The sequence below is a fragment of the Pinus tabuliformis genome, chromosome X (genome assembly GCF_031772625.1).
Source record: "Pinus tabuliformis cultivar Carrire ecotype Pingquan chromosome X, CPIR1, whole genome shotgun sequence".
Lineage (NCBI taxonomy): Eukaryota > Viridiplantae > Streptophyta > Pinopsida > Pinales > Pinaceae > Pinus > Pinus tabuliformis.
The window spans coordinates 594,227,934-594,372,112 of record NC_142308.1 but is presented as its reverse complement, the minus strand read 5'-3'; positions in this window follow the sequence as shown (position 1 = coordinate 594,372,112).

Genomic DNA, 144,179 nt, shown 5'->3' with positions numbered 1-144,179 from the left:
TTCTCAAGGAAGCTCTTATGAAATATAGGAGGCTTTGGGCTTTCCTTTGAATATGTTGAAACAGGGAAACTGATCAAATCTTTGGGACAACTGTTTAAAGCCTAAAACTAGACTGGAGATTGACTGAAGCAGTGTTTATTTACTCCTGTAAATGCACAACAAAAATAGTTTCAAAGGCTACCTGGCTAACTTCAGGCTCCATCTGTAGCTTTAGAAAATAGACAGCAGTTACAAACAGTCATTCAGATCCCTAGCGGAGTTGCCAATGATGTTATCACTCAGGTTGTTCCCTGCCTCCAGAAGGGAATACGGCCGAGGTAACCACTAACCAGTCTTTTAGCTGCAGATTCTAGCCAATCTACAACTAGAGAGGGCTCTCTCTTTATGATTTAGATTTGTTTTGTTATATGTTAGGCTAGTTATGAAGCACAAGTTTTGTTTGGTGTTTGGAAGATGACATTCAGTAGAGCAGGGCTGTAATGTGAGAGAAGTTCAGACCATTGGGTTGATGGAGTCTAATGGAAATAAACCTCTGGGTATGGTTTCTTTGGCAATAGGAAAACTACAGAGCAAGATAATTAAACACAGAACAATTTTCAAGCTGGAATAAGATGAAATGAAGTCAGGGAATGAAAGGCAATCAAGAATCTTTCATTATGCTAACAGAGGGAAATTGTATAAACATTATCAGGGAGCAGTTAAGAATTCCTTGATGATATTTAGAGTGAAAGAACTAGGGAGACAAGAGCAGTCAAGAATTCTTGCCTATGCTAGTCTTGTAGAAAACATAAAAAATTACAGGAATTGAACACAGAGTACAACAAAGTAAATTTTGGGTTATCCTTTTTTCCTGTAACTTAGAGCATGATATTTAGATGGTAAATAAAACATAGATACAGTAACACAAGAGTAAAGAAGACTTATTGATCCATTTATTAACACGAGAATTATGCAATATATCCTTCTGCCATTGATTCCATAACCAGCAAATTCACCAGCAAAGCATTCTAGCAATCTTTATTTGAGAAGAGTTCTCAAAACATACAGCACAGGTCCAGAATGATATTCACCAGTCAACAATAATACATATCTTGAGGAGGTATTTATAAAAGAGTTTACAAAATATCCCGTAGGAAAAAATATCAAGTAATAAATTCATCCATCTACTTTGGCAAAGGCAATAACTGATATGGAAAAACCGCGCAGAAATGAATGCAGAAGTAACTATGTTGTACTGGCTGCCTTAGGTGTTCCGCTATTGTTGACTTTTCAGCTCAACTAGTCAGCTGATAGCTGCTTCTTTGATTTGCGTCCCTGATGTGCTGTCACTTGCCACCTGTGCCTGAGTTTGCCTCAACGCTTTTTAGTGCGAATTCCCTCCTTTGTCAATTTGATTTTTTGATAGGTGACTCTTGTATTTGAATTTGATTTTATGCAGTAGATCAAAAAGAGCATTAAAATTACCTTGGCAAAACCTCAAGCATGCCCTCCCACCATTGATCTGTTGGCAGCTGATGTCTCTTTAGTTTAATTAATGTTTCATCAGCTTCAGTATATGTGTAGTAATTTGGCTGGACTTCAAAAAGATTATTTATTTCATGTTCAATATAGAACAAATTTTCTAATTTGTCATATTAACTTTCTCCAGAGGGAGGTGCTGTCTCTTCTGTGCTGCTTGATGATGCCATGATTTGATTGGTAACATAAGTATTTACCTTGTGAGCATATTGTTCATGTGTTAACAGTCTTCCATTGCTGGTCAATAAACTAGGTAACCCCTTGCTCTGCAACACTGCAAACTTTTGTTTGAAGGCATTTATTTCTGTTTGCATCTCTTGGCACTTTCTTTCCAAAGTCTGCACAAAATTCCTCATGGTCAGCGCCTTTTTCACTATCAAAATTGTGTCTGTTCTGTTTGTGATATCTAGTGCTGCTAGCTGATCTCTAGTATGAGTATTCAAAAAGTGAATCAATCTATTGGCTTGCTCAGGCTTGTTTGTCAATAATGCTCTGGCTTTTTGAGTCTCAAATTGAGCTATCGCTATTAATTCAATCTGGTCATGAATAGTCTGGATTTATGTCCATTGATCAGTGATGGACTGGCCAATTTTAGACCATAAAATAGTTTTGATCTCTGCCAGAGTTTTGTGAAGAGTAAGGTCCTTCTCCAAAGCTTTTACCTTACTTTCCAGGGCCTTTACTTCTCTTGTTTTCTCAGCCACAGTCATTTTGTATTTATCATAATTTACCTCAATCTTGGCTAGTTTTTCTTTGCCTTCCTTCAGCTCTGCCATTCGGAGTTCCAAAGCCTTTATTTCTTTCATCATATCCTCCATGCTCAGGTTGGCATCTTGTCCTGCTGCTGCTGTAGTTGTTGCTGAAGCTGAGGTACCCGCTGTTGATGCTGGATCGGTAGGAGGGATTGCTACTGTAGTTGCAGGAAGAGCAGTTGTAAGAATTGGATCTATTTGAGCTGGCTGAGAGGCCAACTCTCCCTATTTTCCTTGAAGTGCTGCCTCCAAGGCTTTCTCTGTTTCTAGCAGTCTTTCATTCATCCCCATTAGCAAACTTACCAGATCCCCCTCTTCTTTTTGCTGTGCAACTTCTGTGGTTTGAGGATGTATTGTAACTGGCAGCTTGAGCTGCCTCTTGAGGGCTGCTATGTCTTCCTCTTTCTTTTTTATCAAGGCCTGTATGCCCTTGGGATCATGTCCCAATTCCATGATAATCTCCTCCAAATATTTAATTATGTTGTCCTTGGCTAATGAGGAGGCTTTCTCCAATTCCAATTGGGCAGAAGTATTATGAAGTGAATTTTGCAATTTGTGGGCCAATATTGCTTTATCTGCCAAGGTGGAGTACACCATTTCTTCGGTTTGCTTATGTAGTTCAATCTGGTCCATTGGGTGGATGTCTTTAGAAAGGACTTCCAGATTGGTTCTGATATAATCAGTAGTTGAATGGGGCTGCTGTACTGTAGGCCTGAAGTGACTAAGGGTCATTTTCCCTTCTTGGATATCATAGGCTGCCATTAGTCTTTGTTGATTGGTGGGAGCCATTCTTAGCAATTGGTTATAGAGCTGGAACCTTACTAGCTCATTTCTGGCCTTGATTTCAGTGAATGCCTTCTTGATGTCAGAGCCTTGCTTTCTCTATTGCCTAGTGGATGTAATCTCCACATCATGTTGCCTCTCTTGCTCCTGCTGAAAGGAGCTAGCTGATGTGTCCAGAATTGGAGGAATTCGTTGTTCGGTTGTTTCCTCACCCCTTAGGTTGCCTATTGTCTCCTCTGTCAATTCTTCCTCAGAGTAAGGGTTTAACCTTTTCCTATTCTCCCCTTGCTGTTTTGTGGATGCCCCTGTGGGTGTTTCTTCCTGCCTGTCCCTTTTCTTGGCTCTTTCCTCATTGAGAGGAGTTTGTAACACAGGGATTTCAGGTGCCTTTGTTTGTGTTGAAGGGGCTTGCCCTTGACTTTGCTCTTTTGTTGTATCTGGCCGGTCTGCCATTGTATCCTGCTTCTCTGAATGTTGCACTTCCTTGCCTTTGGATGTCCCTGCAGATGGAGTAGTCTCTTGGGCAGGTTGTTGTGAAGTTGTGCTAGATGATGTGCCCGCTCCAAGGTGTTGAAGCAATGTGAAAGGCACCTCTCCAAAAGAGTCTAGGTCAAGTGTTTTTTCAAGTTCTTTGGTTTCTTTTTCTAATTTCTCTTCTTTAGTAAGTTCCTCAACTAGTGTGCCTTCTACCCATTCTTGTTGATTAGCATATTGTTCAATTTCAGGGATTTTGTGGTGCACATATCCTGTAATCTTGTTTTTTACTCTCCTAAAACTTATGAAATGTTCAGGGTCATATGGTGACCAATGAGAACTTTGTTTCAGCTTAAGTTTCTCTCTCAGAATATTGTCAGCTTCCTTCCATGCTTCTTCCCTTTTATTGAGGATAAAAGGGCCCAATTAATGCCTTATCTTGGGCTGTGCTTTTTTCCTAGCACCATAGAAATGAGTCAAATCTGAACTATTGAATTTCCGGTAGTATTCCAAGGCAAAGAGTCTCATAGGGACATATTTTGGCAGTCTGTAGGGGGCTAATTCATAGCCATAAATCCTGATCACTGTGTGGTTTTGGTAAAAATACCAGTCGCCAATACTGTATTCCTTTGAGAGATATAGGATTTTCTGCATTTCAGCAGAGAGCCTGGCAAGAGGATTTGTTGACAACAAACAAGTGGCTAGATATATGAAAAGGTCAATAAACTCACAATATGTATATGGGGAGCTATGAACTTGATGGAATATTAAGGAGAAAAATATTACAGACCTTCGCTCCCCCTTAGCATCCAATTTTTTGAGGTAAACTGGGAAACTATCAGGTTGATAGTACAGCAGCAAATGATATATATATGAAGTGTACCTGAACACTCTCTCTCTGTCTAAATTCATCAATTGCTCATGAATTTTGTTAGCTATGAAGGTAGCATAATCATACTTGACAGCAGGGGTCTGTCCTGGAGCAAACATGGACATCAAAGCTAAGATAGTCTCAACCACAATTTCACTTGTTCTGAATCCTAGGATGTAGGAAATCATTTCTATGACCATTTTTCCAGGCTCATCAAAGTAGGCATGGTGATAGGGAAGTGTGTATCTAGAGTAGCAATCTGGTGGCATGAACATCTTGGCAATTCAGTCAATTTCAGTCAATGTCCATCACTACCCTTTGAGAAGGCTCATAATTAGCACAACATTGATGGATGAGGTCAGGGAAGACATTCACTGAAGGCAGGTAGTATATAGGCATATTAGACTCCCAGATTCTAAATATGTTAGCTTTATTCCTGTAGCTATTGCTTATTTCACAAAAATCTTGAAGGTGAGGTTTGTCACCCTCCATGTTATCAATTTGGAAATCTCTATCAGCAAGAGGTAGGCACTCCAACTCCTTATGTGGTGCATTCAAGGGTGCAATATTTAGGGCCACTGGAGCCTCCATTTTCAGTTTGTTAAGTGATATTTTAACTTGAAGTTAGAGATTTTGGAGCAACAGACAATAGAACACTGATTTTTGTTTTCCTCAGGAAATCATAGACTGAGCTATGTTTCTAGAAATTGTTGCTTTGGGTGAAATTCACAGTAAAAATAGAGTTTGCAGAATTTGATTGGGAAGCTGGAAAAAAGCAAGGGAAAGGGCGCTCCTTTTACAGGTGTCTTTGGGCAGAATTCGCTCAATATTTGGGCTCTTTCGGTGATTTACAAGCGGAAATAGGTTTGAGTTTCAGTATTAATGGTTAATTTGAAAAGGAGTAGAATTCACAAGACTTCTTTGAAAAATGGGCAAATAGAGTGATTTGTAATATAAAGATGCACAGGCCACAACATAATTCAACTGGAATTCTAACTGTTCGGGCGATTTTAGTAGAGAAAGTCGAAAGAACAGGGCTTATCAGTGAGTTTTTTGGTAAATACCTGTTCTATGGGCGCCAGGTGCTAAATGCGGGTTGAGGAGCAAGGTGAGGGGCCGAGTTTGCGGACTGAACTCCTCAAGGTGGCGGACTGGAGCTATGGTGGCGAATTGGTCGTGCTTTGCATGCGCAGTCATCATAAATCAACAAGAAGAAATAAAAAAAACTATCGCTTTCGCGACCTTTTAAAGAAATTTTGGGTTTTTTCGGGCTTTTTGGCGCTTTTTGGGATGACATCATCATGACGTAACTTTGTCCTGTAGCGGGGTACGGGAGGTGACATGGCGGATGACATGGTCGCTGACATGGACGGATGGAATGGCGTACACTGCAGACGAAATAGTAACGCGGGCACTGATGTGGGTGCAGACATGGTGGATGACGTGAGTAGTGAGAACAGGAGGTGGTTTGTGGTTTCCATCGGACCACCTTTTGTATGGGGGTGGTTTGCGTTAGAACGGACCCGATGCAATAGAAAGGTGACACACATCCCGGGGTACGGTGGGAAAAACGCTTTCCATTGGGAGCTAACCAATGGACGTGGGAGCAGCTCCGATATCGACGAGATCCATTGGATCTGGAGGGCACGATCCAACAGTTTACGGGAGGCATAGATGGTGGAGGTTTAAAAGAAAGGGACCCGCGTCAATATTTTAACATTTTTCCAAATACATGCGGGTCAAAACTTTGGCTAAGAGGGTTTGTATGGTTTATGTGGGCGGGTTAGGTGTGGCTATTTATTTAACCGGGTGTTAAATAAATTCCAAAGACGCGGAGGGTTATTATAATGTTTCTGGTAAACGTTATAATTCCTAAAACTTTGCTATATGACTATAGTTGCCAGGGGTAGGGATATTATATATTGTTTTTGGGTTTTTTATGTATTTTTATGTATAATAGGGGAGTGGAAATATAAGTGGGAGTTATATAATAGAGTTAACATGTTAATATGAATACGAGGGGAAGTTTTAGGGGCATGAAATTGAATCACCTAGACTTGTGGGTGTGGGGAGAAATAAAACTTTACACAAGAAATGTGGCTTTGAGCTTTTAAGTAAACCTGAAGTTTCACTTAAGTTTTTATGGAAATGGAGTGAAGTTAAGAGTTTGAGCAGATCCCAATCTCTTTGAGGGATGTGTTACACAGTAATTTGTCATTGTCTTCCTGTCAGTCGCCCTACTGTGTCAAGAATTCACAATAATCAAGTTCATGCCTTCTGAACTGGCCCAAAACCCACTTTTCCAAAGTTTTCCTCATCAGCACGTCTGCTTCTAAAATATCCGCGCTGACTGGCGGCTCGTAGTGTATTCAGTGCGCTGCCAGCGCGGAAGCACATCACTTTTCCGCGCTGGTCGCATTTTATGAGCCAGCGCACCTCTCCTTTGTATTGGGTCGCGCTGACATGACTTTCCTAGTTATTGAGGCGCGACGTCAGCGCGTCAGTCGCCTTATAATCCGCGCTGATCCTGTTTGGGCAAATTTGTTCCAACAGCCAGCCTTCCAGATTATTCCAGGCTTGGTTGTTGGCTTTGTGAGTATCGACTCCCTTCTATGGCATGTCTGTTCGACCCTTTGTAACCATTTCCCTCAAGGATAAGCTCATCCTTCCACCCTTTTAGGAGGCTCCTTCTCCTATATAAACTTCCACCATTACCATGAGCAGCTAGTTTTGGAATAGCTTGGATTGTATAGAGCTTATAGTGCTCAGATTGCTGCTACTATAGGTATTTGGTGTGCTAGGTGTGGAAGTGATTGATAGCTTAGGGAAGGTTGTTTTGTGTTGCTTGTGTGAGAGAGAGTTTCTTGTCTTGGGAGAATCATTTCCAAAGGTGAATGCTTGGGACACTTGCTGACTGGCCCCTCCTGAGAAGGTTACCGACGTCAGAACATTTGGTTGTACTCTTCTCTGTTTGATTAATAATAGATGACTGCTATTATTGTTCCATTCTCATTTGTACATGCAATGGTTAAATGTGAATTACATCTTTTCTGACTGATGTATGGTTGCTTTTACTAGATTTCACGCTTGCGTTTGTTTCCTCTTCGTGTGTGCAGGTATCTATTCGCGGGGATCGCGGAGGATTGTGACCAGCCAAAGCGAAGGAGCGAAGGCAGCATCTCTTCGTCAAACAACAGCGCTGGAATCCAAGTAGGTGCTCTTTACCTCTTGTTTAATTGTAATTAGGAACATTCATAGCAGCATTGTTTGATTGTTGCTAGACCCCTGCTGGGCTAGTAGGGATCGCCTCTATCCGTAGAGGGGATTTACCTCTCCAACAATTTGGCGACTCCGCTGGGGATTAGCCTTTTTGTCTCTTGAGTCCACTTTTGTGTTTGAATTTGATTGTTCTCCCCTTTCGAGATTCTGGGATTGTTCCTCTGTTTATAAGCTTTCTGGGTGCATCTGGGAAGTGTTTTAACTGTTAAAAGGTCTTTACCTTTGGTTTGGGAAGTTTTGCTTTGGCTTCACTTGTTTTTACCCTCAGCGCGCTTTAATTCAAAACAGACGCGCTGACATCGCGTCCCTTCTTCTGTTCTGTCCTTGTCATCGCGCCTGTACAGTCCATAGTCGCGCTGACCTCGTTTTTAGAGACAGCGCGCTTCATCCATGTGCTTCGCGCTGACGTCGCACACCTGCTTCTTTGCCCTCCCTGTCATCGCGCCTGTGTGATTAATAGTCGCGCTGACCTCGTTTTCCTGAGACAGCGCGCTTTATCCGTGTATTTCCGCGCTGACGTCGCAAAGTTGCTACGGGACACCTCCTGTCAGCGCCGAGTTGCTGAAGGCCACCCGCGCTGATCCTGTAAAACTTGATTTTGTCCAGATTAGCCTCCTGAACTTCTTGCTTAGCTTTCCCCTCTTCTCTCCACTTGGTTTGTGACTTGTTTTTCATTATCTGAACTCTGAGCTGCTTGCTTGCGAAGTCTTGTTCCACAGGGTTTAGTTTTTCTCATTTTTTCGGTTTTGCAAATACCTTCCTCTTTGCTTTCACTGCTTGGTTTGTATTTCCGCCATCACTTTTACAGTTGCTGGATTGTGTTGAGTCTCTAATTGACTGGTTGTAACTCTCATCCTTCGGGTGTTTGCCTTTCTCCATTGATTTCGCACTCTTGCCCTAGGGCATCTAGTGGCCATGTGTGTGTCAAGCCTTCCGTAGGGATCTTGTTTGCTTATTTGACCGGCCAACTTCAGATTTGTTGTTGCACTTGTTTAGTGATTGTTGAAGTGTTTTGGGTTGTGTTTCCGAGTGGTTTTCGCTTCCTACTTGCTTGCAATCCTTGCTTGTCTTGCCGAGCTTAGATCACATAGCTCGTGCACAACTTAGTTTTCCTTTTGATTTGGAAGCCTTTGTTGGATGTTTTGGGAACTTTGTGTGCTTTCATTAAGTGATTTGCTTGGTGTTCCGGTTCCTCCAAATTCATTTAGATGCTTTGTGCCATTGAAAAAAAAAATCAAACTAGTAGCTTTGCTTTTGAGAATTGAAAAGGAAAAGAACATTTCATTGATTGGAATTTTCAAAAGAAAAAGTTTCCTTTCCTCGCTTTCAGCTGCATTAGGTTGTTGGTTTGCTTGTATTCGTTTTGTTTGATCAAAGTTCCTTTACCTTCTCATAGTTAGGATTCATCGAACAAAATGAAATTCTTTGGCATGTAGTTTGCATCTAGGTAATTGTGAGAGAACATACGATAGGACCTGAAATCGAAACTTAATTTCAAGATCAACTATAAAATGAACCGAATGAATCTAAAAACGCATTGGAACTAAACGCAAATATCTAGAGGTCTAGGTTAGAGACGTGTCCCGGCGTCTTTAAACATAGTCACTGTTGTTTCACATTAGGTTGGGTGATTCCTCCTTCTGTGACTCGATAGTGGTCTAACACGGACTGCGCTCCCACGTACCGTCGCGTATATAGGGAGACCCCACTAGGCTTTTATCCTTTATCCATAGGAAGCCAAGTCTGCCGCCTTGTGAACCGTAACGCACCGAACACAGCATTCGGGAAGATTGACTGCAGTACGGTAAGTCCTTGGCTCTCATACGATTGCTGAGGTGTATAAGCAGTTTTGCGGGTTGCTTGGTAAACCTTATACCTAGAGTCTCCAGAGCAGTCACTTTTGATCCTTTTCGGACTCCCTAAATGAAAAGGTGCCTGTGAGCGTCTTGTCACTTCGTGCTCATTAAACATTCGAAGGAGACTGGAGTCATCTTTTCGTCCTTTTCTTGACTCCTGAAACATGAAAAGGTCAAGTTTGGTTCTTGTGTCTAAAAATTAATTCGGCCACGATAACATCACCTGATTAGATCTTGTGTGCGTTAGTTTTGAGTAGGGTTTTTATCGTTAGTTTGCTTTAGGTTTTCTAAGGGGTCTGGTCATCCTGGCTGACCCGTCAACTCCCGGTCTAAGTGATCAAGGTTCTCCATCTTCTGTTGCTCCAGAGGTACCAGTTGTAAGCGGTACTCTTCCCATTTTTCCGAGTATCCAGCCTATCAACGTACGTGCCCCGGGCGACGAAGATTACACAGAAGATTGGAATCCTATCTGGGAGCCCGATTATACCCCTCGTACCCCTCGTACTCTTCTCGGTATGTCGTCTCCAATGTCTACTTCCCCGATGGATGAGACAGCTTCCAATACCGGTGAGACGCCCGTAGTGACGGACATTGAGACTCCGATCCCGGCTTCCTCTCCACTCCCTCCACGATATCAATCAATGAGGGATAGGATAGCTGCTAGAACTACTTCTACGACTATATGGGATCCTAGCCTTATTGCCTCCACCGGGCCTTTTGTTTCGCAACCCCTTAGTACACCCCTTACTTCAGGGCTTAACACGCCCGTTACCTCAGTTCCCACCAATCCAACCGTTTGTGTGGCACGCTTGACTCCGGTCGTCAGTGCTATACCAGCATCCTCGTCTGTAAACCCTGAAGCTGGGCCCTTTCCTGGTGGCATTCCAGGAGCAGGGCCGTATGATGCCCACGGGCAGCCCATTGTGGACCCAGATTACGATGGTCCACTCTTTTATTATGATGCGAACGGCGAGTACCTAGAGAGCATTTCGGTCCTTCCTCATCGTCCTTTCGAAGAGAACCAGGAACCGTTGAACATGAGGTACGATCCCGCCACTCATGTTTTTTATGGGAACCGGGATCCTCCCGTACAGCCTCAAGGACCACCCAATCAAGGCCAGCCGCCTTATGTCAAAACCCCTCAAGGGCAACCACTTTATGGCCCGCCTTACCCGGGACAATCTGGGGGCCCACAGGGACAACCCTACCAGGGACAACCCTCGGCCGTTGGAGGTCCGTCGTATTCATATCAAGGTCAACCTACTGGATATCCAGGGCAACCTGGTACTCAGCAAGGTTACCCAATTGGACAACCAGGGCAGCCTTACGTTCAGCAAGGCCAACCCGGTTTCCAGCAAGGGTACCCATCTGGACAAACTGGGTCAGTTTATAATCCTCAAAATCAACCAGCAGTCCAGCAGGGATATCCTCTTGGGCAGGGGGGGCAACCTTACTTACAGCAGGGCCAACCTACTGCCCAGTCCGGTCATCTTTCTGGGCAGGGTGGGCAACCCTATGTTTAGCAGGGTCAACCCACTGCTCAATCCATGAATCCTTCTGGGCAAGGGGGGCAACATGCTATACAACAAGGCCAACCCTCTGCTCAGCCTATGCACCAAGGAGGGCAGCCTGCTATGCAGCAAGCCCAGCCCTCTGCTCAGTCTGTTCACCCTGGGGGGAAAACGGGCCAACCTTCTATGCAGCAAGGTCAACCCGCTGTCCGCCCTAATCGTCCAGCTGGACAAGCTGGCCAACCTCGGCGTCAACCAGCTATCCAGCCGGCTCAGTCATCCGTTCCGCAAGGACAACCCTTGGTGGCGCATGGACAACCTGGTGCCCAGCAAGTCTATCCTGCTGGCCAACCAGGTCCATCTCAAATCCAACCAAGTCAACCTTCGGGACAGATGGTTCAACCCCAGCCGGTTCAAGGACATTACCCTGGGCCTCAAACTCAAACGGGTTATCAACCTTCTTACCAAACGCAGCCTGCCTATCAGGCTCCGTATGGGGCCCAGCAACCATATGGCTACCAGCAACCCCAGGGGCAAAATCAGTTTGCTCCTTATCAAAATTATCAGCAACCACAGGTCACTCCTTACCAAAATTATCAATATGGTGCACCTGCGGGGCAAGCTGCTGGTACATGGGGAGCTGGGGGGCAGACACAGGGACAACCGTCCACATATGGCCAGAATCCGTACGGACAGAACCCCTATGGACAAACTCCCTATGTGCCAGGCCTTTTTGGGCCAGGTCCATCGGGACAAAGTTCTTACGCACCAGGCCCTTTTGGGCCAGGTCCATTCGGACAGAGTTCGTGGGGGCAACCATCATCTGGTTGGAACCCTAATGTCGCCTCGAATCCGCAGCCACAAATGTCCTTCAACCCGCAGCTACCATTCTTAGCAACGTTGGAACTGCCTGATGTGTCCAAGTTAACAAATGATCCTATCTTGCATAATCCATATTGGCCACCGGTTCCAACCAAAATACCAGGTGATTGCCCAAAGTTTGATGGCAAAGCTGGTGAAGACCCTCAGGCCCATGTAATGACTTATCACCTTTGGTGTTCATCCAACTCATGGCTTGACGATTCTATCTGGCTTCGCCTCTTTCAGAGGACTCTCACTGGTTCAGCTGCTAAATGGTACATCGAACTCAATCGCGATATGTTTTCAGATTTCAACTCGTTGGCTATGGCCTTTTTGACTCATTTTCAGCTACCCATTCGGTACGAGACTGGGACCCATCTGCTCACGTCTCTCAAACAGGATACGGCTACGCACATCTCTGATCATATACATGAATGGAGAAGGCATCGTCGCTTGATTAAATTTTGGATTCCTGATCAACTCCTGACCGACTGGTTCACGACTTCCTTTGTCCCTAAAATTGCAAAAGACATCGCAATGGGAGCGTGTGTAACTGAAGAGCAAGCAATCGCGCGAGTTCAGTACCTCGACTTAGTGTACTCTCAGTCAGGTACCTTGTATGAGTATTTGCCAGATGCCCCGAGGCCTGGACAACCCAAGGCTCCACCAAAGCCTTCTGTTGATGGAGTCATTGGCTCTGTTAATTCGTCATCTAAGAAATCGGCCGCGAACCCTGGGAAGCAGAAACAGAACGCCTCTAACGAAAATGCTCCTCAGGGCCAATCTATTTCTGGGACTACCTCCGAGGTAAACGCCGTCCAGTCCACCGCGGCGGATAAATCCTCGAAAGGCAAAAAGAAAGGGAAGGCTAAAGATAAATCTGGACAGCCCAAGCAGAACCCTCCTAAACCTCCCTCCGAGGAAGGAGCTAAACGAAAGCCTAAGTATCCTTGTCTCATCTGCGAGGAGGATCACTACACCAAGGATTTCCCTAGGCGGTCCGAGGTTAGTCGGCTTTTGAAAGGTGCTTCGGGGCCTCCTGCTATGCTTAAAGAGCCTTTCCCTTCCCAGCAGACGCATCAGGTGGCAGATCCCTCTCAATCCTCTTCCTCGTTCGGTTCTCAAGAGTTCATGGCTGGAACGATTCCCATCCATGTTTCGACTCGAGCGAAAGATTATCCATCTCCAGCCGGGAAAGAGCCGGAGGTTCCCTCCAGCGCTCCTCCGTCCAATTCTGGTCCCCTTCACATCGAACGGCCCAACACTGAGACGATCCCCCGACCCCCTCCCAAAGGTGTACTCAGGAAGTCATCTTATAACCCCAATGCTCGTGCTGCCCAGCACTATAGCATTGTCGAGGACTTAGCTCAGGCTCCCTCTGCTATGTCCGCGTTAGAAGTCCTCCAGAGCTGCCCCTCCCAGAGGAAGTCCCTGCTATCAGCGATTGGTGGCATAGACCCGGCAGATTCGGATTTAATTTCTTTTGATCTCGAGGGTTTCACACAGAGACTACCTCATCAAGTGGCCTTCCTTATACAGGTTCTCATCAACGGCAAAACGATCCATCATACAGTCATTGATGAAGGTGCCTCAACCTGCATCATGTCAGTTGCTTGCTGGAAGGCTATTGGTTCTCCTGCTCTGAGCCAGTCTCCTACGACCCTGGAGGCTTTCGATGGAAGAGAATCTCATCCGTATGGTATCCTCCCACGATTGCCTATATCTTTAGAAGGGAAAATTGTAGAAGTAGAGGTTGAAGTTGTTGACGCTAATCTCACTTACAACCTCCTCCTTGGACGAAGTTGGACATACGCCATGCAAGCCGTGGCTTCCTCCTTGTTCCGTGTCATTCGCTTCCCCCATCAAGGAAGAATCGTCACGGTGGACCAGCTGTCCTTTTTTGCTTCCTCTTCTGAAGGGAATGTCCCATTCGTGGAGCATACCTCCAAGTCATTAGTGAGTGTGGGTGCCGGACTGTTCAAAGATCCCTCATTGATGGGAGTCTTTCCCCTCCCACCTCCGAATCTTGCCCCTGTTAACATGATTTCAGTGTGTTCTGATCCATGGGTTCTTCCTCCCTTGAATCAGGAAGACTCTTGGGGTGAGATGATGCCGTTGAGCCCTGCCGAGCTCAACTACATCGAGATTGTCGCTGCATCGGCTCCCCCTCCTGAACCTGCTTTTCCAAGTAGCGTTCCCGATTCATATGATCACTTCCCTTGGTTGGGAGATGAGGCCACTTCGGACCCCTTGAAGGAATCATTCCCTTCTGATGAGGCTATCATTGAGACTATGTCTCTCGAAGAGCTCCCTTGGTTAGATCACCACCATCGCTCTTCGTTCCTCCCTCCACATTCGGAAATGGTCGCATGTCTCGAAACGCCTGTTCAGCTATATCAAGTGTCTTCGGAAGGCAATATGGGTAACATCACGCAAACCCAGGCCATCGACATCTCTGTCAAACTAGGGATTGTCGAGAATATTTTCATTGGAGTCACATGCACTCCTGAGGAAGTTCAACTGTATACCGCTTTATTTCGCGAATTTCGTGATGTCTTCGCATGGTCTTACGAGGAAATGCCCGGCATCGACCCTAGTATTGTGGTGCACGAAATCCCTACTTATCCAGGCGCTAAGCCTGTTCGTCAGCGTTTACGTCCAGTGCACCCTCGAAAGGCTGCAGCCATCAAGGCCGAAGTTGAAAAACTTCTTAGAGCTGGTTTCATCTATGCCATTCCCCTCACAGAATGGGTATCCAATATAGTCCCTGTGAATAAAAAGCAAGGCACTATCCGGGTCTGTGTTGACTACCGCGATATCAATCGCGCCTGTCCAAAAGATAACTTTCCTACGCCTTTTATTGATCAGCTTATTGATGACTGCGCAGGAAGCGAGATTTATTCGTTTATGGACGGCTTCTCTGGTTACAACCAGATCAACATAGCCCCCGCAGACCAGCATAAGACAACTTTCATTTGTCCTTGGGGCACCTTCGCTTATAAGAAGCTACCTTTCGGTCTTAAAAATGCTGGTGCCACTTTCCAGCGTGCGATGTCGTATGCTTTTCATGATATCCGACACATCGTACAACCTTACTTGGATGACCTTCCAGCTCATTCAGCTAAACGTCAAGACCATCCATCTCATTTACGCGAAATCTTTCTCCGCTGTCGACACTACCGTATTCGACTCAATCCGCATAAGTGTGTCTTCTGCGCAGAATCTGGCCGACTACTCGGGTTCATCGTCTCCCGGGAAGGCATCTGCCTGGATCCCCTTAAAGTCGTGGCCATTTTGAACCTTCCTCCCCCTGCCTCTTTGCAGCAATTGCAGAGCTTACAGGGAAAAGCTAATTTTCTCAGACGATTCATTTCGAATTATGCCGAGGTGGCTAAGGGTTTCACACGGTTGTTAAAGCGAGACACGCCCTTTCGTTGGGATGCTATCGCCCAGGAATCTTTCGAGCACCTTAAAGACCTTCTTGTCTCAGCTCCGCTCCTAAGACCTCCGAATTACCACCGTGACTACACTCTCTATCTAGCTGCCGCTGACACCACTATCGGCATGGTTCTAGTGCAGGATGATGATGCCGGCACCGAGCACGTTATCTATTATCTTAGCCGCAACCTTCTGGATACGGAAACTCGCTACGCATATGTCGAGAAGTTGGCATTGGCAACTGTCTGTGCCGTCCAACGATTCCGTCACTATATCCTGTTGCGCACAACGACCGTGATCTCTGATTGCAACCCCATGACCTACATTTTGTCACGTCAGCTGCTGGGGGCAAATACTCGAAGTGGATTGTAATCCTCCAAGAGTTCGACTTGGAATTCACTGCAGCCAAGTCTAAGAAATCTCTGGTCTTTGCTGAACTGCTCTGTTCCTTACCATCTCACTCTGCACCATCTCGCTCAGAGGAACATATCCCGGATGAAACACTATTTCTCATCAGCACCCTCGACCCGTGGTACGGGGACATTATCGTATATTTACAGACATCTTCCTTCCGTCCGAATGTATCGAAAGATGCACGACAGCGAATTCGTCATCAAGCTCAACCCTATCGCATCTTGGGCGATACCCTGTACCACCTCGGCGTTGATTCTGTTCTCCGCCGTTGCTTGACTCTCGAGGAGGTTGAGCAGGTATTAAATGACTGCCACTCCGGCGCTTGTGGTGGCCACATGTCGGGATATGCTACCGCCCAAAATATCCTCCGTGCTGGTTATTTCTGGCCTTCCATCTTCAAGGATTGCATCCTTGCTGTACAAGCATGTCATGAATGCCAGGTTTACCACCGGAAGATGCGTGCACCTGTTGCACCACTGCACCCTGTTGTCACCGTAGGTCCATTTGCCAAATGGGGCATCGATTATACGTCCTGTAACCCTCGTTCGGCCGGGGGGCATGGGTACATAATCGTTGCCGTGGATTATTTCACCAAGTGGGCCGAAGCGATGCCTACAATGAACGAAGATGGTTACACAGCGGTGCAGTTTTTATTCAACCATGTCATTACTCGTTTCGGAGTCCCTCAGGCTATTGTCACAGATCACGGAAAGCATTTCCGTAATCACATGATGACAAAACTAACGACCCAACTAGGCTTGCGTCAGGATAGTTCGACACCGTACTATCCACAATCTAATGGTCAAGTCGAGGCCGTGAACAAAGTTTTGATCACTATGCTTCAACGCACCGTCAATACGCACAAGTCTAATTGGCATCTGATGCTGTTTCCAGCCTTGTGGGCCTACCGGACTTCCGTGAAGGATGCCACCGGCTTCACTCCATTTCAATTGGTTTATGGCCTAGAGGCTACCCTTCCTGTCGAATGCAAGATTCCTTCGTTGAAATTAGCTATCGAGTTGCTTCCCAACACCACTCTAGTGGAGGAACGACTTCTGTACCTAGAACGGTTAGACGAGACTCGTCGTTTAGCCTCTCTGGCTATCGAAGCGCAAAAGAAGAGAGTCAAAGCTCACTTTGACCAGAACATTCATCCTCGTTCCTTCGTTGAGGGAGATCTAGTACTGCTCTACGATCAAGCTAAAGATAAGCTGGGGGCAGGAAAACTCGAGTCCATGTGGCTAGGTCCCTATATCGTGAAAAGAGTTTTACAAAAGGGCGCATATGAGTTGATTGATTACGAAGGAAACCCTCTCGACAAGCCCCGCAACAGGCTGTATCTGAAGAAATATTATGCATGAGTTCATGCACTCACTTTGTACATACGTGTGTTTAGTGTGTTTTGTGTGCATGATTTCATATTTTGCTTTGGTGTGAAAGCATGTTTTCCTCTTATCGTGTTTTCTTCTTCTCGTGCAGATGTCTAGTGCACCTTATGTCGGTTTCGCTGATGGCGCCTGCCGTAGTACCTGTAATTTGTCTTCTGCGGCATGGGCGATCTATGATCCTCACGGAGAGTTGCTAGATCTTCAAGGAGTCTGTCTCGGTCGTACCACTAATAATGTTGCTGAATACAGTGCCGTAATTGAGCTACTAGCCGAAGCAGTTGATCTCGGCATCTGAGCAATGATGGTAAACCTGGACTCCCAACTGGTCATTCATCAACTTAACGGGCGATATTCCATCAGAGACCAACGCATCCTAAGGTTGTATCTACGTGTCAGATTGTTAGAAAGGAATTTTGACTATATCACATATCAACATATTCCGAGACGATTAAACACGTTGACTGATGCATTGGCAAATCATGTGTTAGACAGACATTTGCGAAATAGATAACATCATACAAGAAGACATAGAAAGCATAATAGAGTAAAGCATATGTAAATATTTTCTCAAGCATAGTTTGCATGCGTGCTGTGTGTGCTTTTAAGCTTGCATTAAAAACATTAAAATTCATGGGTCATGTGTTGTGCAATTCATACATAAGATCACATTTGTACTGAACATTTGCATAACATAAGCAAAAACATCATCACATGTAACAAGATCCATCCAAAAATCGGTATGTATATATATATATATATATATATATCGTGTGGCGCACTGAGGCGCTCAAAAATAAGTGTATGTGTCAAAAATAAGAGTCACTGTTCTCCATACATTCGAGACATATGTCTCTCAAAACATCAAAAAGAAACCTAGGCGACTACTGTGCTGGGTTGTGCTCTCTGTAGCACACAGCCGCTCGTGCCACCCGCCTCAACAGGCGGTGCACCCTGGGTGCCACCCCCACCGTATGGATCTGGTGTTCTATGGGAACCTCCTCGACTCCCTGATAGTCTGGCACGCCCTCCAGCAACCCCTCAAGGTTGCGAGCTATGGTCTCTGAAGTATCAACTCCTGGAGGGACCAAGGCAAGGACATTGGCTCCTTGCCCCTCTCTCCGTGCCTCTGGGGCTAAGCCAATGGGTCGAACAGGTCCCACATCTGCACACAACGACATCTGTTAAGACATATGCATTTAAAATCAAAAAAATATATATATTAAAAAATTCAGAAAAAATCAAGTGTCATACCTCCATCATCCCAGTGATCTCCCACGAGCAGTGGCATGTCGGGATCGTTGCGGAAATCCATACCTGCGTACGGCCAATCCTCAACGAAAACGATCTGCTGCTCCAGCCACTCTCGAAAGACCACTCCCCAAGTAGCTGGACGGCCACCACCCCCGCGTGGCATGATGCGAGCCCATCGAGTGGCCCTCGTCTCCCGCGGACTTCTAGGAGGATCCACGGCTATAGTCTGTAGCCGCATGACTGGTACCCGCTCCAGAATGAGTGGGAGTAAGAGCGACCCATAGCCAAACTGTTTCGACTCTCCGCGTCGACAGTTGTTGAGTTGCCTCTTCATGCTGTTGGTCACTGCAGTGGCCCAATCAAACACTGTAGGCTGTAGACAATCAAGAGCTAGTAGCAGGTGGGTCTTCGAGGCCTCGTGGTTGGCCAAGCATCCCGCTGCCCGGGTCACCATAAAAAGGATGGTGCGGAGGACTATATCTCTCACCGTGGGAATCGACACCTTCCCACTCCGCGTTTTCTCCGCCTCTGGACATACTCGAGCCATGAGTTGGTCGAGAGTCTTGCCGCTGGGCCGCTGCCCCTCCAGAATGGGCCTTGCACCCCGGCGCGACAATCCAGTCAAGAAATATATGTCCATATGGTCGAACTCAATGTCTTTACCACGGATGGTAAATTTGCCGTCTATTGGGTTCCATGACCGGATCAGGAACTCAAGTAAGTCATGATGAGCTCTCAAGCGTGGAGTCAGGAAGAATTTTAGGAATCCACACGCCCGCATGGCATCTCGGCAATCCGCTCTTGCAAAACCGGCTATGTCCTCAACATCGTGAGCCCTCTCTTGCCACTGGAAGGCCATTGCGTCCTGCATGAGAATTAAAAACAATTAGAACGCTGGCTAATAAAAATTTCACGTTCAAATTATAAAAATTGAAATTTGACTGCGCCAGCGCGGCTGTTTTTAAAACAGCCGCGCTGACCATGGCGGTCCTTTTGTATTTTCTCCAGGTCAGCGCGGAAGAACACGGGTTTTCCGCGCTGACCCGGAATTTGGTACGTGTAATTTTCATCGGTCAGCGTGGACCCGAGCGGGAAACCCGCGCTGACCGAGAGCGCACCAATGGCTCAAAAAATCGCCCGATTGGGCCAATCCCACCGTCAAAATACTTATAAAAAGACTCAAAAAAGGGCGCATGGCAAGAGGAACCTACCTGGAGCAAGCCGTTCGCCGAATGGTGTCCGCACGAGGAAGAATTGGCTCCGTCAACTTCACAGCTTCACAACGTTCTCAAAGGCTCAATTTGGTAACAATGGTGAAAATGACTATTTACCTTTCTATTTATAGTAAAAATGGCTCAATTGACTATAATTTTTTACGAATATGGGTTTTTGGTCATGCTTTTACCATGGATTTAGCCCTTCTGTCAATGTCTTATACATGTTTCCATATGTTTTAACATGTCGAACGGATTTATGCGGGTATTCTTATTGTGCAGGTCCTCGGAAACGGTGAAGATCATAATGATCCTGAAATCACTTGGTCCCAAAAAATGTCGTCTTTGAGCTCTTTTCCGACATAAAACAAGAAAAGATGGCCGAGCCTCCTTTCAGCTCGTTAAAGGGAACGAGAGGCGGTCGTTTTAAGCTCTTTTTCCGACCGTATAACTCAAAAAGATTGCCGGGTGTTTGTTGTTTCGCACTCGTTATCGGCTCTAAAACGACGTGTTTCCAACCACTTTTTTACTTTTTCAGGTCGAAAGCACTATTTACGAAAAGTACTCCACGATCGTAATGGTCGGGCGGTTCTTTCGAGCATTGTTTTATAATTTTTCGGGCTCGAGAGACACAACTGTATGAAAAAGGACCCCCCTTGGAGTCTCCTTTTCTGCTGTCTTTTCAGACTCTCTAAACAAGAAAAGACGCCGAGTTTTTCCTTTGTCAGGCTCGTTAAACACTTGATGACATTGGACATTGTCGAAATGACACTCTTCGAGCATATGCTATCCCCGTCAAGCTCGTCATCCAAAAATAACCGGGGTACCTGCCAGAAATGGTGGGGAAAATGGAACTGCAATCGTTGCGTCGGCAGTATGTCGCTCTTGAACATGGCACTCTTCTGCTTCGTGTCTGGGTGGGCCCATCTCATCTTGTTTTTCACTGGCCTCCGTGGGTTTGGGTTATCCTATTTGACCTCTCATCTGCTCATTGCCATCATCACCATACCCTCTGCTCATTCGATGTCAAATACTGCCAAATCCGTTATGGTGCCGCCGATATGTTCAAGAGAAGTTGACCTCTGCAATAGTACAACCTCATCTGCTGTCTCACACAAATCATTTTTTCCTCTGTCTCGTGTCGATGATGTGGGAATCATTATGGCCCACCTTCGATCAAGGTCACTTCTTATCGACTTCAACTCATTATCCAGGAAGGTGACTTAGAGACTCCCTTCAGGTGCCTTAGAGCCTGCATGCCCTAATGGCAGGTTCTTCGTGTTCGACGTGAGGTTTACATCATTGGCCTCTGATCGAATGATTCCGTGGGTGTTCGACACCAGCTCATTGATTCACATGCCGCGGATTGTACCTATAGTACCTTGAGGGCCATTGTCATTATTGGTGGTACCTCTCGCGTCTGTTAACAGTTTTCATCATTGACTGGTAATCAGACGATGTTCATGCGTGTTCGACTTCAACTCATGTATTCACATGCTTGAACTTGTACTTTGTTCGGGTCGGGACGGAGCGCAAGACCCTGGATCCCTGTCTGTTATGGTCCAGGTTGCGATTTTGTGGATGATCATTACATGACTCATTGATGGATGGCTGCGCCCATACCTGAGTCTTGATGGATGGCTGCGACCATACCTTATCATTTAGTTTGGTCTCTCTAGCTGGGTGGCTGCGTCCATTCCACAGACCTTTCCGCATGTCTTTTGGATGGCTGCGCCCATGCCTAGACTGCATGTACTTGATTATCAGAGATATTCGGTCCTTCCTGGTGGTGTTCCAGTTCGGCAAAGTGTTGTAAAGCATTTCACCCCTCCCACTCTCTCGGTCTTCATGCTTTAGGGGGCATCTGTTACACAGTAATTTGTCACTGTCTTCCTGTCAGTCACCCTACTGTGTCAAGAATTCACAATAATCAAGTTCATGCCTTCTGAACTGGCCCAAAACCCACTTTTCCAAAGTTTTCCTCATCAGCGCGTCTGTTTCTAAAATATCCGCGCTGACTGGCGGCTCGTAGTGTATTCAGTGCGCTGCCAGCGCGGAAGCACATCACTTTTCCGCGCTGGTCGCATTTTATGAGCCAGCGCACCTCTCCTTTGTATTGGGTCGCGCTGACATGACTTTCCCAGTTATTGAGGTGCGACGTCAGCGCGTCAGTCGCCTTATAATCCGCGCTGATCCTGTTTGGGCGAATTTGTTCCAACAGCCAGCCTTCCAGATTATTCCAGGCTTGGTTGTTGGCTTTGTGAGTATCGACTCCCTTCTATGGCATGTCTGTTCGACCCTTTGTAACCATTTCCCTCAAGGATAAGCTCATCCTTCCATCCTTTTAGGAGGCTCCTTCTCCTATATAAACTTCCACCATTACCATGAGCAGCTAGTTTTGGAATAGCTTGGATTGTATAGAGCTTATAGTGCTCAGATTGCTGCTACTATAGGTATTTGGTGTGCTAGGTGTGGAAGTGATTGATAGCTTAGGGAAGGTTGTTTTGTGTTGCTTGTGTGAGAGAGAGTTTCTTGTCTTGGGAGAATCATTTCCAAAGGTGAATGCTTGGGACACTTGCTGACTGGCCCCTCCTGAGAAGGTTACCGACGTCAGAACATTTGGTTGTACTCTTCTCTGTTTGATTAATAATAGATGACTGCTATTATTGTTCCATTCTCATTTGTACATGCAATGGTTAAATGTGAATTACATCTTTTCTGACTGATGTATGGTTGCTTTTACTAGATTTCACGCTTGCGTTTGTTTCCTCTTTGTGTGTGCAGGTATCTATTCACGGGGATCGCTGAGGATTGTGACCAGCCAAAGCGAAGGAGCGAAGGCAACATCTCTTCGTCAAACAACAACGCTGGAATCCAAGTAGGTGCTCTTTACCTCTTGTTTAATTGTAATTAGGAACATGCATAGCAACATTGTTTGATTGTTGCTAGACCCCTGCTGGGCTAGTAGGGATCGCCTCTATCCATAGAGGGGATTTACCTCTCCAACAGGATGTTAGTGAATGATTATTGTGAGGGGAGAGAGGGGGAGTTAGACATGCAACATCTAATCTGTCATCACACCTTTACCATGGCACTTGAGATATCCATGAAATAGATCATATTCAAAAAGATGACACTGGTGATAGACCTGTTTCTGCAACTTCAATCTACTTACCCATTCTACAATTCCTAACATTTTTTCTTCATTTTGATTGGGTGCATTTGAACTAGAAAACCCTGATTTTCCTCTTTTCTTTTGGCTGCCCTCCTATCTAAATCTATCCTTATTTCTTCCAAGGGCTCAAATTAAGCAGTTGGGCCCTTTATTTCTCTATCTATCTAGTGATCTGCGAAGCTTGAACTGTTTGGATAGACCTTTGTTCTCTATTCTACAACAGGAAATTTAAATATGGACTGGCCCAGATTGAGCTATTGGGCCATCCATCAAGTGTGATAAGAAACAGTGTTTGCACATTGTGAACTTGCTTTGCACAAATATGAAAGTAGTGGCATTTTGACTGGCCACTTTCCTAGTCTTTATTTGGGGTTCATTTTCTTTATCTTTTGTTGACCAATTCATTCTTCTTGCCCTTTGATTTTTCTTTTAGGGCATACCCTCTTTACATTTTTAATTTTCTTTATTTGTTTACAAAATACAGAACCTTTGCAGCATGGAAAGGATGATCATATTTGGCACTTCCATAGTCAATCATGAGAAATGACACCTATTGATATAGGAACCTAATAGTGGCTCCACTTGGGGATGGCTTTTCCAGGTGAAAAGTCAAGAACAGCAGGTCAGATGCCCTTATTTTCAACTCTTGCTGTAATCTGGGACTTTCTTCTTCTGTAGACACACAACTGAATCTTTGTAACATGTATACACTTCTCATGAGCTAATGTGAACAGAATAACAACTCTATTTTTCAAGTTGGTGTAAATGTTCAGTGATCTTCATGGCTTCCAAGCTTTCTTTTTTATTTCTTCTAACAAGCTCAAATATGTACAAAAGGTGGCACAACTGTTTGCTTTTTTCCTTCAGAACTTGCTGCATCTTATCCCTTATCTAATTGCTGTAATGAACTGCTAAAATAGACACTATTTATGTACAATATACAGTCTTGTTATGTTGATCAAAGAGGATCAAAATAATGCTTGAGCATTCGCCCATTGACTGGCCCTTCCTCAGCTTCTGTGCCATCCAAACTCTTCAAAAAATAGGTGTTGTTTCCTTGTACAGCCTGAATGACATAAGGTCCTTTCCAAAGGAAATCAAATTTTCCATGCTTTCCTTTGTCTTCCCTTCTAGAATCCCACTTCAGCACTTTGTCTCCTATGAAGAAATCTTCAGCTTTTGTTCTTTTGTCAAAAATCTTCTTGAGTCTATCTTGCAGAACCTGAGTTCTCTGATATACTTCCTCTCTAGTTTGTTGCAAGTGAATAGTTTGATTGATTCTCCTTTGAATGTCATTGGGTTCTGCTTGTAACTCTTGCAACAATTTGATTACAGGGATTCCCAAGGATGAGGGGAACACAACCTCCATGCCATAAACCAATTCATATGGGCTGGTTCCAGTAGATCTTTTGGTGGTCAATCTGTCTGGCCATAGTGCATTTATTGATCAGGCTTTTGTTGGAGGATTCGGCTAGGCCATTACCTTGAGGGTAATAGGCTGTGGAGTGGCGCAAGTTAATGTGGTACTTATGACAAAAATTGATCATTCTTTTGGATTTAAAGGCAGTAGCATTGTCTGTAATAATTTGCTCCGGACAACCAAATCTAGACAAAATATTGGTTTCTAAGAATTGCATGATGATTGAGTCATTGGCTTGCCTACAAGGGATGGCTTCTATCCATTTGGTAAAGTAGTCTGTGGTAGTCAAAATCCACTTGTGTTGGCCAAAAGAAGAAGGGTGAATTTCTCCAATGAAATCTAAACCCCATTGTTGAAATGGTCTTTCAGTGGAAATGGTTTTAGAGGTAAAGGTAACAACTTTCTCTTGCTTTCAGAGATCTGGCATTTATGGCAAGAAACTACAAATTTTTTGACATCAGCAAATAGGGAGGGCCAATAAAAACCAGCTCTTAGAATTTTATCAGTTGTTGACTTCCAATACAAGTGTCCTTCGTAGTCCCTTGCATGAAATTCCTTGAGTATTTTGTTAGTTTCATCCTGTATTAGGCAATTTAGCAAAATACCTTCATGGTTTTTCCAAAACAACACATGATCTATAATACAAAACTTTGAAGCTTTCATTTTCAAGAATCTCTTTTTAGTCCTGGATAACCCTGGAGGAGCTTGCAGGTTTAACAATACAAAACATATGTCAGCATACCAAGGTGATTGTAAAAAGGCTTGATTGATCTGTGGAGTCGCCATCTCCTGTTCGTTATCCAGTTCATTGATGTCAAGGGCTTGAAAATTGGTTTCAGTCATTAATTTAGCTAACCCTTGTCCTTTTATGAGTTTTGTAGGCTTGATTTCAATGTCATGCTCTAAAATGTTGGCTATCCATTTGCCCCTCTTACCTTCAATTCCTTCTTGAGTCAGAATGTCTTTGACCATGACATTTGGGACATAGGCTATCACATGAGAATACAAGATATAAACTCTAAAATCCTTGATTGCCTTAACAAGGGCATAAGCTTGTTTCTCCATAATTTGATATTTGAGTGGAGCATCTCTAAGTGCTTTGCTGAAGAAAGCAATGGGCTTCTCACATCCTTTGTCATCCTTTTGTAGTAGGACAACAGAAATAGTATGCTGAGATTCAAAGGAAAAAATTATGAAATCTCTATCAAACTTGGGGCTTGTGAGAACAGACGTTTTAGTCAAAGCTATCTTGATTTCCTCAAAGGCTTGTTTAGCTTCTACGGTCCATTTGACTTTAGAATCTTTCTTCAGCATATTATTCAACAGTCTTATTAGCTCGGCCAAATTGGGAATGAATCTTCTTAGGAAATTGATCTTTCCTAAAAAAGCTTGTAGTTGTTTGATGTTTCTTGGGTGAGGCACTTGGAGAATAGCTTGTATTCTATTCGGGTCAATTCTTATGCCATCTTTCGAGATTATGTGACCTAGGAGTTTGCCTTCTTCTAGGCCAAACAATGATTTCTTTAGGTTCAATGATATGCCATATTTTCTGCAAATTAGGAACACTTGTCTCAGATGTTCTAAATGTTCTTGGTCTGAGTTTCAAAAAGTAGTGAGATCATCAAGGTATATGACTAAGAAATCATGGATCTCTTTTGCAAAGGCTATGTCCATTGCTCTTTGAAATGTGGCCCCTACATTTTTGAGTCCGAAAGGCATATTTACATATTTAAAGGTTCCCCAAGGTGTTGTAAAGGTAGTTTTATCTTGATCATCTGGGTAGACTAAAATCCGATTAAATCCTAAGAAGCCATCTAACAGTGAGATCCTAGAAGCTCCTACTACCCTTTGTAGGATATGATCCATTTTTGGTAAGGGGTATTGGTCTTTGAGAGAGACTTTATTCAAATTTCTCAGGTCTACACAGAGTCTTATCTCTCCGATTTTCTTCCTAGTGGGCACTAGATTTGAAACCCATTATGAAAATCTAATAGGTGCAATTATTCCAGCCTGGTAAATTCTTTTGACTTTCTTCTCAATGAGAGGAAGGAGGACTGGATTAACCCTTCTCAGCTTTTGTGTAAAAGGCTTTTGATTTCCTTTCAAGGGTATTGTATGTTGGATGACAGAAGTATCATAGGACTTGAGGTCCTCATAGCTCCATGCAAAGACATGTTGGAACTCTTTAAACAACTCAATGTATTTCAGCTTTTGATCAGGAGGCAATGTTTTAGAAGTTTTACCATTTTGGGATTTTCTGTGGTTCCAATATTGCAGTCCTCAATTTCTGCATTAATTGGTTGCATTTTTGACATTGCATTCTAAATTTGTTTTTGGTATTTTCTGGAAATGTTTAAAGATCACAGTTTTTGACAATATTCTCAAGGAAGCTCTTATGAAATATAGGAGGCTTTGGGCTTTCCTTTGAATATGTTGAAACAGGGAAACGGATCAAATCTTTGGGACAACTGTTTAAAGCCTAAAACTAGACTAGATATTGATTGAAGCAGCGTTAATTTACTCCTGTAAATGCACAACAAAAACAGTTTCAAAGGCTACCTGGCTAACTTCAGGCTCCATCTGTAGCTTTAGAAAATAGACAGCAGTTACAAACAGTCATTCAGATCCCCAGTGGAGTCGCCAATGATGTTATCACTCAGGTTGTTCCCTGCCTCCAGAAGGGAATACAGCCGAGGTAACCACTAACTAGTCTTTTAGCTGCAGATTCTAGCCAATCTGCAACCAGAGAGGGCTCTCTCTTTATGATTTAGATTTGTTTTGTTATATGTTAGGCTAGTTATGAAGCACAAGTTTTGTTTGGTGTTTGGAAGATGACATTCAGTAGAGCAGGGCTGTAATGTGAGAGAAGTTCAGACCATTGGGTTGATGGAGTCTAATGGAAATAAACCTCTGGGTATGGTTTCTTTGGCAATAGGAAAACTATAGAGCAAGATAATTAAACACAGAACAATTTCAAGCTAGAATAAGATGAAATGAAGTCAAGGAATGAAAGGCAATCAAGAATCTTTCATTATGCTAATAGAGGGAAATTGTATAAACATTATCAGGGAGCAGTTAAGAATTCCTTGATGATATTTAGAGTGAAAGAACTAGGGAGACAAGAGCAATCAAGAATTCTTGCCTATGCTAGTCCTGTAGAAAACATAAAAAATTATAGGAATTGAACACATAGTACAACAAAGTAAATTTTGGGTTATCCTTTTTTCCTGTAACTTAGAGCATGATATTTAGATGCTAAATAAAACACAGATACAGTAACACAAGAGTAAAGAAGACTTATTGATCCATGTATTAACACGAGAATTCTGCAATATATCCTTCTGCAATTGATTCCATAACCAACAAATTCACCGATAAAGCATTCCAGCAATCTTTATTTCAGAAGAGTTCTCAAAACATATAGCACAAGTCCAAAATGATATTCACCACCCAACAATAATACATATCTTGAGGAGGTATTTATAAAAGAGTTTAAAAAATATCCCGTAGGAAAAAATATCAAGTAATAAATTCATCCATCTACTTTGCAAAGGCAATAACTGATATGGAAAAACCACGCAGAAATGAATGCAGAAGTAACTATGTTGTATTGGTTGCCTTAGGTGTTTCACTATTGTTGGCTTTTCAGCTCAACTAGTCGGCTGATAGCTGCTTCTTTGATTTGTGTCCCTCATGTGCTGTCACTTGCCACCTGTGCCTTAGTTTTCCTCAATGCTTTTTAGCGCGAATTCCCTCCTTTGTCAATTTGATTTTCTGATAGGTGACTCTTGTATTTGAATTTGATTTTATGCAGTAGATCAAAAAGAGCATTAAAATTACCTTGGAAAAACCTCAAGCATGCCCTCCCACCATTGATCTGTTGGTAGCTGGTGTCTCTGTAGTTTAATTAATGTTTCATCAGCTTCAGTATATGTGTAGTAATTTGGCTGGACTTCAAAAAGATGATTTATTTCATGTTCAATATAGAACAAATTTTCTAATTTGTCATATAAACTCTGTCCAGAGGGAGGTACTGTCTCTTCTGTGCTACTTGATGATGTTGTGATTTGATTGGTAACATAGGTATTTACCCTATGAGCATATTGTTCATGTGTTAACAGTCTTCCATTGCTGGTCAATAAACTGGGTAACCCCTTGCTCTGCAACACTGCAAACTTTTGTCTGAAGGCATTTATTTCTGTTTGCATCTCTTGGCACTTTCTTTCCAAAGTCTGCACAAAATTCCTCATGGTCAGCACCTTTTTCACTATCAAAATTGTGTCTGTTCTGTTTTTGATATCTAGTGCCGCTAGCTGATCTCTAGTATGAGTATTCAAAAAGTGAATCAATCTATTGGCCTGCTCAGGCTTGTTTGCCAATAATGCTCTGGATTTTTGAGTCTCAAATTGAGCTATCGCTATCAATTCAATCTGGTCATGAATAGTCTGGATTGATGTCCATTGATCAGTGATGGACTGGCCAATTTTAACCCATAAAATAGTTTTGATCTTTGCCAGAGTTTTGTGAAGAGTAAGGTCCTTCTCCAAAGCTTTTACCTTATTTTCCAGGGCCTTTACTTCTCTTGTTTTCTCAACCACAGTCATTTTGGATTTATCATAATTTACCTCAATCTTGGCTAGTTTTTCTTTGGTTTCCTTCAGCTATACCATTTGGAGTTCCAAAGCCTTCATTTCTTTCATCATATCCTCCATGTTCAGGCTCGCATCTTGTCCTGCTGCTGCTGTAGTTGTTGTTGAAGCTGAGGTACCTGCTGTTGATGCCAGATCAGTTGGATGGATTGTTGCTGTAGTTGCAGGAAGAGCAGTTGTAAGAATTGGAGCTGTTTGAGCTGGCCGAGAGGCCAACTCTCCCTGTTTTCCTTGCAGTGCTGCCTCCAAGGCTTTCTCTGTTTCTAGCAGTCTTTCACTCATCCTCATTAGCAAACTTACCACATCCTCCTCTTCTTTCTGATGTGCAACTTCTGTGATTTGAGGATGTATTGTAACTGGCAGCTTGAGCTGCCTCCTGAGGCTTGCTATGTCTTCCTCTTTCTTTTTTATCAAGGCATGTATACCCTTGGGATCCTTGGGATCATGTCCCAGTTCCATGATAATCTCCTCCAAAGATTTAATTCTGTTGTCCTTAGCTAATGAGGAGGCTTTCTCCATTCCAATTGGGCAGAAGTATTATGAAGTGAATTTTGCAATTTGTGGGCCAATATTGCTTTATCTGCCAAGGTGGAGTACACCATTTCTCCGGTTTGCTTATGTAGTTCAATCTGGTCCATTGGGTGGATGTCTTTAGAAAGGACTTCCAGATTGGTTCTGATATAATCAGCAGCTAACTGGGGTTGTTGTACTGTAGGCCTGAAGTGACTAAGGGTCATTTTCCCTTCTTGGATATCATAGGCTGCCATTAGCCTTTGTTGATTGGTGGGAGCCATTCTTAGCAATTGGTTATAGAGCTGGAACCTTACTGGCTCATTTCTGGCCTTGATTTCAGTGAATGCCTTCTTGATGTCAGAGCCTTGCTTGCTCTGTTGCCTGGTGGATGTAACCTCCACACCATGTTGCCTCTCTTGCTCCTGCTGAAAGGAGCTAGCTGATGTTTCCAGAATTGGAGGAATCCGTTGTTCGGTTGTTTCCTCACCCCTTAGGTTGCCTGCTGTCTCCTCTGTCAATTCTTCCTCAGAGTAAGGGTTTAACCTTTGCCTCTTCTCCCCTTGCTGTTTTGTGGATGCCCCTGTGGGTGTTTCTTCCTGCCTATCCCTTTTCTTGGCTCTTTCCTCATTGAGAGGAGTTTGTAACACAGGGATTTTAGGTGCCTTTGTTTGTGTTGAAGGGGCTTGCCCTTGACTATGCTCTTTTGCTGTATCTGGCCGGTCTGCCATTGTATCCTGCTGCTCTGAATGCTACACTTCCTTCCCTTTAGATGTCCCTGCAGATGGAGTAGTCTCTTGGGCATGTTGTTGTGAAGTTGTGCTAGATGATGTGCCCGCTCCAAGGTGTTGAAGCAATGTGAAAGGCACCTCTCCAAAAGAGTCTAGGTCAAGTGTTTTTTCAAGCTCTTTCATTCCTTTTTCTAATTTCTCTTCTTCAGTAAGATCCTCAACTAGTGTGCCTTCTACCCATTCTTGTTGATTAGCATATTGTTCAATTTCAGGGATTTTGTGGTGCACATATCCTGTAATCTTGTTTTTTACTCTCCTAAAACTTATGAAATGTTCAGGGTCATATGGTGACCAATGAAAACTTTGTTTCAGCTTAAGTTTCTCTCTCAGAATATTGCCAGCTTCCTTCCATGCTTCTTCCCTTTTATTGAAGATAAAAGGGCCCAATTGATGCCTTATCTTGGGCTGTGCTTGTTTCCTAGCACCATAGAAATGAGTCAAATCTAAACTATTGAATTGTCGGTAGTATTCTAGGGCAAAGAGTCTCATAGGGACATATTTTGGCAGTTTGTAGGGGGTTAATTCACAGCCATAAATCCTTATCACTGTGTGGTTTTGGTAAAAATACCAGTCACCAATACTGTATTCCTTTGAGAGATGTAGGATTTTCTGCATTTCAGCAGAGAGCCTGGCAGGAGGAGTTGTTGACAACAAACAAGTGGCTGGATATATGAAAAGGTCAATAAACTCACAATATGTATATGGGGAGCTATGAACTTGATGGAATACTGAGGACCAAAATATTACAGACCTTCGCTCCCCCTTAGCATCCAATTTTTTGAGGGAAACTGGGAAACTATCAAGTTGATAGTACAACAGCAAATGATATATATATGAAGTGTACCTGAACACTCTCTCTCTGTCTAAATTCATGAATTGCTCATGAATTTTGTTAGCTATGAAGGTAGCATAATCATACTTGACAACAGGGGTCTATCCTGGAGCAAACATGGAAATCAAAGCTAAGACAGTCTCATCCACAATTTCACTTGTTATGAATCCCAGGATGTAGGAAATCATGTTTATGACCATTTTTCCAGGCTCATCAAACCAAGCATGGTGATAGGGAAGTGTGTATCTAGAGTAGCAATCTGGTGGCATGAACATCTTGGCAATTCGGTCAACTTCTGCAGAGGACAACTTGGAGGCTTGATCCAGCAAATGTTTCATGGAGAGAGGGACCAAAGGCTGAGTTGGCTTGAAGTGCAGCATCTCATTTATAGACTGAGGGGTGATATGAAAGAGGACATTTCCAGAAGGTTCCATCACTGCCCTTTGAGAAGGCTCATAATTAGCACAACATTGATGGATGAGGTCAGGGAAGACATTCACTGAAGGCAGGTAGTATATAGGCATATTAGACTCCCAGATTCTAAATATGTTAGCTTTATTCCTGTAGCTATTCCTTATTTCACAAAAAGCTTGAAGGTGAGGTTTGTCACCCTCCATGTCATCAATCTGGAAATCTCTATCAGCAAGAGGTAGCCACTCCAACTCCTTATGTGGTGCATTCAAGGGTGCAATATTCAGGGCCACTGGAGCCTCCATTTTCAGTTTGTTAAATGACCTTTTAACTTGAAGTTAGAGCTTTTGGAGCAACAGACAATAGAACACTAGTTTTGGTTTTCCTCATGAAATCACAGACTGAGCTATGTTTCTAGAAATTGCTGCTTTGGGGGAAATTCATAGTAAAAATAGAGTTTGCAGAATTTGATTTGGAAGTTGGAAAAAAGTAGGGGAAAGGGTGCTCCTTTTACAGGTGTCTTTGGGCAGAATTCACTTAGTATTTGGGCTCTTTCGGTGATTTACAAGCGGAAATGGGTTTGAGTTTCAGTTTTAATGGTTAATTTGAAGAGGAGCAGAATTCACAAGACTTCTTTGAAAAATGGGCAAACAGAGTGATTTGCAAATAAAGATGCACAGGCCACAGCATAATTCAACTAGAATTCTAACTGTTCAGGCGATTTTAGTAGAGAAAGTCGACAGAACAGGGCTTATCAGTGAGTTTTTTGGTAAATACTTGTTCTATGGGCACCGGTGCTAAATGTGGGTTGAGGAGCAAGGTGAGGGGCCGAGTTTGCGGACTGAACTCCTCAGGGTGGCGGACTGGAGCTATGGTGGCGAATTGGTCGTGCTTTGCATGCGCAGTCATCGTAAATCAACAAGAAGAAATAAACAAAACTATCGCTTTCGCGACCTTTTAACGAAATTTTGGGTTTTTTCGGGCTTTTTGGCGCTTTTTTGGATGACGTCATCATGACGTAACTTTGTCCTGTAGCGGGGTACGGGAGGTGACATGGTGGATGACGTGGTCGCTGACATGGATGGATGACATGGCGTACACGGCGGACGAAATAGTAACGCGGGCGCTGACGTGGGTGCAGACGTGGTGGATGACGTGAGCAGCGGGAACAGGAGGCGGTTTGTGGTTTCCATCGGACTGCTTTTTGTACAGGGGCGGTTTGCGTCAGAACGGGCCCGATGCAATAGAAAGGTGACACGCGTCCCGGGGTATGGCATGAAAACCGCTTTCCATCGGGAGATAACCAATAGACGTGGAAGTGGCTCCGATATCGATGAGAGCCGTTGGATCTGGAGGGCGCGATCCAACGGTTGACGGGAGGCATAGATGGTGGAGGTTTAAAAGAAAGGGACCCGCGTTAATATTTTAACATTTTTCCAAATACATGTGGGTCAAAACTTTGGCTAAGATGGTTTGTATGGTTTATGTGGGCGGGTTAGGTGTGGCTGTTTTATTTAACCGAGTGTTAAATAAATTCCAAAGACACGGAGGGTTATTATAATGTTTCTAGTAAATGTTATAATTCCCAAAACTTTGCTATATTGCTATAGTTGCCAGGGGTAGGGATATTATATATTTTTTTTGGGTTTTTTATGTGTTTTTATGTATAATAGGGGAGTGGAAATATAAGTGGGAGTTATATAATAGAGTTAACATGTTAATATGAATATGAGGGGAAGTGCTAGGGGCATGCAATTGAATCACCTAGACTTGGGGGTGTGGGGAGAAATAAAACTTTACACAAGAAATGTGGCTTTTAGCTTTTAAGTAAACTTAAAGTTTCACTTAAGTTTTTATGGAAATGGAGTGAAGTTAAGAGTTTGAGCAGATCCCAATCTCTTTGAGGGATGTTAGTGAATGATTATTGTGAGGGGAGAGAGGGGGAGTTAGACATGCAACATCTGATCTGTCATCACACCTTTACCATGGCACTTGAGATATCCATGAAATAGATCATATTCAAAAAGATGACACTGGTGATAGACCTGTTTCTGCAACTTCAATCTACTTACCCATTCAACAATTCCTAACATTTCTTCTTCATTTTGATTGGGTGCATTTGAACTAGAAAACCCTGATTTTCCTCTTTTCTTTTGGCTGCCCTCCTATCTAAATCTATCCTTATTTCTTCCAAGGGCTCAGATTAAGCAGTTGGGCCCTTTATTTCTCTATCTATCTAGTGATCTGCCAAGTTTGAACTGTTTGGACAGACCTTCGTTCTCTATTCTACAACAAGAAATTTAAATATGGACTGGCCCAGATTGAGCTGTTGGGCCATCCATCAAGTGTGATAAGAAACAGTGTTTGCACATTGTGAACTTGCTTTGCACAAATAGGACAGTAGTGGCATTTTGACTAGCCACTTTCCTAGTCTTTCTTTAGGGTTCATTTTCTTTATCTTTTGTTGACCAATTCATTCTTCTTGCCCTTTGATTTTTCTTTTAGGGCATACCCTCTTTACATTTTTAATTTTCTTTATTTGTTTACAAAATATGGAACCTTTGCAACATGGAAAGGATGATCATATTTGGCACTTCCACAATCAATCATGAGAAATGACACCTATTGGTATAGGAACCTAACACCAGTGAAATATTTCTAAGTAAAAAAGGTAGAATTCAGTGCACTGCTCTGCCTTTGGATAGTTTTCACGTTCTATGTTTTTCTTTGTTAAAAAGGATTCATGTATTTATGCCCTTTTCACACTCTCAAACAATCTCTCCACCTCACATTTTTCGACTCTAATTGCTAGACTTTTCGCCTGTCTTGCCTCACGAAACAACCTGCGTCTTTGAGTTAAATTCTCTGCTCATGCTGTTACTTGGCCCCACACATCCCAGAAAACTCAGTAATTCTTCAAACATCTCCATCATATTTATTTACCTAGCCTAAAATCAATGTCCATTTTTGAGTCATCTCAGACCCTATTGTTTTTTTTCCTGAGTGTGACCCGGAGAGAGCCCTCTCCTGTTCTGGTAGGGATAGCTACCAGACTGAGTGTGGTTTGTGGTTACCCTGAATTTTTCCTTCCTTCAGCCTAAGGCAAATTTAGGTGCTAACATAGTGGCGACTCCACTGGGGAATGAAAATGGTTTGCTTGAAGATTGTTTTGCCCCAGTACATATCTCAAGTTCAGAGCTGATTGTTGATGGTGAACAACGATCAGACATAAGAAGGCTGAAATCATTCACCTGGCGACTCCATTCACTGAAGAATCTAGCAATCAATCCTTCATGGTGACTCCACTGCAGAGAGATCAGTAGCTTTGAGATTTTCAAAATGGAGCGGTTTGCAAGAAGATACGCTCCCATGAGCCGAGATCACATCCCAGGTTTTCCAAATAATTCCGAAGGTAGATTGGTCAAGGAATCTGCCTACGTTTAAAGATGATGGTAAGAAGGACACTGCTTTACATCTAGTTCGATTTCACATGCATATTCACAAGTTGAAGGTTGATTTTCCTGAAGATTGCTTGATGAAGATATTCCTGGCCACTATAGAAGGTGAAGCCCAATCTTGGTATAAAAGTTTGCCGCCTACTTGTATTTACTATATAAAGGATTTTCATGCCCTGTTCATTGAAAGATATCAAGAATCTTATCCATCATTAAATCTAGTTCATGACTGTTGCAAACATGCTTCTACCTTTATTGAAAGCCTTGAAAAATACTATGAGGATGATAATTTTATCGATGATGAGATCATGGAAGCCTTGTACGAGAATCCATTTCAGCAACATGAAGAGAAACTAGAGGAGTCCCATCAAGATGCTTAGGAAACGTTGCAGCAAAATCAAGATCTTTGTACGGTGGAAAATGAAGGAATTTTGCACCTTGACAGTCAACATGAATTACATGAAATAGATCAGTAGGTTGAAGAGTTCTATATGGCTTAAAGTGATGAAAGAAAAAGTGTCGGTTCAGATCTGTCCATAGAAGAAGACAACATACAAGGAAGTCCAGTTCTAATTCCAGAATGTGATAATGTCAAGTCACCCATTTCAGATTCAGATTCAGATTGTGATGACCAAGAAAACCTTGTACTAAGTCCCATGAAAGAGAACTATGCTGCTGAAATCATCTGGGATGAAGAAGACAGAGTTTTGGATCCAAATGTTCTCATGTCAGCAGAACTAGACCTTCATGAGGAGGTAGCCCAGTCAGATCATGAACAACAAGATGAGATCTTTGCTCAAGCAAGTGAAAGAGTTCCTCTGGATGAATTTATGGTAGATGATAGAAATGTTAGTGTTAGGTTTCAAGAAAAATCTGACGTTGCTTTTCTCATGATTGATAAATGTGATGAATATAATGAGAATCTGGCTGTCATATCGTATGAAGATGACCTACCATCTATTCAGACTTCAAAAGATCAGACCATTCAGGATTCTCTTTCGGATTCTTCCTCATATGTCTCATGTTTTTTTAAGTGTTCTTTGAAGAGGAGATCTTCTCATCTACTTGTTCAGAATTTTTTGAAGACCAGGAGCATACTCTTATTTATGAAGAAAGACCAGAATCAAGAGAAAAAGGTACCTTGTTTTTTCAGCAGGAGGAAAGACTTCATGTTTTTCAGGATCCAATGGCAGATTTGTTGCAGTCAGCAGTGAAGGTGATTATTGCAGTATTCAGTGATGAAGGGGATCATGGTCAATTATGTTTTTGGAGGCCCAGCTACCAGTATCTGTTGTTGACCAGAAGATCTAATCCGTAGAATCAATCAAGAAGGTGTCTACTTGATTGGTTACATTGGAAGACACATTACACATGATTGTACATATTGCATTAGTACACAGGTGGCTATCATCATGATTTGAAACCCTCGAATCTTGATGGACTGCTGCCATTGAATAAGTTTTGTCAGTTCTTGTTTTAGTTAAGTCAGTCATGAGTCATTTCCTTTTGTTAGAGTCAAGTTTTTTAATTCATGTTAGTTTGCATTGAGTCAGTTTCAGTCAGTAAATTGAGTCATGTCGGTTTGTCGGAATAATGGACTCCATAGCCCAATGGACGAAGGCACTGTCTGCTCACCCAAAGATCTGCAGTTCTTGGCACCTCCAAGGAGCTACCATCCCCATTGGAGCCAATGTTAGAGTCGGTCTTGTCAGTCCTCTGGCAGAGATCAAACATGCTCTTACAAAGTGATTTTAAGGTGTCAAGGTCAAATTTTATCATTTCAGTGAGTCTTCAAGCAAAATTTGGTCACTAGGTACTAGGTCTAGGGTTTGCTTTTACTCCTGTCAAAGTTGTCCAAATGTCAGTCCATGTCACCGTTCAGTTGAGTGTACCATCATTCAGAGGGTTTTCATTATCATGTCAAGTTCCACTGGGTCATTTTACACCTTGTTCATGCTTCAGTTGCGCCTAGGTAAGGTCATTCCCTCTCCTAGGGTCTTGAAGGAAATTTCTCTTGGACGGTCAAATCATCGGAAAAACTTGTATCCTGATATTCATACACCTTCCCCTATCCTTAAAGTACCTTATCAAACACTTCCCATCACTGAGATCCCCCAAATTCCTCATTTTCGCACAAACCCTAGTTTCTTGCTACAACTTGGCAATTTTCTAGGTTGGACTTGTGTTTTGCCTTTTTGGACCCCTTCCCCTCACTCAATCTTTGAAATTCCACTTTCCCCTGCTTCTTAACATCCCTCCCTACTTCCAAGAATTTTCCCAAGAATTTAGAAGCCGCTTATCCCCTTCATTTCGCTTCATTTCGACAAATCTCTTGTTCCACACATCGGGATAGGTTTTACTCCAATGATGTTTCTGAGCAATAAAAGATGAATTTGGGAAACCTGAGAGAGGTTTTTGTCTAGAATACACCAAGGAAGAAAAACCTCCTTCACTTTTTACACAGGTGTCATGGTTTTGGAGAAATGTCAAAACTACAATTTCCTCAGGAGAATTGATGCACCTCTGAAGTGACCTTGGGAAAATCAAGTTTTCTCCTAGCTCGGTTGGCCAAATAACTTTCTTGATGAGTCAAATGATAACTAGACACAAAGGTAATTCCTATGAGCTATCATGAGCTCAATTTGGAGTTGAGAAAGGCATTCAAAAGTTGACTGTAACAGCACTCTGCCGTGAGGCAGCTTCATTTGGCACATTTTGACCAGTCTTGGGAGATTTTATTTTTGATAGGGAAAATGAAATCCAAATTGAAAAAGTATAGTTGGGTTGGAAATTAGACTCAAATACCTTCCCACGAACTATCTTGCACCCAATTTGGACATCAGGAAGGCCTCCAAAGGCTCTTGCAAAAAGGCGCGACACACATGGGAGGCACGGCGCACAGGGCTAAAAGGCCTGAAATTCATTGAAATCTTCCTCCAAATTGCAAATGCTTCATTCCACAAGTAGGTAAAGCCTCTATTTTGGTGTTTCATCCAAGTTTGTGCTAGGGTATTTTGGTTTATGGATGCTAATGAATGAAAAAAAATTCAACCCCTCTCATTTTGAATTCCTCACATGTAAACTGCTGCCTAGGGTTTCAAAACTTGTTCGCCACCAAGGTTACTCTTTTCCATTATATCTCTTGTCCTTAATTCATTTTTTTCCCCATCCCCTAAAGTTACTAAACCCTATCCTAAATTCCCTTTCCCAAAACCTTCAAAGGCGAAACCCTAAACCGTATCCCACACATAAGACCCCTCAAACCCTCCTATATTTCCCAAACAAATCTTTCCCTGATAGTCCCTAATCCCTCACTATTTTTCCCTCCCATTACTGTCCCTCATGTCATTATTTTCTCTTGCTAACAAAGGTCAAGCACATCATCAAAGGCATTACAAGACAGTGTGACATATCAACATCTATTTGTCCAAGACAGTTTGTCCACCAGCAAACATGACATCTGATCCGTCATATGATCATGAAGAAGAGACACAATGATTCACCAACAGAGGTACATGCAACTAGAAGGCCTCATAGAGGTGGCAAAACATCCGTGAAGACCAGTAGGCTGCCCAACAAAACCTAAATGAGAGGACACCCATTCAGCAGGAGATAGAGGCTGATCGAGAGACTTGGCTCAAGATGATCAACATCCACTTAGAGAAGCTGCTGGACAAGGTCAAAAAGGACCATGCATTTCTGAGACACATGGATTTCCACTACATGGCATGAAACAAAGTGTGCAAGGCCCGAATCAGGAATTTGAAGGCGAAATTGAGGAAGGCAATCAAGAAGCAAAAGAGGCAAAGGGAGCTCGATCGACTTTAGATATTGGCCGAAGCCTCTTTGGCCCAACATAACACTTGATAAGGAAGCTCCAGCCCAAATTTCAAGAAATTTGGGGCAATTTTGGTCACATGGCAAATTTTTGGTCACAACACAGGTTTTTTCTCCCAGTGGCGCGGCGCTTAGGATTGGGAGCTCCAAATCACAAATGGCTTGCATTTTTGGATTCAACATGAAAAATCATGCCTGCTAGTGCATGGACAAGAAGTTTGGGCAAGTTTTGAGTCCCCAAGAGGTCAAAAACACTCAAAAAATGACCTCTGTGCCCCTATTTTGACACACAGGAAGCAGTCTTGTTAGAATGATGTTTTGGAGGGGAAAATGAGCACCAAATTCAGAAATTCCACTTGGGTTGGAAAGTAGACAGGCCAGGCTTTCCAACAAACAAATTTGGGCATAATTTGGACTCCAGCAGGTACCTCAAAATCACCTCCAAAGTGGCGCGGCGCGTATAGATTTGGGCGCGACACATATAGAGAAAAAGGCCAAAATCGCACCCGTTTCGCGAAATTTCGATTCGCGACTTTCTCCAAGTGGGCCCGCTCATTTACACTATATTTTTCTTGGCAACTAAGGCAATGTTTAAAAATCATTTTCACTAAAGGTGGGCTCCTATCCAAGTGGCAAAGTAAGGCGAGTGGTCACCCAAGCCATTTTTCATTTTTGTAATGCTGCACCTGTAACTAATGGTTGGCTTTCCACTTCCACTTTGTAATGATTTGAAAAACTCCCCAACTCTTGGTCGTTCTATTTCCTCATGGCATAATCTATTTATTGTATGCAAACCATTTGCAAAGGGTTGGTTTTCATTTCTGGGAACTGTGGGTGAGACACCCAGTCATTCACTGTATATTTTGACAGAGAATTAATGAAAGATTGCAGCTCTGGTTCATGAGATTCCTATGGTGTGAGTTTAGAAAATGTATCTTCTTTATGTTTCATATGTATTTCGTTATGTTTCATATGTTCATTTACATTCATTTCCAGTGAAAGATTTCTAAGTAAAAAAGGTAGAATTCAGTGCACTGCTCTACCTTGGGATAGTTTTCACGTTCTATGTTTTCTTCTGTTGAAAAGGATTCATGTATTTATGCCCTTTTCACACTCTCAAACAATCTCTCCACCTCACATTTTTTCGACTCTAATTGCTAGACTTTTCGCCTGTCTTGCCTCACGAAACAACCTGCGTCTTTGAGTTAAATTCTCTGCTCATGCTGTTCCTTGGCCCCACACATCCCAGAAAACTCAGTAATTCTTCAAACATCTCCATCATATTTATTTACCTAGCCTAAAATCAGTGTCCATTTTTGAGTCATCTCAGACCCTATTGTTTATTTTCCTGAGTGTGACCCGGAGAGAGCCCTCCCTTGTTCTGGTAGGGCTAGCTACCAGACTGAGCGTGGTTTGTGGTTACCCTGAATTTTGCCTTGCTTCAGCCTAAGGCAAATTTAGGTGCTAACACAAGTCTCACACCAAAATGTGACCGTTGTTGGTTAAAGGGCCGAAAAAGCCCCCTTTTACTCTTTTCACTCATTTCGCTGCAAAAACTTCTGTTAACCAATTCTAAAACCTTGAACCTATGCGCAACCATTTTAACCACCTTTTGCAACTAGAATATGTTGCAGACACCAAATTGAAACAGCAAATAGAAAATTGAAGCCTCAAAAACCTCTGTTACTACCACAGAACCCTGTCTGTGCACCAAATTGTCATTTTCCAGGTATTCTTGAAAGAACCATAATGGTCCTGTAATTTAAGCTATGCACAATAATTATTAAAGGGTTAATTAACTAAATTAATTAAAAAACCTCGCTAGGCTGAAGAAAACCTTACTGTGCATCCAAAATCCATTTTCTACAGACTGTAATTACCCTCCCCATTGTTCCAAAGCTTCTGACCTTACTCCTAAAGCCAAAGAAAAAGTAATTTAGTTGAATAAACCAAATTATGGCTTCCCAAATATCTTTGGATATAAGACCCCTGCAAACCCCTCACCTAGATATTGACCAGCTCCCATTGGACGACATAGATTTTCAAATTAAAGACACTGTTTCCCCTAGCCATCTAGTGAAACTCCACTGTTGGAGTAAAGATAAATTCCTAAACCAGAATGATACACCTATGGGAATCAAATTTTCCCAAGTACTTGTTCCCACAAGTATACCTATTCCAAGAAATCATCCATGTCTGCCAAGCTTGCTATGTCCCAAGTCAAAGAGCCATAGTCTCTTAATCCAATAGTTCCAAAGGAAACTCATCAACCTTTTACCTCAAATACTCAAATGATTGAAAAACAACTTAGCATTGAAGTCTCTTCATCTAGAAAACCAGTGGATAAAGAGAAAGATATAAAAGAGAAGTACAAAGAAATCAAGTTGAGGAATGAGGCATTAAAGGCTAAAACATATGCCCAGTACTTCAAATAGACACCTACCAATCAGAATAGATTAATGTCATCCTTTGACATTAAAACTGGTAAAATGAAAATGACCTTTATGCAGCCTACAGTCTAGCAGCCTAGATCATCAGCAAACTATAGGAAGATAGAGTTTGAATTTTTGGCCAGGGATGTTCACCCTATTGATCAAATTGAATTCCATAAGTACGCAGGTTAAATGATTTACTCCATAATGACTAACAAAGCAATGACTGTGCAGAAAATTCAAAGCTCTCTGGACAACATCATAGCACAGTTTAAGTAGAAAAGGCATCCTCACAGGCCAAGGATAATAGAATCAAGTCACTGGAAGACTTGGTAATTGAAATTGGATATAATCCAAATGATATCAAGGCTGCAGAAAAACTAATAAAGAAGAAAAATGAGGATATTACTGCTTTGAAGAAACAACTGAAGTTGCCTCCTTTACAACATCCATAGACCAAAGAGGTCCTAGAGAGCCAAACCCTGCAGGAGGAAATGATGGATCTCATTCTTTAATTAAATTCTCAATTTAAAGAAATGGAGAATGAATTGGACAGTTTAGTACAGCTGAAATAAGCTAACCTTGAGACAACTACTGCCACTACTATCCCTACAGTTACTACAGCAGTTCCATCAACTTTGGCAGCTTCATTGGCCCCAACAGCTCCACTGCCTACAACACTTCCAACTGCAACAACAACTACATCAGCATCAGGTTCAACAACAGCGACAGCTCATCCAAGTGATGAAGTAAGTAAACTGGTCAAAGCCATGAAGGACATTTTTATTCAGACCAATGAAATAAATAAAATTAAAGAACAAATAAGAATTCTAGAGGATGATAAGAAACTGGCTCAAATTATGCATAAAAATGAAGTACATAAGTCAAACAGGTTGACTGAGAGGATAAAGAAATTGGAAAAAGAATTAACATTGAAGGAGCCACTTGCCTAAGCAAAAGAGCAGCTATGGGCCAATATCATTGACTCTGTGAATGATATTTGGCCATCAATACAGGTTATCTTTGAACAAAATGATTTAGTCAAAGAGGTTGGTGAAGCAATTCAAAGAGTTAAAGCTGAACGACTTGGAAATATGCCAGAAGAAGCCTCAAGAATTATCCAATTCCTTAACTCAAAGAACAAATATGAACTACAGGAGCTTGACAAAGTTGATAGGACTGGTGCTATACTAGAGGCGAAGAAAGTAATCACCAAGAGGAACTTGATGATGCAACTTGAGGACAAATGCCAAACCATGGAGCTAGCTATACGCAGGTTCATGGTCAAATTTGATGCTTTGAGGTAGAAAGGTCTGCCAAATCCATTGGTAATAAATGACAGGTTAATTCCACATGAAAACTATAACAAGAAAATCAGAGAAGTGGCAAGGGAACAAGCCAATAATTCCTCTATGAAAGGGATGCATACAGGAAAGGTTCTTTACTAGACTTTTGAGAACCTCTTTCACCTCTAGCATGAGGTAAAACATCTTTTTGTAAACAAGACCACCTTTGCAAAATACACATAAGCTGATGAAGTCTACAAAAGAATGGTAAATATTAAATTACTAGATACAGAGACTTGGGAAAAATTAAATGATCTACTGTGAAGATGCAAGATAAACAGTAGATACAGAGCAGTGAAAGTAAAGCAACAGATCAGCTAGGTCAAAGAGTATCAGATGGAAGAGTATCAGTCAAAAGGAAAAGTAAAAGAACAATAAGTGTAGAGCAACAACAAAGGAGAAAAAATAGCAAAAGATCAAAGCATAAGACAGTAGAGCCAAATAAACAGGGACAGCTTGCAGCAGTTACATATCTGTCTCTATCTTCTTGCATGAAGATATTCTTGTTTCCTTGAATAATTCCTAAATTCGTTTAGGATACTTTGTAACTATTTTTGTATAAATACTTCATAATTTGAAGTATAGAGGGTGGATTGCTAAACATTTCTATATTTGTATTGATCTAAAACCTAAGGGTTCATTGTACCATTTTTTCAAGTCAGCAGACTGGACTGAGTAATAAAGGCATTGCATTGCAAGATTCATGTTTTGGGCCACTTCAGTGAAGTATTTTCTGTTTGTCAAATTGTTATCTTCTTAAGTGTTTCACATACTTGCATGTTATCTAAATTGAATGAAATAACTGGAATATTATTACAAAATTTGTTTAAGTACACTCTATCATGAACAATTATTCATTTTATTGTTTTCTTCTGATATCCATAGTAGGGAATCCTTCATTGCTCCCTAGTTTTGATTGACCTTTTTCATTTGCCTCATTATTCGGTTTGACGAATCCTTAATTTCTCCTTGACCCCGATTAGAAACCATTTCACCATCCAACCTAAAAGATCTGAATTTACTCAGCTATCTTGCCCTATGAACACTATCTTTAAAACTTGATTCAGTGATATTTTCTTGAAATTTTACCCATAGCCCAATGGTAAAAGACATCCCTTTATCCATCTAAGTCAGTGATTCCACCACCAAATCAAAGTCAAAACCCAATCAAGCTTAAATAACTAGCCTAAAATAAATTAACTCAACAAAGTTAAAGGATAAAGAGAGATCCCTCTCTGAGCATTAGGAAGGATAGATCCTGATCTCAGAATTAGGTTTGTGCTTACCTCTAATATTTCTTTGACACAAGACAACAAACCTATGGAAATTTTAGAGTGATAACATAGTGGCGACCATACTAGGGAGCAGTCCTCAGTTTAATAAACCTTAAAGGAAATCTTAAATCTCATCTCTGCACCTTAAGGTCATTTTAGGGTTGTTAAAAGGTTTTGCTTAAAAAATTAAAATTCTGGCTCCCAAAAGAACACATTATACCAGGGCACATCCAGATCCAAACCCTGCTATAATTGTTGATGATCCTGACAGAATTTTAAGAAAACCAAAAAAGGTAGAAACTCAAGGAAGTAGTAGTCAGTTAATTAAAGCAAATTCACTCCCTAAAGAGTTATCAAGTTTAGAGGATATTCAATTTGATTTATCATTTGAGCTTTCTTTGTTTCGCACCAAATCTAAAAATTCAATTCATGATACTGTAATAGACCCCAATTTTATTCAATTTATTGAATAAAAAAAGGTTCCTATACATCTTGATTTAGATCAACATGTTTTGGATACTTTTGACAAACTATAAGCTTTAACCTCAACTTTGATAAGGCATATAGATGAATCTTATCTTCAACAATCAGTTGAATTAGCTTCCCTAACTGCTACTACCCCTGAAATTTCTACGAAGTCTTCAAAAACTGTAAATACAGCTTCATTTACTACCACCTCACCTATAATATCCACTATAGTTCATTCCCCAAAACCATTCATACCTCAACTTCCTTTCCAACCAAACATCTCAACTTCATTTAGTTCATCTACAGCCATCTCAAGTTCTTCTCCAAGCACCACTACTTTACCCCCTAGTCAAACCAAAGCCTTAGCCATGGCAAACATATATGCACCTTTGGTCTTACCAGCTCAACTACATGCCATGCCCCAAGACTACCAAAGTAAAATCTTTCTGTTTGATGCTACTGGTCAGTATACTGCCCAACAACATGTGAATAAAATGACTGATTATTTTGAGCTACATGAGATTGATGATTTTGATGTGCAAATGAGGTTATTTGCCCAAACACTAGCAGAAGATTTCAAAAAATGGTTTAAAGGTTTACCTGCTAATCATATTGTTGGTTTAGCTGCTTTCCATATATTTTTTATCGATAGATGTGAAAGAAAGAAAAACCCTTTACAAATATTGTCTGAATATGAAAACATTAGAAGAGCTCCTAATGGATCTGTTCAGGATTATTGTACTAGGTTCAACAGTATCTATAATGAAATCCCTAGAAATATCAAACCTCCACCAAACTTAGCACTAATCAAATTTCCTGATGGTTTTGACACAAATATGTCTTACCAATTGAGAGAAAGAAACCCTGAAACATTGGAACAGATGCAAAGTAATGTTGTTAGTGTAGAGTCCAATTTATTAGCTAAGAAAGCTAGGATGAGAAATGACAAAAGAGTTACCATTAAAGAGGAACCATCCACTTCAGATGGTAGGATAGATAGTTTGGCTAAAAGTGTAGAAAGGATAATGGATAGATTAGAAATTATGGAAAGAAAGTCTCAGTGGGAAAATCAACAAGGACCCCCAATAAGAAACCCCAACTTCAGGAAAAATCCTAATACTAGAAAAACAAGAGATGCTATACCTGATCAACAGGTTATACCACCTTTCCAGGAAAATTATACTCAAGGCTCACAAAACTATGAAGAAGAGGAGGACACCTAGATAAACCTATTTGGGATTAAAAACGAAGATGTCGTTTTTCTTACTCAGGAAGAACGGGAATTGTACATGCTACAACAATTACAATTAGAATCTAGAGAGTCCTTTGACTACAAACAAGGTTATGAATTTGCTATCTATGAAGTTCACGAATAGTATAGCCTTAGAAGAAAAAAGAATACTGAAGTTCCCACTAAGAAATCAGTCCAAACCCAAACTAAAAAAATAGCAGAAGCTCATGTGACCAAAGTTCTACAAATTCTCCCTAGAGGAACTCAAGAGACTTCCAGCCCAAAAATTGTAGACATAACTTCAGTTAAAACTCAAACTTAAACTATTACTCAAACTATTCCAAATAAGAAAATTCAAAACAAAACCGTTGCTACACAAACTGGGTTTCCAAGTGTTGATAAAGAAGATAAAAGTACACAGACCATAATTGCTAAGGAAGATCTCATACAATCAGGCAAAACTCAATTGCCATTCAGCATTAAGACTGAGATAGCCAAATTGAAAATATTAGTTCCTTTGACAAAGCTAGTGAAAAATGAATCATACACAACACAAATCACTGAAACACTAAACATAGGGGAAGGCGAAGATGTTGTAAACCTCAATGATGATCAACCTGAGTTATTATTTGGTCCAGAAGTAAACAAAAAACATCAACAAGGGGGTATACCTCCATTCTACATTAGCTTAAGTTCATGATAAAATCTTACATAATGCTATGCTCGGTTCAGGGGCATCCCATGACTTAATGCCTAAAGCAATCATGGAAAGATTAAATTTAGATATCACCTGACCCTACAAGGACCTGTTTTCCTTTTATTCTAGCCAAGTCAAATGCCTTGGTCTAGTTAAATATTTGTGTGTGACTCTAGTCCAGTGCCCAACAAAGAGTATTGTTATGGACATAGTAGTTGCAAATATCCCACCCAAGTATGGAATTCTATTATCTCGCTCATGGGGAGAAAAATTGCAGGGATCTCTATAGTTAGACATGTCATATGCTACCATCCCTGTATTGGTCAGCAAATAAAGCTTTACAGAGAAACCTTGATGAAATACATGGTAAGTAGTTCAGAATTACCCTATATACTCCATGCATTCTGATATGGACTCATTTATCTTGTATAATTCAGACAATGGAAAAAATGAAATCACTGATATAGAAGAAAAATACAAAGCACCTGATAGTGAAAACATAACACATGAGTCTCTATGGAATTTAGATTTTGATGGCTCTGTTAATAGATTAGGAGAAGGTGCGGGAGTTTGGATTCATAACATGGAAAATAATCACTCTAAAGGTCATGCCTTTAGATTAAACTTTAAATGCACAAACAACATGGTAGAGTATGGGGCTTTAATCTTAGGACTCCAAATTGTAAGAAAACTTGGAGCCAAGAGATTTTCTATCATGGGAGACTCGGAACTGATCATAAAATAAATTAAAGGAGAGTATTCTGTGAATAATCCTAGACTTAGCCAATATAGAGAAATTGTTCTAGATCTGATTAAGGAACTTCTTGAAATTGATTTTGCTGCTATTCCTAGGAAACAGAACATGCAAGCTCACAGTTTGGCTACTTTTGCTAGCACTTGCAAATTACCTTTTCAGCCCAACCACTAGTACACTGCAGAAGTAAGACACAGACCTGTTATACCTGATAATCTGAAATATTGGCAGATTTTTTCACAAGATTCTCAAATCTATGATTTCATGAATGCTGAGGGAGAATTCCAAAACTGTAACATAGATACTGATTGTACAGTAGATAACATCATAAATAGTGACATAGATATAAATGATTTAGATGTAGATAAACCCACTAAATTCACTAAAGTAGAAATAGATAACTTAGAAAAGGTAGAAATAGAAGAAATAATCAATGATGATTATGAGATTTTAAAACTTAAAATTAACCTTTTGCCTAAGGGATTATCCCATTAGAAGATTTATTTGATTCAAATGATGTAGCCAAAAACCAAAAATGGAGCCTTTAAGATCAAACATAGAAGAATGTAACATAGGAACAGAAGAGAAACCCAAACTTATCAAAATATCCAAAGCATTACCTCCAGATGAAAAAATAAAATACATAAGTTTGTTTAAATAATTTCAAGGTGTCTTTTCCTGGAGTTATGAAGACCTCAAGTCTTATGATACCAGCATTATTCAACATAAGATACCCATCAAAGAATATCAGAAACCCTTTAAACAAAAACTTACAAGAATTAATCCAGTTCTTATGTCATTAATTGAAAAATAAGTAAAAATGATGTATGATGCACAAATCATAGCACCAATTAGATATTCAGATTGGGTCTCTAATTTAGTCACCACAAGAAAGAAAATAGGAGAAATCAGACTTTGTGTTGATTTTAGAAACTTGAACAAAGTATCACTAAAAGATAACTATCCCCTCCCTAAAATGGACCACATTCTCCAGAGGATAGTAGGGTCATCCAAAATTTCATTGCTTGATGGATTCTCTGGATGCAACCAAATCTTAGTTCAACCAGAGGATCAGGCAAAGACTGCATTTACCACTCCCTTGGGTACTTTCATGTATTTAAAGATGCCTTTTGGATTAATGAATGCTGGAGCAACATTCCAAAGAGCAATGGACATAGATTTTGCAAAATAAATCCATGACTTTCTAGTTGTTTACCAACATGACATCGCAGTGTTTTCCAAATCAGATAATGAACATCTAGATCAGCTAATAATAATTTTTTATTAAATGTAGACAATTTGGTATTTCCTTGAATCCCAAAAATACACTCTTTGGGCTAGAAGGAGGTAAACTCTTGGGACACATAATATCAAAATATGGAATTAGAATAGATCTAGCTAGAATAGAGGAAATCCTAAACATCAGTCATCCTAGGAACATTAAATAATTGCAATCATTCTTGGGTAAAATAAATTTTATTAGAAGATTCATTTCTAACTTGGCAGAATTAATCAGAGAATTAAATAACAGGTTAAAGAAAGATTCAACACTTAAGTAGAAAGTAGAGGCTAAACAATGTTTTCAGGAAATCAAAGAAGCCCTTACTAAAACACCAGTCCTCATAAGTCTTGATTTCAAAAAAGATTTTATAATTTTTTCTTTTGCTTCAGAACATACTATTGCAGTAGTCTTGTTGCAAAAGAATGATCAAGGTTATGAGAAGCCTGTTGCATTTTTCAGAAAATCTTTGAGAGATGCTACACTAAAGTACAACATAATGGAAAAAAAAGCACTTGCTTTAGTGAAAGCTATTAAATATTTCAGAGTGTACATCTTATACTCACACATCATTGCATATGTTCCAAATTCAGTAATAAAAGACATATTAACACAGAATGGGCCTGAAGGAAACAGAGGCAGATGGATTGTCACCATTTTGGAATATGACATTGAAATAAAGCCTACAAAACTTATCAAAGGCCAAGGTTTGGCTAAACTCATGGTTGAATCAAACTATCAAGCCCTAAATATAAATTTCATTGGTGCCCTAGATGACTAGGAGGAGATGGCGATTCCACAGATGAGTGAACCTTTCATAGATTCACCTTGGTATGCAAATATCATATTTGTTTTACTAAACCTACAAGCTCCTCCTGGTTTTTCTAGAACTAAAGGTAGGTTTTTGAAAATGAAATCAAAGAAATATTGTATCATAAACAATGCTTTATTTTGGAAAGATAATGATGGAATTTTATTAAATTGTTTATTAAAAGATGAAGCTGACAAAGTTATGCAAGAATTTCATCCAGGAGATTGTGGAGGACACCTATACTGGAAAACAACTGTTGATCAGATTTTAAGGGTGGGTTTTTATTGGCCCACCCTTTTTGCAGATGTCAAGATATATGTGACCTCCTACCACAAGTGCCAAATATTTGAAGGCAAAAAGAAACTCTTACCATTACCTCTCAAACCCATCTCCACAGAAATGTATTTTCAACAATGGGGTTTTGAATTCATTGGGGAAATTCACCCATCCTCCTCAGCCCAGCATAAATGGATTTTGACAGCCACTAACTACTTTACTAAATGGATAGAAGCCATCCCTTCTAGACAAGCCACAGACTCTCTCATCATTTCATTCCTTGAGAACAACATCCTTTATAGGTTTGGATGCCCACAAAAGATCATTACTGATAATGCAACTGCTTTCAAATCCAAGAAAATTTTAGACTTTTGTAACAGATATCACATTACCCTTGGCCATTCCACTACCTGTTACCCTCAAGGTAATGGGATTGCAAAATCCTCAAACAAAATCCTTGTTAATATCTTCAAGAAACTATTAGCAGACAATAAAAAGACCTGGAACAAAAAGTTGGTTAATGCCTTATGGGCAAACGGACTAACTACCAAAAAGTCCATTGGTACATATCCTTATCAACTAGTATATGGAATGGATGTTGTTTTTCCATCCTCTTTAGGAGTACCAGTGATGAAAATTATTCAAGAGTTGCAAGTGGAACCAAATGATATCCAAACCAGAGAAGAAGTCGATGTCAAATCACAAGTGATCCAGGATAAAATCAAAAATATTTTTGAAAAGAAAACCAAAGCTGATGATTTTTACATAGGTGATAAAGTACTCAAATGGGATTCTAGAAGAGAAGAAAAGGGTAAACATGGTAAATTTGATATCCTATGGCAAGGCCCTTATATCATTTATGGTTATAGAAGTAACAATGCATTTTTATTGAGGAAACTAGATGGAACAAATCTACCAAGTGGACCCGTGAATGTCAGAATGCTAAAGCATTACTTGTCCTCAGATTAACATTAGTTCATTTATTTACTTTTCTCATTGTACATAACATTGCAAATTTTAGATTGGATTGGATAATTTTCTTTTGAGGTTGAAGCCCGAAGAGAAGGCCCTGAACTTTGAAAGGTGTACCATCATATGTACGAATAAATAAGATCACAGAGGAGCAGTTAAGAGGCAACCACAGTCAAAGTTTCAAAGGCTATTGTTCTTAAAGTTCTTGACATTTCGCCAGGAAATGCCATCCCCATGTGGAGCCACTGTTAGGATCCTATAATAATAGGATTTATAATTTTGAATTGGCTATGGTTATTCTTGTAATATTGTACATACTTTTGCTTTCTGCAAAATGTTTTCCCATATTAAAAATAAAAAATGTAAAGAGGGTAAGTCCTAAAAGAATAATCAAAGGACTAAAAGAAAGAAAAAGATCAAAAAGATATAAAAAATATGAACCCAAAAAAGAGATAAGAATAGATCATGAAAGTGTGCAAATTCAAATGCCACTCCTTTTTACTTTACTTTGCAAAATAAAATTGTGTGCAGCTTGTCAAAAATGCCACAATCCATCATGGTCAAATAGTTTAAACTTGATTCATTCATGCTTTAAATTTCATGTTGATAGATAGAGAATAAAGATCTAGCCAAACTATTTAATCTTGGCAGATCAGTAGTTAGGTAGAGAATAATAATAAACTCATCAGTTTATTCTAAGCCATTGGAAGTTATAAGGTTAGAATTAGATAGTTTATTTATCAAAGAAAAAGAAATGGAGGGTCAACAAGCTCAAATGCACCCAATGAAGGAAGAGAAAATGCTAGGCTAAATAAAAAGTAGGTAGAAGAAGTTTTGGAAATGCACAAGCTTGTTAAGTCAAAAGCACCTTCATCATGCTTAATCCTATGTTTCATGTGCAGGAGGAATTGTCAAAGAGAAAGGACACTCACTAAATCTTATTTACTAATTTCCCCTCATTTCACTAGACCCCCACATACTTCGTTTATTAATTTCCCCTCATTATCCCTTCATTACTTTTCATCCCCTAATGTTGTCCCCTTCTTGGTTCCAAAGCACCCCTTCCTTCTTCATTTCCCCTTGTAAAAACCCTTTTCCCTTCATTTTGACCTTTTTTCCCTTTGTTTCACACATTACCCTTTAAAAATAATTCCCCCTTCCCAAAACCCCTTTCCCTAGTGTGAAACCCATTCCCATCACAAATAATACCCCCCCCCCTTAATTTCCCTTTTTCCTTAAAAACCCACTAAACCCCTTTATCCTAAGTTATTTCCTAAACTATACTCCCACTTTATGTATTTAAAGTCCCCCACGTTATAATTCCCCAACACCCTTTAACTCACCAAACCTTGGTGTATAGTTAAAACCTATGTCATATAACCCATGGTCCCCACCCTTTATTAACCCATTAATTATATTAAAATCTCGTGATTACTTTTTAATTAATTACATTTCATTGTAATTAAAAACTGACCCCATTCCCCGGCTCCACCCTCGCAACTCCACCGTGCAATAGCCCTCCGATCTCCCACCTCCACATACAATGGCACATATCCATATCACGCAGTTTCATCATGTGACAGTTAAAGGTCCAAAAGCACGTGAGATTCGCAGTTTTGGACGAGCAGTGTTTTTCTACGTGGTGGCACCAGGTTATATCGTGTGCTCGCAAAAAATACCGCCCTCCACCCAAAAGCGGTGTGATATGTCATAAAACCGCCTCCCCGCATAAAAGAAAACTACCCACTATTCATTTACCAAATCTCGTGCCAAAATGTGACCATTGTTGGTTAAAGGGCCAAAAAAGCCCCCTTTTACTTTTTTCACTCATTTTTGCTGCAAAAACCTCTGTTAACAAATTTTGAAAACTTGAACCTCTGTGCAACCATTTTAACCACCTTTCGCAACCAGAAGACATTGCAAACACCAAATTGAAGCAGCAAATAGACAATTGAAGCCTCAGAAACCTCCGTTGCTACCACAAAACCCTATCTGCACATCAAATTGTCATTTTCGAGGTATTCTTGAAAGAACCAGAACGACCTTGTAATTTAAGCTATTCACAGTAATTATTAAAGGGTTAATTAATTAAATTAATTTAAAAACCTTGCTAGACTGAAGAAAACCATACAGTGCATCCAAAATCCCTTTTCTACAGATTGTAATTATCCTCTCCATTGTTCCAGAGCTTCTGACCTTACTCCTAAAGCCATAGAAAAAGTAATTTAGTTGAATAAACCAAATTATGGCTTCCCAAAGCTCTTTGGATGTAAGACCCCTGCAAACCCCTCACCTAGATATTGACCACCTCCCATTGGCCAACAAATATTTTCAAATTAAAGACATTGTTTCCCCTAGCCATCTACTGAAACTCCACTGCTGGAGTAAAGATAAATTCCTGAACCAGAATGATGACATTCACCTATGGGAATCAAATTTTCCCAAGTACTTGTTCCCACAGGTATAACTATTCCCAGAAATCATCCACTTCTGCCAATCTTACTATGTCCCAAGTCAAAGAGTCATAGTCTCTTCATCCAGTAGTTTCAGAGGAAACTCATCAACCTTCTACCTCAAATACTCAAATTATTGAAAAACAACTTAGCATTGAAGTCTCTTCATCCAGAAAACCAATGGATAAAGAGAAAGATATAAAAGAGAAGTACAAAGAAATCAAGTTGAGGAATGAGGCATTAAAGGCCGAAACATATGCCCAGTACTTCAAATAGACACCTGCCAATCAGAATAGATTAATGTTGCCTTTAACATTAAAACTGGTAAAATGCAAATGACCTTTATGCAGCCTATAGTCCAGTAGCCTAGATCATCATCAGACTACAGGAAGACAGAGTTTGAAGTTTTGGCCAGGGATGTTCACCCTATTGATCAAATTGAATTCCATAAGCAGGCAGGTGAAATGATTTACTCCACAATGAATAACAAATCAATGACTGTGTAGAAACTTCAAATCTCTCTGGACAACATAACAACATAGTTTAAGTTAGAAAAGGCATCCTCACAGACCAAGGATAACAGAATCAAGTCACTGCAAGACTTGGTAATTTAAATTGGATATAATCTACATGATATCCAGGTTGCAGAAAAACTAATAAAGAAGAAAAATGAGGATATTGTTGCTTTGAAGAAACAACTGAAGTTTTGTCCTTCAGAACACCACAGACCAAGGAGGTCCTAGAGAGCCAAACCCAGTAGGAGGAAATGATGGATCTCATTCTTCAATTAAGAGCTCAATTAAAAGAAATGGAGAATGAATTGGACAGTTTAATACAGTTGAAACAAGCCAGCCTTGAGACAGCTACTGCCACTGCTATCCCTATAGTTACTGCAACAGGTCCATCAACTTTGGCAGCTTCATTGGCCCCAACAGCTCCGCTAGCTACAACACTTCCAGCTGCAACAGCAACTACATCAACAACAGGTTCAACAACAACAACAGCTCATCCAAGTGATGAAGCAAGTAAACTGGTCAAAGCCATGGAGGACATGTCTATTCAGACCAATAAAATAAATAAACTTAAAGAACAGATAAGAATTCTAGAGGATGAGAAGAAATTGGCTCAAATTATACATAAAAATGAAGTACATAAGTCAAACAGGTTGACTAAGAGGATAAAGAACTTGGAAAAAGAATTAACATTGAAGGAACCACTTGCCTAGGCAAAAGAGAAGCTATGGGCCAATATCATTAACTCTGTCAATGATATTTGGCCATCTATACACGTTATCTTTGAACAAAATGATTTAGTCTAAGAGGTTGGTGAAGCAATTCAAAGAGTTAAGGCCAAACAACTTGGAAATATGCCAAAAGAAGCCTCAAGAATTATCCAATTCCTTAACTCAAAGAATAAATATGAATTGCAGGAGCTTGACATAGCTGACAGGACTGACACTATACTAGAGGTGAATAAAGTAATCACCAAGAGGAACTTGATGATGCAGCTTGAGGACAAATGCCAAACCATGTAACTAGCTATAGGCAGGTTCATGGTCAAGTTTGATGCTTTGAGGTAGAAAGGTCTACCAAATCCATTGGTAATAAATGACAGGTTAATGCCACATGAAGACTATAACAAGAAAATCAGAGAAGTGGCAAGGGAACAAGCCAATAATTCCTCTATGAAAGGGATGCCTACAGGAAAGGTTCTTTACTAGACTTTTGAGAACCTCTTTTACCTCTAGCATGAGGTAAAACAACTTTTTGTAAACAATCCCACTTTGCAAAATATGTTATGAAACCAACTCAAGAAAAGATAGAAAGATAGATCAACGCCTTAGAATTCAGCCTCTTCGAGGGGGAAACCTCCTTTACATTACATAAATGAACAATTATTCAATGATACAAATGACAAAACCTCCTTTCTATATATAGGAGTCTAAGGAGTCACAATATAATCTAGCCGACCTAACGATAATAATATAAAGCCACAAAAATAACAATAGAGGGATTCTATGGGGCACAGAAATAACAATATGGGGGTAATAGGGGCACAACAATATAAATAAGGGGTATAACTACAATAGTAATGGGGTAATCACTAGTATTATAGGGACCCAACATGCCCCTCTCCTTCAAAAAAGTGTTGTCCTCAACGCTTGAGTAGTTCTGGATACTTCTGCATAAAATTCTCATCCTCCCATGTGGAATCTTCAGCGGATAAGTTCTTCCACTTGATAAGATACTCTGAAATTGATCGATTTCGTAGTTGTCGAGTTCTTGTTTCTGTGACTGCTTCTGGTTCCAATATAATTTTTCCTTCCTCGTCAAGTTCTGGCAATATTGTTTGAATTGGGAGCTTGTCGCCTATAACCTTCTTTAAACATGAAAAATGGAAAACTGGGTGCAATCGAGAAGCTGCAGGAAGCTCCAATTTGTATGCCATAGTACCAATCTTTTGCAACACCTTGTATGGACCATAATACTTTGGTGATAATTTATTATCCTTCTTAGCTTGCTTTAGGGACATTTGCTTATATGGTTGTAGCCGTAGGAATACCCAATCACCTACATCAAAACTTCTTTCACTGCGATGTTGATCTGCCTGTTGTTTCATTCTATTTTGTGCCAACACGAGGTTATCCTTTAAGAGTTGGAGGACTTGTTGTTGATGTTCGATGTGATGTTCCACTGCCTAAACCTTAGAATTTTCTCTTAAATATGATGTGATGGATGGTGGTTGATACCCATAAAGTGCCATAAATGGGGTCATTTTTGTTGCTGTATGGAAGGAAGTGTTATACCACCATTCAGCCAGAGGCAACCATTTGACCCATTGTGTCTGTTTATCAGATACAAAGCAACGAAGATATCCTTCCAAACATTTGTTTACTATCTCAGTTTGCCCATCAGATTGAGGATGATAAGATGAGCTATGAGCTAACTGAGTACCAAGACAAGAAAATAATTTTGTCCAAAAATTTCCAGTGAAAATGGGATCTCTGTCACTTACAATAATCTTTGGGTTTCCATGTAGCTTTTGAACTGTTTCCATAAATGCAGTAGAAATTGTACTGGCTTTAAATGGATGTGATAATGCACAAAAGTGTGCATACTTGGTAAGTCTGTCAACTACCACCATGATGACACTCTTTCCCTCAGACTTGGGTAAACCTGTGATAAAATCCATTGAAACCTCCTCCCAACGTTGGCTTGGAATGGATAAAGGTTGTAATAGACCCGGTGTCTTAATTGTTTCAACTTTATTTTGTTGGCAAACCAAACATTCCGCCACAAACTTTTGAATATCTGATTTAAGGCCATCCCAAAAAAATTCCTTCTTAACCCTGTGGTAAGTTTTTAAAAATCCTGAGTGCCCTCCTAAGGGAGAAGTGTGCAATTCCATAAGAATCTTTTTTTTAGCTGGGAATTCTTACAGAGGTATAAGCGATCTTTGTACCATAACGAATCATTTTTCCAGCTAAATGTATCAGAAGTACTGGAATCTTGTTGTAGCTTTCGAATAAGTGCCCACACTTCTTCGTCATTCTTCCATTCCTCCCTTGCTTCGTTTATCCAATCTGGTTGGATAATAGAAATGGCACACAACAATGCTTCCACATCCTCATCCTTTCTTGAGAGTGCATCTGCCACCACATTTTGCTTCCCTTTTTTGTAGATGATTTCAAAGTCATAACCCAACATCTTTGTGACCCACTTTTGTTGCTCTTCAGAGGATAATCTTTGTTCTAAAAAGTATTTAAGGCTATCATGATCCGTTTTTACCTTGAAGTGTCTTCCCATTAGGTAGGGTCGCCATTTCTTAAGTGCATGGAGTATTGCCAACATTTCCTTCTCATAAATAGCTTTGCTTAAAAACTTTCCCTTGATTGGACGACTTTCAAAAGCAATGGGTCTTTCATCTTGCATTAGAACAGCACCAATTCCATTTCCTGAAGCATCACATTCCACAATAAAGGTTTTTGTGAAGTCTGGTGTAGCTAAGACCGGTGCTTGGCACATTGCCTCTTTAAGATGTTCAAAGGCCTTTGTTGCTTCCGGAGTCCATGAAAATGAATCTTTCTTCAATAATGTTGTTAGAGGTGCTGCTATTCTCCCATAATTCTTAACAAACTTGCGATAATACCCTGTCAACCCAAGAAATCCTCGCAGATGCTTTATGGATGTGGGGATTTTCCATTCCTTAATGGCTTTAATTTTGCTAGGGTCTACCTTAACTCCTTCATGAGATACAATATGACCCAAATATTCCACCTCCTGGACTCCAAAGAAACATTTGGATCTTTTTGCATATAATTGTTTCTCCTCCAATAGTTGTAGCACCCTGTCAACATGTTCAACATGATCCTTCCAAGACTTGTTGTAGATTAGTATATCATCAAAAAATACTAACACAAATTTTCTAAGGAATGGTTTGAAAATTGAATTCATCAAACCTTGAAATGTTGAAGGTGCATTGGTAAGGCCAAAAGGCATGACCAAAAATTCATAATGACCCTCATGAGTTCTAAATGCCGTTTTCGGAATGTCTTCAATCTTCATTCTGATTTGATGATATCCCGAACGAAGATCCAACTTGGTGAAGTAAATTGATCCATGCAATTCATCCAGTAATTCATCAATGACAGGAATGGGGAACTTATCTTTAATAGTGAGCTTGTTGAGCTCCCTATAATCCGGACACATGCGCCATGATCCATCCTTCTTGTGCACCAATACTACTGGAGCTGAGAAAGAACTTTGACTCGGTTGAATTATACCAGCCTCTAGCATTTCTGCAACCATACGTTCAATTTCACTTTTTTGGACATAGGGATATCTGTACGGCCTGATGTTTGGAGGAACACTTCCTGGAATCAGATGAATAGCATGATCATGATCACGCATAGGTGGGAGACCTTTGGGAGTCTCAAATACCTTGGAATGATTGTCCAGGACTTTTTGGAGATCTGGAGAAATAGATGATTCCAATGTGGAAACATCTAGCGAACATAATTGTGCAATTACACCTCTTTGCTCCTTTTTTAGAAGCTTTGTCATGCCATTAGAGCTGATTATCTTTCTTGGTTTCCCTGCAATACCCCTTAATTCAACTTCGTTTCCTTCATAGAAAATTTGATGAAAAGTTCTTGAAAATTAAAAGCTATTGTACCCAAGGATTGTAGCCATTGGACTCCTAGTACAACATCAGCACCTCCCATTGGAATGGAAAGCATTGGGCTAGTCAATACATATTCTCCCATGGATAGCTTGATATTATGGCACTTTCCAGAGCAATTTATTGTTCCTCCATTTGCAATCATCACTTGACACTCTGGTGCTGGATATAGGAAGCAATTCAATTCTTTTGCTACCCTACAATGAATAAAATTGTGGGTGCTTCCTGAATCAATCAACACTATTACCTTTTTCTTCTTGATTTGTCCTTCTATCTTGATGGTTTGAGGAGTGGTAATTCCCGCCAATGCATTACAAGATATGGTCGGATTTATTTGTTCTTCATCTAGGCTTTGTTCCTGGAGTATATCCTCTTCTTTTGACCTTTCTTGCTCCTTTTCTTCTTCCTCTTCACAATCTATGTAGAATAATTTCTTCTCAGCACACTTATGACCTTTTGTGTATTTGCTATCACAACTGTAACAAAGCCCTTTTGCTCTTTTTTCTTCCAATTGTTGTGGTGTCAACCTTTTAGGTTGTGGAAGACTAGGGGCAACAACACTTCCGTCTTTATAGTTGTGAGTGGTATGCTTCCTAGTTGCCATAATTTTGCTTTCCATTTTTCTTGCTAACCTGAATGCCTTCTCTAATGAATCAGGTTCCCAAAGGCGAACATCATGTTGGATATTATCCTTTAAAGACCCTATGAACACATCAATCCTATGCTCCTCTGGAATATCTTTTACCCTTATGTTCAATTTTTGGAACTCCTCAATGTGCTCCATTATTGAACCCTTTTGTTTGAGACTTATCAATTGGCTAAAAAAAGTGTTGCTTTTTGTATCCTCATAATGTGCTATCAATTCTTCCATAAAAATTGCCCAAGTGATAAATTTTTTACGAGCACAAAGCCATTGATACCATACAAACTGATTTGGTTCCAAATATACAGTTGCCATACGTACCTTTTGTGCGTTTTGCACATTATTGAGATCGAAGAATTGCTCCATCTGTAATATCCATGTGGTGGGATCCTTGCCATCAAACTTCCTCATATCGATTTTTGGAATATGGTGATTCTTAGATCCAACATTAGCGTCTATGGAATCATGATTAACATTTCTTTTGTTCTCATCATGAGTTTCCTTTACTACCTTTTCACCATTAGTAAGTATTTCTTGTAGAAAATTTGTCAAATCTGTCTTCAAATCTGCCATGCCTGTCTTCAAATTTGTGTTCAAATATATCTTCAAATTGTCCATCTTAGCTTCCATGCCATTCATCTTAGCTTCCACGCCATTTATCTTAGCTTCTGTTAACTTTTGTGAGCGTGACATTTGTTGCACTTGTTCTTGTAAATTTGATATATCATGTAGCATTTCTTCCTCTTCTTCATGAGTCATGCTAGAGCTTTTAGGTTCCTTACTAGGTGTTTGCATTTTCTTTCCTCGGGGAATCAGTTACCGATAATAATTCTCTACTATGCCCTTTGAATTCCTTCAAAATAAATTTTCAAACCAAGCTTAAGCAAAAATTTAAAAAAATCTACACACCTTTTTTCACTTTGTAGGAGCTTGATATTGCCTCTGATGTATCTCTGTACTTTCCAATCATCTAGTTTTGAATTTGTGATCTGTAGTAGTTCTTTGTGTCCTCTTTCCAATGCCACCAGTCTGATCCAAATTGGATTCTCCAAGAAAGAGTTATGCACAATCTCCCAAGATGACCTGATTATAGACCTTTCCAGAAGAGCGAACTTGTATGAAGTGCCACGTGTACAATTTTCGATCTTTGGTTCTGAAAAAGATATAAAAGAAACTACAGTCTGTCCTCTTTCTGTACCTTCTTACGAAATTTCAATCTGATTCCCAGAGAGAAAGTTATGACGATTTTCCCCAGGTCACCTGTTTTAAATGTAATTCAGGAGTCTGCAAAAAGACTAACTTCCTCAGATCATATCTCCGCAAATGTCGCGCGAAAAGCCTTGAAATTCAGACCCAAGGTTCAACGTGATTTCTTCTCAAATGGGTTTTTTTTGCGACTTCTGAAACGTCACAGAAAAAAAATTTATAGCGAAAATTCCACGATGACCTGTTTGGAGCAACGAAACCCTAGAATCCAAAGCTCTGATACCAAATGTTATGAAACCAACTCAAGAAAAGATAGAAAAGATAGATCAACGCCTTAGAATTCAGCCTCTTTGAGGGGGCAACCTCCTTTACATTACATAAATGAACAATTATTCGATGATACAAATGACAAAACCTCCTTTCTATATATAGGAGTCTAAGGAGTCACAATATAATCCAGCCGACCTAACAATAATAATATAAAGCCACAAAAATAACAATAGAGGGATTCTATGGGGCACAGAAATAACAATATGGGTGTAATAGGGGCACAACAATATAAATAAGGGGTATAACTACAATAGTAATGGGGTAATCACTAGTATTATAGGGACCCAAAAAAATACACAAAAGTTGAAGAAGTCTACAGAAGAATGGTAAATATTAAATTACCAGATATAGATACTTGGGAAAAATTAAATGATCGACTGTGAAGATTCAAGGTAAACAGTAGATACAAAGCAGTGAAAGAAAAGCAACAAATTAGCTAGGTCAAAGAGTATCAGATGAAAGAGTATCAATCAAAAGGAAAAGAAAAATAACAACCAGCATAGAGCAACAACAAAGTAGAAAAAACAGCAAAAGATCAAAGCATAAGACAGCAGAGCCAAATAAACAGGGACATCTTGCAGAAGTTACATATATGTATCTATCTTCTTGCATGAAGATATTTCTGTTTCCTTGAATAATTCCTAAATCAGTTTAGGATACTTTGTAACTATTTTTGTATAAATACTTCCTAATTCAAAGTATAAAGGGTGGATTGCTAAACATTTCTATAGTTGTATTGATCTGAAACCTAAGGGTTCATTGTACCATTTTTTCAAGTTAGCAAACTGGACTGAGTAATAAAGGCATTGCATTATAGGATTCTTGTGTTGGGCCACTTTAGTGAAGTATTTTCTGTTTGTCAAATTATTATCTTCTTAAGTGTTTCACATACTTGCATGTTATCTAAATTGAATGAAATAACTAGAATATTATTACAGAATTTGTTTAAGTACACTTTGTCTTGAACAATTATTCATTTTAATGTTTTCTTCTGATATCCAAAGTAGGAAATCCTTCATTTCTCTCTAGTTTCGATTGACCTCTATCATTTCCCTCATTATCCGGTTTGAGGAATCCTTAATTTCTCCTTGACCCCGATTGGAAACCATTTCACCATCTAGCCTAAAAGATCTGAATTTACTCAGCTACCATACCCTGTGAACATTATCTTTAAAACTTGATTCCTTCCTATTTTCTTGACATTTTACCCATAGCCCAATGGTAAAAGACATCCCTCTATCCATCTAAGTCAATGATTCCACCACCAAACCAAAGTCAAAACCCAATCAAGCTTAAATAAGTAACCTAAAATCAATTAACTAAACAAAGTTAAATCATAAAGAGAGAGCCCACTCTGAGCATTAGGAAGGCTAGATCCTAATATCAAAAGTAGGTTTGTGGTTACCTCTAATATTTATTTTGACACAAGATAACAACCGTAGGGAAATTTTAGAGTGATAACAATTGCTTCGATTCAGGGAAGAAGTTGTTTTTAGTTTCATTTATCATGCTTTGGATTTGATTGATGCTTGTTTGTTCGGAATTGTTAAAATTTTCAATAAAGTGCTTTATGTGAAAGATTCATTTTTCATTTTATGAAAAGAAGAACATCATTCTAGTTTACTTAAGCGAAAACATTGCATTAGTAGCATTATTGAGATGTTATAATTGCATGATCATGAGAATTGGAAATGGAATGAAACTTATTATGTTGTTATAGGAAGATTAAGCGCATTTTGGAGATTTATTAGTGAAATTTTTCATTCTTTGGTTGTTGCTTTGATTTTGTGTTCCCTATCTCTCAATTAGTGTTAACTTTCATCGAAGATAAAGATCTCTATTCTCATATAGTTGCATGTAGGAATTTTGTCAAATGACAGTAGTAGGGCCTTGTAATTGAGACCTAATTCAAGATCAACCGTTAAAATTTATTGAGTTAACCTAAGGAAGCATTGAAACTTAACGCTCACATTTAGAGGTCTAGCCTAGAGATGTGTTCTGGCTTCTTTAAACATAGCAGTTGTCATTCACTTCGGCACTAGACAGCGCTAGTACGGACTTGTGCTCCCCGTACCATCAAGTATATAAAGGGATACCCCACTAGGCTGTAATTCTTTATCCATAGCAAGCTGAGTCTATTGCCTTGTAAACATGATACATTGAACACAACATTTAGGGAGATTTCCTACCCGTACTTCTCGATTCGTCGAGAGGTATTCTATAGTTCATGGTTACCAGGTAATCCTTTTGCCTATACCCTAAGTAGTCATTTTTTATCTTTACTGACTCTTTAAATTTGAAAATATCATCGAGCACTTGTCCTTTTGAGCTCACTAATTCCGAAAGCGACTAGAGTCACCTTTCGTCATTTTCTTGACTCTTAAAATATGAAAAGGCAAAGTTTTGTTCCAGTGTCTTAAAATAAATTGCCCACGAAATATTCCTAGTTAAAGTTATCTTCCTTAGTGTTTCTTTAAAATTCGATTCCAATGGAAACATTCCTAGAGTCTACTAGTCAAGGGTTCCCCTTGGATGGGAATCCTGGTCCTTTTCCTTCTTTTGGAAATGTTGGTGCTCCTTATATGGCAACGTTGTCCCTCCCTAGATTAACCATTTGTTTACCTGTCTGGTTATTTTCGACCTCGGTGATCCCGAGTGTCCCAACTCCTACCCTGCCATCTCCTTCTTCTGAATTACATCACGTTGATTCTAAGGTTGATCTCTCCCCTTTTTCCACTGTTTCTTCCTCTTCCTCTTCTACTTCACCTGGTGAAAGTTTGAAATCCAATAACCAAGAGGCTAAGAAGAAGAAGAAGAAGACGACGAAGAAGAAGTAAGATAAGCGAGAGGCCAACCATGCAACTATTGCTCTAAATGCACTTCCTATCGACAGACCTTCTGATCCTTCATGGAAGGTAAACTTCCCTTGCAGGTTATGTAAGGGTGACCATCTCCTTCAAGATTGTCCTAGCATTCCCAGAGTCTTAGAGGTATGCTCTCAAAATCTAGATTGACCATCCCCATCGACCTTTGGATATCATGTCAATGCTACACCCTCGGTTAGCGATGGTAAGATGAAAGGGAAGATTAGATTCCCCTGTAGATTATGTGAAGGAGACCATCTTCTTCACCTTTGTCCTCTTATGGATAAAGCTTCCAAAGTTTTGGAAAACCTTGCATCTCCTCAACCCCAACTTCTTGTTGGTTATCAGAGGCTTTCTTCTGACCCTCTCCCGGTTGGTAAAGAGATTGACTTGGATTCATCTTTTGCATATCCTGCTCTTCCTGAGCGAGTCTCTCTTGTATCTCTTCCCGACCAACCATTGGTCAAAAAGAGTGTCGACTTGGCTCCACCTTCAGTTGTTCACTCTGTTCCAGAAGAGAGTGGTGATTATACTGCTCATGTTCTTCTCATCTCTTTAGATTCTCATGAATCGAAGAGTGACCCTCTTGTCCATGTTGTTCAAGAGAGTCCTTCTCCTATTCCTGGAGGGCATGGGGGAAATCATATGATACCCCCACCAAGTAGTTTTGTCATCTCTTTCGATTGGATTCCATTGACTGCTTTCTACCTTCCATCTTATGTGCCTTTCCAGATTACAATACAAGCCTATAATATGGTAGTACATGGCACTATATTAGATGAAGGTGCATATGTTAGCATCATGTCTTCTACTCCTTGGGAAGCTTTGGGTTCCCCACAGCTTGTGGCTGTCACCGAGAATCTGTTGGCTTTCAATGGAGGAACCAGTCAGCACTTAGGGATCCTTCCGAAGTTCCCTATTACTTTGGGAGGAAAGACTGTCTATATAGACGTGATGGTAGTCCAAGGTCCCTTAGATTTCAATCTTCTCCTTGGACACGACTATGTTTATGTCATGGGAGCTCTTGTTTCTTCACTTTTCCATGTGGTTTGTTTTCCGCACGGTGGGATAATTGTGGCCATTGATCAATTGCCGTTCATTGGTCAACACACGCCTCCTTTGCAACCATCATCCCCTATCAACTCTTGTTTTCAAGAAGTACCTTCCACGCCATAAGTCAATTATCTGGCTACCCGTTCCGTCTCCACATCTGTTGATGATCAGAGAGATGGTATAGTACATTATGTACTGAGGGCATTGGAACCTGACCTGTCTATGGTACCAATTGACATGTATTCCTCCTAGAGTGTGGTTCTTCCATCTAGTGAAGACCTCTTTGGAGTCATGTTCTCGTATGTTCCATGATCAATTGTCATGAGGATAGTTCTTGGTCTTGTGTCAACCTCGTTAAAAAATGAAACAAGGAGTCATGAGGATAGTTCCTGGTCTTGTGTTAACCTCGTTAAAAAATGAAACAAAGGGTGTGAGCATAGTTCTTTGTCTTGTGTCAAGCTCATTAAAAAATGAAACAAGGTTCTTGAGGATAGTTCTTTTACTATGTCAACCTCGTTAAAAAATGAAACATCTCCCTTTTTCAAATCGAGTCTTTGATTAAGATCTCATAAAATCCCAGTCGAGTCTTTCCAAGATCTCGAAAGTGAACCTTCATTCCGTCCACCTATTTGACTGAAATGAAGCTTTGGGGGCATGTACCTTGATTGAGTCATTATGCTGGGGGCATGCAAAGTTATAGTAAGCATAGTTTTTCATTTCAAGCTTGTGTAAACATGAAACCAAATCCAAGCAGAGTTCTCCATGGTTCAAGCTTGTGTAAAAATGAACCCATGCCCAATTTACATCTTGTGATTTCCATTTTTCTCAGCTAAATGAGCCTTGGTTGTTTCATTCCATCACCACCATCTCTTTGGGCGATCATATGTTTTCACTTGGTTGTTTTTCCCTTCCTAAGGGACCACATCGATGAGTACTTTTATTAGCTTGTCTCTTGACCATTACATGTTTTGAGTAGTTCCACCATTGTCGGAACCAGTTGCTACCCTTTATATCACTCGATCCTCCAAGACAAGTCATCTTTAAGCTCTTTTCTGACTCGTAAAAAATGAAAAGATCGCCGAGTATTTTTCCCTTTTTGACTCATTAAAAGAACATAAAAACAAGGGGTCTGCTTTCAAGCTCTTTTTTGACTCTTTAAAAATGAAAAGATAGTTGATCTCTTGCCATTTCAAACTCGTTAATGAATGCGAAACGTCATGCATCCAGTATAATTTTGCCCCTTTTTCGAGTTGGGATGCACTATTTACGAAAAAGGTACTCCTTGACTGAAATGGTCAATCAGTTCTCTCAAGTATCATTTTCAACCTTTTCGGGCTCGAGAGACACAAATGTACGAAAAGGGACCATACGGAGTTTTCTTTTCCGTGTTTTTTCCAAACTCTCTAAACAGGAAAAAGATATCAAGTTACACCTTTGTCGGTCTCGTTAAAATATTAAACGACATCAGATTTGACACCATGATGAACATGAGCGTCTCCTTCCTAGGGCTCATTAAACTTACTAGGTCGAATCTGTCCGAAGGATGAACTTACAGTGCAAGAATATGCTATCCCCTTCAAGCTTGTGATTAAAAAATAATTGGGGTACCTGCCAGAAATGGTGGGGGGAAAATTGGAAATCTAATTAGTTGTGTCAGCAGCTCACTCTTGAAAATGATACTTTCTACTTCGTGTTGGGTTGGGATATCCTCCTTTGTATCATTGACCTTCCTGGGTTGGGCTGTTCGTTTTTTCCTTCCGTTTGATCTCTTCCACGTCATCATGACCACTGATCCTATGGATCCAAAAGCTGCCAAACTTCCAGTTGTGTCGTTAATATGTTCCAGAGTTGTCCTTCTACAGTTACACTTACCCCTGATTCTCTATATCATCCAAAATAATTTTGCATCCCTTTGTCTTGTGTCAATGATGTGGGATACATTATGGCCCTCCTTCGACATGGTCGCTTCTTGTCAACTTCAACTCATTATCCGGTAAGTTGACCGAGAGACTCCCTTCCAGTACCTTAGAGCTTGCATGCCCTAATGAAAAGTTCTTCACACTCGATGACAAGTTCACATTATTGGCTTTCGATTGAGTGATTTCACGGGTGTTTGACTTCAGTTCCTCTATTCACATTCAATGGATTGTGCTAATAGTACCTTGAGGACCATTTTCATTATTGGTGGTTTCTCTCACGCTTGTTAATAGTTTGCATCATTGACTAGTAATCAAGCGACTTTCTAGCATGTTAGACGTCAACACATCTATTCACATGTTAGGATTTGTACTTTGATCGGGTCATGTTGGAGCGCAAGACCCTGGACTCAGATCACAAAAGTCTAGGTTGCGAAGTGATGTGACATGGTTATGTTGATATACATGTCTCTTTCAGATGGATGGCTGCGACCATAACATGAGTTATCATAAGTGATCCTTCTCATTATTGGATGGTTGCGACCATACCTTGGTTTCATTATGATCCTCTTTAATGGATGGTTGCACCCATGCCTGGATCCATTTACATGATCATTCTCTAGATGGTTGCGTCCATACCATGGTTCATTTATCATTTGATAGAGTTTTTAGTTATGTATATGTCTCTGTACTTGCTTGCAGGTTTTCCGACAACAAACTATGGTTCCCCACACTGATTCATAAACCATTTCATCCCTCACTCTAGTTCGGCCTTCACGCTTTAGGGGGCATTTGTTACATAGCATTTTGTCACTGTCCCTGTACTCCCCATTCCTTGATCCTGGAGGACCTCTACAGTGAAACCTATATGCTTTCCCTTCATGAAGAAACTCCCATTGTGTCCCTCTCCATGAGCAGAACAATTCCCTTTTACACAATTTCCTCAAAATCTTCTGTTTTTCCCAGTTTACAAGACCGGCGCTAATGGCCCTTGTCCTCCTCACACCAATATGCAGGGATTAACACTGTCCCTAGCACTGACCGGAGTGACTGAGCTTTGTTTCAGTCACGTCGGTCCTCTTATGTAAAGTTTTTAAATAAAGAACCGAAGATTCCAGCTCTAGAAGCTTCGTCACGAAAGTTTGGTAAATGGTTTGGCCGGATGGGGTCGAGGATGTCAGTTTGGGCTCCTTTCCCTATAAGGATGGAACTACCTCAAGAGATAAGACCTTCTCCCATGAGAAGAGGATCCATCTCCCATCCATTCATGCTATATAAGCCTCCAGTTTTCCCAAGCACAAGCTAGTGTGGTAGTGTTAATGTTGGTGTGGTAGTGCTAATTAAGTTTGGAGTAAACAACAAGAAATTCATAGTTGTAGCTCTCTAGTTGTGTGAGGAAGAAGTGTGAATTTGGTTTAGTGTGAAGCCTAAAGGGAAGAGTGTTAAAACTATCATTGTTGAGGTCATCATGGAATGCTAGCAGAAGTGTGTGGGAACCTGGTTTTTTCAGAGGAGAACGGAAACGTCAAGACAATGGTTGTAATCCCTTCTTGATTCAATATATATGCAACTATCGATTGATTTCCTACATAATGTGTCATCTTACATGTTCATGGCTTAATGTTTCTTGACTTGTTAAGTAGGTTGAATTACAATTTGTCTATTATCACGATTTTTGTTTGCTGTTGTTTACTTGTTTCAATTGTTTGAAGAAGGAAACGAGAGATAGTTGGAGCGAGCAAGCAAGGACATCATCAAATGGGATAAGCTTACTAAGGGGTAGGCCCTCTTAATTCGTTCTAACCTAAGGAAATCTTCTATAGAATGTATCGGTTGTGGCTAGACCCATTATTGGGCTAGAGGAATTGTTTGTGTCCGCACTTATAATTTTACTTCACCACAAATTGGCGACTCCATTGGGGAGCCAATCCTTCTGTTTGTCTTGTTTGAGATTTCATGGTTTTGTGTGAACTTTTCTAGTTCCACTTTTTCCCTTTGGTTCCATTTATTTTCCTTTGCTTACTGGTCTAAGTTTGAAATTCATAGTAGCAAATCTGGTCCCATCTTTAAAAAAATTTATTTTTTTCTTAGCATCCTCGCTCAGTGATAGTCACACAGATCAACACGATATGTTGAGAAATAGTCACTCTGACCTCCCTCTGGCGCTTTTTTTCAGTTAGGCAGTCGCGTCAATGCCTGTAAGTGAAGATTAGGGTTTGCCCCAAATCTTGGCCAGCGTGTTTTTCTCTCATGATTTCGACACTGTAAGCCTTTTAGACCATATTTTCCCTTACTAGAGTGCTTCATTTAGCTTGGTTTGTGTGCTTTCTTGGTTTAGCCCACCCTTTGATGTGTTAATTTTGCCCCTGTGTGAAGTTATTTTTTATTTTTTCTTTGAATCCCTCGATCAACACTAGTTGTCAGTTAGGTCATCACGCCAATCAATCCATCAGTGCTAGTTGTAGTATTGGTCAATCATGTGGGTCGTGCCTATCGGTGCTAGTTGTCAGTTAGGCAGTCGCTCCAGTCTCTGAGTTAAGAAAATATCTGAATTTCTCCCATTCCCATGCCAGTGTGTCTTGACCTTCAGACTCCCTTCTACAGACTCCCATCTTCATTGCTTCATTTGCAATCGAATGAGTGAAAGGGTCTCATTTGTTCTCTTATTTCGAGTGTCTCTTTTCTGTTTCCAAGCATAGATTACATTACTTGGTTTGTCGATTGAAGCATTTATGCATTTGGTTAGTTCGATTCAGGGAAGAATTTGTTTTAAGTTTCATTTATCATGCTTTGGATTTGATTGATGTTTGTTTGTTCGGAATTGTTAAAATTTTCATTAAAGTGCTTAATGTGAAAGATTCATTTTGCATTTTATGAAAAGAAGAACATCATTTTAGTTTACTTAAGCGAAAATATTGCATTAGTAGCATTATTAAGAAGCTAGAATTGCATCATCATAAGCATTGGAAATAGAATGAAACTTCTTATGTTGTTATAGGAAGATTACGTGCATTTTGGAGATTTATTAGTGAATGTTTTCATTCTTTGGTTGTTGCATTGATTTTGTGTTCCCTGTCTCTCAATTAGTCTTAACTTTCATCGAAGATAAAGATCTCTATTCTCATATATATTTGCATGTAGGATTTTTGTCAGATGACAATAGTAGGGCCTTGTAATTGAGACCTAATTCAAGATCAACCATTAAAACTTATTGAATTAACCTAAGGAAGCATTGAAACTTAACGCTCACATTTAGTGGTCTAGGCTAGAGACGTGTTTCAGTGTCTTTAAACCTAGCAGTTATCATTCGCTTCAGCACTAGACAGTGCTAGTACGGACTTGTGCTCCCTGTACCATTGAGTATATAAAGGGAGATCCCACTAGGATATAATCCTTTATCCATAGGAAGTCGAGTCTGCTGCCTTGTAAACGTGATACACCGAACATAGCATTTGGGGATATTTCCTACCCGTACTTCTCGGTTCACCGGGAGGTATTCTGCAGTTCACGTTTACCAGGTAATCCTTTTGCCTAGAATACCCTGAGTAGTCATTTTTAATCTTTACTGACTCTTTAAATTTGAAAGGATCATCGAGCACTTGTCCTTTTGAGCTCATTAATTCTGAAAGTGACTAGATTCACCTTTCATCCTTTTCTTGACTCTTAAAATATGAAAAGGCAAAGTTTTGTTTCAGTGTCTTAAAATTAACTGCCCATGAAATATTCCTGGTTAAAGTTATCTTCCTTAGTGTTTCTTTAAAAGTCTATTCCAATGGAAACATTCCCAGAGTCTACTAGTCAAGCATTCCCCTCAGATGGGAATCCTGTTCCTTTTCCTTCTTTTGGAAATGCTAGTGCTCCTTATATGGCAACGTTTTCCCTCCCTGGATTAACCATTGGTTTACCTGTCTGGTTATTTTCAGCCTCCGTGATCCCGAGTGTCCCAACTCCTCCCCTGCCATCTCCTTCATCTAAATTACAAATTACATCACGTTGATTCTAAGGTTGATCTCTCCCCTTATTCCCATGTTTCTTCCTCTTCCTCTTCTACTTCACCTGGTGAAAGTTTGAAATCCAATAACCAGGAGGCTAAGAAGAAGAAGAAGTAGACGAAGAAGAAGAAGTCAGATAAGTGAGAGGCCAACCATGCAGCTACTTTGCTCTAAATTCACTTCCTATCGATAAACCTTCTGATCCTTCGCGGAAGGTAAAATTTCGTTGTAGGTTATGTAATGGTGACCATCTCCTTTGAGACTGTCCTGGCATTCCCAGGGTCTTAGAGGTATGATCTCAAAATCTGGATTAACCATCCCCATCGACCTATGGAGATCATGTTGATGTTGCAACCTCGGTTAGCGATGGTAAGAAGAAAGGGAAGATTAGATTCCCTTATAGATTATGTGAAGGATACCATCTTCTTCACATTTGTCCTGTTATGGATAAAGCCTCCAAAGTTTTGGAAAACCTTGCAGCTCCACAACCCCAACTTCCTGTTGGTTATCAGAGGCTTTCTTCTGACCCTCTCCTAGTTGGTAAAGAGATTGACTTGGATTCATCTCTTGCCCATCGTTCTCTTCCGAAGCGAGACTCTCTTGTGCCTGTTCCCGACCAACCATTGGTCGAAAAGAGTGTCGACTTGGCTCCGCCTTCAGTTTTTCACTCTGTTTCAGAAGAGAGTGGTGATCATACTACTCATGTTCTTCTTGTCTCCTTAGATTCTCATGAATCGAAGAGTGACCCTCCCGTCTCGGTTCTTTAGGAGAGTCCTTCTCCTATTCCTGGAGGGCATGGGGGCAATCATATGATACCCCCACCAAGTAGTTTTGTCGTCTCTTTCGATTGGAGTCCATTGACTACTTTCTGCCTTCCATCTTATGTGCCTTTCTAGATTACAATACAAGCCTATAATATGGTAGTACATGTGTTGGCTTGTTGGGGCCTGACCCAGGTTCGAAGATGATTTAGCCAAACAAATCCCAGTACTACTGGCCCTTTTGGCAACAGTCCATGGAGCGCGGATTAACTTCTCACCTGAAGTAGTACGGGAGGGTGCTAGAACCAGGTTTCTGCACCTTGGGGATGTCTGATGGGTTCCAAGTGGTCTGCGGTTTGACCCTGTGCGTACGTCACTACGCGCACTTATCAATACCTCGCAACTTGCGATGCTACCCTCGCGCAGCCCTACTCGGGGCCTGAACAGTGTTATTACCCAAATCCTTACTAGTAACCCAATATCAGTTGATTAGCTTAGCTTATCTGTATTCTTTCAGTTATACTTAACAATATTCTCCATTCATACAAGTACATGCAGTAAATAAATAGTATAATTGCAAATGATATCAAACAGGAAATAAAACAGAACATACACACGGAATTCAGATAAAACTTCTTGGTGGGCCCCAATATTGCAGCAATAACACTGCAACTCCTGGGACTCCCTTCTTTACTTTTATCAACCCGGTAGTTCGTAACAAACTTGGAAGCAATGGTGCTATATGCACAAGTACTAGCTCTTGCCGCGGCTATCACTTGACCAGCTGGCACAAGTCCGCTAGGAGCTTAATCCAACTTCTATGAGCTCTTAGAAGAAGCTTTTTAACTGATGGATAAAAGCTAACTCAAAAGAGGCTAATCTACTTGCAGAAAGAAACTGAAAGCGGAAAGGAAATGCAAACCCTAGCAAACCCTAGTTTTATCGACTAACCCTACTGGTGCAAGAAAAATGATGAAAGCTATAGAAAGGAATGCCATTGACTCTTAGAAAGGTAAAATGCATGTGACTAAGCTACTTTTGAAGTGAAATCTGAAAAGAAACATCTTTTTGTATTTTTGAGTAAGTTGGCAGAATTATTGTGCATGTGCTTTAACTATTTTTGACTGTGCAGAGGTGGATTGGCAAGAGGAAATGCTTGCAGGAGGTTTGGAAGGTTAGAAAAGGGCCTAAGGGGTCCCTAGCACCCTTCCAGAGAGTTTCACAGTGATCAGATCTCAAGAAATTGCTTTCGTGAGCTTCTACAGGAAGTCTGCAGGGGTTCTACAGGATGTTTTGAAATTTCTACAGGATGTTCTGTAATTTTCTACAGGATGTTCAGAAATGGGATTTTGGAGGATGGATGGAGGAAGAAATATGAAGGAGTGGGTATGGAGGTGAGATAAGGGTGTGAGGAGATCCAAGACTTGGGGAATGGGGCTGAGGAGTGGCGAGGATGGTTGGATTTGTTCAAGGAGAGGTAGAGCAATGTTGCACAAAAATATGGGAATTTAGGGCAAAGTGAGCAAATGGAAAATGTGAGGCAAGAATCTGAGTTGGAGGATGGAGTGGGCAGGATTGATGGAGTACTGGCAGATGAAGAAGTACTACAGGTGCTCTGCAAGTTATTTCTCCAACTGAACAAACAAAGACTTGGAAAATCAGAGACCTAGTTATGTTAACCTAATCTGATCTAGTTAACAGTAAAGAGAATGAACAGAAGTTTATTTGCAATGAAACCATGTATAATAACTATGCAATGAAGCAATCAAGAATATGAACATGTAACCAACTTTTGCAATTAAAGATCGAACACTAATGATTGCATGGTGAAGCAAAGACAATGTTTTTGGTGGCAGCAAGGTCACCTTGATCCCAGCTCCTGATCCGACTGAGGGAGAGGTGAAATCAGAGGTACTTGATGGCCCTTTTTCTGAATATCTTCCCTGTTATTAACCTATCAACTAAATATGAACATGAAAATCCTTTTTAATCATCAAAATCAATCTAAATAACAAAGCAAGATTTAAATCTAAATAGCAGATTTTATTCTAAGAATGCAGCAAAAACACATAAAGGTAAACAAAGGAGGTACTGGGCACTTGATTTGGGCCCAACCCCAAGAGATACAGCCTCATAAGATAGAATAGATCTGGTGCAAAGCTGGATTCATTTTTATTGAGAAAGAAATAATAGTTACATCAAAAACTATCCACAAGGAAAAGCTTGAAAATGTGCTGAAATGCAGAGCTAACCTACTGCCTAAAAAATGACTAAAATCTAACTGCAAAATAGCTAACTTCTACCTACAAAGTGACTAACTAAAATGAGGTCCTAAGCCTTCTTATTTATACAAATTGAGGACCCCAACAGCCCTCCTAAATTTTAGGAACTCGGCTGCCAAAACTTGTAGTTAACAGCAACTTTACTAGCCCTTGCTTGGTTGCCCTTGTGATAATCGATTTGGTGGCACTTGAACTCCGAGATGATGGTGGATAATTCAAGATAAGGGCCCATAAATGAAGGGGACACCTTCCTACAAATCCTCTCCACGAATTTGGCTGCTAAGTGCTCATTTAAACCTTTGATTTTGTGTCCAAATTGATCAAAAAGACTGCATAAATCACACATTAGACTTGTTGGCATAATGACTAACCCAATTCACTCTATTAGCATAAATATAATCAAAAACATGCAATAAACTAATGAGAATGGTGTATTAAGTCGAATTAGGAGGCTGAATGAGCCCATATAATTATCCATTTTTGGGGCTCATCACTTCTCTTTATTATTCTTCTTCCTTGGTTACAGACTCGACTCTGCCCTGCACACTCAGCTACAGGGGTCCGCGCACTCAGCTATAGACTCTACTAGGCCTCTGTACACTTAGCTGCAGAGCCTCTTCCTACTACTATTACCCAAGATACTAGACTCTTGCTCTATGCTCTCTATCTTTCAGACTCCATCCGTTGGTTCACTCCCTTCATTCCTTAGTTCCTTTACAACTTAGAGCCTCGCTCTATTTATACAATCCCATGGTCCGTGAACCATGGGTAGGCTGACACTGCATTCAAAACTTAGGGCGGAAAACCCTATGAATCTAACATACAATTCGCGCTCTACGCCCACAATTCGCTGAATTTTTACAATAATAACAACTCAAAACTTGGGCTTTAAGCCCTAAAACATGTTGTGGGGGGATTCCATTCCCAACAGGCCCCCAACACAAACATCATGACTTGCCCTCGAGTCACTCTGTCGGCGCAGCGATCTTGGCGCGGAGTCCCTCCAGCTGGTCCCGAACAGTCTTGATGTCTGCAGTGCACAGAGCTGCTGCTTGTTGAACCTGTTGCATTCTCCCTTCTGAGACCTATGTTTCTAGTGTGTTTCACTACATCTACGCATGCATCCCCTGAATCTATGCGATCTTTCCTTCAATATCTGAAGTGATTGTGAAGGCTTCGTTAATCCATGGTTGGACATGCACTTTGAGAACTACTTCCTTATGGTGCACCGTGTCTACTTGCTCCTTTAATGCCTTGTCTTGCTGCATTCTTGCAAGCCGTTGAGTAAGGACTACTATCTGCATAGTCCCTCTGATGTTGTCATACTGTTGCTGGAGTTCACGTGCCTCTGTCTCCAATGGTTGGATGTTGGGGTCCTCCTGCAATGTCATGAGGACCTCAAGCGCTTGTTCCAACATGTTGGTACAGTCACGCACTGCACCTCCAATATCTTCCAACCCTACTATAATAGTGTTGGCGCACTGTTCTCTGATCTCTAGGGGAGTGGAAGGTTATGCTTTCAACCACAGCTCGGCAATTTGAAGGTTCAACTCTAGCTGAACCTTTGTTGTCTCTTCTCTTGTATCGCGGACCCCACTTGCCAAACTATGAATCTGCACTTCTACCGGTAAATCTACTACGATAGCCAGTTTTGGGATGCATCGGCAAGCGTCAGCTACCATTTACACCAACCTTTGGTTCTGCGACACCAACTCATTGTGCTGCAAGCTGAGTTGCTCCATATTGATCTTCTCTTCACTAAGAACTTGGATAGCGCAGTTCTCCCTAGCACACAACTCTGCTATTATTCCATCCTGTAGCTGATAGAGTGTTTCCCAAGGAAGGGCAGCTAGATTAAGGCCAAGGCCTTTCATCATGCTAACTGTCATTCGGTCCATTGCATATGATGATATTAATTCTCCCTCTGGTAACACTATTGTGTTGGCCATCCTCGCGCCCAGCATCTACTCTACTCTTGAAGTGCTTGCTGCGACGTGGGTAGACAGAATACCTTCCTGAGGGGGTTGCACCTTTAACTCCTACAGCTGAACCCTGAGGACCCCCAACACACTCTGGTGCTCCATCATAAACTCTCAGAGCGCTTCACTGGTGACATCGCAGACTGTCTCACCAATGTCATGGAGATCACCTTCAGTTAAGGTGATCGGGTTAATGGCCATCTTCGAGGCCTTGACCTTCTTTCTTGGACCCGATCTTTCTGTGATACGCGGTCGTTTGAGTTGTATCGACATGGTCCTTGGGTCCGCACTCCCTTCTACTATTACTGTGTTCTCTACCTCCTATCCTGAGGATGTTGCTTGGCCCTCCTCTGCTTGTACTATTGCGGCCTCTGTTGTCTGCATTGTTGTTGCTTCTGTGGCCTTCTTCTGCTCCGCGGCTACCTGTGCCACTTCCTGGGCTGCCCTTACCTCGGCTACTGCCTTTTCATTTCCCCTTCTCTCAGCCAGTTGGGTGACGTGCAGCTTGGCATCATCCTTCTTTTTCTGTGTTGCTGCCTTCTCCAGTTGCGCTAAATCTGGGGCGCGCCACTCAGGGGGCCATGTTTCCAATACAATGAAGATTGCGTCATCAGTGGCTACAAATGGTATCTTTTTCCACTGCTTCGCCAGATCCTTCTGTGCCCTGATGTAGATGTTGTGCATATCCACCTTTAAGTCTGCAAAACTTTGAGACAATTGTGCACCGTAGGTGACAGGCGCGGCCTCCTATTGATCCACATTTGGATGCTCGCCTCCATGAGAACCCAAAAAAATTTTATATCGCGAATTCGTTTCTCGTCTTTAGTGGCCTGGAGTGAAGCGTAGCACTTCGCAGTCTCTGGTAAGTCTCATTCAATGTTTGGGAACTAACTATCCTCTGGCAGTTTGCCTGCTACAAGCAAGATGGATAAGAGAAACCGCATGTAGTGGAAGGTCTTACCCGACTCCTGGGCCTCGCCATAGTTTAACAAAAACTCCTTGCAGAGGAACTCGACCCAGTTGAACTGTACCCCCTCTGTGCACTATTCGGCCAACGTGACCACCGGCACTAGTACCTCATCAACGCGGCATTTTCTCATCACTTTACCGGCCAAGAGTTGGGTGGCTACATGCACCCCCTTATCCTTGATGTTGGAGATGGCATAGCCCCTCTTCTTTTTCTCCAGCTTATAATTTGCCTTCATGGCCTCTGCAAGAGCCAAATCACTACCTTTCCCAGCTATCATCGCTGGGTCCTTTCCTTTACAGGGAAGCCGAGAAATTCTGTGGATGAGGTCTACCATGATGGGAATAGGCTCGTCCAGCCATAGATACCCATCATGCACTCGGCAGAGTAGCTACCTGATGATGAAAATGGTGATGGGCGTGCTGTGGAAATGTGGTATCCATAACAAATGCAACAACCCAGCCTTTTCCACACCGCGTAGCCATTTTCGCGGCTCTAACGTTATCACCGCCCCCTCCGTATTCTACTTCATCAGATTTTCCATCTCTAAGTGCGAGAACTTCTTGCTGTCCATGAGGTCCCAGTCTTCAAATTTCATGGTGGGCATGTGGCCTAGGTGTGAGCCCTCAAATACAATGCCATCGAGGAGGAGCGGGGTCTGGAGTGAACTCTTTGTTGCATCCAAATCCTTCGGTACTTTGGATTTCCCTTTCCGCGAAGGGACATACGTGGGTAGTTTCGCTACAGAGCGCAACGGTTGGATGTCCTCCTCCACGTCTTCTTCTTCTTCTGCAGTGGCAATTAGGGCCTGCAAATATTCTTCCTCTTCATATGTTTCAATCATGACTACCTTCCCTTTTTCTTCCATTGATAACTTGTTGTGCTACGAATTCCTCAGGGACATGCATACTGGTCCCATTGCCTGCTTATCCTTCTTCGGCCTCGGCGTCCGCGGTGATTTGGGGATTTCTGTCACAACCCCAACGTCTTCGAGAACATCCTGTACCATGGGGGTCTACGCGGCCTCGCCGGCAATTCCTTCTTCACTTCCCAACCCATCCTTGGTGTTCGTCATCATTGCTATGCTATATGTTGTTTATCACGAACTCAAGGGCTCTATTATCGCTCAGCTCTCAACACTCTATGCTATGCTCAACTGCTCAATGCTAAAATGACCAAGTGTTTTCTACTAGCTAGCCCTTTGAGTTTTATAGTGCCTTTTGAATTCAAATTCGACCATTCCCCCCAATTCCGGGCCATTAATGCTTTCTTAGCAGCAGATTTTCCCAAATCTTGCCCATAACTCGCATCTTAAATTCCCGCCACCCACACCATTTGCCCTCAAATCGGACATCCCATCATGAATAGTGACACCAATGGTCACTTCCTAGCTAATTCATGCGGCAGCGCAGCCCTTCATGCGTGGTCGTGAACCCTGTGACATCCTACTTCTATGCACACCTCTCAGAGTGGGCAGCTCCCAGGCAGAATATTTTCTAGTCCTACGCTCTCTTTCAATTGCCTAGAGTGCTAAGAATGTCCTTCCTATGGCTAGTCAGGTGGGTGCACCACCCGTGTGAGGCTTCATCTCATCCTCCATCATGGTTCGCAAAGAATCCCCATCTGCCATTGTGGTGATTAGCACTGCGCACTCTACTATTTGCAATGCACTTCCTTAGTTACTGTGTTTGGCAATATGCAGCAAAGACATACACAACTCCATAGATGTTTCTTATTTAGACCCCTCTCCTTATCGCAGGTCTCCCCTTGGTCAACTACTTTTGGCCTTCGATGGGTGAATGCTTTACGGCTTGGCTGGCTCGCACTTCTCCCTGTGGAGTTATCCCTTCTATTTTTCACCTTGATCTCCTCACCCTGATGGGAAAGCGATAACGAACCTTTGTCAAGCGAGCCATACTTCCTTACCAACTCCAACCCTACCCCTGGTATTGGTTGGTATTGGAACCAACTCCACCCTAGAACTGAACCCTACCTATTGGTATTGGAACCACTAAACCAACCCCTGGTATTGGAGCAACCTGACCCCTGACTAAACCCATTTATGCGCCTAAAGGTCCTCGACCAAGAAAGAAACCTCGATTCTAGCCATGGCAGTGGACTAACCAATTTTTGGTGATAGTCCTCTAATTCGTTAGTGTGATCGTCTGCACCTTTCCTTTCCATCCTTGGTTTATCGACAAGAATTGCTACCTTTATTTTGTTTCCCTGCCTCTTGACCTCTGCATCCATTAAAGCGCCTTTCTTTCTTAGTCATGCCTAGTCCTTTTCAAGTTCATGAAGTCTAAAGTTTCCCTGTCGAATTGCTTCCTGAAGTCTTATATGTTCCGCTTCGCATAGTTGTGTGATTTCTTCGTCCTGGGCTTCGCGCACTGTCACATCTATGGGTGCTGTTATGTGCGGATTCGTCTTTGCATGCTCGTAAGAGATTATGGTCCCTACTTCATTCCGCAGCCTTAGAATTTCTCTCGTAGTCAGGGTTTTACACATGGTCCTATAGGCCCATCGAACCATTGGTACACGCAAGTCCCAGTCAGTGCATCTAACCTGGTGGACCTTGTTCAGCACTTCGCACACCCTACCAAATGCTTCCCCACGGATAATATTCGATGCACTTCGTCTTTCCTGCCACTGCAGTTTGTTCCTATTTTCTATCCTGGGAGTGGTGTGCATTTGTGTGGGCTGCATGCCATACGTCTATACCCATCTAGAAAGGTAGGCACGCAAGCCGTTTTTCCCCTCATAACTGGCTCTCATTCTTAGATGGGGTTATCCAAATCGTATAAGCATCCCCCTTCTGCATTCGCACCAATCCCTGAAACTCTATCGGTGCGTACCCCCCATCATGAAGGCGTAGCGCATAGTGCCCATTTCAGAGCTTCAAAACGCTACTATTCCAGCACTTTGCTCTCAAATTTGTTCAAGAATTCATCCACCGCTGTCAACCCATCATACACAAGAAGATCTCTTAACTCTGTTGTCACACAGCACAGTGATCTTACCATCACGTTGCAATTGAGTGTGGTTACCTCGTGTAACCAGTTCTACCATCTTTCTATTTCCTCATCTGAATCTCAAGTGTAGGAGCTTTCGAACTCCCATGAAATCCTACCATCTGCTATTGGATTCACCCAATCCTTCTCTCGCGCAGTTATTTTATAAATACAGTCTAGTTCATCGTTGCTCTCGTCATCACACGTGGCTCTATGTAGCGTGCTCCTTCCACCTGGTCTAAAGTTACTACTATGCGTAGTGACTTTTTCTCAAATATAATTTTGCACTTCTTTATATTTATTACTCCGTTCATAGCAGTGGCCCAGTCTATTCCCAATAGCGCAATATAGGGATTGTTGTCATCAACAATCTCTATCACCTCGAAATCTCCAAGCGTGCTCGCACCTTCAATGTCTACTGTTATCCCCTGCAACCTTCCCATCGATATAATCTTCTGTTGGTTTGCCATCCGTAATTGAATAGGGTACCATTGCAACGCGGGCCTATCCATGCGCTCCCATGTCTATTTTGGCAACACATTCTCGTCCGATCCTAGATCCAGGATGACTTGATCCATTTCATACTCTCTGATTTGTGCAGTCAATCTCATTTCCCTTCCTATTCACAACACATGCTTTCCAAGTTTTCAGACTACGTGCAGTTCTCCTGACCCCGTGCACCTAGTGATAAGTTCCTACAATCCTCTCACAGCCTTGTTGTCACACAGCAGTTTCATACATGTCTCCAAAAAGGTAGTGATCATTGAAGGAACCATCTCCGACTCTATTTGATCCTTACTACCTAAAGTGGAGGCTTCTGTGAAGCTCTTCTTAGCTTCCATGAATGTCTCCTTCGTGCGCTCCAGATCAAATTCAGGTTCCTTTGTAGGAGCCTTGCGAACCCACACACTTTCTTCAGGCTTCTTACCTTTGTCATCTGCTATCGTGATATCACTTCTGAGCACTATGTTTACATTCCGGTCCTCTTTGCGCGGCTTAGACCTCATCATTTGCAAATTCTAAGTTGGGGGAGGCTGGAGTACCCCATTCTCGCGCAGCCTCACTATCAGTGTAGGGTATTCCTCTACCTCATGATCAAACTGAGTACAGTATAAACATGATGTTCTCGTCGGATTTATACAATCACGAACATAGTGCCCTGGCCCTTTGCAATTGTAACAAATTAGATGTCTGCGACCCCTTCTTGGTCCCATTCCACCTTGACCTCGTCCGTGCCCCTGAAATCTAGCATGCTCCATTCCTGCATTCGGGTCAAGGGTTCGTGTTTCAGTCTGCACTCTGTAGGCAGGAGTCTAATCCATCATCACTCATAACTTCTTCAGGTGCGCTCATCATGGCCTACCAACCTGCAGAAATTACAGAACAATTGTTGGGACATCTACATATACTTCTGCAATAGATGACAATTATCTGTAGCGTGTCTTCCTCCAATCTGACAAACCGCACACCATAATTCAGGCGTCGCGCTCAGTCCTGCTTGTGCCTCTGGTCTTAATGGCATTGGCCCTCCTCCCACCAAGTAGTTCATGAAGACTAGACAATGGCCCTTGTCATGCCCCTGGCCTTTGCATTTTATGCACCATACTTCCTCGTGCGCCTCTGGCTGACTTGTCCTATCCTGTTTCAAAATCTGCATTTCCAGACACAAATTTTGCAGTTGCGCGTGGATTTGTTGGACTCCCGGGCCAGGATCTTGTATTGGGGTCTCGTGTAGTCTCATTACAACCTCCAAAGCTTCGAACTGAGTGGATAAATTTTACTGCGATGGCGCCATCCTGATATGCGGTGCTAGGGACGCTACAAAACATGCGTGATGTTGCCCATCTGTCAAGGTCATGTTGGCTTCGTGAATCATACTCTTCAGTCTCTGATATAGATCCCATGGTGTCTTGCCTAGAAGCATCGCAATCTCCTTAAACCCGATAATCGATTGTGTCTCCGACTTTGGTCTGCTAAATTCCATGTTTAGAGTGGCCTGGATATCTGCGATCCCTGCGTTCGGATGGTCATTAGAATGCTTAATGTACCATGTTAGTGCACTATCTTGCAATGCGCTTACTAAAGTTTCCTTCTTTATATTGTCATCCACAACTCCTTGTGCTTCCCATATGGCCCTTACCACGAACCAAAATTGGTTCGGATCTTCGTTCCCTACTCCTCTAAATACCGCGCTCGCCATATTGAACTGTGGTGGTGGCGGAGGTGGTGTGGGCGGAGATGGAGGTGAAGATGGTGAGACTAGTGGCAGTGTAGGTGGAGGTGGTAGGTGTAGAATTCATTGCCTTATCAGACCGACCGCGCTTCTAGGAGAAACTTTCGTGAGCTATTCCTCACTTTCCCACAGAGGTGAAATCAAGGGCTATTTTCAATCTCTGCGCTACCTTTGTTTCTATATATCCTCCCACTTTGCATAGCCACAATTTATTTGCATACCCCGCTTTTCACACAATAGCATCTTAATCCAAGTGTTCAAATATTTAACGTACTTACCTCATGGTCCTTTGAGGAAGCGTCATTCCGCCTTGCTGTAGCTGACTGTCGTGTCTACCGCGAACTCATCGATAAATCCTCCTATAATCCAATCGAGCCAATGGTCCACAGTGCGCGTGATCTTATCTTCCGATGCTTCTAGTCTGTGCACTAATTCTGGATTCCACACGATTGGTTTCTCGAGCCTACACCTTCCCTTACTATCTTCTAGATTCGCGATCCACACATACAGCTCAGAGGGAAAGGATGCAAAGAAAATTTCGTGGATTTCCATATATAAGTAGCGCTCCAACCACTATTCCTTTGATACTTGAGAATTCATGTTTTCCTGCACCGTGAACTCGTGAATCTTTCTGTCTAACCACCCTTCAATTTCTTTCTTCGTTTGATTCCAATGACACGACATTAGACATACCTTATGTAGATCTTGGTCTCGACAACGGAACCATTTGTTGGCTTGTTGGGGCCTGACCTAGGTTTGGAGATGATTTATCCAAACAAATCCTGGTACTACTAGCCCTTTCGACAACAGTCCGTGGAGCGTGGATTGAGGTCTCACCCGAAGTAGTATGGGAGGGTGCTAGAACCAGGTTTCCACGTCCTAGGATATCTGATGGGTTCCAAGTGGTCTGCAGTTTGACCCTGTGCGCATGTCGCTATGCACACTTATCAGTACCTTGTAGCCTGCGATGCTGTGCTCATGCAACTCTACTCGGGGCCCGAATAGTGTTATCACCCAAATCCTTACTAGTAACCCAATATCAGTTGATTAACTTAGCTTATATGTATGCTTTCAGTTAAACTTAACAATATTCTCCATTCATGCAAGTACGCGCAACAAATAAACAGTATAATTGCAGATGATATCAAACAGGAAATAACACAAGAACAGATACACGGAATTCAGATAAAACTTCTCTTCATTATTCTTCTTCCTTGGTTACAGACTTGACTGGGTCCACGCACTTAGCTGCGGACTCTTCTAGGCCTCTGTGCACTCAGCTGCAGAGCCTCTTCCTACTACTATGACCCAAGATACTAGACCCTTTCTCTATGCTCGCTATCTTTCAGACTCAATCCCTTGGTTCACTCCCCTCATTCCTTAGTTCCTTTACAACTTAGAGCCTCACTCTATTTATACAATCCCATGGTCCATGGACCATAGGTAGGCCAACACTACATTCAAAACTTAGGGTGGACAACCCTATGACTCTAACATACAATTCGCGCTTTGCGCCCACAATTCGAGGAATTTTTACAATAATAACAACTCAAAACTTGGGCTTTAAGCCCAAAACATGTTGTGGGGGGTTCCCCACAGCTTGTGCTTGTAACTGAGAATCTATTGGCTTTCAACGGAGGAACCCGTCAGCCATTAGGGATCCTTCCAATGTTCCCTATTACTTTGGGAGGAAATACTATCTATATAGACGTCATGGTAGTCCAAGGTCCCTTAGATTTCAATCTTCTCCTCGGACGTGACTATGTTTATGTCATGGGAGCTCTTTTTTCTTCACTTTTCTGTGTGGTTTGTTTTCTGCACGATGGGAGAATTGTGACCATTGATCAACTGTCGTTCATTGGTCACCAAACACCTCCTTTGCAACCATTGTCCCCTGTCGGCTCTTGTTTGCAAGCAGTGCCTTCTCCGCCACAGGTCAATTATGTGGCTACGCATTCCGTCTCCACATATGTTGATGATCACACAAATGGTATACTACATTATTTACTAAGTAAATTGGAACCCAATCTGTCTATGGTACCAATTGACATGTATTCCTCCCAGAGCGTGGTTCTTCCATCTAGTGAAGACCTCTTGGGAGCCATGTCTTGTATGGTCCATGATTAGCTATCGTGAGGATAGTTCCTAGTCTTGTGTCAACCTCGTTAAAAAATGAAACAAGGAGTCGTGAGGATAGTTCCTGGTCTTGTGTTAACCTCGTTAAAAAATGAAACAAAGGATGTGAGCATAGTTCTTTGTCTTGTGTCAAGCTCATTAAAGAATGAAACAAAGGTTTTGAGGATAGTTCTTTTACTATGTCAACCTCGTTAAAAAATGAAACATCTCCCTCTTTCAAATCGATTCTTTGATTAAGATCTCGTAAAATCCCAGTCAAGTCTTTCCAAGATCTCGAAAGTGAACCTTCATTCCATCCACCTAGTTGATTGAAATGAAGCTTGGGGAGCATGTACCTCGATTGAGTCATTATGTTGGGGGTATGCAAAGTTATAGCAAGCATAGTTTTTCATTTCAAGCTTGTGTAAACATGAAACTGAATCCAAGCAGAGTTATCCATGGTTCAAGCTTGTGTAAAAATGAACCCATGCCCAATTTACATCTCGTGATTGCTGTTTTTATCAGCTAAATGAGCCTTGGTTGTTTCATTCCATCACCACCATCTCTTTGGCCAATCATATGATTTCACTTGGTTGTTTTTCCCTTCCTGAGGGACCGCATCAATGAGTGGTTTTATTATCCAGTCTCTTTACCATTACATGTTTTGAGTAGTTACACCATTGTCGGAACCAGTTTCTACCCTTTATACCACTTGTTCCTCTAGGATAAGTCATCTTTAAGCTCTTTTCTGACTCGTAAAAAATGAAAATATCGCCGAGTATTTTTCCCTTTTTAACTCGTTAAAAGAACATAAAAACAGGGGGTCCGCTTTCAAGCTCTTTTCTGACCCTTTAAAAACGAAAAGATAGCCGAGGCCTTGTCGTTTGGAACTCGTTAACAGATGCGAAACGTCATGCACCCAGTATAAGTTTACCCCTTTTTTGGGTTGGGATGCACTATTTACGAAAAAGGTACTCCTTGACTGAAATGGTCAAGTGGTTCTCTCAAGTATCCTTTTCTACCTTTTGGGACTCGAGAGACACAAATGTACGAAGAGGGACCATATGGAGATTTCTTTTCCATGTCCTTTTCAAACTCTCTAAACATGAAAAAGATACTGAGTTACATGTTTGTCGAACTCATTAAAATATTAAACGACATCGGATTCGTCAATATGACGAACATGAGCTTCTCCTTCCTAGGGTTCATTAAACTTACTAGGTTGGATTCGTCCTAAGTATGAACTTACAGTGCAAGCATATGCTATCCCCTTCAAGCTTGCGATTAAAAAATAATTGGGGTACCTGCCAGAAATGGTGGGGGAAAATGTGGAAATCTAATCAGTTGTGTCAACAACTCACTCTTGAACATGACACTTTCTTCTTTGTGTCATGTTGGGATATCCTCCTTTGTATCGTTGACATTCCTGGGTTGGGCCGTTCATTTTTTCCTTCCATTTGATCTCTACCACGTCATCATGACCATCGATCCTATGGATCCAAAAGATGCCAAACTTCCAGTTGTGTCGCCAATATGTTCAAGAGTTGTCCTTCTACAGTTACACTTACCCTTGATTCTCTGTATCATCCAAAATCATTTTGCATCCCTCTATCTTGTGTCGATGATGTGGGATACATTATGGCCCTCCTTCGACACGGTCGCTTCCTATCGAACTCAACTCATTATCAGAGAAGTTGACCAAGAGACTCCCTTCCAGTACCTTAGAGCTTGCATGCCCTATTGGCAAGTTCTTCGCACTCGACAACAAGTTCACATAATTGGCTTTTGATAAGGTGATTTCATGGGTGTTCTATTTCAATTCCTCTATTCACATTCCGTGGATTGTGCTTATAAAACCTTGAGGACCATTTTCACTATTGGTGGTTTCTCTCGTGCTTGTTAACAGTTTGCATCATTGACTGGTAATCCAACGACTTTCTAGCATGTTCAATGTCAACACATCTATTCACATGTTAGGATTTGTACTTTGATTGGGTCGTGTTGGAGCTCAAGACCCTGGACTTAGATCACAAAAGTCCAAGTCAAAGTGATGTGACATGGTTATGTTGATATACATGTCTCTTTCAGATGGAAGGTTGCGACCATACAATGAGTTATCATATGTGATCCTTCTCATTATTGGATGGTTGCGACCATACCTTAGTTTCATTATGATCCTCTTTAACGGATGGGTGTGCCCATACTTGGATCCATTTACATGATCATTCTCTGGATGGCTACATCCATACCATGATTCATGTATCATTTGACAGAGTTTTCAGTTATGTATATGTCTCTGTACTTTCTTGCAGGTTTTCTAACGATAGACTACGTTCCCCGCACTGATTCATAAATCATTTCATCCCTCACTCTAGTTCGGGCTTCACAATTTAGGGGGCATGTGTTACACAACATTTTGTCACTGTCCCTCTACACCCTATTCCTTGATCTTAGAGGACCTCTACAGTGAACCCTACTTGCTTTCCCTTCATGAAGAAACTCCCATTGCGTCCCTCTTCATGAACAGAATAATTCCCTTTTGCACCATTTCCCCAAAATATTCTGTTTTTCCCAGTTTACAAGACTGGTGCTAATGGGCCTTGTCCTCCTCCCGCTGATATGTAGGGATTAACACTATCCCTATCACTGATCGGAGCGACTAAGCTTTGTTCCAGTCGCACCTTTCCTCTTATGGAAAGTTTTTAAATAAAGAGTCGAAGCTTCCAACTCCAGAAGCTTCATAACGGAAGTCTGGTAAATGGTTTGGCCAGATGGGGTCGAGGATGTCAATTTGGGCTCCTTTCCCCTATAAGGATGGAACTACCTCAAGAGATAAGACCTTATCCCATGAGAAGAGGATCCATCTCCCATCCATTCATGCTATATAAACCTCAAGTTTTCCCAAGCACAAGATAGTGTTGTAGTGTTAATGTTGGTGTGCTAATGCTAATTAAGTTTGGAGTAAACAACAAACTATTCATAGTTGTAGCTCTCTAGTTGTGTGAGGGAGAAGTTTGAATTTGGTTTACTGTGAAGCCTAAAGGGAAGAGCTTTAAAACTATCATTTTTGAGGCCATCATGGAATGCTAGCAGAAGAGTGTGGGAACCTAGTTTTTTCGAAGGAGAACAACAACGTCAAGAAAATGGGTGTAATATCTTCTTGATCCAATATTTATGAAACTATCGATTGATGTCCTACATGATGTTTCATCTTACATGTTCATGGCTTAATGTTTCTTGACTTCTTAAGTAGGTTGAATTACAATTTGTCTATTATCACGGTTGTTGTTTGCTATTGTTTACTTGTTTCAGGTGTTTGAAGAAGGAAACGAGAGATAGTTGGAGAAAGCAAGCAAGGACATCATCAAATGGGATAAGCTTACTAAGAGGTAGGCCCTCTTAATTGGTTTTAACCTAAGGAAATATTCCATAGAATGTATCGGTTGTGGCTAGATCCATTATCAGGCTAGAGGAATTGTTTGTGTCCGCACTTATAATTTTACTTCACCACAAATTGGCGACTCCACTGAGGAGCCAATCCTTCTGTTTAGCTTGTTTGAGATTTCATGGTTTTGTGTGAACTTTTCTAGTTCCACCTTTTCCCTTTGGTTCCATTTCTTTTCCTTTGCTTACTGGTCTGAGTTTGAAATTCATAGTAGCAAATTTGGTCCCATCTTTAAAAAAAAATTATTTTTTTCTTAGCATCCTCGCTCAGCGTGCTTAATTTGCTGACAGTCACATCGATCAGTGCGATATGTTGAGAAACAGTCGCTCCGACCTCACTCTGGCACTTGTTATCAATTAGGCAGTCGCTTCGATGCCTGTAAGTGAAGATTAGGGTTTGCCCCAAATCTTGGCTAGCATGTTTTTCTCTCATGATTTCGACCCTGTAAGCCTTTTAGACTATCTTTTCCCTGACTAGAGAGCTTCATTTAGCTTGGTTTGTGTGCTTTCTTGGTTTAGCCCACCCTCTGATGTGTTAATTTTGGCCGTGTGTGTAGTTATTTTTTATTTTTTCTTTGAATCCCTTGATCAACACTAGTTGTCAGTTAGGCTGTCGCGCCAATCAAGCCATCAACACTAGTTGTAGTATTGGTCAGTTGTGTCGGTCGTGCCTATCGGCGCTAGTTGTTAGTTAGGCAGTCGCTACGGTCTCTGAGTTAAGGAGAAATCTAAATTTCTCCCATTCCCATGCTAATGTGTCTTGACCTTCAGACTACCTTCTGCACACTCCCATCTTCATTGCTTCATTTGCAATCGAATGAGTGAAAGGGTCCTGTTTGTTCTCTTATTTTGAGTGTCTCTTTTCACTTTCCAAGAATAGATTACATTGCTTGGTTTTTCAATTGAAGCATTTATGCCTTTGGTTGGTTCGGTTCAGGGAAGAAGTTGTTTCTAGTTTCAATTATCATGCTTTGGATTTGATTGATGCTTGTTTGTTCAGAATTGTTAAAATTTTCATTAAAGTGCTTTATGTGAAAGATTCATTTTGCATTTTATGAAAAGAAGAACATCATTCTAGTTTACTTAAGTGAAAATATTGCATTAGTAGCATTATTGAGAAGCTAGAATAGCATCATCATAAGCATTGGAAATGGAATGAAACTTCTTATGTTGTTATAGGAAGATTAAGTGCATTTTGGAGATCTATTAGTGAAAGTTTTCATTCTTTGGTTGCTGTATTGATTTTGTGTTCCCTATCTCTCAATTAGTCTTAACTTTCATCGAAGATAAAGATCTCTTTTCTCATATATATCAGCATGTAGGAGTTTTGTCAGATGACAGTGGTAGGGCCTTGTAATTGAGACCAAATTCAATATCAACCGTTAAAACTTATTGAATTAACCTAAGGAAGCATTGAAACTTAACGCTCACATTAGTGGTCTAGGCTAGAGACGTGTTCCGACGTCTTTAAACCTATCAATTGTCATTTGCTTAGGCGCTAGACAGTGCTAGTACGGACTTGTACTCCCCATACCATCGAGTATATAAAGGGAGACCCCACTAGGCTGTAATCCTTTATCCATAGGAAGCTGAGTCTGTTGCCTTGTAAACGTGATACACCAAACACAACATTCGAGGAGATTGCCTGCCCGTACTTCTCGGTTCACCGAGAGGTATTCTGCAGTTCATGGTTACCAGGTAATCCTTTTTCCTAGGATACCTTGAGTAGTCATTTTTTATCTTTATTGACTCTTTAAATTTTAAAGAATCATCGAGCACTTGTCCTTTCGAGCTCATTAATTCCGAAAGTGACTATAATCACCTTTATTCCTTTTCTTGACTCTTAAAATATGAAAAGGAAAATTTTTGTTTCAGTGTCTTAAAATTAACTGCCTATGAAATATACCTAGTTAAAGTTATCTTTCTTAGTGTTTCTATAAAATTTGATTACAATGGAAACATTCCCAGAGTCTACTAGTCAAGCGTTCCCTTCAGATGGGACTCTTGGTCCTTTTCCTTCTTTTAGAAATGTCGGTGCTCCTTATATGGCAACGTTGTCCCTCCCTAGATTAACCATTGGTTTACCTGTCTGATTATTTTCAACCTTGGTGATCTTGAGTGTCCCAACTCCAGCCCCACCATCTCCTTCATTTGAATTACATCACGTTGATTCTAAGGTTGATCTCTCCACTTCTTCCCCTGTTTCTTCCTCTTCCTCTTCTACTTCACCTGGTGAAAGTTTGAAACCAATAACCAGGAGGCTAAGAAGAAGAAGAAGTCAGATAAGGAAGAGGCTACCTATGCAACTATTGCTCTAAATGCACTTCCTGTCAACAAACCTTTTGATCCTTTGTGGAAGGTAAAATTCCCTTGCAAGTTATGTAAGGGTGACCATCTCCTTCAAGGTTGTCCTGGGATTCCCAGAGTCTTAGAGGTATCATCTGAAAATCTGGATCGACCATCCCCATCGACCTCTGGAGATCATGTCGATGTTGCACCCTCGGTTAGTGATGGTAAGAAGAAAGGGAAGATTAGATTCCCCTGTAGATTATGTGAAGGAGAGAATCTTCTTCACCTTTGTCCTCTTACTGATAAAGCTTCCAAAGTTTTTGAAAACCTTGCAGCTCCTCAACCCCAACTTCCTATTGGTTATCAGAGGCTCTCTTCTGACCCTCTCCTAGTTGGTAAAGAGATTGACTTGGACTCATCTCTTGCCTGTCCTGCTCTTCTTGAGCGAGACTCTCTTGTGTCTATTCCTGACCAACCATTGGTCAAAAAGAGTGTCGACTTGGCTCCGCCTTCAGTTCTTCACTTTGTTTCAGAAGAGAGTGGTGATAATATGGCTCATGTTCTTCTCGTCTCCTCAAATTCTCATCAATCGAAGAGTGACCCTCCCATCCCGATTGTTTAGGAGATTCCTTCTCCTATTCCTGGAGGGCATGGGGGCAATCATATGATACCCCCACGAAACAGTTTTTCGTCTCTTTCGATTAGATTCCATTGACTGCTTTCCACCTTCCATCTTATGTGCCTTTCCAGATTACAGCACAAGCCTATAATATGGCAGTACATGGCACTATATTAGATGAAGGGACGTCTATTAGTATCATGTCTTCCACAACTTTTTCCTATCACCGAGAATCTGTTGGCTTTCAACGGAGGAACTAGTGAGCCCTTAGGGATCCTTCCAAAGTTCCCTATTACCTTGGGAGGAAATATTGTCTATATAGATGTGATGGAAGTCCAATGTCCCTTAAATTTCAGTCTTCTCCTTGGACGCGACTATGTTTATGTCATGGGAGCTCTTGTTTCTTCACTTTTTCGTGTGGTTTGCTTTCCGCACGACGGGAGAATTGTGACCATTGATCAACTATCGTTTACTTGGTCACCAGGTGCCTCCTTTGCATCGTCCCCTATCGGCTCTTGTTTGCAAGAAATACCTTCCCCGCCACAGGTAAATTATGTGGTTACCCATTCCTTCTGCACATTTGCTAATGATCACATAGATGATATAGTACATTATGTACTGAGGGAATTGGAACTCGATCTATCTATGGTACCAATTGACATGTATTCCTCCTAGAGCGTGGTTCTTCCATCTAGTGAAGACCTCTTGGGAGCCATGTTCTCGTATGGTCCATGATAAGTTAACATGAGGATAGTTCCTGGTCTTGTTTCAACTTCGTTAAAAAATAAAACGAGTCATGAGGATAGTCCTGGTCTTGTGTTAACCTCGTTAAAAAATGAAACAAAGGGTCTGAGCATAGTTCTTTGTCTTGTGTCAAGCTCGTTAAAAAATGAAATAAGGGTCTTGAGGATATTTCTTTTACTATGTCAACCTCGTTAAAAAATGAAACATCTCCCTTTTCCAAATCGAGTATTTGATTAAGATCTCGTAAAATCCCAATAGAGTCTTTCCAAGATCTCGAATGTGAAGCTTCATTCCATCCACCTAGTTGACTGAAATGAAGCTTGGGGGGCATGTACCTCAATTGAGTCATTATGCTGGGGGCATGGAAAGTTATAGCAAGAATATTTTTTCATTTCAAGCTTGTGTAAACATGAAACTGAATCCAAGAAGAGTTCTCCATGGTTCAAGCTTGTGTAAACATGAAACTCAATCCAAGCAGAGTTCTCCATGGTTCAAGCTTGTGTAAAAATGAACCCATGCCCAATTTACATCTCATGATTGCCGTTTTTATCAGCTAAATGAGCCTTGGTTGTTTCATTCCATCACCACCATCTCTTTGGCCTATCATATGCTTTCACTTGGTTTGTTTTCCCTTCCTGGGGACCGCATCGATGAGTGGTTTTATTAGCCATTCTCTTGACCATTACATGTTTTGAGCAGTTCCACTATTACCGGAACCATTTTCTACCCTTTATACCACTCATTCCTCCAGAATAAGTCATGCTTAAGCTCTTTTCTGACTCATAAAAAATGAAAATATCACTGAGTATTTTTCCCTTTCAACTCATTAAAAGAACATAAAAATGGGGGGTCCGCTTTCAAGCTCTTTTCCGACCCTTTAAAAAAGAAAATATAGTCGAGCCCTTGTCATTTCGAAATCGTTAACAGATGCGAAACGTCATGTGCCCAGTATAAGTTTACCCCTTTTTCGGGTTGGGATGTACTATTTACAAAAATGGTACTCCTTGACTGAAATGGTCAAGCGGTTCTCTCAAGTATCCTTTTCTACCTTTTCAGGCTCGAGAGACACAAATGTACGAAAAGGGACCATATGGAGTTTTCTTTTCCGTGTCTTTTTCAAACTCTCTAAACATGAAAAAGATAATGAGCTACACCTTTGTCTCACTCATTAAAATATTAAACGACATCGGTTTCGTCACCGTGACGAACATGAGCTTCTCCTTCCTAGGGTTCATTAAACTTACTAGTTCGGATTCATCCTAAGGATGAACTTACAGTGCAAGAATATGCTATCCCCTTCAAGCTTGCAATTAAAAAATAATTTGGGTACCTACCAGAAATGGTGGGGAAAAATTTGGAAATCTAATCAGTTGTTTCAACAGCTCACTCTTGAACATGACACTTTCTGCTTCGTGTCAGGTTGGGATATCCTCCTTTGTATCGTTGACCTTCCTGGGTTTGGTCGTTCATTTTTTCCTTCCATTTTATCTCTACCACGTCATCATGACAACCGATCCTATGGATCCAAAAGCTTCCAAACTTTCAGTTGTGTCGGCTGATATGTTCAAGAGTTGTCCTTCTACAGTTACACTTACCCCTGATTCTCTGTATCATCCAAAATCATTTTACATCCCTTTTTCTTGTGTCGATGATGTGGGATACATTATGTCCCTCCTTCAAAATGGTCGCTTCCTGTCAACTTCAACTCATTATCCAAGAAGTTGACCAAGAGACTCCCTTCTAGTACCTTAGAGCTTTCATGCCCTAATGGCAAGTTCTTCGCACTCGATGACAAGTTCACGTCATTGGCTTTCGATCGAGTGATTTCATGGGTGTTTGACTTCAGTTCCTATATTCACATTCCGCAGATTTTGCTTATAGTACCTTGAGGACCATACCATGAGTTATCATAAGTAATCCTTCTCATTATTGGATGGTTACGATCATACCTTGGTTTCATTATGATCCTCTTTAACAGATGGTTGTGCCCATGCCTGGATACATTTACATAATCATTCTCTGAATGGCTACATCCATACCATGATTCATGTATCATTTGACAGATTTTTTAGTTATGAATATGTCTCTATACTTGCTTGCAGGTTTTCCGACGACAGACTATGGTTCCTTGCACTGATTCATAAAGCATTTAATCCCTCACTCTAGTTCAGCCTTCACTCTTTAGGGGGCTTCTGTTACACAGCATTTTTTCACTGTTTCTATACTCCCCATTCCTTGATCCTGGAGGACCTCTACAGTGAACCCTACATGATTTCCCTTCATGAAGAAACTCCCATTGTGTCCCTCTTCAAGAGCAGAACAATTCCCTTTCGCACCATTTCCCCAAAATATTTTGTTTTTCCCAATTTACAAGATCAACGTTAATGGACCTTGTCCTCCTCCCACCGATATGCAGGGACTAACATTGTCCCTAGCACCGACCGGAGCGACTAAGCTTTGTTCCAGTCACGCCTGTCCTCTTATGGAAAATTTTTAAATAAAGAGCCGAAGCTTCCAACTCTAGAAGCTTCATAACATAAGTCTGGTAAGTGGTTTGGCCGGATGGGGTAGAGGATGTCAGTTTGGGCTCCTTTCCCCTATAAGGATGGAAATACCTCAAGAGATAAGACCCTCTCCCATGAGAAGAGGATCCATCTCCCATCCATTCATGGTATATAAACCTCCAGTTTTCCCAAGCACAAGCTAGTGTTGTAGTGTTAATGTTGGTGTGCTAGTGCTAATTAAGTTTGGAGTAAATAGAAATCTATTCATAGTTGTAGCTCTCTAGTTGTGTGAGGGAGAAGTGTGAATTTGGTTTACTGTGAAGCCTAAAGGGAAGAGCCTTAAAACTATCATTTTTGAGACCATCATGGAATCCTAGCAGAAGTGTGTGGGAACCTGGTTTTGTCGGAGGAGAACGGAAATGTCAAGACAATGGTTGTAATCTCTTCTTGATTCAATATATATGCAACTATCAATTGATTTCCTACATGATGTGTCATCTTGCATGTTCATGGCTTAATGTTTCTTGACTTGTTAAGTAGGTTGAATTACAATTTGTCTATTATCACGGTTGTTGTTTGCTATTGTTTACTTGTTTCAGGTGTTTGAAGAAGTAAACGAGAGATAGCTGAAGCAAGCAAGCAAGGACATCATCAAAAAGGATAAGCATACTAAGAGGTAGGCCCTCGGGCTAGAGGAATTGTTTGTGTCCACACTTATAATTTTACTTCACCACAAATTAGCGACTCCAGTTGGGAGCCAATCCTTTTGTTTGTCTTGTTTGAGATTTCATGGTTTTGTGTGAACTTTTCTAGTTCCACTTTTTCCCTTTGGTTCCATTTCTTTTCCTTTGCTTACTAGTCTAAGTTTGAAATTCATAGTAGCAAATCTGGTCCCATCTTTAAAAAAAAAATAAAAATTCTTAGCATCCTTGCTCAACGTGCTTAATTCACTGACAGTCGCGAGGATTAACGTGATATGCTGAGAAACAGTCGCACTAACCTCCCTCTGGCACTTGTTGTCAGTTAGGCAGTCGCGTCGATGCCTGTAAGTGAATATTAGGGTTTGCCCCAAATCTTGGCCAATGTGTTTTGCTCTCATGATTTCGACCCTGTAAGCCTTTTAGACCGTCTTTTCCCTGACTAGAGAGCTTCATTTAGCTTGGTTTGTGTGCTTTCTTGGTTTATCCCACCCTTTGATGTGTTAATTCTGGCCCTGTGTGAAGTTCTTTCTTATTTTTTCTTTGAATCCCTCGATCAAGACTAGTTATCAGTTAAGCAGTCACGTCAATAAAGCCATCAATGTTAGTTGTAGTATTGGTCAGTCGTGCCGATCATGCCTATCAACGCTAGTTGTTAGTTAGGTAGTCGCTCCGGTCTCTGAGTTAACAAAAACTCTGAATTTCTCCCATTCTCGTTCCAGTGTGTCTTGACCTTCAGACTCCCTTCTTCGGACTTCCATCTTCATTGCTTCATTTGCAATCGAATGAGTGAAAGGGTCTCATTTGTTCTCTTATTTTGAGGGTATCTTTTCTCTTTCCAAGCATAAATAAAATTTCTTGGTTTGTCGATTGAAGCATTTATGCGTTTGGTTGGTTCGATTCAGGGAAGAAGTTGCTTTTAGTTTCATTTATCATGCTTTGGATTTGATTGATGCTTGTTTGTTCAAAATTGTTAAAATTTTCATTAAAGTGCTTTATGTGAAAGATTCGTTTTGCATTTTATGAAAAGAAGGACATCATTCTAGTTTACTTAAGTGAAAATATTGCATTAGTAGCATTATTGAGAAGCTAGAATTGCATCATCATAAGCATTGGAAATGGAGTGAAACTTCTTATGTTGCTCTAGGAAGATTAAGTGCATTTTGGAGATTTATTAATGAAAGTTTTCATTCTTTGGTTGTTGCATTGATTTTGTGTTCCATGTCTCTCAATTAGTCTTAAATTTCATCAAAGATAAAGATCTCTTTTCTCATATATATCTGCATGTAGGAGTTTTGTTAGATGACAGCGGTAGGGCTTTGTTATTGAGACCTAATTCAAGATCAACCATTGAAACTTATTGAATTAACCTAAGGAAGCATTGAAACTTAACGCTCACATTTAGTTGTCTAGGCTAGAGACGTGTTCCAGCGTCTTTAAACCTAGCAGTTGTCATTCGCTTCAACACTAGACAGTGCAAGTACGGACTTGTGCTCCCCATACTGTCGAGTATATAAAGGGCGACCCCACTAGGTTTTCATCCTTTATCCATAGGAAGTTGAGTCTGATGCCTTGTAAACATGATACAATGAACACAACATTCAGGGAGATTTCCTACCCGTACTTCTCAGTTCACCAGGAGGTATTCTATAGTTCATGGTTACCAGGTAATCCTTTTGCCTAAAATACCCTGAATAGTCATTTTCAATATTTACTGACTCTTTAAATTTGAAAAGATCATCAAGCACTTGCCCTTTCTACTCATTAATTCCAAAAACGACTAGAGTCACCTTTCATCCTTTTCTTGACTCTTAAAATATGAAAAGGAAAAGTTTCGTTTCAGTGTCTCAAAATTAACTTCCCACGAAATATTCCTGGTTAAATTTATCTTCCTTAGTGTTTCTTTAGAATTCGATTCCAATGGCAACATTCCCAGAGTCTACTAGGCAAGCGTTCCCCTCGAATGGGAATCCTGGTCCTTTTCCTTCTTTTGGAAATGTTGGTGCTTCTTATATGGCAATGTTGTCCATCCCTAGATTAACCATTGGTTTACTTGTCTGGTTATTTTCGACCTCGGTGATCTTGAGTGTCCCAACTCCTGCCCCACCATCTCCTTCATCTGAATTACATCACGTTGATTCTAAGGTGTATCTCTCCCCTTCTTCCCCTGTTTCTTCCTCTTCCTCTTCTACTTCACCTCGTGAAAGTTTGAAATCCAATAACAGGGAGGCTAAGAAGAAGAAGAAGACTAAGAAGAAGAAGTCAAATAAGTGAGAGGCCAGCCGTGCAACTATTTTGCTCTAAATGCACTTCCTGTCGACAAACCTTCTGATCCTTCGTGGAAGGTAAAATTCCCTTGCAGGTTATGTAACGGTGACCATCTCCTTCGAGACTGTCCTAGCATTCCCAGGGTCTTAGAGGTATGGTCTCAAAATCTGGATCGACCATCCCCATCGACCTCTAGAGATCATGTCAAAGTTGCACCCTTTGTTTGCGATGGTAAGAAGAAAGGGAATATTATATTCCCCTGTAGATTATGTGAAGGAGAGCATCTTCTTCACCTTTGTCCTCTTATGGATAAAGCTTCCAAAGTTTTGGAAAACCTTGTAGCTCCTCAACGCCAACTTCTTGTTGATTATCAGAGGATTTCTTCTGACCCTCTCCTGGTTGGTAAAGAGATTGAATTGGATTCATCTCTTGTCTGTCCTGCTCTTCCTCAATGAGACTCTCTTGTGTCTCTTCCCGACCAACCATTGGTCAAAAAGAGTGTCGACTTGGCTCCGCCTTCATTTGCTCACTCTGTTCCAAAAGAGAGTGGTGATCATACTGCTCATGTTCTTCTCGTCTCCTTAGATTCCCATGAGTCAAAGAGTGACCCTCCCATCTCGATTGTTTAGGAGAGTCCTTCTCCTATTCCTGGAGGGCATGGGGGCAATCATTTGATACCCCCACCAAGTAGTTTTGTCATCTCTAGTGATTGGAGTCCATTGACTGCTTTCCTCCTTCCATATTATGTGCCTTTCCAGATTAGAGTACAAGCCTATAATATGGTAGTACATGGCACTATATTAGATTGTTGGAAATAATATTGAGAGGGGGGGGTGAATCAGTATTATCAGATCAATCAAACTTTTCAATTTCATACTCAGAAACATATACGCTACTTCAATTAAGTGAACCCGCGTGTACACGCTACTGTGTCTAATGAAACTCGCGTATATCCAGAGATCTTATAATTCAGTTAGCTTAATCTTCAGTAAATGCATCAGATCATTATTAAGCATATTAACAGTAAACAGGTGCAGAATAACAGAACAGAACATCACACAAGAGCCACACACATGAACACAAAGATATAAGGTGGAAACCCAATGTGGGTGAAAACCACCTGCTGCAAGTCATCTCAATCTTCTTCTTAATAAGAAAATCCTTTTACAATATTTGTACTGGTGCAGTCTTATACCAGTACGGGAGCTACAACCCCCTTTGCTCTTGTACTAGCCGATCCATTTACTAGTACGCAGGCTGCTACCTGCTACAATGCTCCAAAGATCTCCTTTAGCTTTTGTACTAGCTTAGATACTAGTACGTAGGTGCTTGCCTACAATCTTCTCACCTCCAGGTACCACGTTTCATCAATTTTCAGACTGGATACACTGAAGCACAACACATAATCTGTAAGGCCACTTTTCATCCAATTTTCATATTGGACCCATAACTATCATTGAAGCTCAAAACAATCATCAAACTCTGAATCACTGAAACCCTGTTAACAACAGTCATCAGAACACAGAGCAGACACAGAACTCTGTAATAACCATCAGATCCATCTGCAACTTCAAATATCAAGCTTTATAATGTATACGCTACTTCGATGAATCAAACCCGCGTGTATACGCGCTTTTACCAAAGACAACCTGCGTACAGATCTAAAAATAATTTCTCATAACTTGTAGTCATACTCATAACACTTATAGAACTATACATGCGTCAGTATGTAGATCTAGAATAAGCATCATAAAGATAGTTCATTTCAAACCATTTGATCCCGATCTCTCCTTAGATCTAGCTCAGATTAAGTAATGCATCATCAACCCATAACCCTGCATACTGGATCTAATGCTTCATCAGATATTCAAGACATTTCAGATGCACTTGCCTAATGATTTCCTTCCCTTTATATAGCCTTAGGCCTTGTTCAATACCAAGAGCCAAAACCATAGAAATCCAATACCATCAACTTCAAAACTAGGGATCAACACGTCCGCCGAGACGCCAAGGTCCAAAACCATAGGCACAACTTCCAAGGAATAACCGCCATGGACCAAAGGTACTTTTCCACATACACGCGCTTTTGCTGAAGCCAACCAGCGTGTACACGCGACTTGGGCTTAACGAGCCTGCGTGTATGAACTTTCTCTTCTTCTTATAGTCTGATCATCAATTCCTTGCTGCTGACCTTCTGTACTATGATTTGTCATCAGTGAGGTTTGCCATCAAGGACAACACTTATCTCATAATGCCAACAATCTCCCCCTTTGGACTTGATGGCAAAGCTAACTTGTCACACTTAGAACTATCATCTGATTCGTTTGAGCTGTCCTCCATCAGTCACATCTGATATTTCTTCTGAAGATTCATCATCTGATTCCTTTGACTTAGAACTATCATTTGATTCCTTTGAGCTGTCCTCCATCAGTCACATCTGATATTTCTTCTGAAGATTCATCATCTGATTCCTTTGAGCTGTCCTCCATTAGTCACATCTGATATCTCTTCTGAAGATTCACCCAGTTATACATAAGTGAGATATTCTTCTATGAGAGGGTTGCCATCAAGTACAACACATGCATCATAATGCCAACAATCTCCCCCTTTGGACTTGATGGCAACAACACCAAATCACTCTCCCCCTTTGACATCAAGGGCAAAGGGTGGACCAAGAAATTTTCTTCCTTTGCTAAATCATTCCACTGTCCATACTCCCCCTGAGTACCTGCTGAAATCTCTGAATAGTCTCCCCCTTTGTATATGCCAAGGTGTACCAATCTGTCCATGCTCCCCCTGAGTACATGCTGAATCTTTGTTCTTGCTGAAGTGTGCTGATCATGCTCTCCCTGACTGTAAGCAAGGTCTACAAAAGATGTTCTTCAAGAAGAACATGACTCTATACATCATAAAGGACCTTCCTATCACTTAGGACTCATACATACATCCATCTCTCAACTAAGTGAGGATATACAAAAATTGACTCATCCACCCAACCAAGTGGGAATACATCAAAATTTTACATATGACAACCAATCATATTGCATCAATCATCCCAGGCATAGTGGGGAAACCAAAATAGGCCGTTACATGACCTTGACACCATAAAAGAGATATCACAAATGACATAGCGACAATAGATCTAGACCAAGACTTATGAAAGTCACAAATAACTGATATCGCCAGCATCTTGTCAATCAGCATTCAGATCAGCAACCAAGAGATCCTTTTGTTCTTCCTCTAACTTTGATTCACCTGAAATCAACAACAACTTGTGAACTAGATCCAAAGGCTTCTAAGATAATGCCAACAATGCATCATTGGAAGATTATCTGCTCCCCCTGAACCTGTGCCAGATGATCTCTGTCAGACCTATATCAGACTTTCTGCAACCAACATCTGTCCCTGCTGATTTCCTTCAAATCTCCATATACGCGTCTGTATACACATAAACAAGCGTATATACGCAGATATCCCTTACGCAATACGCGTACACCATATATGCGACTAACCCCTTGTAAAACGGCGTATGCACGCGGATATCCTTTAAACAACACGCGTACACAAATTTCCATATCAGCAACCTGTAAATGTCCTGTAGAGAATAGGTCATCAACCTATAACAAGGTATGTCTGTATCAATTCATCCCTTTGAACAGAATTCAGAGTCATTCACATTGTATCATGTGTGAAACCACCATAGCCATTTCATCAAGCTCTACATGATCCAAGTATCATTACTTGGGGACATCTGCATCAATTAACATATGTAAGTATAAACCTATCATCATATAGATAAGAACTCATCACCATGTCTCCAATAAAGCAACTTTGAGTAGTCATCCATGTATCAGCATTATGTATCTTGAGCTCAAGCTTATTTGACAAAACTTCTTGATATCATCAACAGCAACAATCCTTATCCACAAGAGTGCCTGCATCATAACTGTATGATTTTTATGCATATGACAACAGCAGTATATGAGTGACCCATCATCAAGTGAGGAAGATGTATATTCAAGCTTTGTACTTCTCCTTGTCCTTATGAAGATCACCATGTAAGCACCATATATGCATCATCAAAGAGTCATCCATAAATCTGATCTGAACATCAACTATGTAACCCCAAGAATCATATGAGATTTTATCATAGACAACTCACAAACACATCATAGCAAGATATATCATTTAGCCATATAAGAATCATCACCAAGGATTATTAACCATAATGCCAACAATGAATTACTAAAGGCATATGCTCCCCCTCAACCAGTGCCATCTGTTAGATCTGATCATGTATATATCAGCAATAAGCATCAAAACATCATCATCCTCAAGTTAGGATCAAAAGCACTTCTAGACATCATACAAGTAACAAAACATTTCCACACATCCTCAGCAGACTGTAACCAATAGAGCAAATAATAGACTGAATCATATCAGATCCTTTTTCTGATCCTGTCCCCACTGCTTTTCCTCAGACTGACATATACGCGACTTTGCAGTGTCTAACTCGCGTATATACGCGACTTCCCTTTAAGGAACTTGCGTATGAGATTCAGAACACTGAAGTTTTACACTTTCAGCTCCCCCTGAGTCTGATATGTCTGTGCTGTGTTGTGTCTCAGTACATTGTGCTGACTGTACTTCCTTCTTCCTCCATATCTTCAAGTGTGATGAGGTTTTCTCCTTTTGGTGTGATGTCCATCCTTTGTTCCTGCATTCCTTTGCTATATGTCCAAGCTTGTTACATGCATAACATCTTACATGTTTCATTTTCCTCCTGTAGCAATCAGCAGCTTTGTGACCAAACATATTGCAAGCAAAGCAATATCCATTAAAGTACCTTGAGTGTGATGATCTTTCTGCATGATGGTCTTGAACCCTTCTTCTTCTACATCTAGCTGCAACATGTCCAAGATTATGACATACATAACATTCAACATTATTCATAAGAGGAGTAAAAGATTTTCTTTGAGGAGTCTCTTTCCTTGATTGTTGATGGGGTTGACCTTCCTTGTTGATCATTTTAGATTTCTTTTTAGAGTTCCTTGCCTCACCTTGTGAACTAGATTCACCTTCAACAGATTCATGAAAACCAAGACCAGTCTTGATAGCAGGAGACCTTTGACTACTAAGAATATCATCCAAGGCTTTAGTACTATCTTGAAATCTCAAAAGTTTATCCTTTTCTTCTAATTTCCCTTTCAAGATATTTACCTCAACTTGAAGTTGTTCCTCCTTTTCTAGACATTGCTTCTTCATGTCTTCTCCATCTTTCCTTCCTTCTTCCAACTGATGCCTTAATTTGAGAATCTCCTTTTCTTGTTCTTCATTCAGATCCTGCTGCATTTCACGATCTCGGAAGGCACATTCTAGTTGAGATTTTAAGCTGGTGACTTCGTTTTCTTGTTTTGCAATAGCTTGGAGTAGATCTGTATTCTGCTTCTTTGATTCTTCAAGATCTCCTTTTAGTGAGGGGATTGTAGCTTCAAGATTTTCATAGTAGCTGGATCTATCTTTGAGTTTCTTGATGGTTGTGCTTCTTTCGTTGACTTCTTTTCTTAATGATGTCACTTCATGCTGCAATTTTTGACATTGGTCTTCCTTGTCCTTGAGTAGCTTTCTTACCTTGTTTCCTTCTTCTAGTTGGGCCTTTAGTTTGGTAACTTCTTCTTTGAAAGCACATTCCCTTTTGTTCAATAGATCTTGTTGATCTTTAACTTTGTCTGTAAGCCTTCTAAATAATGCCTCTATTTGATACTTTTCTTGCTCACCCATAAAAGCATGTTCAGTAGTTTCACTATCACTTCCATCACTTTCACAAGGAAATATAGCAGGAACATCAGAGGATAACACATTCATACCTGATAATGATTCTGAATCTGATTCTGAATCTGAAGAGCTTCTTATACCTAATCCCCAATCGACTCTCCCACTGTCATAGTCCTTCTGAGATGTCTTCTTCTTCTTATGAGCTTTCTTCTTAAGCTTCTTTCCCATTGTTCCACGGATCTCCTTCAAGTGATCAAGCTTCTACCAAAGGACCTGCTCTGATACCAATTGTTGGAAATAATACTGAGAGGGGGGGGTGAATCAGTATTATCAGATCAATCAAACTTTTCAATTTCATACTCAGAAACATATACGCTACTTCAATTAAGTGAACCCGCGTGTACACGCTACTGTGTCTAATGAAACTCGCGTATATCCAGAGATCTTATAATTCAGTTAGCTTAATCTTCAGTAAATGCATCAGATCATTATTAAGCATATTAACAGTAAACAGGTGCAGAATAACAGAACAGAACATCACACAAGAGCCACACACATGAACACAAAGATATAAGGTGGAAACCCAATGTGGGTGAAAACCACCTGCTGCAAGTCATCTCAATCTTCTTCTTAATAAGAAAATCCTTTTACAATATTTGTACTGGTGCAGTCTTATACCAGTACGGGAGCTACAACCCCCTTTGCTCTTGTACTAGCCGATCCATTTACTAGTACGCAGGCTGCTACCTGCTACAATGCTCCAAAGATCTCCTTTAGCTTTTGTACTAGCTTAGATACTAGTACGTAGGTGCTTGCCTACAATCTTCTCACCTCCAGGTACCACGTTTCATCAATTTTCAGACTGGATACACTGAAGCACAACACATAATCTGTAAGGCCACTTTTCATCCAATTTTCATACTGGACCCATAACTATCATTGAAGCTCAAAACAATCATCAAACTCTGAATCACTGAAACCCTGTTAACAACAGTCATCAGAACACAGAGCAGACACAGAACTCTGTAATAACCATCAGATCCATCTGCAACTTCAAATATCAAGCTTTACAATGTATACGCTACTTCGATGAATCAAACCCGCGTGTATACGCGCTTTTACCAAAGACAACCTGCGTACAGATCTAAAAATAATTTCTCATAACTTGTAGTCATACTCATAACACTTATAGAACTATACATGCGTCAGTATGTAGATCTAGAATAAGCATCATAAAGATAGTTCATTTCAAACCATTTGATCCCGATCTCTCCTTAGATCTAGCTCAGATTAAGTAATGCATCATCAACCCATAACCCTGCATACTGGATCTAATGCTTCATCAGATATTCAAGACATTTCAGATGCACTTGCCTAATGATTTCCTTCCCTTTATATAGCCTTAGGCCTTGTTCAATACCAAGAGCCAAAACCATAGAAATCCAATACCATCAACTTCAAAACTAGGGATCAACACGTCCGCCGAGACGCCAAGGTCCAAAACCATAGGCACAACTTCCAAGGAATAACCGCCATGGACCAAAGGTACTTTTCCACATACACGCGCTTTTGCTGAAGCCAACCAGCGTGTACACGCGACTTGGGCTTAACGAACCTGCGTGTATGAACTTTCTCTTCTTCTTATAGTCTGATCATCAATTCCTTGCTGCTGACCTTCTGTACTATGATTTGTCATCAGTGAGGTTTGCCATCAAGGACAACACTTATCTCATAATGCCAACAATCTCCCCCTTTGGACTTGATGGCAAAGCTAACTTGTCACACTTAGAACTATCATCTGATTCGTTTGAGCTGTCCTCCATCAGTCACATCTGATATTTCTTCTGAAGATTCATCATCTGATTCCTTTGACTTAGAACTATCATTTGATTCCTTTGAGCTGTCCTCCATCAGTCACATCTGATATTTCTTCTGAAGATTCATCATCTGATTCCTTTGAGCTGTCCTCCATTAGTCACATCTGATATCTCTTCTGAAGATTCACCCAGTTATACATAAGTGAGATATTCTTCTATGAGAGGGTTGCCATCAAGTACAACACATGCATCATAATGCCAACAATCTCCCCCTTTGGACTTGATGGCAACAACACCAAATCACTCTCCCCCTTTGACATCAAGGGCAAAGGGTGGACCAAGAAATTTTCTTCCTTTGCTAAATCATTCCACTGTCCATACTCCCCCTGAGTACCTGCTGAAATCTCTGAATAGTCTCCCCCTTTGTATATGCCAAGGTGTACCAATCTGTCCATGCTCCCCCTGAGTACATGCTGAATCTTTGTTCTTGCTGAAGTGTGCTGATCATGCTCTCCCTGACTGTAAGCAAGGTCTACAAAAGATGTTCTTCAAGAAGAACATGACTCTATACATCATAAAGGACCTTCCTATCACTTAGGACTCATACATACATCCATCTCTCAACTAAGTGAGGATATACAAAAATTGACTCATCCACCCAACCAAGTGGGAATACATCAAAATTTTACATATGACAACCAATCATATTGCATCAATCATCCCAGGCATAGTGGGGAAACCAAAATAGGCCGTTACATGACCTTGACACCATAAAAGAGATATCACAAATGACATAGCGACAATAGATCTAGACCAAGACTTATGAAAGTCACAAATAACTGATATCGCCAGCATCTTGTCAATCAGCATTCAGATCAGCAACCAAGAGATCCTTTTGTTCTTCCTCTAACTTTGATTCACCTGAAATCAACAACAACTTGTGAACTAGATCCAAAGGCTTCTAAGATAATGCCAACAATGCATCATTGGAAGATTATCTGCTCCCCCTGAACCTGTGCCAGATGATCTCTGTCAGACCTATATCAGACTTTCTGCAACCAACATCTGTCCCTGCTGATTTCCTTCAAATCTCCATATACGCGTCTGTATACACATAAACAAGCGTATATACGCAGATATCCCTTACGCAATACGCGTACACCATATATGCGACTAACCCCTTGTAAAACGGCGTATGCACGCGGATATCCTTTAAACAACACGCGTACACAAATTTCCATATCAGCAACCTGTAAATGTCCTGTAGAGAATAGGTCATCAACCTATAACAAGGTATGTCTGTATCAATTCATCCCTTTGAACAGAATTCAGAGTCATTCACATTGTATCATGTGTGAAACCACCATAGCCATTTCATCAAGCTCTACATGATCCAAGTATCATTACTTGGGGACATCTGCATCAATTAACATATGTAAGTATAAACCTATCATCATATAGATAAGAACTCATCACCATGTCTCCAATAAAGCAACTTTGAGTAGTCATCCATGTATCAGCATTATGTATCTTGAGCTCAAGCTTATTTGACAAAACTTCTTGATATCATCAACAGCAACAATCCTTATCCACAAGAGTGCCTGCATCATAACTGTATGATTTTTATGCATATGACAACAGCAGTATATGAGTGACCCATCATCAAGTGAGGAAGATGTATATTCAAGCTTTGTACTTCTCCTTGTCCTTATGAAGATCACCATGTAAGCACCATATATGCATCATCAAAGAGTCATCCATAAATCTGATCTGAACATCAACTATGTAACCCCAAGAATCATATGAGATTTTATCATAGACAACTCACAAACACATCATAGCAAGATATATCATTTAGCCATATAAGAATCATCACCAAGGATTATTAACCATAATGCCAACAATGAATTACTAAAGGCATATGCTCCCCCTCAACCAGTGCCATCTGTTAGATCTGATCATGTATATATCAGCAATAAGCATCAAAACATCATCATCCTCAAGTTAGGATCAAAAGCACTTCTAGACATCATACAAGTAACAAAACATTTCCACACATCCTCAGCAGACTGTAACCAATAGAGCAAATAATAGACTGAATCATATCAGATCCTTTTTCTGATCCTGTCCCCACTGCTTTTCCTCAGACTGACATATACGCGACTTTGCAGTGTCTAACTCGCGTATATACGCGACTTCCCTTTAAGGAACTTGCGTATGAGATTCAGAACACTGAAGTTTTACACTTTCAGCTCCCCCTGAGTCTGATATGTCTGTGCTGTGTTGTGTCTCAGTACATTGTGCTGACTGTACTTCCTTCTTCCTCCATATCTTCAAGTGTGATGAGGTTTTCTCCTTTTGGTGTGATGTCCATCCTTTGTTCCTGCATTCCTTTGCTATATGTCCAAGCTTGTTACATGCATAACATCTTACATGTTTCATTTTCCTCCTGTAGCAATCAGCAGCTTTGTGACCAAACATATTGCAAGCAAAGCAATATCCATTAAAGTACCTTGAGTGTGATGATCTTTCTGCATGATGGTCTTGAACCCTTCTTCTTCTACATCTAGCTGCAACATGTCCAAGATTATGACATACATAACATTCAACATTATTCATAAGAGGAGTAAAAGATTTTCTTTGAGGAGTCTCTTTCCTTGATTGTTGATGGGGTTGACCTTCCTTGTTGATCATTTTAGATTTCTTTTTAGAGTTCCTTGCCTCACCTTGTGAACTAGATTCACCTTCAACAGATTCATGAAAACCAAGACCAGTCTTGATAGCAGGAGACCTTTGACTACTAAGAATATCATCCAAGGCTTTAGTACTATCTTGAAATCTCAAAAGTTTATCCTTTTCTTCTAATTTCCCTTTCAAGATATTTACCTCAACTTGAAGTTGTTCCTCCTTTTCTAGACATTGCTTCTTCATGTCTTCTCCATCTTTCCTTCCTTCTTCCAACTGATGCCTTAATTTGAGAATCTCCTTTTCTTGTTCTTCATTCAGATCCTGCTGCATTTCACGATCTCGGAAGGCACATTCTAGTTGAGATTTTAAGCTGGTGACTTCGTTTTCTTGTTTTGCAATAGCTTGGAGTAGATCTGTATTCTGCTTCTTTGATTCTTCAAGATCTCCTTTTAGTGAGGGGATTGTAGCTTCAAGATTTTCATAGTAGCTGGATCTATCTTTGAGTTTCTTGATGGTTGTGCTTCTTTCGTTGACTTCTTTTCTTAATGATGTCACTTCATGCTGCAATTTTTGACATTGGTCTTCCTTGTCCTTGAGTAGCTTTCTTACCTTGTTTCCTTCTTCTAGTTGGGCCTTTAGTTTGGTAACTTCTTCTTTGAAAGCACATTCCCTTTTGTTCAATAGATCTTGTTGATCTTTAACTTTGTCTGTAAGCCTTCTAAATAATGCCTCTATTTGATACTTTTCTTGCTCACCCATAAAAGCATGTTCAGTAGTTTCACTATCACTTCCATCACTTTCACAAGGAAATATAGCAGGAACATCAGAGGATAACACATTCATACCTGATAATGATTCTGAATCTGATTCTGAATCTGAAGAGCTTCTTATACCTAATCCCCAATCGACTCTCCCACTGTCATAGTCCTTCTGAGATGTCTTCTTCTTCTTATGAGCTTTCTTCTTAAGCTTCTTTCCCATTGTTCCACGGATCTCCTTCAAGCGATCAAGCTTCTACCAAAGGACCTGCTCTGATACCAATTGTTGGAAATAATACTGAGAGGGGGGGGTGAATCAGTATTATCAGATCAATCAAACTTTTCAATTTCATACTCAGAAACATATACGCTACTTCAATTAAGTGAACCCGCGTGTACACGCTACTGTGTCTAATGAAACTCGCGTATATCCAGAGATCTTATAATTCAGTTAGCTTAATCTTCAGTAAATGCATCAGATCATTATTAAGCATATTAACAGTAAACAGGTGCAGAATAACAGAACAGAACATCACACAAGAGCCACACACATGAACACAAAGATATAAGGTGGAAACCCAATGTGGGTGAAAACCACCTGCTGCAAGTCATCTCAATCTTCTTCTTAATAAGAAAATCCTTTTACAATATTTGTACTGGTGCAGTCTTATACCAGTACGGGAGCTACAACCCCCTTTGCTCTTGTACTAGCCGATCCATTTACTAGTACGCAGGCTGCTACCTGCTACAATGCTCCAAAGATCTCCTTTAGCTTTTGTACTAGCTTAGATACTAGTACGTAGGTGCTTGCCTACAATCTTCTCACCTCCAGGTACCACGTTTCATCAATTTTCAGACTGGATACACTGAAGCACAACACATAATCTGTAAGGCCACTTTTCATCCAATTTTCATACTGGACCCATAACTATCATTGAAGCTCAAAACAATCATCAAACTCTGAATCACTGAAACCCTGTTAACAACAGTCACCAGAACACAGAGCAGACACAGAACTCTGTAATAACCATCAGATCCATCTGCAACTTCAAATATCAAGCTTTACAATGTATACGCTACTTCGATGAATCAAACCCGCGTGTATACGCGCTTTTACCAAAGACAACCTGCGTACAGATCTAAAAATAATTTCTCATAACTTGTAGTCATACTCATAACACTTATAGAACTATACATGCGTCAGTATGTAGATCTAGAATAAGCATCATAAAGATAGTTCATTTCAAACCATTTGATCCCGATCTCTCCTTAGATCTAGCTCAGATTAAGTAATGCATCATCAACCCATAACCCTGCATACTGGATCTAATGCTTCATCAGATATTCAAGACATTTCAGATGCACTTGCCTAATGATTTCCTTCCCTTTATATAGCCTTAGGCCTTGTTCAATACCAAGAGCCAAAACCATAGAAATCCAATACCATCAACTTCAAAACTAGGGATCAACACGTCCGCCGAGACGCCAAGGTCCAAAACCATAGGCACAACTTCCAAGGAATAACCGCCATGGACCAAAGGTACTTTTCCACATACACGCGCTTTTGCTGAAGCCAACCAGCGTGTACACGCGACTTGGGCTTAACGAACCTGCGTGTATGAACTTTCTCTTCTTCTTATAGTCTGATCATCAATTCCTTGCTGCTGACCTTCTGTACTATGATTTGTCATCAGTGAGGTTTGCCATCAAGGACAACACTTATCTCATAATGCCAACAATCTCCCCCTTTGGACTTGATGGCAAAGCTAACTTGTCACACTTAGAACTATCATCTGATTCGTTTGAGCTGTCCTCCATCAGTCACATCTGATATTTCTTCTGAAGATTCATCATCTGATTCCTTTGACTTAGAACTATCATTTGATTCCTTTGAGCTGTCCTCCATCAGTCACATCTGATATTTCTTCTGAAGATTCATCATCTGATTCCTTTGAGCTGTCCTCCATTAGTCACATCTGATATCTCTTCTGAAGATTCACCCAGTTATACATAAGTGAGATATTCTTCTATGAGAGGGTTGCCATCAAGTACAACACATGCATCATAATGCCAACAATCTCCCCCTTTGGACTTGATGGCAACAACACCAAATCACTCTCCCCCTTTGACATCAAGGGCAAAGGGTGGACCAAGAAATTTTCTTCCTTTGCTAAATCATTCCACTGTCCATACTCCCCCTGAGTACCTGCTGAAATCTCTGAATAGTCTCCCCCTTTGTATATGCCAAGGTGTACCAATCTGTCCATGCTCCCCCTGAGTACATGCTGAATCTTTGTTCTTGCTGAAGTGTGCTGATCATGCTCTCCCTGACTGTAAGCAAGGTCTACAAAAGATGTTCTTCAAGAAGAACATGACTCTATACATCATAAAGGACCTTCCTATCACTTAGGACTCATACATACATCCATCTCTCAACTAAGTGAGGATATACAAAAATTGACTCATCCACCCAACCAAGTGGGAATACATCAAAATTTTACATATGACAACCAATCATATTGCATCAATCATCCCAGGCATAGTGGGGAAACCAAAATAGGCCGTTACATGACCTTGACACCATAAAAGAGATATCACAAATGACATAGCGACAATAGATCTAGACCAAGACTTATGAAAGTCACAAATAACTGATATCGCCAGCATCTTGTCAATCAGCATTCAGATCAGCAACCAAGAGATCCTTTTGTTCTTCCTCTAACTTTGATTCACCTGAAATCAACAACAACTTGTGAACTAGATCCAAAGGCTTCTAAGATAATGCCAACAATGCATCATTGGAAGATTATCTGCTCCCCCTGAACCTGTGCCAGATGATCTCTGTCAGACCTATATCAGACTTTCTGCAACCAACATCTGTCCCTGCTGATTTCCTTCAAATCTCCATATACGCGTCTGTATACACATAAACAAGCGTATATACGCAGATATCCCTTACGCAATACGCGTACACCATATACGCGACTAACCCCTTGTAAAACGGCGTATGCACGCGGATATCCTTTAAACAACACGCGTACACAAATTTCCATATCAGCAACCTGTAAATGTCCTGTAGAGAATAGGTCATCAACCTATAACAAGGTATGTCTGTATCAATTCATCCCTTTGAACAGAATTCAGAGTCATTCACATTGTATCATGTGTGAAACCACCATAGCCATTTCATCAAGCTCTACATGATCCAAGTATCATTACTTGGGGACATCTGCATCAATTAACATATGTAAGTATAAACCTATCATCATATAGATAAGAACTCATCACCATGTCTCCAATAAAGCAACTTTGAGTAGTCATCCATGTATCAGCATTATGTATCTTGAGCTCAAGCTTATTTGACAAAACTTCTTGATATCATCAACAGCAACAATCCTTATCCACAAGAGTGCCTGCATCATAACTGTATGATTTTTATGCATATGACAACAGCAGTATATGAGTGACCCATCATCAAGTGAGGAAGATGTATATTCAAGCTTTGTACTTCTCCTTGTCCTTATGAAGATCACCATGTAAGCACCATATATGCATCATCAAAGAGTCATCCATAAATCTGATCTGAACATCAACTATGTAACCCCAAGAATCATATGAGATTTTATCATAGACAACTCACAAACACATCATAGCAAGATATATCATTTAGCCATATAAGAATCATCACCAAGGATTATTAACCATAATGCCAACAATGAATTACTAAAGGCATATGCTCCCCCTCAACCAGTGCCATCTGTTAGATCTGATCATGTATATATCAGCAATAAGCATCAAAACATCATCATCCTCAAGTTAGGATCAAAAGCACTTCTAGACATCATACAAGTAACAAAACATTTCCACACATCCTCAGCAGACTGTAACCAATAGAGCAAATAATAGACTGAATCATATCAGATCCTTTTTCTGATCCTGTCCCCACTGCTTTTCCTCAGACTGACATATACGCGACTTTGCAGTGTCTAACTCGCGTATATACGCGACTTCCCTTTAAGGAACTTGCGTATGAGATTCAGAACACTGAAGTTTTACACTTTCAGCTCCCCCTGAGTCTGATATGTCTGTGCTGTGTTGTGTCTCAGTACATTGTGCTGACTGTACTTCCTTCTTCCTCCATATCTTCAAGTGTGATGAGGTTTTCTCCTTTTGGTGTGATGTCCATCCTTTGTTCCTGCATTCCTTTGCTATATGTCCAAGCTTGTTACATGCATAACATCTTACATGTTTCATTTTCCTCCTGTAGCAATCAGCAGCTTTGTGACCAAACATATTGCAAGCAAAGCAATATCCATTAAAGTACCTTGAGTGTGATGATCTTTCTGCATGATGGTCTTGAACCCTTCTTCTTCTACATCTAGCTGCAACATGTCCAAGATTATGACATACATAACATTCAACATTATTCATAAGAGGAGTAAAAGATTTTCTTTGAGGAGTCTCTTTCCTTGATTGTTGATGGGGTTGACCTTCCTTGTTGATCATTTTAGATTTCTTTTTAGAGTTCCTTGCCTCACCTTGTGAACTAGATTCACCTTCAACAGATTCATGAAAACCAAGACCAGTCTTGATAGCAGGAGACCTTTGACTACTAAGAATATCATCCAAGGCTTTAGTACTATCTTGAAATCTCAAAAGTTTATCCTTTTCTTCTAATTTCCCTTTCAAGATATTTACCTCAACTTGAAGTTGTTCCTCCTTTTCTAGACATTGCTTCTTCATGTCTTCTCCATCTTTCCTTCCTTCTTCCAACTGATGCCTTAATTTGAGAATCTCCTTTTCTTGTTCTTCATTCAGATCCTGCTGCATTTCACGATCTCGGAAGGCACATTCTAGTTGAGATTTTAAGCTGGTGACTTCGTTTTCTTGTTTTGCAATAGCTTGGAGTAGATCTGTATTCTGCTTCTTTGATTCTTCAAGATCTCCTTTTAGTGAGGGGATTGTAGCTTCAAGATTTTCATAGTAGCTGGATCTATCTTTGAGTTTCTTGATGGTTGTGCTTCTTTCGTTGACTTCTTTTCTTAATGATGTCACTTCATGCTGCAATTTTTGACATTGGTCTTCCTTGTCCTTGAGTAGCTTTCTTACCTTGTTTCCTTCTTCTAGTTGGGCCTTTAGTTTGGTAACTTCTTCTTTGAAAGCACATTCCCTTTTGTTCAATAGATCTTGTTGATCTTTAACTTTGTCTGTAAGCCTTCTAAATAATGCCTCTATTTGATACTTTTCTTGCTCACCCATAAAAGCATGTTCAGTAGTTTCACTATCACTTCCATCACTTTCACAAGGAAATATAGCAGGAACATCAGAGGATAACACATTCATACCTGATAATGATTCTGAATCTGATTCTGAATCTGAAGAGCTTCTTATACCTAATCCCCAATCGACTCTCCCACTGTCATAGTCCTTCTGAGATGTCTTCTTCTTCTTATGAGCTTTCTTCTTAAGCTTCTTTCCCATTGTTCCACGGATCTCCTTCAAGTGATCAAGCTTCTACCAAAGGACCTGCTCTGATACCAATTGTTGGAAATAATACTGAGAGGGGGGGGTGAATCAGTATTATCAGATCAATCAAACTTTTCAATTTCATACTCAGAAACATATACGCTACTTCAATTAAGTGAACCCGCGTGTACACGCTACTGTGTCTAATGAAACTCGCGTATATCCAGAGATCTTATAATTCAGTTAGCTTAATCTTCAGTAAATGCATCAGATCATTATTAAGCATATTAACAGTAAACAGGTGCAGAATAACAGAACAGAACATCACACAAGAGCCACACACATGAACACAAAGATATAAGGTGGAAACCCAATGTGGGTGAAAACCACCTGCTGCAAGTCATCTCAATCTTCTTCTTAATAAGAAAATCCTTTTACAATATTTGTACTGGTGCAGTCTTATACCAGTACGGGAGCTACAACCCCCTTTGCTCTTGTACTAGCCGATCCATTTACTAGTACGCAGGCTGCTACCTGCTACAATGCTCCAAAGATCTCCTTTAGCTTTTGTACTAGCTTAGATACTAGTACGTAGGTGCTTGCCTACAATCTTCTCACCTCCAGGTACCACGTTTCATCAATTTTCAGACTGGATACACTGAAGCACAACACATAATCTGTAAGGCCACTTTTCATCCAATTTTCATACTGGACCCATAACTATCATTGAAGCTCAAAACAATCATCAAACTCTGAATCACTGAAACCCTGTTAACAACAGTCATCAGAACACAGAGCAGACACAGAACTCTGTAATAACCATCAGATCCATCTGCAACTTCAAATATCAAGCTTTACAATGTATACGCTACTTCGATGAATCAAACCCGCGTGTATACGCGCTTTTACCAAAGACAACCTGCGTACAGATCTAAAAATAATTTCTCATAACTTGTAGTCATACTCATAACACTTATAGAACTATACATGCGTCAGTATGTAGATCTAGAATAAGCATCATAAAGATAGTTCATTTCAAACCATTTGATCCCGATCTCTCCTTAGATCTAGCTCAGATTAAGTAATGCATCATCAACCCATAACCCTGCATACTGGATCTAATGCTTCATCAGATATTCAAGACATTTCAGATGCACTTGCCTAATGATTTCCTTCCCTTTATATAGCCTTAGGCCTTGTTCAATACCAAGAGCCAAAACCATAGAAATCCAATACCATCAACTTCAAAACTAGGGATCAACACGTCCGCCGAGACGCCAAGGTCCAAAACCATAGGCACAACTTCCAAGGAATAACCGCCATGGACCAAAGGTACTTTTCCACATACACGCGCTTTTGCTGAAGCCAACCAGCGTGTACACGCGACTTGGGCTTAACGAGCCTGCGTGTATGAACTTTCTCTTCTTCTTATAGTCTGATCATCAATTCCTTGCTGCTGACCTTCTGTACTATGATTTGTCATCAGTGAGGTTTGCCATCAAGGACAACACTTATCTCATAATGCCAACAATCTCCCCCTTTGGACTTGATGGCAAAGCTAACTTGTCACACTTAGAACTATCATCTGATTCGTTTGAGCTGTCCTCCATCAGTCACATCTGATATTTCTTCTGAAGATTCATCATCTGATTCCTTTGACTTAGAACTATCATTTGATTCCTTTGAGCTGTCCTCCATCAGTCACATCTGATATTTCTTCTGAAGATTCATCATCTGATTCCTTTGAGCTGTCCTCCATTAGTCACATCTGATATCTCTTCTGAAGATTCACCCAGTTATACATAAGTGAGATATTCTTCTATGAGAGGGTTGCCATCAAGTACAACACATGCATCATAATGCCAACATAGATGAAGGCGCGTCTGTTAGCATCATGTCTTCTACTACTTGGCAAGCTTTGGGTTCCCCACAGCTTGTGGCTGTCACTGAGAATCTGTTGGCTTTCAACGAAGGAACCAGTCAGCCCTTAGGGATCCTTCTAAAGTTCCCTATTACTTTGGGAGGAAATACTGTCTATATAGACATGATGGTAGTCCAAGGACCCTTAGATTTCAATCTTCTCCTTAGACACGCCTATGTTTATGTCATGGGAGCTCTTGTTTCTTCACTTTTCCATGTGGTTTGCTTTCCACACGATGGGAGAATTGTGACCATTGATCAAGTGTCGTTCATTGGTCACCAGGTGCCTCCTTTGCAACCATCATCCCTTATCAGCACTTGTTTGTAAGCAGTACCTTCCCTACCACAAGTAAATTATGTGGTTACCCGTTCCATCTCCACATCCATTGATGATCACACATATGGTATAGTACATTATGTACTGAGGGCATTGGAACCCGATCTTTCTATGGTACCAATTGACATGTATTCCTCCCAAAATGTGGTTCTTCCATCTAGTGAAGACATCTTGGGATCCATGTTCTCTTATGGTCCATGATCAACTATAATGAGGATAGTTCCTGGTCTTGTGTCAACCTCGTTAAAAAATGAAACAAGGAGTCATGAGGATAGTTCCTAGTCTTGTGTTAACCTCGTTAAAAAATGAAACAAAGGGTGTGAGCATAGTTCTTTGTCTTGTGTCAAGCTCGTTAAAAAATGAAACAAGGGTCCTGATGATATTTATTTTACTATGTCAACCTCGTTAATAAATGAAACATCTCCCTTTTTCAAATCGAGTCTTTGATTAAGATCTCGTAAAATCCCAGTTGAGTCTTTCCAAGATCTCGAAAGTGAACCTTCATTCCATCCACCTAGTTGACTGAAATGAAGCTTGGGGGGCATGTACCTCGATTGAGTCATTATGCTGGGGGCATGAAAAGTTATAGTAAGCATAGTTTTTCATTCCAATATTGTGTAAACATGAAACTAAATCCAAGCAGAGTTCTCAATGGTTCAAGCTTGTGTAAAAATGAACCCATGCCCAATTTACATCTCGTGATTGCCATTTTTATCATCTAAATGAGCCTTCGTTGTTTCATTCCATCTCCACCATCTCTTTGGCTGATCATATGCTTTCACTTGGTTGTTTTTCCCTTCCTGAGGGACTGCATCGATGAGTGGTTTTATTAGCTAGTCTCTTGACCATTAGATGTTTTGAGCAGTTCCACCATTTCCAGAACCAGTTGCTACCCTTTATACCACTCGTTCTTACAAGACAAGTCATCTTTAAGCTCTTTTCTGACTCATAAAAAATGAAAAGATCGCTGAGTATTTTTCCCTTTTTGACTCGTTAAAAGAACATAAAAATGGGGGGTCTGCTTTCAAGCCCTTTTCCGACCCTTTAAAAATGAAAATATAGCTGATCCCTTGTCGTTTCGAACTCATTAATGAATGTGAAGCATCTTGTGCCCAATATAAGTTTACCCCTTTTTCAGGTTGGGATGCACTATTTACGAAAAAGGAACTCCTTGACTGAAATGGTCAAGAGATTCTCTCAAATATCATTTTCTACCTTTTCGGGCTCAAGAGACACAAATGTACGAAAAGGGACCATATGGAGTTTTCTTTTCCACGTCCTTTTCAAACTCTCTAAACATGAAAAAGATACTGAGTTACACCTTTGTCAGACTCGTTAAAATATTAAACAACAATTGGATTCATCATCATGACGAACATGAGTTTCTCCTTCCTAGGGTTCATTAAACATACTAGGTCAGATTCGTCCAAAGGATGAACTTACAGTGCAAGCATATCCTATCCCCTTCAATATTGTGATTAAAAAATAATTGGGGTACCTGCCAGAAATGGTGGGGGAAAATTTGGAAATCTAATCAGTTGTGTCAGTAGCTCACTCTTGAACATGACACTTTCTATGTCGTGTCGGGTTGGGATATCCTCCTTTGTATCGTTGACCTTCCTGGGTTGGGCCGTTCATTTTTTCCTTCCATTTTATCTCTTCCACGTCGTCATGACCACCAAGCCCATGGATCCAAAAGCTGCCAAACTTCCAGTTGTGTCGCCGATATGTTCAAGAGTTTCCTTTTTGTAGTTACACTTACCCCTGATTCTCTATGTCATCCAAAATCATCTTACATCCCTTTGTCTTGTGTCGATGATGTGGGATATAATATGGCCCTCCTTCAACACGGTCACTTCCTGTTGACTTCAACTCATTATTTGGGAAGTTGACCGAGAGACTCCCTTCCAGTACCTTAGAGCTTGCATGCCCTAAAGGCAAGTTCTTTGCACTCGACGATAAGTTCACATCATTGGCTTTCGATCGAGTGATTTCATGGGCGTTCGACCTCAGTTCCTCTATTCACATTCTGTGGATTGTGCTGATAGTACCTTAAGGACCATTGTCATTATTGGTGGTTTCTCTCGCGCTTGTTAATAGTTTGCATCATTGACTGCTAATCAAGCGTCTTTCTATCATGTTCAAAATCAACACATCTATTCACATGTTAGCATTTATACTTTGATCAAGTCATGTTAGAGTGCAAGACCTTGGACTCAGATCACAAAAGTCCAGGTTGCGAAGTGATGTGACATGGTTATGTTTATATACATGTCTCCTTCAGATGGATGGTTGTGACCATACCATGAGTTATCATATGTGATCCTTCTTATTATTGGATGGTTGCGACCATACCTTAGTTTCATTATGATCCTCTTCAACGGATGGTTGTGCCCATGCCTGGATCCATTTACATCATCATTCTCTAGATGGTTGCATCCATACCATGATTCATGTATCATTTGATAGAGTTTTTAATTATGTATATGTCTTTGTACTTGCTTGCAACTTTTTCGACGACAGACTACAGTTCCCCGCACTGATTCATAAATCATTTCGTCCCTCACTCTAGTTCGGCCTTCATGCTTCAGGGGGCATCTATTACGCAAAATTTTGTCATTGTCCCTGTACTCCCCATTCCTTGATCTTGGAGGACCTATACAGTGAACCTTACATGCTTTCCCTTCATGAAGAAACTCCCATTGTGTCCCTCTCCATGAGCAAAATAATTCCCTTTTGCACCAATCCCCAAAATCTTCTGTTTTTCCCAGTTTAAAAGACCAGCGCTAATGGCCCTTGTCCTCCTCATGCCAATATCTAGGGATTAATACTGTCCCTAGCACCGAATAGAGTGACTGAGCTTTGTTCCAATCATGTCGGTCCTCTTATGGAAAGTTTTTAAATAAGGAGTCAAAGCGTCCAGCTCTAAAAGCTTCGTAATGGAAGTCTAGTAAATGGTTTGGCTAGATGGGGTCGAGTATGTCAGTTTGGGCTCCTTTCCCCTATAAGGATGGAACTACCTTAAGAGATAAGACCTTCTCCCATGAGAAGAGGATCCATATCCCATCCATTCATGGTATATAAACCTCCAGTGTTCCCAAGCACAAGCTAGTGTTGTAGTGTTAGTGTTGGTGTGCTAGTGCTCATTTAGTTTGGAGTAAACAACAAGCTATTCATAGTTGTAGCTCTCTAGTTGTGTGAGGGAGAAGTGTGAATTTGGTTTACTGTGAAGCCTAAAGGGAAGAGCCTTAAAACTATCATTGTTGAGGCCATCATGGAATGCTAGCAGAAGTTTGTGGGAACCTGGTTTTATCGGAGGAGAACGGCAACGTCAAGGCAATGGTTGTAATCTCTTCTTGATTCAATATATATGCAACTATCGATTGATTTCCTACATGATGTGTCATCTTACAAGTTCATGGCTTAATGTTTCTTGACTTGTTAAGTAGGTTGAATTACAATTTGTCTATTATCAGGGTTGTTGTTTAATGGGTTTTACTTGTTTCAGGTGTTTGAAGAAGGAAACGAGAGATAGCTAGAGCAAGCAAGCAAGGACATCATCAAACAGGATAAGTGTACTAAGAGGAAGGCCCTCTTAATAGGTTCTAGCCTAAGGAAATCTTCCATAGAATGTATCGGTTGTGGCTAGACCCATTATCGGGCTAGAGGAATTGTTTGTGTCCGCACTTATAATTTTACTTCACCACAAATTGGCGACTCCACTAGGGAGCCAATCCTTATGTTTGTCTTGTTTGAGATTTCATGGTTTTGTGTGAACTTTTCTAGTTCCACTTTTTCCCTTTGGTTCTTTTTCTTTTCCTTTTCTTACTGGTCTGAGTTTGAAATTCATAGTAGCAAATCTGGTCCCATATTTAAAAAAAAATATTTTATTCTTAGCATCCTCGCTCAGCATGCTTAATTCGCTGACAGTCGTGAGGATCGGCGTGATATGCTGAGAAACAGTCGCACCGACCTCCCTCTGGCACTTATTGTCAGTTAGGCAGTCACGTCAATGCATGTAAGTGAATATTAGGGTTTACCCCAAATCTTGGCTAGTGTGTTTTTCTCTCATGATTTCGACCCTATAAGCCTTTTAGACCATCTTTTCCCTGACTAGAGAGCTTCATTTAGCTTGGTTTTTGTGCTTTCTTGGTTTATCCCACCCTTTGATGTGCTAATTATGGCCCTGTGTGAAGTTGTTTCTTATTTTTTCTTTGAATCCCTCAATCAAGACTAGTTGTCAGTTAAGCAGTCGCATCAATAAAGCCATCAGTGCTAGTTGTAGTATTGGTCAGTTGTGCCAATTGTGCTATCGGCGCTAGTTGTCAATTAGGTAGTCACTCTAGTCTCTGAGTTAAGAAAAAATCTGAATTTCTCCGATTCCCATGTCAGTGTGTCTTGACCTTCAGACTCCCTTCTTCGGACTTCCATCTTCATTGCTTCATTTGCAATCGAATGAGTGAAAGGGTCTCATTTTTTCTCTTATTTCGAGGGTCTCTTTTCTCTTTCCAAGCATAGATTACATTGGTTGGTTTGTCGATTGAAGCATTTATGTGTTTGGTTGGTTCGATTCAAGGAAGAAGTTGTTTTTAGTTTCATTTATCATGCTTTGGATTTGATTGATGCTTGTTTGTTCAGAATTGTTAAAATTTTCATTAAAGTGCTTTATGTGAAAGATTCATTTTGAATTTATGAAAAGAAGGACATCATTCTAGTTTACTTAAGCGAAAATATTGCATTAGTAGCATTATTGAGAAGCTAGAATTGCATCATCATAAGCATTGTAAATGGAATGAAACTTCTTATGTTGTTATAGGAAGTTTAAGTGCATTTTGGAGATTTATTAGTGAAATTTTTCATTCTTTAGTTGTTGCATTGATTTTGTGTTCCCTGTCTCTCAATTAGTCTTAACTTTCATCGAAGATAAAGATCTCTTTTCTCATATATATCTGCATGTACGAGTTTTGTTAGATGATAGTGGTAGGGCTTTGTTATTGAGACCTAATTCGAGATCAACCATTAAAAGTTATTGAATTAACCTAGGAAGCATTGATACTTAATGCTCACATTTAGTTTTCTAGGCTAGAGATGTGTTCCGACGTCTTTAAACCTAGCAGTTTTCATTCACTTCAGCACTAGACAGCGCTAGTATGGACTTGTTCTCCCCGTACTGTTGAGTATATAAAGGGAAACCCCACTAGGTTGTCATCCTTTATCCATAGGAAGTTGAGTTTGCGGCCTTGTAAACATGATACACTGAACACATCATTCAGGGAGATTGCCTGCCCGTACTTCTCGGTTCACTGGGAGGTATTCTGCAGTTCATGGTTACCAGGTAATCCTTTTGCCTAGAATACCCTGAGTAGTCATTTTTAATATTTACTGACTCTTTAAATTTGAAAATATCATCAAGCACTTTTCCTTTCAAGCTCATTAATTTCGAAAGCGACTAGAGTCACCTTTCGTACTTTTCTTGACTCTTAAAATATGAAAAGGAAAAGTTTTGTTTTAGTGTCTTAAAATTAACTTCCCATGAAATATTCCTGGTTAAAGTTATCTTCCTTAGTGTTTCTTTAAAATTCGATTCCAATGGCAACATTCCCAAAGTCTACTAGTCAAGTGTTCCCCTCGAATGGGAATCCTGGTCCTTTTCCTTCTTTCGGAAATGTTGGTGCTCCTCATATGGCAACGTTGTCCATCCCTAGATTAACCATTGGTTTACCTGTCTGGTTATTTTCGACCTCTGTGATCCCGAGTGTCCCAACTCCTGGCTCACCATCTCCTTCATCTGAATTACATCACATTGATTCTAAGGTGTATCTCTCCCCTTCTTCCCCTGTTTCTTCCTCTTCCTCTTCTACTTCACCTGGTGAAAGTTTGAAATCCAATAACTGGGAGGCTAAGAAGAAGAAGAAGAAGTCAAATAAGTGAGAAGCCAACTATGCAACTATTTTTCTCTAAATGAACTTCCAGTCGACAAACCTTCTGATCTTTCGCGGAAGGTAAAATTCCCTTGCAGGTTATGTAACAGTGACCATCTCCTTCAAGACTGTCCTAGCATTCCCAAGGTCTTAGAGGTATGGTCTCAAAATCTGGATCGACCATCCCCATCGACCTCTAGAGATCATATCCATGTTGCATCCTCAGTTATCGATGGTAAGAAGAAAGGGAAGATTATATTCCCCTGTAGATTATGTGAAGGAGAGCATCTTCTTCACCTTTGTCCTCTTATGGATAAAGCTTCCAAATTTTTGGAAAACCTTGTAGCTCCTCAACACCAACTTCCTGTTGGTTATCAAAGGATTTCCTCTGACCCTCTCCTGGTTGGTAAATAGATTGACTTGGATTCATCTCTTGTCTATCCTACTCTTCCTCAATGAGACTCTCTTGTGTCTCTTCGCAACCAACCATTGGTCAAAAAGAGTGTCAACTTGGTTGTGCCTTCAGTTGTTCACTCTGTTCCAGAAGAGAGTGGTGATCATACTACTCATGTTCTTCTCGTCTCCTTAGATTCCCATGAATCGAAGAGTGACCCTCCTATCTCAGTTGTTCAGGAGAGTCCTTCTCCTATTCCTGGAAGGCATGGGGGCAGTCATTAGATACCCCCACCAAGTAGTTTTTTCATCTCTAGCGATTGGATTCCATTGACTGCTTCCCGCCTTCCATCTTATGTGCCTTTCCAGATTACAGTACAAGCCCATAATATGGTAGTGCATGGCACTATATTAGATGAAGGCGCGTTTGTTAGCATCATGTCTTCTACTATTTGGCAAGCTTTGGGTTCCCCACAGCTTGTGGCTGTCACCGAGAATCTGTTGGCTTTCAACGGAGGAACCAGTCAGCCCTTAGGATCCTTCTAAAGTTCCATATTACTTTGGGAGGAAAGGTTGTCTATATAGACGTGATGGTAGTCTAAGGACCCTTAGATTCCAATCTTCTCCTTGGATGCAACTATGTTTATGTCATGGGAGCTCTTGTTTCTTCACTTTTCCGTGTGGTTTGTTTTCCACACGATGGGAGAATTGTGACCATTGATCAAGTGTCATTCATTGGTCACTAGGCGCCTCCTTTGCAACCATCATCCCTTAACAGCTCTTGTTTGCAAGCAGTACCTTCCCTGCCACAGGTGAATTACGTGGCTAGTAGTTCTGTCTCCACAATTGTTGATGATCACACATATTGTATAGTACATTATGTATTGGAACCCGATCTATCTATGGTACCAACTGACATGTATTCCTCCCAAAGCGTGGTTCTTCCATCTAGTGAAGACCTCTTGGGAGCCATGTTCTCTTATGGTCCATGATCAACTGTCATGAGGATAGTTCCTGGTCTTGTGTCAACCTCATAAAAAAATGAAACAAGGAGTCATAAGGATAGTTCCTGGTCTTGTGTTAACCTCGTTAAAAAATGAAACAAAGGGTGTGAGCATAGTTCTTTGTCTTGTGTCAATCTCGTTAAGAAATGAAACAAGGGTCTTGAGGATATTTCTTATACTATGTCAACCTCGTTACTAAATGAAACATCTCCCTTTTTCAAATCGAGTCTTTGATTAAGATCTTGTAACATCCCAGTCGAGTCTTTCCAAGATCTCGAAAGTGAACCTTCATTCCATCCACCTAGTTGACTGAAATGAAGTTTGGGGGCCATGTATCTCAATTGAGTCATTATGCTGGGGGCATGCAAAGTTATAGCAAGCATAGTTTTTCATTCCAATCTTGTGTAAACATGAAACTGAATCCAGGCAGAGTTCTCCATGGTTCAAGCTTGTGTAAAAACGAACCCATGCCCAATTTACATCTTGTGATTGCCATTTTTATTAGCTAAATGAGCCTTCGTTATTTCATTCCATCTACACCATCTCTTTGGCCGATCATATGCTTTCAGTTGGTTGTTTTTCCCTTCCTGAGGGACCGCATCGATGATCGGTTTTATTAGCCAGTCTCTTGACCATTAGATGTTTTGAGCAATTCCACCATTGCTGGAACTAGTTGTGACCCTTTATACCACTCATTCTTCCAAGAAAAGTCATCTTTAAGCTCTTTTCTGACTCGTAAAAAATGAAAAGATCACCGAATATTTTTCCCTTTTTGACTCATTAAAAGAACATAAAAATAGGGGGTCCACTTTAAAGCTCTTTTCTGACCCTTTAAAAATGAAAAGATAGTCGATCCCTTGTCATTTTGAACTCATTAACGAATGCGAAACATCCTACACCCAGTATAAGTTTACCGGTTTTTCAGGTTGGGATGCACTATTTACGAAAAGCAACTCCTTGACTGAAATGGTCAAGATATTCTCTCAAATATCGTTTTCTACCTTTTCGGGCTCGAGAGACACAAATGTACGAAAAGGGACCATAAGGAGTTTTCTTTTCCTATCTTTTTCAAACTCTCTAAACATGAAAAAGATATTGAGTTACACCTTTGTCGGACTTGTTAAAATATTAAACGACATTTGGATTCATCACCATGATGAACATGAGTTTCTCCTTCCTAGGGCTCATTAAACATACTAGGTCGGATTCATCTGAAGGATGAACTTACAGTGCAAGAATATCCTATCCCCTTCAAGCGTGTGATTAAAAAATAATTGGGGTACCTGCCAGAAATGGTGGGGGAAAATTTGGAAATCTAATCAGTTGTGTCGGTAGCTCACTCTTGAACATGACACTTTCTATGTCATGTCGGGTTGGGATATCCTCCTTTGTATCGTTGACCTTCCTTGGTTGGGCTGTTCATTTTTTCCTTCCATTTTATCTCTGCCATGTCGTCATGACCACCAAGCCTATGGATCCAAAAGCTGCCAAACTTCCAATTGTGTCATCAATATGTTCAAGAGTTGTTCCTATGCAGTTACACTTACCACCTAATTCTCTGTGTCATCCAAAATTGTTTTGCATCCCTTTGTCTTGTGTCGATGATGTGGGATACAATATGGCCCTCCTTCGACACGTTCGCTTCCTGTTGACTTCAACTCATTATCCGGGAAGTTGACCAAGACACTCCCTTCCAGTACCTTAGAGCTTGCATGCCCTAATGGCAAGTTCTTCACACTCGACGACAAGTTCACATCATTGGCTTTCGATCGAGTGATTTCATGGGTGTTCGAATTTAGTTCCTCTATTCACATTCTATGGATTATGCTAATAGTACCTTGAGGACCATTGCCATTATTGGTGGTTTCTCTCGTACTTGTTAATACTTTGCATCATTGATTGGTAATCAAGAAACTTTCTATCATGTTCAAAGTCAACACATATATTCATGTGTTAGCATTTGTACTTTGATCAGGTCATGTTGGAGCGCAAGAACCTGGAATCAGACCACAAAAGTCTAGGTTGCAAAGTGATGTGACATGGTTATGTTGATATACATGTCTCTTTCAGATGGATGGTTGCGACCATACCATGAGTTATCATATGTGATCCTTCTTATTATTGGATGGTTACGTCCATACCACAATTCATATATCATTTGATAGATTTTTCAGTTATGTATATGTCTTTGTACTTGCTTGCAGTTTTTCCAATGACATACTATAGTTCCCCGCACTGATTCGTAAAGAATTTCGTCCCTCACTCTAGTTTGGCCTTCATGCTTCAAGGGGCATCTGTTACTTATCATTTTGTCACTGTCCCTGTACACCCCGTTCCTTGATCCTAGAGGACCTATATAGTGAACCATACATGCTTTCCCTTCATGAAGAAACTCCCATTGTGTCCCTCTCCATGAGCAGAACAATTCCCTTTTGCACCATTTCCCCAAAATCTTCTATTTTTCCCAGTTTACAAGACCAGTGCTAATGGCCCTTGTCCTCCTCACACTGATATGCATGGATTAACACTGTCCCTAGCGCCAACCAGAGTGACTGATCTTTGTTCCAGTTATGTCGGTCCTCTTATGGAAAGCTTTTAGATAAGGAGTCGAAGCTTCCAACTCTAGAAGCTTCGTAACAGAATTCTAGTAAATTGTTTGGCCGGATGGGGTCGAGTATGTCAATTTGGGCTCCTTTCCCCTATAAGGCTGGAAGTACCTCAAGAGATAAGACCTTCTCACATGAGAATAGGATCCATATCCCATCCATTCATGGTATATAAACCTCCAGTTTTCCCAAGCACAAGTTAGTGTTGTAGTGTTAATGTTGGTGTGCTAGTGCTCATTTAGTTTGGAGTAAACAACAAGCTATTCATAGTTGTAGCTCTCTAGTTGTGTGAGGGAGAAGTGTGAATTTGGTTTACTGTGAAGCCTAAAGGGAAGAGCCTTAAAACTATCATTGTTGAGGCCATCATGGAATGCTGGCAGAAGTGTGTGAGAACCTGGTTTTGTCGGAGGAGAACGGCAATGTCAAGGCAATGGTTGTAATATCTTCTTGATTCAATATATATGCAACTATCGATTGATTTCCTACATGATGTGTCATCTTACAAGTTCATGGCTTAATGTTTCTTGACTTGTTAAGTAGGTTGAATTACAATTTGTATATTATCATGGTTGTTGTTTGATGTTGTTTACTTGTTCCAGGTGTTTGAAGAATGAAACGAGAGATAGCTGGAGTGAGCAAGCAAGGACATCATCAAACGCGATAAGTGTACTAGGAGTAAGGCCCTCTTAATAGGCTCTAACCTAAGGAAATATTCCATAGAATGTATCAGTTGTGGCTAGACCCATTATTGGGCTAGAGGAATTGTTTGTGTCTGCACTTATAATTTTACTTCACCACAAATTGGCGACTCCACTGGGGAGCCAATCATCTTGTTTGAGATTTTATAGTTTTGTGTGAACTTTTCTAGTTCCACTTTTTCCCTTTGGTTCCATTTCTTTTCCTTTTCTTACTGATCTAAGTTTGAAATTCATAGTAGAAAATCTAGTCCTAGCTTTAAAAAAATTTATTTTTTTCTTAGCATCCTCACTCAGTGCGCTTAATTTGCTGACAGTCACGTTGATCAGTGCGATATGCTGAGAAACAGTCATGCCAAGCTCCCTCTAGCACTTGTTGTCAGTTAGGCAGTCATGCTGATGCCTATAAGTGAAGATTAGGGTTTTCCCCAAATCTTTGCCAGTGTGTTTTGCTCTCATGATTTTGACCCTGTAAGCCTTTTAGATCGTCTTTTCCCTAACTAGAGAGCTTCATTTAGCTTGGTTTGTGTGCTTGCTTGGTTTATCCCACCCTTTGATGTGTTAAGTTTGGCCCTGTGTGAAGTTCTTTTTATTTTTTCTTTGAATCCCTCGATCAGCACTAGCTGTCAGTTAGGCAGTCGCGTCAATCAAAACATCAGCGCTATTTTTGGTACTGGTTAGTCGTGTCGATCGTGCCTATCGGCACTAGTTGTCAGTTAGGTAGTCGCTCCACTCTTTGAGTTAACAAAAGATCTGAATTTCTCCCATTCCAGTGCCAATGTGTCTTGACCTATAGACTCCCTTCTTCGGACTCCCATCTTCGTTGCTTCATTTGCTATCGAATGAGTGAAAGGGTCTCGTTTGTTCTATTATTTCGAATATCTTTTCTCTTTCCAAACATAGATTACATTGCTTGGTTTGTCGATTGAAGCATTTATGCATTTGGCTAGTTCGATTCAGGGAAGAAGTTGTTTTTAGTTTCATTTATCATGCTTTGGATTTGATTGATGCTTGTTTGTTCAAAATTGTTAAAATTTTCATTAAAGTGCTTTACGTGAAAGGTTCATTTTGCATTTTATGAAAATAAGAACATCATTCTAGTTTACTTAAGCGAAAATATTACATTAGTAGTGTTATTGAGAAGCTAGAATTGCATCATCATAAGCATTGGAAATGGAATGAAACTTCTTATGTTGTTATAGGAATATTAAGTGCATTTTAGAGATTTATTAGTGAAAGTTTTCATTCTTCAGTTGTTGCATTGATTTTGTGTTCCCTATCTTTTAATTAGTCTTAACTTTCATCGAAGATAAAGATCTCTTTTGTCATATAGCTGCATGTAGGAGTTTTGGCAGATGACAGCAGCAGGGCCTTGTAGTTGAGACCTAATTCAATATCAATAGTTAAAATTTATTGAATTAACCTAAGGAAGCATTGAAACTTAATGCTAACATTTAGTGGTCTAGGCTAGAGACGTGTTCCGGCGTCTTTAAACCTAGCAGCTGTCGTTCGCTTCGGCACTAGATAGCACTAGTATGGACTTGTGCTCCTCGTACCGTTAAGTATATAAAGGGAGACCCCACTAGGATATAATCCTTTATCCATAGGAAGCTGAGTCTACTGCCTTGTAAACATGATACACCAAACACAGCATTCGGGGAGATTTCCTACCCGTACTTCTCAGTTCACCGGGAGGTATTCTGCAGTTCACGGTTACCAGGTAATCCTTTTGCCTAGAATACCCTGAGTAGTCATTTTTTATCTTTACTCACTCTTTAAATTTGAAAATATCATCAAGCACTTGTCCTTTCGAGCTCATTAATTCTGAAAGCAACTAGAGTCACCTTTCATCCTTTTCTTGACTCTTAAAATATGAAAAGGAAAAGTTTTGTTTCAGTATCTTAAAATTAACTTCCCACAAAATATTCCTGGTTAAAGTTATCTTCCTTAGGGTTTCTTTAAAAGCCAATTCCAATGGAAACATTCCGAGAATCTACTAGTCAAGTGTTCCCCTTGGATGGGAATCCTGGTCCTTTTCCTTCTTTTGGAAATGTTGGTGCTCTTTATATGGCAACGTTGTCCCTCCCTAGATTAACCATTGGTTTACCTATCTCGTTATTTTCGACCTCGGTGATCCCGAGTGTCCCAACTCCTGCCCCACCATTTCCTTCATCTGAATTACATCACGTTGATTCCAAAGTTGATCTCTCCCCTTATTCCCCTATTTCTTCCTCTTCCTCTACTACTTCACCTGGTGAAAGTTTGAAATCCAATAAACAGGAGGCTAAGAAAAATAAGAAGTCAGATAAGCGAGAGGCAAACCATGCAGTTATTTCTATAAATGCACTTCCTATCGACAAACCTTCTGATCCTTCGTGGAAGGTAAAATTCCCTTGCAAGTTATGTAAGGGTGACCATCTCCTTCGTTATTGTCCTGACATTCCCAAAGTCTTAGAGGTATGGTCTCAAAATTTGGATCGACCATCCCCATCAACCTCTGGAGATCATGTTGATGCTTCACCCTTGGTTAGCGATGGTAAGAATAAAGGGAAGATTAGATTCCCCTATAGATTATGTGAAGGAGAACATCTTCTTCACCTTTGTCCTCTTATGGATAAAGCTTCCAAAGTTTTGGAAAACCTTGCAGCTCCTCAACCCAACTTCTTGTTGCTTATCAGAGGCTTTCTTCTGACCCTCTCCCGATTGGTAAAGAGATTGACTTGGATTCATCTCTTGCCCGTCCTGATCTTCCTGAGTGAGACTCTCTTGTGTCTATTCCCGACCAACCATTGGTCGAAAAGAGTGTCGACTTGGCTCCGCCTTTAGATGTTTACCCTGTTCCAGAAGAGAGTGGTCATCATATTGCTCATGTCCTTCTCATCTCCTTAGATTCTCATGAATCGAAGAGTGATCCTCCCATCTCGGTTGTTCAGGAGAGTCCTTCTCCTATTCTTGGAGGGCATGGGGGCAATCATATGATACCCCCACCAAGTATTTTTGTCGTCTCTTTCGATTGGAGTCCATTGATTGCTTTCTGCCTTCCATCTTATGTGCCTTTCCAGATTACAATACAAGCCTATAATATGGTAGTACTTGGCACTATATTAGATGAAGGCATGTCTATTAGCATCATGTGTTCTACTACTTGGCAAGCTTTGGGTTCCCCATAGCTTGTGGTTTTCACCGAGAATCTGTTGGCTTTCAAAGGAGGAACTAGTCATCCCTTAGGGATCATTCCGAAGTTCCCTATTACTTTGCGAGGAAATACTGTCTATATAGACGTGATGCTAGTCCAAGGTCCCTTAGATTTCAGTCTTCTCCTTGGACACGACTATGTTTATGTCATGGGAGCTCTTATTTCTTCACTTTTTTGTGTGGTTTGTTTTCCGCATGATGGGAGAATTGTGATCATTGATCAACTGCCATTCATTGATCACCAGGTGCCTCCTTTGCAACCATTGTCCCCTATCGGCTATTGTTTGCAAGTAATACCTTCATCGCCACAGGTCATATATGTGGCTACCCGTTCCGTCTCCACATCTACTGATGATCACACAAATGGTATAGTACATTATGTACTAAGGGAATTGGAACCCAATCTCTCTATGGTACCAATTGACATGTATTCCTCCCATATCATGGTTCTTCCATCTAGTGAAGACCTCTTGGGAGCCATGTTCTTGTATGGTCCATGATCAGCTATCATGAGGATAGTTCCTGGTCTTGTGTCAACCTCATTAAAAAATGAAACAAGGAGTCATGAGGATAGTTCCTGGTCTTGTGTTAACCTCGTTAAAAAATGAAACAAAGGGTGTGAGCATAGTTCTTTTTCTTGTGTCAATCTCGTTAAAAAATGAAACAAGGGTCTTGAGAATAGTTCTTTTATTATGTCAACCTTGTTAAAAAATGAAACATCTCCCTTTTTCAAATCGAGTCTTTGATTAAGATCTCGTAAAATCCCAGTCGAGTCTTCCCAAGATCTCGAAAGTGAACCTTCATTCCATCCACCTACTTGACTGAAATGAAGCTTTGGGGGCATGTACCTCGATTGATTCATTATGCTATGGGCATGCAAAGTTATAGCGAGAATAGTTTTTCATTTCAAGCTTGTGTAAACATGAAACTGAATCCAAGCAGAGTTCTCCATGGTTCAAGCTTGTCTAAAAATGAACCCATGCCCAATTTACATCTCATGATTGCCATTTTTATCAGCTAAATGAGCCTTCGTTGTTTCATTCCATCACCACCATCTCTTTGGCTGATCATATGATTTCACTTGGTTGTTTTCCCTTCCTGAGGGACCGCATTGATGAGTGGTTTTATTAGCCAATCTCTTTACCATTACATGTTTTGAGCAGTTCCACCATTGTCGGAACTAGTTGCTACCCTTTATACCACTCGTTCCTCTAGGATAAGCCATCTTTAATCTCTTTTCTGACTCGTAAAAAATGAAAAGATCGACAAGTATTTTTCCCTTTTTAACTCGCTAAAAAAACATAAAAACAGGGGGTCTGCTTTCAAGCTCTTTTCTAACCCTTTAAAAACGAAAAGATAGTCGAGCCCTTGTCGTTTCAAACTCGTTAAGGATGCGAAACGCCGTGCACCTAGTATAAGTTTACCCCTTTTTTGGGTTGGGAGGCACTATTTATGAAAAAGGTACTCCTTGACTGAAATGGTCAAGTGGTTCTCTCAAGTATCCTTTTCTACCTTTTCGGGCTCGAGAGACACAAATGTATGAAAAGGGACCGTATGGAGTTTTCTTTTCCAGGTCTTTTTCAAACTCTATAAAAATGAAAAAGATACCGAGTTACACCTTTGTCAGACTCTTTAAAATATTAAACGACATCGGATTCAGCACCATGATGAACATGAGCTTCTCCTTCCTAGGGTTCATTAAACTTACTAGGTTATATTCGTCATAAGGATGAACTTACAGTGCAAGCATATGCTATCCCCTTCAAGCTTGCAATTAAAAAATAATTGGGGTACCTACCAGAAATGGTGGGGGGAAATGTGGAAATCTAATCAGTTGTGTCAATAGCTCACTCTTGAACATGACACTTTCTGCTTCGTGTCAGGTTGGGATATCCTCCTTTGTATCGTCGACCTTCCTAGATTGGGCCGTTCATTTTTTCCTTCCATTTGATCTCTACCATGTCATCATGACCATTGATCCTATGGATCCAAAAGCTACCAAACTTCCAGTTGTGTCGCCGATATGTTCAAGAGTTGTCCTTCTGTAGTTACACTTACCCCAGATTTTTTGTATCATCCAAAATCATTTTGCATCCCTTTGTATTGTGTCGATGATGTGGGATACATTATGGCCCTCCTTCGACATGGTCGCTTCCTGTCGACTTCAAATCATTATCCGAGAAGTTGATCGAGAGACTCCCTTCCAGTACCTTAGAGCTTTCATGACCTAATGGCAAGTTCTTCGCACTCGACGACAAGTTCACATCATTGGCTTTCGATCGAGTGATTTCATGGGTGTTCGAATTTAGCTCCTCTATTCACATTATGTGGATTGTTCTTATAGTACCTTGAGGACCATTTTCATTATTCGTGGTTTCTCTTGCACTTGTTAACAATTTGCATCATTGACTGGTAATCAAATGACCTTCTAGCATGTTTGACGTCAACACATCTATTCACATGTTAGGATCTATACTTTGATCGGGTCATGATGGAGTGCAAGACCCTGGACTTAGATCACAAAAGTCTAGGTTGTGAAGTGATGTGACATGGTTATGTTGATATACATGTCTCTTTCAAATGGATGGTTGCGACCATACCATGAGTTATCATATGTGATCCTTCTCATTATTGGATGGTTGTGACCATACCTTGGTTTCATTATGATCCTCTTTAACAGATGGTTGGTCCCATGCCTAGATCCATTTACATGATCATTCTTTGGATGGCTGCATCCATACCAAGATTCATGTATCATTTTATAGAGTTTTTAGTTATCTATATGTCTATGTACTTTCTTGCAAGTTTTCCGACGACAGACTACGGTTCCCAAAACCCACACTAATTCATAAAGCATTTCATCCCTCACTCTAGTTCAGCCTTCATGCTTTAGGGGGCATCGGTTACACAGCATTTTGTCATTTTCCCTATACTCCCCGTTCCTTGATCCTGGAGGACCTCTACAGTGAACCCTACATGCTTTCCCTTCATTAATAAACTCCCATTGTGTCCCTCTTCATGAGTAGAACAATTCCCTTTTACACCATTTCCCCAAAATATTATGTTTTTCCCAGTTAACAAGACTAGCGCTAATGGCCCTTGTCCTCCTCACACCAATATGCAGGGATTAACATTGTCCCTAGCGCTGACCGAAGTGACTGAGATTTGTTCCAGTCATGTCTGTCCTCTTATGGAAAGTTTTTAAATAAAGAGCCGAAGCTTGCAACTCTAGAAGCTTCATAATGAAAGTCTGGTAAATGGTTTGGCCGGATGGGATCGAGGATGTCAGTTTGGGATCCTTTCCCCTATAAGGATGGAACTACCTCAAGAGATAAGACCTTCTCCAATGAGAAGAGGATCCATCTCCCATCCATTCATGCTATATAAACCTCCAGTTTTCCCAAGCACAAGCTAGTGTTGTAGTGTTAATGATGGTGTGCTAGTGCTAATTAGGTTTGGAGTAAATAGCAAGCTATTCATAGTTGTAGCTCTCTAGTTGTGTGATGGAGAAGTGTGGATTTTGTTTAGTGTGAAGCCTAAAGGGAAGAGCCTTAAAACTATCATTGTTGAGGCCAACATGGAATGCTATCAGAAGTGTGTGGGAACCTGGTTTTGTCAGAGGAGAATGGAAACGTCAAGACAATGGTTGTAATCTCCTCTTGATTCAATAGATATGAAACTATCGATTGATTTCCTACATGATGTGTCATCTTACATGTTCATGGCTTAATGTTTCTTGACTTATTAAGTAGGTTGAATTACAATTTATCTATTATCATAGTTGTTGATTACTGTTGTTTACTTGTTTCAGGTGTTTGAAGAAGGAAACGAGAGATAGCTGGAACGAGAAAGCAAGGAAATCATCAAACGCGATAAGTGTACTAAGAGGTAGGCCCTCTTAATTGGTTCTAACCTAAGGAAATATTCCATAGAATGTATCGGTTGTGTCTAGACCCATTATCAGGCTAGAGGAATTGTTTGTTTCCGCACTTATAATTTTACTTCACCACAAATTGGCGACTCCACTGGGGAGCCAAAACTTATGTTTGTCTTGTTTGAGAATCCATGGTTTTGTGTGAACTTTTCTAGTTCCACTTTTTCCCTTTGGTTCCATTTCTTTTCCTTTGCTTATTGGTATGAGTTTGAAATTCATAGTAGCAAATTTGGTCCCATCTTTAAAAAAAATATTTTTTTCTTAGAATCCTCGCTCAGCACACTTAATTCGCTGACAATCGCGTCGATCAGCGAGATATGCTGAGAAATAGTTGCGCCAACCTCCCTCTAGCACTTGTTGTAAGTTATGCAATCGCGTCGATGCCTGTAAGTGAAGATTAGGGTTTGCCCCAAATCTTGGCCAGTGTGTTTTGCTCTCATTATTTCAACCCTATAAGCCTTTTAGACCATCTTTCTGTAACTAGAGAGCTTCATTTATCTTGGTTTGTGTGCTTTTTTGGTTTAGCCCACCCTCTGATATGTTAATTATGGCCCTGTGTGAAGTTCTTTTTTATTTTTTCTTTGAATCCCTCTATCAACACTAGTTTTAAGTTAGGCAGTCACGTCGATCAAGCCATCAGTACTAGTTATAGTATTGGTCAGTCATGCTAGCCATGCCTATCGGTGCTAGTTGTCAGTTAGGCAGTCGCTCCGGTCACTGAGGTAAGAAAAAAAACTAAATTTCTCCCATTCCCGTGCCAATATGTCTTGACCTTCAGACTCCCATCTTCATTGCTTCATTTGCAATCGAATGAGTGAAAGGGTCTCGTTTGTTCTCTTATTTTGAGTGTCACTTTCTCTTTCCAAGCATATATTACATTGCTTGGTTTGTCAATTGAAGCATTTATGCGTTTGGTTGGTTCGATTCAAGGAAGAAGTTGTTTTTAGTTTAATCTATCATGCTTTAGATTTGATTAATGCTTGTTTGTTTATAATTGTTAAAATTTTCATTAAAGTGCTTTATGTGAAAGATTCATTTTGCATTTTATGAAAAGCCGAACATCATTCTAGTTTACTTAAGCGAAATTATTGCATTAGTCGCGTTATTGATAAGCTAGAATTGCATCATCATAAGCATTGGAAATGGAATGAAACTTCTTATGTTGTTATAGGAAGATTAAGTGCATTTTGGAGATTTATTAGTGAAAGTTTTCATTCTTTGGTTGTTGCATTGATTTTGTGTTCCCTATCTCTCAATTAGTCTTAACTTTCATCGAAGATAAAGATCTCTTTTCTCATATATATCAGCATGTAGGAGTTTTGTCAGATGACAGTGGTAGGACCTTGTAATTCAGACCTAATTCAAGATCAACCATTAAATATTATTGAATTAACCTGAGGAAGCATTGAAACTTAATGCTCACATTTAGTGGTCTAGGCTAGAGACGTGTTTCGGCGTCTTTAAACCTAGGAGCTGCCGTTCGCTTCAGCACTAGATAGCGCTAGTATGGACTTGTACTCCCCATACCGTCGAGTATATAAAGGGAGACCCCACTAGGCTATAATCCTTTATCCATAGGAAGCCGAGTTTTCTATCTTATAAACGTGATACACCAAACACAGCATTCAGGGAGATTGCCTACCCGTACTTCTCGGTTCGCTGAGAGGTATTCCGCAGTTCATTGTTACCAGGTAATCCTTTTGCCTAGAATACCCTGAGTAGTCATTTTTTATCTTTACTAACTCTTTAAATTTTAAAATATCATCAAGCACTTGTCCTTTCGAGCTCGTTAATTGTGAAAGTGACTATAGTCACCTCTCATCCTTTTCTTGACTCTTAAAATATGAAAAGGCAAATTTTTGTTTCAGTGTCTTAAAATTAACTGCCCATGAAATTTTCCTGGTTAAAGTTATCTTCCTTATTATTTCTTTAAAAGTCAATTCCAATGGCAACATTCCCAAAGTCTACTAGTCAAGTGTTCCCCTTGTATGGGAATCCTGGTCCTTTTCCTTCTTTTGGAAATGCTAGTGCTCCTTATATGGCAATGTTGTCCCTCCCTAGATTAACCATTGGTTTACCTGTCTGATTATTTTCGACCATGGTGATCCCTAGTGTCCCAACTCCTTCCCCGCCATCTCCTTCATCTGAATTACATCACATTGATTCTAAGGTTGATCTCTCCCCTTCTTCCCCTGTTTCTTCCTCTTCCTCTTCTACTTCACCTAGTGAAAGTTTGAAATCCAATAACCAGGAGGCTAAGAAGAAGAAGAAGAATACGAAGAAGAAGAAGTCAGATAAGTGAGAGGCCAACTGTGCAGCTATTTCTCTAAGTGTACTTCATGTCAACAAACCTTTTGACCCTTCGCAGAAGGTAAAATTCCCTTGCATGTTATGTAAGGGTGACCATCTCCTTCAAGGCTGTCCGAGCATTCCCAGAGTCTTAGAGGTATGGTCTCAAAATATGGATCGACCATCTCCATCGACCTCTAGAGATCATGTCGATGCTGCACCCTTAGTTAGCGATGGTAAGAAGAAAGGGAATATTAGATTCCCCTGTAGATTATGTGAAGGAGATAATCTTCTTCACCTTTGTCCTCTTATGGATAAAGCTTCCAAAGTTTTGGAAAACCTTGTAGCTCCTCAACCATAACTTCATGTTGGTTATCAGAGGCTTTCTTCTGACCCTCTCCTGGTTGGTAGAGATATTGACTTGGATTCATCTCTTGCCTATCCTGCTCTTCTTTAGCAAGACTCTCTTGTCTCTGTTCCCGACCAACCATTGGTCAAAAAGAGTGTCAACTTGGCTCCACCTTCAGTTGTTCACTCTATTCCGGAAGAGAGTGGTGATCATACTGCTCATGTTCTTCTCATCTCCTTAGATTATCATGAATCGAAGAGTGACCCACCCATCCCGGTTGTTCAAGAGAGTCCTTCTCCTATTCTTGGAGGGCATGGGGGCAATCATATGATACCCCCACCAAGTAGTTTTTTCGTCTCTTTCGATTGGAGTCCATTTACTTCTTTCTACCTTCCATCTTATGTGCCTTTCCATATTACAGTAGAAGCCTATAATATGGTAGTACATGGCACTATATTAGATGAAGGGGCATCTGTTAGCATCATGTGTTCTACTACTTGGCAAGCTTTGGGTTCCCCACAGCTTGTGCCTGTTACCGAGAATCTATTGGCTTTCAACAGAGGAACCAGTCAACCCTTAGGGTTCCTTCTGAAGTTCCCTATTACTTTGGGAGGAAATACTGTCTATATAGACATGATGGTAGTCTAAGGTCCCTTAGATTTCGATCTTCTCCTTGGACACGACTATGTTTATGTCATGGGAGCTCTTTTTTCTTCACTTTTTCGTGTTGTTTGTTTTCCACACGACAGGAGAATTGTGACCATTGATCAAGTGTCATTCATTGGTCACCAATTTTTGGCTTGAGGAGGCCTGACCCAGTTTCGGTGTTAATTAGCCAAACAGATCCCTACACTACTAGCCCTTTCGGCATTAGCCTTCGGAGCACAGACCAAAGTCTCACCCGAAGCAGTATGGGGGGATGTTGGTACCAAGTTTCTGCACCCTGAGATGGTTGTGATGTCGTCTTATTCCTTCTATTCTTGCCTTCACGTAGGTCACTTAGTCCTAGGGCTCTATCTTTCCAATCCCTTATTCCTCCTTTCGATACCTCCGCAAAAGGGCACGGTTGTCCTTCGCGTAGCCCTAACCTTCAATTTAGATACTTTCGCGTTGCTAAGGCAGTGTATTGCACATATTATCTTAAGATTCTTACTTGTCTTATTAGATACTTACAGTTAGCACCCAATAAACACATATTCTTATATGCGTTCAATCATCCAACATAATTATACACATCCGCACACCATATAAGCATTATAAACGAAATTCATACATAAAATGACAAGATGCATCAATCGGAACAAAGACACAGAAATTGTAGAATACTTCTCTTTATTAATATCTTCCAAGTGATTACAAACTCTAACCACCCTGCGAACATAGCTGCAGGGGTCCGCGCACTCAGTTGCTGACTTTCACCCTAGGCCTCTATGCACTCAGCTACAAAACCTCTACCTATGCTACGACCCAAAACTTAGACTTCTTACTTCAGAGCTATCACTCTCTTATCTTGTTCATCATCGACTGATTACTCTAACTACTTAGAGCTTATCTCTTTTTATACAATCCCATGGTCTGCGAACCATGGGTAGATCTCTTACAGCCGACTTTACTTTACAAAACTAAGGGCAGACAACCCTTTATGACCTATAACACCTACGCACTCTGCAACCACAAAATGTGGAGTATTTACCATTTTATTACAAAATTTGACACAAACATGGGCTTTTAGCCCCAAAACTGCCCTTTGGGGGATCCCATTCCCAACAGGCCCCCAACACAAACATCGTGACTTGCCCTCGAGTCACTCGGCAGGCATGAAGATATTTGCACGAATTCCTTCCAGCTCGACTCGTATGACCGCAACCTCGGTCATGCACTGACCTTCCGCCTACTTCGCATCTTCCACTGTCTTCTCGGTCAGTGCTCCCATGCTGTTAGCCTAAAGCTTTTGTTACGTTGCATGTAGAGTCGCAAGCCTGCCTTCAATATTCCCTGCCACTATGTAAGACTCATCCAGCTAGGGCTTTAGTCTCGCCTTGAGCACTACTTCCTTGTGCAGCATTGTGTCCACCTATTCCTTCAGCTGCTTGGCCTCCTACAGCTTGGCTAGTCTCTGTGTTAGCGCGACGGTTCGCGTTGTGCCCTTAACCTCATCGTAGCACTGTTGTATCTCACGCATTTCCATCTCTAGCCTCTGTACATTGGGGTCCTCCTGCAAGCTTTTCAAGACCTCAAATGACTACTTGAACAGTTGCGTGCAGTCTGCTACTACACTATCCACCACCGCTACTGCTTTTGTGACAGCGGTCGCCCACTGTTCCTTCACTTCTGGCGGAGTTGAAGGTTGGGCCCTCAACTATAACTCTATAATTTGTAGGTTCAAATCCAACTGAACCCGTGCCATCTCAATCCGAGTGTCAGGCACCCCTGTGGCCAACTTGCGGATGTGTACCTCGATTGGCTCCTCCTCTAGAATGGCCAACTCTGGGACCATTCTGCATGCCTCCTCAATGACCTGCAAAATGTGCTTTCTCTGATTGGTCGCCTCGGTCTTAGCGGTGATGGCAGCATTTCTCTGTAGGGCCATCTGCTCATTATTGATCCATTGTTCACTGATCACCTGGAGGGTGCGGTGCTCTCGGGCCCTCAGCTCAGCAATTATTCCATCCTGTAAGAGGTGTAGTGCTTCACGCGGGAGCACTGCCAAGTTCAACCCAAATCCCTTTAAGGCGCTAACAGTGGACCTGTCAGCCTCATTCTCTATATTCAGTGCTCCATCTGGTAGCACTATCACACTGGAAGTCTTCGTGCATAGCATATCGGCAGCCTTTGAAGTGCTGATAGCCAGGCTGGTAGACACCATGTCAGCGTGCGACGCGCGGGTCTGTAGCTCCTGCAACCTTGTCTGGATAACCCCTATGATGATCTGTTTCTAATTTTAAAACTGTTGCAGGGCCTCGGCGGTGACATCCCTCACTATGTCACCAATATCATGCAAGCCATGCTCTGTTAATGTGATGGGGTCCAGCGAGGTCTTGGTCACCTTTGATTTCTTCCTGGGCCCTCCTTTCTCCAACTCTCTTGGGCGCTTGATGCGGCTGGACGTCTCCTGAGGGTCCACGCCATGCTATTCATATGTTTCCTCCTCGGTTTCAGGTGAAGGTGACCTTGCGCCTTTGTTAGAGCCCCGCTCTGTTCCACCTGTCTACTTCCCTGTTTGTTGCACGGCCCCGCGCTCCGCCTAAGCCTTATCAGCAGCCTCCTTCTTCCTCTTTTTGGCCAGTTGTGTCATCTTAAGCTTGGCCTCCTCCTTTTTCTTCTCTGCAGTGGACTTGCTTCCACCCACCGCCAAATCTGCGGTAGAGCACCACATTGCTAGCCATTAATCAAGCACTGCATCAATGGCATCATTCATTGCCAGATACAACAAGTCGTACCAGTTCTGTACAGGGTCCTTCTGTGCCCTGATGGATACTCGATGGAAGTCTACTTTAAACTTGGTGTAGTCCTACAGGTTGGCATACACCGTAGGTGACAATCATGGCTTGTGATTGATGGCCATCCAAAATTTCATCTCCATCAAGATCCAAAAGATCTTGTTGTCCCTAACTCGTTGCATGTCCTTTGTCTCCCACAGTGAAGTGTACTTCACTTCTTATAGGAGGTCTGGAGCGACCAAAGGGAACTAACTATCCTTTGGCAGCTCCCACGCTATCAGCACAATTGACAGCAAGAGCCACGCATAGTGGAACATCTTGTTGAGCTCCTTTTCTTCGTGGCAATTCACCAGGAACTCTCCACAAAGGTACTCCTTCAGCGCATTGTGTTGCAAGCGTGACGATAGGCGCCGGTACCTCATCAGTGCGACACTTCCTCATCACCTTCCTCGCTAAGATCTGTGTGGCTACCTTCACAGTGAGGTCACAGATGCTGGATATAGCGTATCTACGCAGCTTCTTCACCAGTTTAAATTTTTATTTCATCGAGTCTGTGAGAGCCTGCTCACCACCTTTTCCGCCAAAGATCATGGCCGAATTCTCACCTGTATATGAAAATCATGTTATCCGATGAATCAATCTATTTGTGATGGGTATCAGCTCCTCTAGCCACACAGACCCATCACGCACCAAGCGCAGCAGCTGCTTGATGACCAAAACTGTTACTGAGGTGCGATTGTAGTGCGGCACCCAGAGCAAGTTGAGAAACCCTGCCTTTTCTACTCCCTTGATCAACCTCCGTGGCTCCAATGTTATCATTCCTGAATTCGTATCAATGATGTGATGCATCAGCTGCTCGGTCACCAGGTGTGGGAACTTCTCGTGGTCCACCAAGTCCCATTCTTCAAGTTTCAATAGAAACACTCATGCCAAGAGTGGACCATCGAAAACAATGTCGTCCAGTAGCAGATGGGTTTTCAGGGGAGTCTTACTCTCATCAATGTCCTTCGGCACCTTGGACTTAGGCTTGCACGGGGGGACATACTTTGGAAATCAAGTAATAATGTCCGCACAATGGGCTTCAACCTCCTTGACTTCAACTCCCACATCCTCGTCATCCATCGGGATGTCTTCAATGTCTTCCTCCTCTGGTTCTAAGTTTATGGCCTTGCCTTTCTCCTGTGCAGTGGGTTTTGGTGGGTTTCTCCTTGGCGATGCACGCACCAGTATAGCAGGCTACTTGCCCTTCTTATCCTTCACGGTTTCTTTGGTTGGGGTCAGCTTTGGTCTCGGCATCTACGGTGATTTAGGGACCTATGCCAATACTTTGGCCGCTACTGGAGTAGCTTCCTCTACCTCCATCTCAACTTTTGGCACTAGTTCCTCTACTATTTCTTTGGTATTGATAGTTTCTGTGGGTGCTAACATAATTCTCTCCAATAGTACGCACGACGTCTCGGGTAAGTTTGCAAATGCTGGAGTCTCTTTCAAAGCTTCAAAGAATTCTCAGTTCATGAGTGCCTAAAAGCTCAACAACTCAACTCTCAAAATGCCAAGTGTTTTTCATTGGACAACCACTTGTACTTTATAGGGCACTTTGAATTCAAATCCGATTGTTCCCCCCAAATTTGGTTCATTAATGTCGGATTGGTGGCAGATTTTCAAGGATCTGAGCCATAAATTTTGTCTTAAATGTCAGCGCCTGCTCCATTTGGCCGCATTTCAACTGTTAAATCATGAAAAATGTCTTTAATGGTCACTTTCCGACCGACTTGCGCGATTTTCCCTTGGGTAGCGCAGCTCTCTTCGCATTGTCACGGACCCTGTGACACGTCCTTGCTTCGCACCATCCTCCAATGGCGCAGCTCCCCAACTCGAGAAGTGTAGTTTATAGTCTCGTGCCTCCTTTCAACTGCTTGGAGTGCTAAGACTGTGCTACCTTCATCTAGTCACACGGCCGGATTTCCGGTGTATGGCTTCAATCAACTGCCATTCACCTTTCCTGGGAAGGGAGATCTATTCAATTTGACTAGTTGTACTGCTCCTCCATCGGTAATCTCCTTAATTACATAAGGCCCTAACCAGTGCATTCTAAATTTCCTTGGAAATTTATCAAAATTATTGTCATATAACAAAACCAGTTCATTTACCTTAAAGGTGTGCAGCTTAATATGTCGATCATGCCATGCCTTTTCGCACTGCTTTTGGACCTGTTGATGAAATAAAGCTAGAAATCTCTCTTCCTCAAGTTCATCCAACTATGTGAGCCTTTCCTCCAGGGCTCTATTATCCATCATACCTATGAGCGCTGATATGCATAGGCTAGGCACAATATATTCCATGGGCATTACCGCTTCAACACCATAGACAACCCTAAAAGGGGTTTGTCCAGTCAACCTCTTGCATGTTGTTCGATAAGACCATAGTACTGCAGGTATGCGTAGGTCCCAATCACTTCGCTAAGCATTGCAAACCTTGGTCAGTGCATTCTCCAGCACTTTATTGAATGCTTCCACCATCGCGTTAGCCTACAGGTGATAAGGTGTGCTCTTCTGGTGGTATACCTGAAATTCCTCCGTCAACGCGCTAATTGTCTCATTCAAAAAGTGCATACCACAATCACTCATCAAGACCTTTAGACAGCCAAATTGTGTTAGTACATGCTCAAAGAGGAACTTCGTGACAGTCCCACCTGTGCAATCCTTCACAGGTTTTGCCTCTGCCCAACGAGTCAAACAATCCGTCGCAGTGATAATGTACCTTGCTCCTGTCTTTCCTTGGGGCTGAATGGGTCCCACAAAATCTATTTCCCATTTCTCAAAGGGTTGCAACATCATATGTGGATTCAAAGGTATCTCATCCCTCTGCGATGGCCTTCTAGTCCTTTGACACACATCACATGCCTTGCAATACACTTTTGAGTCTTGATGGAGGGTTGGCCACCACAACCCTGCATGTAGAATCTTCTGCGCAGTTTCTCTTCCTGCATAATGTCCTCTTGCGATGCCCCCATGAGCGTCTGCGAGGATGCTGCTTCTTTCAAACTCAGGTACATATTGTTGCAATATCTCATCAGACCCCATTTTGTATAGATGCCCAGCAATGACAGAGAAATCTGCTGCGCGCACCACTAGTTCCTTCTTCTATTGGACAGTGTATCCTTCTGGGGTAGTTCCTATCGTTAGGAAGTGTATTATATCCTCAAAATGACCATCCGTGACGCGCACTGCAAATAGCTACACGTCAGGCAATCCTTCCTCCAAATTAGTGGGCTCTTCCCTTGTTTCAATGCGCGACAGATGGTCTGGTCCCGCATTTAGTCGTCCAGGCCTCACAATAACTTCAAAATCATTCTCCTGGAACAATAACAGCCATATGTAGATTCCCCCTCCCCCAACATAGTCTTATTGACCAGGTACCTCAACACGGAATGGTCTGTGTACATCTTAAAATGGCCTCCCAACAAGTAGTGCCTAAACTTCTCGAACGCATATACCATAGCTAACCTTCATGCTCAATGGTGGAATAGTTCTTCTCTGCCTTGGATAATCTTCTACTTGCAAACGCAATAGGGTGGTCCATGTCTTCTCCACCAGCCTGTGTCAGCACTGCTCCCAGTGCCATACATGATGCATCGATATGTACATGAAACTCCTTCTTCCAATCCAGGAAGACTAGGATCGACGCAGTGACCATCTTTTCTTTCAATACATCTAGGCTCTTCTTACAATCTTCGTTCCAGCAGAACGTGACATCCTTCTTCAAAAATTTCTTCATAGGCGCGGTGATCTGGGCATAGCCTTTGATAAACTCTCTATAATATCCTGTATGTCCCAGGGTAGTGTGCAACTGCTTCACACTCCTTGCGCCTCCAAGTTTAGTATCACCGCGATCTTCGTGGGGTCTACCATCAGTCCCTATCTACAAACCACATGACTTAGCAGGGTCCCAAAAGGAACACAAAACAAGAACTTCTTCAGATTAAGAATGATCTGATATCTTTGAAAGGTATCTAGCATTAGGCACAGGCTTGCTACATGGCTTTTCACTAGCCCAAACACAGTCCAGTCATCAAAGTATACTTCCAGGAACTTATAAATAAATTCCTTGAATGCAGCAACGACTATGCACGAGAAGATCGTAGGCACATTCTTCAATCCAAATGGCATTACAATGTACTGAAAACAAACCCACTCAATGGTGAAGGTTGTTTTTCTCCTATCCTCCGGCACGATTTTGATCTGGTGGTACCCAAAAAACCCATCAATGAAGGAATATGCTTCCTGACCACCTACATTGTCCAACACTTCATCAGTGAACGGAGTTGGGAAAGGATCATGTACGCAAGTGTCATTCAACTTCCTGAGATTCACGCATATCCTTATTTCATCCTTCTGCTTCTTCTCTTGTACCACCTATTAGGGTCCTCTAATAATAGGATTCATAATTTTGAATTGGCTATAATTAATCTTGTAATATTGTACATACTTTTTCTTTCTGCAAAATGTTTTCCATATTAAAAATTAAAAAATGTAAAGAGGGTATGTCCTAAAATAAATATCAAAGGACAAAAAGAATAAAAAAAGTGAAAAAAAGTGAAAAAATATGAACCCCAAACAAAAACAGACCATGAAAGTATGCAATTCCAAGTGCCGCTACTTTTTACTTTACTATGCAAAATAATGGTTGTTTGTAGCTTGTCACAAATGCCGCAACCCATGATAGTCAAATAGTTTAATCTTGACTACTTCATGCTTTAAATTTCATGTTTATAGATAGAGAATAAGGATCTAGCCAAACTGTTTAATCTTAGCAGATCAGTAGTTGATTAGAGAAATAAAAATGTGCTCATAAGCTTAATCTGAGCCATTGGAAGTTATAAGGTTAGAATTAGATAGTTTACTTTTCAAAAGAAAAAGGAAAGGAAGGGTCTGCTAGCCTAAATGCACCCATTAAAGTGAAGAAAAAATGTTAGGGTAAGTAAAGGGTAAGTAGAAGAAAGGTTGCAAAAATACAAGGTTGTCAAAGCATAAGCACATTTATCATGCTTAATCCTATGTTTTAGTGTGAAGGAGTAGCTATGAAAGTGAAAAGATGTTCACAAACTAATTTAATTAACTTCCCCTCATTTCATTTCACCCCCCATTACATACTTGCTAATTTCCCCATCATCCCATCATTTCTTATGAATATACCCTTTTCCCCTTCATTTTGACCCTTACCCCTTGGTTTCACACATTTCCCTAGCAAATTACCCTCCAAAGGTCATTTCCTACTAAAAACCCCTTTTCCCTAGTGTGAAACCCATTCCCCTTTGAAAAAATCATTTTCCCCTTATTAATTTCTTTATTTTATCTAAAAAACCCCTAAAACCCCCTTTGTCTTAAGTTTAAATTCCCCCTCCGCATTTACTTAATTAACTCCTCCATTCATATATTTCCCGAGAAAACCCTTTTAACCCATAAAACCCCTTTTTCTTAAGTTTTGTTTCCCCCTTGCTTTATTTAATTAACTCTGCAAAATTCACATTTTCCTGATATAAACCTGTTTAACCCACCACCCTTGGTGCGGTTAACAAACCCTGCCACATTTTAAACCTGGGTCCCATTTTACTAAACCCACACATAATTTTTAATCCTCGCTTTATATCATTAATTAATTACAAACCAGTTGTAATTAACCCCCAGGCCCTGCTAATCTCCACCCCTTTTCCCTCCGTGCATCTCGACTGCACGATAGCCCTCTGATCACCCACTTCAAAATCCAATGACCTACATCCATATCGTACGCTCCCGATGTCCGACAGTTAA